At 41.0% G+C, this 121,896-nt stretch overlaps 4 protein-coding genes across 6 annotated transcripts; 2 read left to right on the forward strand and 2 right to left on the reverse strand.

Moving 5' to 3' along the window:
- Positions 1-41,068: 41,068 nt before the first annotated feature.
- CMC2 (C-X9-C motif containing 2) lies at positions 41,069-63,327 on the reverse strand. The gene is made up of 4 exons (XM_024556048.3): positions 63,160-63,327; positions 55,542-55,654; positions 45,379-45,450; positions 41,069-41,449 (listed from the first exon to the last, which is right to left on the reverse strand). Exons 2-4 carry the CDS (start codon positions 55,620-55,622, stop codon positions 41,363-41,365), a joined length of 240 nt encoding a protein of 79 aa, XP_024411816.1. The 5' UTR covers positions 55,623-55,654; positions 63,160-63,327; the 3' UTR covers positions 41,069-41,362.
- Positions 63,328-63,569: 242 nt separating this feature from the next.
- On the forward strand, positions 63,570-86,157 carry CENPN (centromere protein N). Of its 2 annotated transcripts, none has more exons than XM_045191907.3 (11): positions 63,570-63,685; positions 67,418-67,598; positions 68,854-68,899; positions 70,772-70,831; positions 71,263-71,339; positions 78,449-78,625; positions 80,169-80,270; positions 81,619-81,682; positions 82,167-82,279; positions 85,142-85,268; positions 85,518-86,157. In XM_045191907.3, exons 2-11 carry the CDS (start codon positions 67,428-67,430, stop codon positions 85,598-85,600), a joined length of 1,020 nt encoding a protein of 339 aa, XP_045047842.1. In that variant the 5' UTR covers positions 63,570-63,685; positions 67,418-67,427; the 3' UTR covers positions 85,601-86,157. The 2 variants fall into 2 exon arrangements, with proteins under 2 accessions (XP_045047842.1, XP_045047843.1); XM_045191908.3 differs by having other exon boundaries at positions 63,668-63,795.
- A 3,583-nt stretch (positions 86,158-89,740) lies between these two features.
- On the forward strand, positions 89,741-104,120 carry ATMIN (ATM interactor). Its single transcript, XM_024556047.3, has 4 exons — positions 89,741-90,107; positions 98,528-98,653; positions 99,705-99,904; positions 100,432-104,120. Exons 1-4 carry the CDS (start codon positions 89,772-89,774, stop codon positions 102,242-102,244), a joined length of 2,475 nt encoding a protein of 824 aa, XP_024411815.2. The 5' UTR covers positions 89,741-89,771; the 3' UTR covers positions 102,245-104,120.
- Positions 104,121-110,557: 6,437 nt separating this feature from the next.
- C12H16orf46 (chromosome 12 C16orf46 homolog) lies at positions 110,558-118,798 on the reverse strand. Of its 2 annotated transcripts, none has more exons than XM_045191971.3 (3): positions 118,502-118,798; positions 116,888-117,144; positions 110,558-115,051 (listed from the first exon to the last, which is right to left on the reverse strand). In XM_045191971.3, exons 2-3 carry the CDS (start codon positions 117,095-117,097, stop codon positions 114,050-114,052), a joined length of 1,212 nt encoding a protein of 403 aa, XP_045047906.2. In that variant the 5' UTR covers positions 117,098-117,144; positions 118,502-118,798; the 3' UTR covers positions 110,558-114,049. The 2 variants fall into 2 exon arrangements, with proteins under 2 accessions (XP_045047906.2, XP_024411731.3); XM_024555963.4 differs by lacking the exon at positions 118,502-118,798 and adding an exon at positions 118,379-118,488.
- Positions 118,799-121,896: the final 3,098 nt, after the last annotated feature.

Below are 121,896 nucleotides of genomic sequence, written 5' to 3' on the forward strand. Positions count from 1 at the left end.
AAGTCATACTTTCTAATCAATACATCCTGGTGACCTAAAAAGCCGATCTCTCTCTTGTTTTTGTTCGTTCATTCATTCATTGTACAAACATTTACTAAGCACCTACTATGTGCCAGGCTCTGCACTAGGCAATGAAGTTAAAACAATGAACAAGCAATGACAATACGGTGTGATATGTGCCGTGAGGGGAAACACAGAGGGCACTATAGGGACACATGGGAAGGCCTCCAACCCTGTCAGGGTGTGGGGCCAAGGAGAGATGTCTAACTAGACTTAACGAATGAGTAGCAATTAGCCACACAATGGGAATAAGGTGTGGGGGCCAGGTTGGATGGATGTGCAGAGAGCAGCCCACACTTTGGAGGAACTGAAAGATTTTTATGGCTGGAGCCCAGATTGCAAAGAAGGGAGAGCCAGGACACAAGCCAGGATAACTCACCAGGGTGTGATCACAAAGGACCTTTATCCTGAGAGAATGGAGAACACCTGCAACCTGTATGTGACTGGATTTGAGGAGGGGCGACACTGAAGGCAGGGAGAGCAGTTAGGAGGATTCTTTACTCACCAGCCCTGGCTAGAGATGTTAGAGGAGAGTAGAGAGAAAAAAGGAGAGAAGGGAAAGGTTGGAGAAACACTTAGACGGTAGAATCATCACAACTTGGTGAGTGACTGAATATGGGCATAAAGGGAAGAGAGAAGCTGAACATGACTCGTGGGTTTCCACATACAATATAGACGTAGTCATGGTATTAGTCGCTAAGAGAGGACACCAGGGAAGAGGATGAGTTTGGGGTTTGACATATGGAGCTCCAGGTGACTATGGGACCTCCAGCTGGGGCAGAGCAGGGGGAGGGGAATGTGGTTTGTGTTTCTGTCACTCATGGCTGGTTTTCGGGTTCCCCGCCTGGCATATGTCCCTGTCAAACTTCTTCCTCATTGGCTATTTGTCTGCTTGGATACTGGGTTTTGGACTCTGGTCCTTACCTAATTCTGAAGCAAATGGTTACAAAGAGAAAAAATTAGACAACTTGTTATTTTGTCTACCCAGCATCAATATTCAAAACAAACAAAAACTAAGCAGTAGATTCACATAGGTGTTTGAGCTCTTATACTCTCCACCCACAGCATCTGTTAACCCCAAGAAGCATTTGTCCTCCTCCTTAGCCAAGGGACCAAGGGACCAGAGGACACACGTCAACAGGTCTGCATTCTGTTGGGACTCAGGAGGTCACCTTGATGAGTTAGTGTGACTTCGGTTAGGCTGAAAATAACAACACATAAAGACAAGCCCCCTCCCAATATTCCACAGCTGGAGGAAGACTCAGCTCCTGGTGGTGGCTGCAAGACATCGTATAAGATAAAAAGGAAGATGTGAAAAGAGGCCATCACAGCTCAGGAGAAAGGCTCAAAAGATTTGACAGTGTTTTAGTCAAATAACAGCCCAGTAGTGGCACCTTCTTGTGCCAAGTAACTGTGCATGTCTGCTCTTCTGAATCTCCCCTCCCCCTGAATCTGGGAGAGATCCCCCACCACATCAAGCCCACCTGTCTAGCCTTGACCTTCAAAGTGAACCACAGGCAGATGCTCCATAACTTGTGTGGTTAACTTCTCACTGGAGAGTCTGGACACTTCTGAACGCCCCACAGCACAGGTCAGGTCACATATGATTCAGATCTTCGGCATCTCTTGGATGCTACACCCAAATGCCTGTTCAGTGGCTACTTGGCCCCCATCTCAAGGTCTGCCTTCCTCACTCGTTTCCCACTGCACCAGGAGGGGAACCTGGTCAGCTTCCTGAGGGGATTCTTATAATACATGCCTTTGTAGCTTCAGGAAATGAACCGAAAGGTTTTCAGTTCTCCAGTTCATCCATTCATCCGGTCATATAGCCATTTAAAAAAATATTTGTCAAGCACTATGTTCTGAGGATACAAGAGTAACAAAGACAGACATGGCCCTTACCCTCACAGAGGTTATACTCTTGTGGCGGCAACAGGGACTAAGCTTCGGGCTCAGGGAAGCTGTTCCTGTTCAGGAAGGCATCGGGCCAAGGAAAACAGAAGGGGCTGTCTCATGCATCTCTGGCGATGACCAGATACCTGGAAAAAACCCAGATTCTTTGTCACATGCTCCCCTTCCATAGGTACAAGAGTTCTTACACAAATTAGGTCCCATGAGCATTCTACTTCCCCCACATAGCTCAATCCTAATAATGGCCTGGACAAGGAACTGGAAATAAACTATCAGCTGCTTTGGGGGTTGGGAGACTAGGTGAAGGAGGTGAAGAAAGTAAGAAGCACAAATTGGCAGTTACAAAATAGTCATGGGAAAGTAAGTAAAGCCTAGGAAATATAGTCAATAATATTGTGACGTGGTGCCAGTTGGGTCACTGAAAATATGGAGGGGAATACTGTGTAAATTGTAAAGTAGATGATGGTCTCACCACTACGCTGTACACCTGAAACTAATACAAAATAAAATTGAAAGGAAAAAAAGTTGCCAAGAGGAATGTGTGATTACTTGAGTATTCAACTAATATAAAAACAAACCACTTCCTTGAATGTTTATCCCTGGCTGGTGTGGCTCAGTGGACTGAGCACTGGCCTGCGAACCAAAAGGCCACTGGTTCCATCCCCTGTCAAGGCAAATGCTTAGATTGCATGCAGGTCCCCTACTGGGGGTGTGCAAGAGGCAACCAACTGATGTTTCTCTTGCATATTGAAGTCTCTCTTCCTCTCTTTCTCCTTCCCTTCCCCTCTCTCTTAAAAAAAAAAAATTAAATCTTAAAAAAATAATGTTTACTCTGTATGTGTCAAGGTATACCAACCAGTGAGATGACCCCTCATTTCTTCACCCTCCTCTACTAGGCAGGCATTCATCCTTGTCTCCAGGAAAACATATTGAATTTTCAGCATTTTCATTGCTGCCACTAACAATTAAAATTCCATTACAGTTGAGAGCTCACAGCGAGAGAACTCTCAGGACTGTGCCACTTCATCCAAGATGCCCAAAATCTGGCTCACAGAGTTGGAACACGGTGCATTGACAAATGTTAGTCACTCTATGAAAGGACAATGGACACCCATATGGATCACGCTTCTTAGAGAGTCTCTTCTTTGCTAAAGGAACTGTTTAAGTTGCAAAGAAAAAGGATTGGCTGATAAACTTAACCATTTAAGAGTCAAACATTTTAGAAAGGTTAAAGCAGAAAGGGGGATACACGAACTGTGCCATGGCCATGCAACGGAATACGACTCAGCGATGAGAAAGCACAGCGTGAGGGCTACGCCAAGGGAAAGCAGCCAGACTCAGAGGCTGCACAAGGCCCGTGGTTCATTTACGGGACATTCTGGAAAAGCAAAACTAAGAGGCAGAAAAACAGGTTGGTGGTTGCCAGGGTCTGGAACTGGGAAAAGAGGACGGTGAGGGAATTTGGGGGGTAATGGAATTGTGCTTGAGTGTAGTGTTGGTAACCAACTGTATGCATTTGTCACAACCTCTAAAAGGGTAGGTTTTTTGCTATATGTAAATTTTACCTTGATTTTTAAAAATTTAAGTGTAAGGGGAAAAAGAGGAAAATATTTAAGTTAAATATACTAAGCCCTGAGGTAATTTAGATTTATGTGGACACTGGAAGACCCAACAGGTTGCTAGGTAAAGGATAGAAGTGAGATGATTTATATGGGCCAGCACAAAGGGTAAAAGAGCACAAGGAATAACCCACGCTATTAAACTTTAATGCAAGTTAAAGCAACCTTGACATCTCATTTTAAACCTACCCAAATGAGCAACATTTCACCGTACAAACAATAGGTAATATTCACTCGAAGTTGGAGGGAAACTAGAAACTCATTCATTACAGGTACCCTTGTAAATTAAGATGACCTCTTTGAAAATCAATACATATTATAAAATATTCCCAATAATTTCAGTCTTGGAAACTTACCCTAAGGAAAAAAATTCAACAAAAGCAAAGAACTGTATGTCACAAATATGGTTATTATTTTCTCAGCTCTTACAAGAAAATAACAACCAGAAACTAATGTCCAACACTAGAGAAGTGCGTTGTAAATTGTGACATATCCACTAAAATGACATCTGGAACGCTGAGGAGAATTAAGGAGGCTAATGATATAGTCTTAGGTAAAAAAAAAATGAAGGTACAAAATTATATGTATAACAGTTTTTCACCATAAGCAAGAACTAAATTTTATTCGCTATGAACCAAATATCCCATATATTTCAAGACAGCAGGAGCAACTAATATTCGGAAAACATGTATACGGGTTGTGCTAAATTTCCATTTCTCTTCTATTTCTTCTCCCTTTCCAGCTTCATAGGAAAGTCACACTTTGTAAGCTGTGTTTCCTTCATTTGTATATTGAGGTAAATAACAAAATGTAAAGTTAAAAAAAAGGTAAGGAAAATCACTTTCTAAACTATAAGTCACCATATAAACACAATGTTCTATTACCAGGAAATAGCAAAGACTTAAGGTAATGTTTCAGCAGGAAGTTGGAAGATTAATAAATAGCAGGGCTGGTGACAAGATTTTAAACAATTTCAGGGGGGAAGCTTAGTGTGTGTGTGTGTGTGTGTGTGTGTGTGTTAAACTGAACTTCTCTGGAAATGTTTTTAAAATTGAAAGAATATGTTTATAATTTTATTCCCCAAGCTACCTTGTAACAACTTGAAAATAGTTTCTTCAATTTTCTATTTTTGGGGTAGTTTTTACATGATGTGACAACACTCTCAATTAAGTTAAATTGTTTGGATAAATTTGATATGGGGATGTACGGTGCAATTTGGAAACAACAGTGAAGAACTAGTACAATTATGACAGTGTCTTGAACATAAATGTTTGTTGAACAAGTGAATGAAAGCTCAAGCGAATGAATATGGACAAAGGGCAGGGAGGGGTTTTTTTATCAGAGTGGTGGGCCCTTGGCCAACCGGGTGTCATGGACAGAATACAACTTCGGAAATTCCAGGTTAACAGGTTAAGATGGTGATTGAAACTGCATCTCAAAATTTCCCAGTCCTAACATCTAACACAATGAGCAAAATAGTTAAACCGGCAAAAAAAAAAAAAGAAAAAAGAAAAGTCATCGATAGCAATAAAAGAAGATCCAAAGGGTAAACTAATCTAAGAGATTACTTAAGGAAAGAAAAAAAATTTTGGAGCAAAGCAAAAGGTATAAAACCTCAAGGTATGACTCTCAAGCTACCCTCACCCCCAGGTCGTTGTACCTATAAATCAACAAAATCCAGAGAAGTTTTACTAAATCCCTCCAATGCTTCCCTTTTCCACTTCTGATAAAGAAATAGGGGAAAAGGCTTCTGGGGAGAAATAGGGAGAGTGCAGGAAACAAGAGAAAAGTGATCAGATAGAGAGGCAGGCTCGAAACCTATATGCTCAATTGGAAAACAGCACACGAGGACACCCCAACCCTGAGGGAAGTGGGTTGTGTACCCCCAACTGACTGGAGTGAACTGTGATCCAGGATGTTTGGCATCATTTAGAAAAGAGAATAGAGCCCAGGCAATTCTAACAGAAAGCGTTTTTGCTGGCTGATCTCTCTCCCTCCCTCGTCCCTTCTCCCAGGCCTCAGATAAGTGGATGGAACACAAAATACCTAGCCTTCTGTACATAGCTTGGAGAGGAAACAATCTGGTTTCAGATAGGGTAGGGAGAGAGTCAAAAAGTAACTCGTACTATGTAATTGCAATTAGAATGTCTGGTCAGAGCTGCCCCAGCAAAAGCAGGATGAAAAGAAATGTCATAGAAACTATGCAGACTTACTGCAAAAAAAACCCCCCAAAAACCAGAGGGAAGGAAGGGAGGGAGGAGGGAAAAAGGAAGGGAGGGGAGGAGACGAGAGGAGAAGGGAGGGGATGAAGAGGAGGAGGCAAGGGATAGAAGGAGGAAAAGGAATACAGGAAGAGAGGAAAGAAAAAAAAATGTAAAACAACTCAACCAAGAAAGTGTGACTCAAAAAAGAGAAGGAGATCCCTTATAATTACTTCATACTGTACAGCAACAAATAAGAACATAAATCTCAATAAAACAAGAGCTCTGACCAAGGTATAAAACAACACAGTGAGATTTTCTAAATGCAGACTGTGAAGAACTAACGAAACAAATTGAGGACCGAAACAACAGTATTAGGGAACTAATAAATAATTCAGGACAGCAAAGAATGACTAGATCTTATGCTGAAAACTGAGTTACTGGAATAAAAGGCTTGCACTACAATTAAAATGACAAACATCTTAAAACTCTTGGATAGGAGGTAATAGATATGGAAGACAAAAATTATCCAACATATGGATATTTGATTCCTTAAACTGGTAATCCAACAAAGGTTTAAGATGTACTTAAGCCCTGGCCAGTGTGGTTCAGTTTGTTAGAGCACCGTCCCGTAGACAGAAAGGTCTCGAGTTGGATTCCTGGTCAGGGCACATACCCAGGTTACAGGTTCAGCCCCCATCAGGGCACATATGAGAAGGCAGCCAATCAATGTCTGTCTGTCTGTCTGTCTGTCTCTCCCCCCACCCACCCCCTCCTCTCTCTCTAAAAGCAATGAAAAAATGTCAGGAGACGATTGTAAAGAAAGATGTACTTAAAAACATAATATAAATAATTTTCCTGAAATAAAAATCAGAATGACTTTTCAACTCTTCAAGGGCACAGTCCATTGTGGGAAAATTTTATTCTGAATGCTCAATACCAAATATATCCCAGTTAAGCTGGAATGATACAGATTAAGATATAGAATTCTTCCAATATCCAGAACAAACAAATTACCTACAAGGAAGAAAAAAAAATCTAGCTATCCTCAAATAATTCCACAGTAGCACTCAATGCCAGAAGACAATAGAATAATGTCCACAAAGTTCTAAATAAAATAAAGTTTATCCTAAAAATATTATACTCATCCCTGGCTGGTGTGGCTCAGTGGATTGAGCACCAGCCTGAGAACCAAAGGGATGCTGGTTCAATTCCCAGTCAGGGCACATGCCTAGGTTGCGGACCAGATCCCCAGTGGGGGGCGGTGAGAGGCAACTGCACATTGGTGTTTCTCTCCCTTTCTCCCTCCCTTTCCCTCTTCTAAAAATAAATAAGTAAAATATTTTTTAAAATGTTATACTCAGCCCATAATGTTGTTCAAGCAATATAGGAACCATGAGTCATTCTTGAAACAATGACTTCACAATGAAATCCAGACAACTGAGAGATGACCCTAAGTAAATGATTCACTAATGTTAACAAAATAGAAAAAGGGTTGGTGATGAACTCTGAGTTTATTTAAATATAGAATCAATAGTAAAGAACTATGGGAAATACATTTCTATAACTAAATGTGGACGTTATACACCTAGAAAATTAAAAATAATCATTGTGTAACTTTAAAAAATCAAGAAGCAAAATAAGCGATAGGAGAAAATGCGTAAGTGTTAATGCTCTCATCTTTCTTAGCAATAATTAATTATGAGGGAAGAAAAGAAGAAAAACAGAATTAATTATACTAGCTGAAAAATGAAACATGTAGCTCTTTAAAATCTCCAAGCATGCAGTTCTCATTCTCTCTCCCTTCCTTCCTCCACCCCTCCCCCTTCTTTCCGCTCTTCTTAAAGGAATATTTTATTATACCAAGTTGTAAAGGCACATTTATTTAAAATTCAACAATTCTTTCCATTTTACTCTAATGTCATATTGAATTCAAATAAAAGTAAATTATTAACTTGAATACTTTTTAATAAAAATAGCATCTCATTTTTATAGCTCATATGCATAGCTATCCTCTCACTGTATTCATATACAAAAATAATATATAATGAAAATATATTGGAGGCAGTGTTCAGCCAGTGTTAACCATGGTTGTTTCTCAGTGGTGGGGTTTTTCCTTTTTCACATGTGAACTTTTCTCCACCTTTTGATCTCTTCTAAAGCAAGCATGTTGTCTCTTTAAAAAGACCATAGATGGGCTGTATGATTAAGTACTGATACCCGAAGTGACTGTGCCAAGATGTTAAGGGAGAGAAGAAAACAGGAGGGGCGGGGGTGTCAGGTGGACAGAAAGAACAGCCAAGAGAGAGGAGGGGGGACCAGACAGAGGAGAGGGCAGGAAGAAGGGATGAGAAGAGGAGACACAGAGAGACCCGATGAGGTAGCCTGGGCAAGGAAGAGCAGAGAGGAACAGAACCAGGGAAAGGGTGGAAGAGGGTGGAGGGAGGACACGGTGAGAAGTGGAGGGCCCCAGAGCGCCCGGAGAGGCCAGCCGCGCTGCCTGGCTGCGGAAAAAGCCTGGCCTCATGCTGACCTACTTTTCTTGGGTCGATCTGTTTGCTGCCAAAGCTACTGTTGAGACAGCCCGCTGCCTCGGTTAGACGCACAGACTCGGGAGGGAACCAACCCGGACTCAGCCAGAGCATCCTCCTCCCTGAGCACGAGCTGTCGGTTTCCTCCACTTGCGCTCCCCTGGGGAGGGCAGAATCCCTTCGTGGGGGTCAGGCTTCTCCATGAGATCCGCAGCTTCCCTCTGTTAATCCCCAGGCACCCCTTGGGATCTATGGCCAGAAAGCATGCACCCTTCACCCTGGGAGAGAACTAGACCCTTTTGCCCTGGGACCCTGCCTCTCCACTGACGTCCCCTCCAGGTCCCTCCAGGCCGCAGGGAGGCCCACATGGTGTCTCTCAATCTCAATCTTTGTCTCTCTCTCTCTCTCTGTCAGCACAGCTCTGCCACTCTCCACCCCGTGTCCTTGGGCAAGTCTCCCACATTTCTTGTTTCTAAGGTGGAGAAAATGCCATCTACATCTCATGGTGAGGGTGAGGATTAAATAAAATAGCGTGTGTGGAAGTGCCTCGGGTGGCGGCGGGCGCATGCTGTATGCTCCTGGCACGTGGTGGGTGCTCCATGTAAATGTTAGTTTCTCCATTCAGGAGGAAGCTGCTTTATGGGGGCGCCAGCTGATGGCTGCAGGCGCTGGCCAGCTCCACACCTGGTCAGAATGATTTATGTCATCATAGTTACTCTGCCCCAGACATGAAATAACCAAGTGCTTGGGGAAATGCCTCCTTTCTGAAATATTGTATTTCCTATGAAATACTTTGGCCCCGCGCCCACTACCTAAAGAACTATTTTTGGAGTATTGATATAAAAATAATAATAAACACTTAAAAAGCAATTGCTATGGTGCAGATGGAGAGTTCCAGAGCTTCAGATGAAATAACTCTTGGCCCCAGCAGCAAACTGAGTCTCAGGAGGAAAACAGAGACTGAAACAAGCAGTGGAGTTATAAGTGGACATTTGTCATATGAGGGTCACAGGGCATCCATTCCCCCTTTTTATGGTTAATATCAGCTTGATTTCTTCTGGGATGTTACTTCCAGGAAGACGCCTCCTGCCTCTACCTTTCTCCTCCAACCTACTGTGTCTTCCATGTTGCAGTCAGGGTGAGCTTACTAAAATCTACACCTGGTCATGACAGGAGCTTGAATCTCTTCAATACCCTGCCCCTTGCCCATCAGTAAGACCCAGACTCCTTGCCCTGGCTGGTTTGGCTCACTTGTTTGGAGCATCGTCCTGTGAACAGAAAGGTTGTGGATTTGATTTCAGGTCAGGGCTCATGCTTGAGTAGCGGGTTTGATCCGTGGTCAGAGCACATAGAAGAGGCAACCGATCGATGTTTCTCCATCACATTGATGTTTGCCTCCATCTCTTTCCCTCCCTTCTCCTCGAAGCATGTTCTTGGATGTGGATTTTTTTTAATTTTTTTTTTAAACTGACTCCTTATCATGATACACTCTGTCCCATTTCTTCTTTTTATAAAGATTTTATTTACTTTTAGAGAGGAGAAAGGAGGCAAGAGAAATATCAATTGCCTCTCACAGGCCCCCAACCAGGGACCTGGCCCACAACCCAGGCATATGCCCTGACCAGGATTTGAACCAGCGACCTTTCCCTTTGCAAGACAAAGCCCAACCTACTGAGCCACACCAGTCAGGGATGTCCCATTTCTTCTTATCTCTTGATACTCCTACCCAAGCACCTTCCTCTAGCTACATGAAATTCTTCACTGATTCCTGGACAGCCTTTGCTTTTTTGAGCCTCCAGTCCTTTGCATGTACTATTTACTTCTGCTATGAATGTCCTTTTACCCTCTTCTCTACCTAAAACACTTGTTCTCATGCTTTAAGACCAAGCTCATATACCCACTATTCTGTAAGGCCTTTGCTGACCCTCACAGGCAGAAGTTTAACATTCCTTCTTCTTCTGAGCTCCCATTTTACCTATTCCCCAATTATACTAAGCACATATTTTACTATTTTGAATTTATCCCACAAGTCGTGTCTCAATCTGCTCTCTCTACCCATCACTCCTCCTCACACAGGATGAGTGAATGAGTACGTTCTGGTTGGAGATTGGAAAAGGAGATGGTCTTAGGTTTGCTTTTCTTCCCATGGGAAGCTGGTTTGATGTGGACTTGTTTACATTTCTGAGAGCGAGTAAGTTGTAAACCTGGAACTGCACATAGCCACGCTGCCACTGTGAGGAAAACACTGCCTGGAATAGACCTTAAACAGAGGAAGACAGAGTTTGCGCATGGAGTGAGACCAAGTTCCCATGGTGACATTTGAGCCCCTAGATGCAGCCGTGCCTGAAGTCAGACACGACTCAAAATTTACAGCTGTGTAAGGCATTCCCTCTTTTTGCCTAAGCTATTTTGAACATGGATTTTCCCATCTATTTCAAGTAAAAATTAAAAAAAAATCCTGCCATCCTCCTTAAAGAACACTGAAGTAAGGATATCTTGAAGAGAAAAAAAAACTTTAAAAACCCACATGCCATGCCTCAAAATAAAAGTATAGGATCAACTTGAAGAGACAGAATGGCCCTGAGGCTGGCAGGACTTGACTGCGACCTACCTGAACAAAGATTTGTTGAGGGCGCACATTGTGCCTGGACTCTGAGACCTGACAGAGAAGGTGCCTGTTGTTAGGAGGGGTGGTCAGACGTGGGTGCCTGAACAAAGGCGGGTGGTGGAGAAAAAGTGGGCAGTGCATCCAAGCACCGTGCAGGTACCGGAGTTTCCTTGGCAAGATTCCCCATGTGGTGTGGGGGCTCTGAACCTGAGGCCTCCTGGCTGAGCTCCCTGGAGTTCTGTGAACCTCCTAGAATGATATGTGGAATGGTGCACCTTTCACAGAAAAGCGTCTTTAGTTTCAGTTGGATTCGCAGAGGGGTTCATTATGCTAAGTAGGTGAAGATTCACTAATGCAGTAAGTGAAAGTGTTTCAGGCATCACAGCAGAGAAACTCTTTTTTAAAACCACCCAAATTCTTTTGTCTATCCCAGTCTCATGCTCAGGACACTGCCCTCTGATAATCAGCTTCCGCATGTGGCTCGCCTTCGGAGAGAAAATGCAGAGAGCCCCTGAGAGGGGTGCTTGGCTCCACTGAGAGCTGTGTTTCTCGTTGTGAAGTAAGAAATAGGGACGTCGGGGAAAGGAGGGGTGCATTGTCCCAGGCAGCCCCAATGCAAGGAGAACGGGACTTGGAGGATAATAATGAGTGTTTTTGAGCATGTTCCAGATGCTTTCATGTTATCTCATTTAATCATGAGAAACTTGTAAGAGAGAAATTATTATCCCCATTTTTATAGGAGGAAATCAAGGTGTATAGAGGTTAAGAAATTTCCTCAAGGTCACACAGCTGCCAAGACCTTGCGTTTTTCACGCTGCCCACAACTACCACAAACCACATCCAAGTGATCGTCACACGTTGGTCTCAGTGGTAACTTTGATTATGGTGCTATTGACCTGACACCCCTCCACATGGTTCTAGCGGTGAACCCTGCCTCCGCCCCTGGGCAAGGGCATGTGAATCTGGGCACAGCTCCCTGGGATAGTCCCTGGACAGAGAGATTGACGTAAGGATAGAAACATGACCCAAATCAGGGCCTTCAGAGTTCTTCCCTGAATTGTGCAAACAGAGACAGCGAGGAGGCCCTTGGCCTCTGGGATCTTGGAGAAAGCTTATCTTCAAGAGGAGAGAATAAAGTCCATCAGAAACTGGAAGGGATGAGAGCTGGGCTTCCAGTCCCAGTTCTAGGAGTTCTTCGCATTCTGTGAACCTCTCATTACAGCCTAGACAGACGGTCAGTCAGTGGGTAGAAGTGCAAAATTCCACAGCTCCCTTTCAGTGCATGTATTCTGCACATCAAAACCCTAAGGTTCTAGTCTTTTTACCAAAATGAGAGAAATAAGGGACAAAGTGGTTAAGCGCACACACAGGTGAGAGGCAGAGCAGAAGTCAGGAGGCAGGGCTCCAACTAAATCACCATGTTGTACTGTTTTTCATCAACATGATGAAAGTGCACCCCAATTTTCAATCCTCAGTGAAAGCAGAGAGATGTTATACCTCAGTCTGGGGAGGGACCTGGAAGTAGTTTAAATGCCTCCAGTGAGGAACGTCTGCCCCAGAAAATGACCGATTCCTAGTTTATCTGGATAACCAAAGTATGAGGTCTGCTGGAAAAAGTCCAGCCATTGATAATATAATGAGAACGGTTTATGTGACATTGATGCAGCCAAGGACAGTGGACTGGAATGATGACAACTTCACTGTGCTAGTCAGTGGGAGCGGTAGATGCCATGGAGTGAGCATGTGTACTGTGTGGTCATCATATTCAAAATGACTGAGGAGAGCAATGAATCTTCATCAAATTTTGTGATAAGCTTGAACATTCCTCCACAGAAACTATTGGGATGATTCAGAAGGCCACAGCTATGGGCAACTGGTGATTGGCAGCTTCATCATGATAATGTGTCCATTGCGCAAAGTTTTTTGGTGTAACATCAAATCACCCAGATGACTCAGCTCCCCGCTGACCCAGATTTGGTGCCCTGCAACTTCTGTCTTTTCCCAAAACTAAAATCACCTTTGAGAGGGAAGAGATTTCAGACCATTTATGAGATTCAGAAGAATACAACAGGAAAGCTGATGGCGACTGGGAGAACTATGTGAGGTCTCAAGGTGCCTACTTTGAAGGGGACTGGGGTGTCATTGTCCTGTGTACAGTGTTTCTTGTACCTTGTATCTTCTTCAATAAATGTCTCTATTTTTCATATTACATGGCTGGATACCTTCTGGACAGACCTCATATTAGTGTTTTGCTAACAATCTCCAAAATCTCAGCAACTTATGAAAACAAGATTTATTTCTTGCGCTCAGGTTTGCAGCTCAGTTGCATCTGTGCTCCACTCTGCTCCACATCTTCTCACTTCAGGACTCAGGCTGAAGGAGCAGCCACCACCTGGGATATGCAGAGCTCATGGCAGAAGGCAGGAAAAGCCAAACTATGCAATCTCATCAAAAGCTTCTGCTCGGACAGAGCGTAAATCATGTCTACTTACATTCCACTGGCCAAAGCAAGTCACATATCTAAACCTGACAATATTTCCACCTACTGGATTAACTCCTGGAAGAAATATATTCCTCTCACTGGACTCCTGGAAGTCATGTGGCGCAGGGTGCGGATGCATAAGGAAGATGGTTGCAAACAATAACACAATCAATTACACCAACAAATGAGCCTGAGCTAAAACAACAGGACCTATGACAAATCTACCTTTTGTCACCTGCGGCAGCCCTCCAGCAGGGCCAATGGGAGGACACAAAGGTCTCAGACTTTCTGAATTGGGCAAAGGCAGAGTCTCAGCTACAGACAGGCCAGGTTTCAATGACAAAACAGAAACTCTTGAGAGCTAAAGCCTTTCACATCTGGAGCCCAAACAGGGACCTAACAAAAGGCCAGAATACAATGGCCCAAGGGGATGCCTGATGAGTGTGACATGAGAATAATCATTTTCTCAGAGCACTGGGTTGTGAATAATTTCCCCTTCTGTTTTCTATTGTGTTATTGTGCTTTCTTAAATATAAAAAAATAAGCATTTCAAAAATAAAAAAGACGTGTGCCCTTCCTGAAGCTTAAACAGCATGGGCAGCAGAGACAACTCCTTTTCAATGCCCAAGCTCTTGACGTTAAAGAAGGTTTATATGTCGATGATGCACCACTGGTGTGTGATTTCAGTCCAGGGTGGGGGGTGGGGGCGGGGTGAGTGGTCCTGCCACCTACTGCGATGATTGACAAATGGGAAGGTGGTGGTCAGCGTAATGTCTTTCCTCAGGCTGCGTGTGTGTGAACAAACTGGACGTCACTTCTGAAACCTAGACGTTCCAGGAATTTTCCATTCACAGATTCCATCCGAGGCTGAAGACAGAAAAAGGCTACTGGGAGTTCAGCAGGAATTGGGGAGCCTGGATTTCTTTCTGACCCAAGAAGGGAAATTAGGCAACAGGGGCTTGAAAATGTCTCAGCTGGAACTGAATCTGTGAGAAGTTAGCCCTGTGCTTTTGCAAAAGTTAAAAATGAATTTGGGCCCATTTGAGCCCAATTCGATGTAATCAATATGCACAGGGGCCTAAGCCATGGCTTTGGAGTTGTACAGACCTTTAAACGTTGGTCTGGTCACTTGAGAGCTCTGGGACTGTGGGCAAGTCATTTAATTTCTCCGTCCTCAAATTTCTCCTTCAAAAAATGAAATAATAATAGCATGCACCTCACTGGGATGTGTTTAGGCTTGAATACACACATCTAAAGCTCCTAACACAGTATTGACTATAATAAGCTAATAACAAATTTTGATTATAAACACTAATGCTATCAGAACAAAAAATGGTTGATACATGTGTGTTTGTAGTTTTTCCCCTTCTTTTTCTATTGAAGAAAAGCTAGTGTTACTTGGTCAGCATTTCCTCTTCTGCCCCTTCTCCCATGCTCTCCTCCACTCTTGGGTCTTATTGACAAATCCAGCTAACCAATGGGAGAAGACCAGAGAAACAGGTGATTTGCAACGGAAAGGGCTAAACAGAAAAACGACACGAAAGCAAACAATTAACAAGAGAGAGAGGGAGCAGCAGGAGGTTGGAAAATGGGACTGAACAGTGGGGGTATTTGTAAAAGTTTTGAAAAAAAGTGGAAAATGAAAAACAGGATGAGTATTTTAGAGCTGGTGAATAGTGGGAGAGGTGGTACCTGAGATATACCAAGGAAAGGGATTAAATTCATTCTCTCACTGCATAATAAATTATCCCAAAATTTAGCAGCTCCAAACAATAAAGATGTATTATCTGTTTCTGTGTTTCAGGAATTTGGGAGAAACTTAGCTGGATTGCTCTGGCCCAAGGTCTCGCATGAGGTTGCAGTTAAGATATCAGCCAGGGCTGCAGGCGTCAGAAGCCTGATAGACTGGAAGACCTGCTTTCAAAATGGCTCACTCGGGAGGCCTGTTTCTCACCACAGGGCTCTCCAGAGGGCTGCCCAAGTGTCTTTACAAAGCGACAGCTGACTTCCCGAGTGAGGGATCCAGGAGAGAGGACAAAGAAGAATCTGCAAGGCCTTTTATGAACCAGCCTTGGAAATCCCTCACCGTCACTTCCACTATATTCTATAGTGAGTCACTAAGTTCAGCCCACACTAAAGCAGAAGGGAATGGGGCTCCATCTTTGGAAGGGGGTAGTGTCAAGGAATTGTGGACATATTTTAAAACCACTGACAGGACTTAACAGAGTATTCCGGTGGATTGTGATTGAGTCCCTTGAATATTATCGGGGGACTGCAGGTGAGGCTTGGGATTATTTTTGCTTTCACTAGTTTTTGTTGTTGTTGCTTTAATATGACACATGGTCCCTAGATTGGCCTATGTATTTTAGCATCATTTCCTTTATGCCTGAATGATATCCTTTAGCATTTCTTGCAATCCAGTTCTGCTGGCAGTAAATTCTCTTAACCTCCTTCTCTGCCTGAGACTCTAATGACACACGTATAAAACTATTTGATATTGTCCCACAAGTCCCTGAGGCTCAGTTCATTTTTTTTAATCTTTTTGCCCTGTTCTTCAGATTGGATTATTACTCATCTGCCCTCAAGTTCTCTGACCCTGTCTTCTGTTATCTGAAATCTGCTGCTAAATACCTTCAGGTATTATTCATTTGTTTTTACTTCCACTTCTAGAAGTTCCATTTGTTCTTTTTTGTGGTCTCCGGTTTTTTGCCAGGATTAGGGATTTGCTTACTCCTTTAATTCTCTGAGCATATTTATTATCACTGCTTTAAGGCTTTCATTTTCTAAGTCCAATATCTGGGCCACCTTGGGTTTAGTTTTTATTGCCTGCTTTTTTCTTAACGTATGGCTGATATAAGTTTCCCCATATATTTTGGCAACTTCATAGTTGGTTGTAGTGGAAAGGTTAATCTGTACCAGTCACTCCATCGTGGCTAGAAACTGAAGTCCAATCTGTTTATCTTGGTCTGTCTATTTCTAGTTGGAGCCTTCTAGAATTTGGTGAACCTGAAGAATTATGATAACATGCCCACGCTGTAGGTGTTCCCAACCTGTCACTCACTGAAGACATTTCTAGTTCATTTTCCGTTGCTTTGCATGTCTGATGTTTCCTGACTGAAAACTGAATGTTGTGATTAATACATCATAGGGTATGCATTACTGTATACGTGTCTGGATTTTGTTATGTTCCCCTGCAAGGTACTAATTCTGAAGTTGTTACTGGCAAGTCATTTTGCACTAACGTAGGCTCGGTTTTATGATGTGCGGGTGCAGATCTGGGGAACCGCCCAAAGTGTTTCCCAAGACCCTCCAGCTTGGTTGAACTCAGCTTCCAAACTCTGCCTCTACTGCAAGTGTTTCCACGACTTCATTTTGCGTTTTGTTGGGGAAGGTCTAAAGTGGGTCTTACCCTAGGGTAGTGGTTCTCCCCAGGGGTAGGGGGGCACTTCTGCCCCTAGGGAACACCTGACACGTCTGAAGATATTTTGGGGTGTCAGAAGTTGGTGGTGGGGCACTACCAGTATGTAGTCAGTGGAGGCCAGGGACGCTGCTAAATAGCCTACAATGCACGGGACAGCCCCTCACAACAAAGAACTCTCCCGTCTAAAATGTCAATAGGATGCAGGTTGAGAAACCCTGCTCTAGAGCACACTCCTTCCCCCTAAGGTGTGGTCTTTCTAGCATCTCAGCCGGATATGCCAGGGGTATAACAAGCCATTAATGAGATCTCTCCACTCTGACAGGGCTGAAAATCCAACAAGCCCCAGGCCTGCTCACCCTCCAGTACCTAATACTGTGCTCTCAAACCCCTAGCAGCTGCTGTGAGGCTCAGGTGGTCTTGTTTGCGTGTCTCTCAGCCACAGGCTCAGAGGGGACCTCCACACGTAGTTCTCTCTGGACAGCATCCCACTCTCTGATATCCTGCTCCATGGATTCTAGCTTCTTCAGTTGCCCTAAGCTCTGATCTCTCCCTTCTTCAGTCTGTGGGACCATTGTGCTTTGCTCAATTTCTAGTTTTTTCTGCCACAGTTGGAATATTGTCCCCAGGCAAGGAGCTGGACAATTATAGGACTTAACTGGTGACGTTCCTGTCTCTCAGGGATCACAGCCTTGCTCTCCTTGTTGTCCCCTGTCTGACATTAGTTCCCCCATATATTTTGTCAAGTTCATGGTTGTTTGTGGTGGAAGGGTTAATCTGTGCCAGTTGTTCTATCATGGCTAGAAACTCCAGTCCAATGTGTTTACCCCAGCCTTTGTATTTATAGCTGTAGCCCTATAGAATTTGGTGAATCTGAAGAATTATGATAACTGTTCACACTGTAGGTGTTCCCAACCTGTTACTCCCTGAAGACATTTCTAGTTCAGATTTTCAATCAACAGTCATGTCCTGTGTCCCCAACATTAGCAAGGTTCTCTCACTGGGGACAAATCAGTTTTTTCTCATAACAACTCTGAGAGGTATCCATCATCATCCCCATTTTTTAATGAAATAAACTTGTGTCAGGAAGTGCGATTTTCCTAAAATTTAGGGAGATAAAAACAGATCCAGGGATCATGTGGAAATATGTCACAAACATGAATAGGTCTCTAATTCCAAGTCCAACATCCTTTCGTTCCTTTCCAACGTCCACAGCTGGCTTTCTGGGATCTATCTACCACCTCTCAGGGGAGATTAAATGGCTTCAGAACGTGACTAGCTTTTCCCTTCTCACACCCATCTGCTCTCTGCTGATTTTATTCACAGTTTTCTTTTCTGGAAAAACCTGTATCTGCTGCTGGGCCTCTTTGTCCGCATTTGTCCTGGGACATAGCTGAGCCTGAACATCGCCTGTCTCCCAGGGAGCCAGGAACTCACACTGTCGAAAACATGTCGTCCAACATCTACATCACGTACCTTCATTTGCTTTGTTAAAATCTTTTTTTAAAAATCACCTCTCAAGTGTTAACTAAGCATTTCTCCAACTTGGATAAGACAGTGCTTTCCGTGGAACATCAGTGAATACTGACTGACTCATGTATTCCGATTTTTACGGAGTCAAAACCACTGTTCAGGTTGAAAATAGAACCACGTTATCTGTTTGCACTGTAAAATCACAACAAAGAGCAACAATGTTGTAGTGAGTTGAATGTTGGCACCCCCAAAAAGGTATGTCTATGTCCTAACCCTCAGGACCTGTGAATATGAACTTCTTTGGGAAACCAGTCTTCGCAGATATAATTAAATCAAGGATCTTGAGATAAATCCATCCTGGATATCCAGGTGGCCCTAAATCCAATGACAAGAGACATGAGTGGACACACAGCCACAAGAAGGAGACTACGTAGAGAGATTTGAGTGATACCAACAGCCACCTGAAGCTGGAAGAGTCGAGGAACAGAATCCCCACTAGAGCCGTTAGGGAGAGCACAGCCCTGTGGGCACCTTGATTTCAGACTCCCGGCCCCCAGAGCTGTGGGAGAGTAAGTTTCTGCTGTTTTGAGACCCCTGGTTTGTAGTAATTTGTTAGAGCAGACACAGGACACTAATACACATGTTCTCAGAACGAGATAATCTGACACTAACCACTCTGGACTCTTTAAGATCTTTCCCATTAATATTTGGTTTCCTTCTTGTTCATGGGTTTCCTTGCCAGTACTGATAGCCAACCATTAGGGCGGGCTCCAAATGTTTAAGTACAAATAGGAGAAAAAGTTAAAATTGAGTAAATTAAGAAACAAATTTCCTGCTGATTAGCAAATGATTGCTGCACGTTTCCATAGCAACCTAGGTGGTACAGTTAGAGTGCTGCAAGAGGATGGAAAATCTAATCCAAAGCAGTTTGAACCTCAAGAACATTTACTGGCTCACATTCTGGAAGAGCAAAGGTGGGCTGGGCTTCAGAGCCAGGGTGATACAGTTGACAGATTGAATCATCTCTCCACTCTGCCACTTAGAGTGTTGCTAACTTTTTAAGGCTGTGGAGGAAGGCTGCCACAGGCAAGCAAGGCTACATGCTTCCTCTGTAAAGTCCAGGAAGAGAGTCAGAGAATGAGGGACAGGAACAGGGGCAGAGGCTGCCTATAGCTCTCACCTTAAAGAAGGTGTTTCCCAGAGGACCTCAACAATCCTCTCCAAGTTACTTGGCCTAAATGGAACCAATTGTTGGTAAGAATGATGGGTCACCTTCAAACTAATGTGGGTGGGTCAGCTTCCTTGAGGTCCCCATAGGATGCATAAAATGGGGGGTAGATAAGTAAACTAAATGAAAGCTCTATTAGGAGGGACAAGGAGGGGATTAGATGATGGGTGGGTGTTGTATGTAGATGATAATGCAACAATACCGATGTGCCCACCGTCAATGTAAAATACAGCCATGGTTGAAGATACCTGCATTCCCTGCACAATTACATTCCCTTCCTCCTCCTAATTTAAGTTCAGGCCTTACCGGTCCCATGTGTTTGATTCTGTTTTTACTATATATTTGTATACCTACGTAGAATGTTGCATTCTTTTGTATGTATTTGAATTTAATATAAATGGGATCATACTGTGCATGCAATATTCTGCAACTTGCTTTCATTGTTCATCATCAGATTTGTGAGACATGTCCAACAGGGATACCTGAAGTTCCAGTTCACACATTTTCACGGATGCCTCCCAAGGTATGAATGCATTCATTCATTGTCCTGTGCATGAAACATTTAGGTTAATGTTGGGGGTTTTTTCCTATAAAATACTACCAAAAAAAGCTGCTGTGACTATTCTCAGTACATGACTATAGTATTTCTGGGAGAGTTTCTTTGGGGTATATAAACAGAAGTAGCATTATTGAGTTATAAGGTATGTATACCTTTAACTTTTGTTATTCTCACTCAGTAGAGGCTACTGAATGAAGTTATATGTGTCTTCACCAGTGTGAGAGTTCTGTCTCTCCACATCCTTGCCAACATAAGCTGAGTCCAGCTTTAAAATTTGTTAGGCTTTTACCTTCCTCAATAGTGTGTCACTCTTGCTAGTCTCCAAACTCCATGTGGGCAAAGGCTGTGTTTACTTCATTCATTCCCAGCCCCCACATAATGCTCAGCACTTGACAGGTTTCACCAGGGAGAGCAGGGTCCCAGCCTCGCTCTTCTCTGCGTCAATCCTTTGCTATGTTGTTAACAGCAAGAAGGGTCAGGGGACCAGGTGGTCCCCATAAGATAATCTTGGAATTAACTGGTGTTAAGAATAGACATCTTAGCCACTGAAACAGACTACTGAGCCTAATGATTGATTTCTGACAAAGGCACCAAGGTAGTTTATTTAGTGGGGAAAGAATGATCTCTTCAACAAATGATGTTGGAAAAACTGGGCATCCATGGGGAAAGAAAGAAACCGTGACTCATACTTCACATCATGCACAAAAATTAACTTGAAATGACTCACAGACCTAAACGTAAAAGCTAAAACTATGAAACTTCCAGAAGAAAACTATAGGAGAAAACCTCTGTGACCAGGAAATATACAAAGATCCTTACCACACACAAAAAACATAAAGTATGAAAGAAAAAAACTGATAAATTTGACTTCATCAAACTTAGGTTGTTAACAGTAAGAAGGGGAGGTGGGGTGTAGGGGAAGTCTCGCTGTTAGCTGAGCCAGCACACAAATGGGGTCTAGAGGATGGGGGAAAGCTGTCTTCACCTCTGCCCTCAACCTGCCTGCCAGGCTTATCAAGGAGTCCTCCTCTCCTCTCCTTCCCCCACAGTGGTCTTGGTCACTAAACCCCTATGCCTCCTGCCCAGGGTCTTCCTCAACCCCTGGCTCAGGCTCAGTCATTCAGGCCCATCTGGTTTACCCTTTGGTGGAGCTGGGGGAGGGGGTGCGGGTAGTGGAGTAGGTGGGTAAGCAGAGAGGAGGGGATGAAAAAGAGAAGGAAAGCAGCCTTCCCAGGCCCACCTCAGTGGGGAGCATATAAACACACCAACTTCTCTGTGCAGGACGCTGAGAAATAGATTTGGTTTTCCCTCTGCTTCTACAAACACCTTCCTCTACTGTCCTGAGTATGAACCAAATTTCTAGGAAAGAGACAAGTGTGTACTACACCCAAGACAGTGGGGACTGCAACCCAACTTTTTCTGCTTATTCCAAATGTCTTCCCTGCAGTGGTTCTCAACAAGGGGGAGTAGCGCCCTCTGGAGGTACATGGAAATGTGTGGTGGTATTTTTCTCTCGCTGCTTGGGAATTTAGTGGGTCCAGGCCAGGGATGTTGAACAGCCTGCAAGGAGCAGGACAGACCCGCACAGTGAGGAACTATCTGGCCTAAAATGCCAATAGTGCCTTCACTGAAAACACTGCAGGCTCTGGGAGGCAGAGGGTGAGGCCTGTCGTGTTCACAAATATGGTCCCAACACCTAGCGCAGGGCCTGGCACAAAGAGGGAGCTCCATTAATTCTTGGAGTGAAAGAATGCATGCGTGAACACAGTATTCTGTGGCACCAGCTCAAAGAACTCAAGTGCTTGCTACAAGCACACTTTGAAAACCAGGGTGTTCACTCATTGGTCAGAAACAGACTAAAAATCTGAAGAAAAAATACCCTCCCTGCCCACAAGTAAAATTTTCTTTAGATGTGGAGGAAAGATTTTGTTCTCTATCCCCCAAAAGCTATTGATTCCTATCTCCTCTCCCATTTAGAAATCTGAGTGGGGTTGAAGAATATAGTCACAGTAAAAAAAAAAAATTATTTATGCAGAAACACTCAGAAATCACCAAGCAACCAAAGCCTTACACACTTTAATCCCCACCAATGACAGTGACCATGACTGACCACGGCCAGGCAAAATTTGCTAGACCGGTTGCATGGGCTTTTGAGAAAAATGTGAAAGGAGGTCAAGCCCATCTTACTAGGAGAAGAGAAGGCAAGTGACTGAGAGCTGAGCTCTAGATCAATATCATGGGTTAAAACCCCAGCTGTGACACCTAGTACACTTGATACCTAGACTCTGGATCAGTTGCCAAACTTCCCCACCCCAGTTTCTCCATCTATAAAATGGGGATGATGATACTTACCCTATATGGTAATGTGAAGATAAAATGAGATGATGCAAGTAAAGCACAAAGCACAGTGCCTAACACTTAATAAGCAATTATTATCGTCATTATACATCATTTGAAAAGCAACCCCAGACAAATGGCCAGAAATAAAGCCACTGATCACTTGGGGAACAAGAATAGATGCTCAGCCATTTAACCCAATGACATGAGCAGACAAACAGAACACCGTGTTCTTCAGAGACACAAATGAAGTAATTTTATTCTGCCTCTAAGTCGTTTTGTTCCCTTGTTGAACAAGACAGTGTTATGACTCACATTAAATTATAACTGTTTCTATATCCTTCTGCTGATAAATATTTTGTTTTTAGGCCACATTTGGAAAAAAAAAAAAAAAAAACAAGAAGAAGAAGGTGGTCTTCCACCCAACTTATTCCTCATTCAAACTTGACAAATTCATTTTCCTTCCCCTACACCCCCACCCCGGGACGCTGCTGGCATTTGCTGTACCAAAGATTAGTGTTTTATTCCAATAACTTTGAACATTGATAATAATGAAAACACTTGGCATCTGTTTTCTGTCGAAATGTGAAAGCTTTGGGGCAATATTTACAAAACCCACTTCCTCAACCCCTGCTCTCAGATTTAATTAAGTAACAGTAAAATATGACATTCCAAATCGGAGCTACAAGCTGTTCTTGGGCTGTGTCCGGGCCAATCCTTTGTATGTTCAAATTTACGAGCACACTACTTGAGAAACATCACTTACCCAGTACATCCAACAAATGCTCTCTCCTCTCACTCACATGCAGTCCAGTTTGGGTTTTCCTGACCCAAATCCCAATCCCAATCCCCTTCCCCATGTTTTAGAGACTGGGGGTGAGGTGGGGAATATTTCAATATTGGTAGTATATAAATTGGGGCACATTCATGAATTAATCAACTATTTAGTAAAGATAGTCGGGCATAAATAAATCCAACTACCAGCAGGGAAGAATTCTTTTTTATCAAACTCAAGTCCCCATTCAGAAAGCTGGGGAGGTTTCCCCTGGGAGAGCACGTGGGCAGGCAGCAACTTTCACTCATCCAATCGCACAGCCACAGCATGCCACTTAAAGCACACGTACTATTATCGAGTATTCGTAGGTACGGTAATATTTACACAAATGAAAGGCATATCACAATAGAGCCAAGAATTTAGCACTGGAAAGAACTTAATTCAATCCTCCTGTTCCCATTTTACAGATGGGGAAGCTAAACAGAGGGGAGGCCGAGTGCCGTGAACCCACACACAGAGTGGGGGGCAGAGCCAGGACCAGGTCTTCTGAGCCTCACAGCTCTTCCTCAAGAAGGGAAGTCACGTTGTCAGCCTGCTTGGGTGCCCTCCTAACGTTCTCAGAATGTTTCCGCAGCTGGCTAATATGGTAGCCACTAGCCACATGTGGCTATTTTTAGTTTAATTAAAATAAATTTAAAATTCAGTTCCTCAGTCACACAGGCACGTTTCAAGAGCCCAAATCATGGCTAGTGGCTACTGAATCAGACAGCACAGATGCATGAACAATTCCATCATAGGAAACTCTACTAGACAGTACTGGACCAGAAACATGGAAGGCCCAACGGACTTTATACTGGACCTACAAACTCCATGTTTGTTAAAACCGTACTCCCAACACCTAGTACACTGGCCAGAGTGCCTTGGGAACCCATGAGGACTTGGCTGAAGATGCAGGATGACACCAAGGTCTGTGACCCCTCACACTTTCTCTTTGCTGAGTAGGGCTTCCCTGTGTTCTCTGAGGATGCTGCAATATGGGCCAAGGACCACATCTTGGGAAGCTTCCTTGTCTGGGCCCAGGAGCAGCACAGGGGGGCCGAGAACAAGACAAAGGGGGCTAGCTTCCCCTTTCAGACCCTCCCTTGACTCAGCTTACACCTCTGGAAGAGTCTATAGGGTATTCAGGGACCACTCCCGACTTGTTCTGATGCCTCTTGGGATTCCAAGAAAAGTCTGACACACCCGGTCTAGAAAATATCAACTAATATCTGTGGCCCTTTATAGTTCAAAAGTAATACCATGGGGTCACCTTTGATCCACGCAACAACTGTTTAAGCAAAGATCCCTATTTTACAACTGAGAAAATTGACGTTCAAAGAAGTAAGGTTTGCCAAAGATATGCAGGGAAGTCAAGATTCCAATGGAAACATCTGACTTGAAACATTGCCTTTCAGTCCTGGCCAGTTAGCTCAGTTGTGAGTTAGATCCCCAGTCAGGGCACAGACAAGAATCAACCACTGAATGCATAAATAAGTGGACAACAAATCAATGTTTGTCTCTGTCTCTCCCCCCCCCCCTCAAATCAATAAATAACAATACCTCTTCTTCCTTCTTCCCTGAAGATATACACATATGTCCCAGGCCTTCTTGAGGACGCACGCTGAGTCTTGCTCATCTGTGTAGCCCAGGTGATATTTAGCAGCATCTTCCTCAATCAATAAAACGGTTCCCACATCTCACTTTCTTCTCTAGTGGGGAGGTTGAGAAGATAAATCAAGTCCAAAATAGAAATGAGACAAATATGTAGAATTGCACTTCTGAGTGGTCAACTCCACAAGAAACAGAGGAATTTTGTACAAATTCACTTAAGAGGAGGGAATTCCTTATTCTGACACAAGGGGTTATATATCACAATTGAGAAGGGGTTTTAAAGGCAGTCAAGGGATATTTGTCCTCATATGGCCATGTTCTTGAGTTTCCGGAAGTTTTCTAACCCCTCCGCCACACACACACACACACACACACACACTTGTAATCTATGGGTACTCTTGGTATTCCAAGAACGTAATTTAAATCTCACCACCTGTGAACCATAACTCTATGAAATGGGTACTATAATTAGCCCCTCACAATTGAAGAAGCCTAGGTTCTGGGAGCTCAGGTCAATTTGTCCTCCATCGGCACAGCGCACAGCACTGGGATATTTGAATACGGGTCTGTCTAATTCCACACTCCTGACCATGCTAATATTCTGACTCTCAACAAAGTCTTAAATAGACGTTTTTGATTTATGGGAATTTGTTCTGGAAAATAAAGCCCTAGGTAGAAAAAAGACTTCAAAATAGTTATGAGCAAGTTTTTAGGTTGGTGTATATATCATATTTTGAACATATTTCTATTCTGCTCCTAGCATTTCCATTGTCAACATCTGGCTTTTTTTAAAGGCTGCCCTTTGTCTTTAGCAGAAAAACCCAGAGCTGTTTAGAGTCAAAAAGATCAAGATAAATGTTAAGCATATGGGGAAAAAGAACCAATAGTTCTGAGTTCTCTTCTCAGAAGAGCACATATTCATGACAAGTGATATTTCTAAAAGAAACTGCTTCTTGACTCCAAGAATCTAGGACTCTTTTATAATTTTTTATTATGGACACTTCCAAGCATTTATTAAACAAGAGACAAAAGTATCATAAATCCTTATGCATCGACCATAATCTGTTGAATCTGTTGAAATTCAGTTTCAACAGGTATTACTAGCTCACGGTCAATCTTGTTTCATCTAATCCCTCTACACTCACATTGTTCGCTGGTATTTTAAAGTAAATCCCACACATCTATAACTTCCTCTGTGACTACTTCAATAATGCATCTTTAAATGATAGGGACACCTTTTAAACATAATGACAATGTCATATCGCACTTAACAAAATTACAGTAATCTCTTAACATCATCTGAAACCCAATCACAGTCAAATTTCTCCAATTGTCCCAAATGTCTTTTTTCAGATGGTTTGTTCCCATCAGAGTCCAAACAAGATTCATACATTACACTCGGTTCTTATACGTCTTAAGTCTTTTATCCTAACACCACTCACAAAAATGAACACAAAATGAATTAAAACTTAACGACCCAAAACCATAAAACTCCTAGAAAAAACAAGGTTTGGAAAAAGTTCCTTGACATTGGTCTTGGCGATAACTTCCTACATGTGACACCAAAAGCACAAGGGACGAAAGCGGAAGCAAGTGGGACTGCACTGAACAGCTTCTGCGGAGGAAAAGAAACAATCAACACAACGGGAAAACCATTCGCAAACCGTGTATCTGATCAGAGATTAGTATCCAAAATAGATAAGGAACTCCCCTAAGTCAAGATCAAAAAAAATTAACAACCATATTTTAAAAATGGGCCGAACTGAATAAACATTTCTCCAAAGACGACATACAGATAGCGAACAGGAACATGAAAAATTGCTCAACATCACTAATCATCAGAGAAATGCAAATCAAAACCACAATGAGATATCACCTCCCTCCCGTCAGAATGGCTATCATCAAAAGCTGCGAGAGAGTAAGTGCTGGTGAGGATGTGGAGAAAAGGGAGCCTTTGTGCATTGTCAGAATATTGGGAGAGAGGATGCTCTCTGCAGAGCAAACACTCCAGTAAAAAATAGCCAGGTCTAAAGCTCTGAATACAAAAGGCCCCACTATCTGAGTTCCCTACTCTACAGTTAAGTAGAAAGCAAATGCCCCAAGAATTCCATAATGGCTTCGCTCTGGAGTTAAGATTTTGCTGTCATATTCAATAGGACAGTATGTCCTATCAATACTTCCTCAATATAATATATCACCAATAGGAACTGTTCTCAAAACCTTCAGTACAAAAACCATCTCAGGGTAGTGCTTAACAATTAACTGGAGCAAAAGGAATAAGCCACAAGTGGTGACAAGAATGCAGGAAGGTCTTTAATCTGAAAGTAGCAGTCATTTTATGGAAGGTGGTTATATCAGAAATAGTCTAAGTCACACATCCCCTAGAGCAAGGACATAAAGGAAAGAATAAACAAATGGGACCTCATCAAAATAAAAAGCTTCCTCATGGCTAAAGAAAACAGCATTAAAATGAAAAGAGAACCAACAGTATGGGAAAACATATTTGCCAATGATACCTCAGACAAGGGCCTGATCTCCAAAATATATAAAGAACTCACACGTTCTTCACACGACTCCACTCTAGAAAGACAAACAACCCAATTAAAAAATGGGCGAAGGACTTAAATAGACACTTCTCCAAGGAAGACATACAGAGGGCCCAGAGACATATGAAAAGATGCTCAGCATCACTAGCCATCAGAGAGATGCAAAATAAAACCACAATGAGGTACCATCTCACACCAGTCAGAGTGGCCAACATAAACAAATCCACAAGCAAATGTTGGAGAGGATGCGGAGAAAAGGGAACCCTAGTGCACTGTTGGTGGGAATGCAGACTGGTGCAGCCACTGTGGAAAACAGTATGGAATTTCCTCAGAAAACTAAAAATGGAACTGCCCTTTGACCCAGCAATTCCGCTGCTGGGATTATACCCTAAGAACACTGAAACACCAATCCAAAAGAACCTATGCACCCCAATGTTCATAGCAGCACAATTTACAATAGCCAAGTACTGGAAGCAACCTAAGTGCCCATCAGCAAACGAGTGGATCAAAAAACTATGATACATTTACACAATGGAATTCTACGCAGCAGAGATAAAGAAGGAGCTTATACTCTTTGCAACAGCATGGATGGAACTGGAGAGCATTATGTTAAGTGAAATAAGCCAGGCAGTGAGGGACAAATACCATATGATCTCACCTTTAACTGGAACATAATCAACAAAAGAAAGAAGCAAACAAAATATAACCAGAGACACTGAAGTTAAGAACAATCTAACAATAGCCAGAGGGGAGTAGGGAGGGGATAGTGGGGAGAGGGGTTTTCAGGAACTACTATAAAAGACACATGAACAAAACCAAGGGGGAGGGTGGAGGCTAGGGAGGGAGGTGGGTTTGGCTGGGGTGGGGTGGAAGGGTGGGGAGAAAATGCAGACAACTGTAATTGAACAACAATAAAAAAAAATAGTCTAAGTCAAATTTTTATGTGCATAGTAACACCTAGGAATGTTGTTAAAATGCAGATTGCCAGTGGGTGGGTCTGGGGTGGGGCCTGACACTACGTTTCTAACAAGCTCTCCGGTGATGCTGAAACTGCTGGTCCATGAACCACAGGGTAGGTAGCTACAGTCCAAATGCAGATGAAGGCATCTGGGAAGAGAATGTTTCCTCACAACTCCTCTCTTTACCATGCTCTTCCCATCTCCCCTGTTTTCCCAGCCCCTTCACTCTCTACTCACCCTCCAGAAATGAGGAGTTAGTCCTCTCACTGTTCAAAATACAACCATTCCTAGTAAGCAGAATCTCTGCAAGTTAAAACTTATGCACAGGACATCTGTTTTCGGTAATTTGGCTGATTAGGTCACCTGAAAATCTTCCTGTTAAAAAGCTATTTTAAAATATTAGAGAATATATTTCAGATGAATTTTTTTAAAGGTATAGTAGAGCTCACAAGAAAGTAAAGAAAACCCTTAGGGGTTGAAAACAAAAAAACTCTACACCAGAAAGGTAAGAGCATCAGCAGATGCTGTGCATTCTGGACCAGGCCCAGGAACCTAGAAACTGAGGATTTCATTCACACAATGGACAAAAGATGGAAGACCTAAGTGTGTATGAGGAGTAGCAGGAGAAATAAGAACATCACGTAGTGCCAGGACCACCAAAGGGCACTCCCTTCTAAGAAAAGGTAACTAAAGAACTCCACTCAGCAGGATAGGAAAACAAGAGCAAAGCCAGACTCATCTTGGGCTCTGGGCAGAAAAAATTTTTCACCTAAAATTCATTACCATGAGTCTTCCTTCACCCAAACTCAAGTAATTTTTATTAACTTTTATTACTAGAGTGGCCCAGGAATTTCTAAACAGCAACAGTAGGGTAAAAGGTGGCTCTGAGTCAGGAACACCTCTGCAGTACCTTGCAGAGGGTAATACCAGACCTTTCGGTACACGTACACCCCCAAGTTACACTGGCCCAAGTTCAGTTAAATAAACCCTATTAAAGGTATGCTAACAACAAAAAAATTAAAAACACACAAGGGAACATACCATGAGGAAGAGGCAGAAAACAAACAAAAGTATTAGACACCAAAAACTTCAAATAGAACTGCTGGATAAAAATTATTAAAAGAAAAAACTGTTTAAAAATAGAACAGAGCCCAGGCCAGTGTGGCTCATTTGGTTAGAACATCGTCCTGTAAACCGGAAAGTCACAGGTTCCATTCCCGCTCAGGGCACACACCTATGTAGAGGGTTTGGCCCAAGTTGGGGTGCTTACAAGGGGGGAAACCCCAAAACAGGAATTACCTTCTGGAGGGCAGGTCCCTTGAAGTACAGGTTTCTCCCACTAGGTGAGTGTTCTAGGAATCCGTCTGTATCAGTGTACCAGCTGTGTTATTATGAGAGGTTGTGTTTGGCTTTAGTGAATTTTTTTTTGAAGACTTTTTCAACACATTTGCCAATTTTATGCTGGGTGATTTATAAGTGTACCTGCCTACACCATGCTGAGTGTTCAGCACTTTTTGACCAATAACGGCATTACCCCTGTGCCCCACCCTCCCACTTCACCTGATTTGCCCCAAGCAACTTTTGTTTGTTTCCCCAGATGAAAAAAGTCCTCAAAGGGGAACGTTTTGCTGATGTTGAACAGGTGAAACAAAACACAGCAGAAGCTCTAAGTCATCAAAATCAATGAGTTCAAAAACCATTTTGAGCAGTAGAAAAAACATCTCAATAGGTGTATTACATCAAATGGAGAGTACTTTGAAGGTGACTGAAGCTTAAACATGTAAAAATAAATACGTAATTTTTTATAAATAAATTGTTTTCTTGGAGGGTCCTCCCCACCCCATATGAGAGGCAACTGATCAATGTTTCCCTCTCACATCAATGTTTCTCTCCTTCTCTCCCTCCTTTCCCCTCTCTCTAAAATCAATAATCATGTCCTGAGGTGAGAATTAAAAAATAGAAAAAAATAAAACATAAAAGTGAGAATTAAAAATATAAGAAAATATCTTTTAAAAATAGAATGAGTCAACATGAAAATGAGCCAAATAGAACTTTTTTAAAAGATTTTATTTATTTTTATAGATAGAGGAAAAGGGAAGGAGAAAGGGAGGAAGAAAAAACCACTACTGCTCTGAGGGATAAAAAATAGAGAATTCTCTGAAATAGAAAATAACAATAAAATGTAAGAAGTGAGTTAAATCACATTGTACTCAGGCGGAGGAGTAGAGATACTGATTCTAGCCTTTGTTAAGTCAAGTGCACATGTCAAAAAGTTAATGACGGGAAAATCTGAAAAGATGGTTGTGGTTGTAGAAGCAAACTTCTGGATCTTTCCAAATCCCCAAATAAAACCAGAAACTTGGTAATAAATCAAAACTAACAAAAAATCATGGATCGTACTTACAATAAAACTAGGTTAAAAGGTAAGCAACAAACCGCAAGTAGAAGTGAGGACAAATCACCAAGAGCCACAAGATCTGTGGGGTATGAGGATCTACATGCAAAGAAGCACAGAGAACCAATGGGGCATCTAAAGCACGGAGGACTGGAGAACCCAAATAGTTGACAGATATTCACTGCAAAGCCTGACAGGCCAATCTGAGCCTGGCAGTTGAAACTGGGAGGGGTTTTGCCCACTTCAATAGTGGGCGAGTAAAAGGGACCACAGAAGGGGTGAAAAGGGCTGGAACAGTTTAGCTTCTATGAACTTTCAAAACCCACCCTTCTAAGCTTCCTTTCCGGGACAAGATCCCACCCTGGGGAGGAAACAGAATAAAAGTTGGGCAGAACAACAGAGGTGAGGAAAAGTAAAGGTTCAGATAAGGTTCAGATGGATGAGGAAAACAATCTCGGAAAGCAAATCACTCTATTTTTTAATATATAGAAGTAACAGAAGAGAGAGCTCTGTAAAGTCAGAAAAATGATCTGAGTCAAGACTCACACAAGTTCAGAAACAAAGGGCACAAACTGTTATCAAAACCCAGGGAATTTTGTTCCCATGAGACTGACGCGGATCCCGGCCAGCAGGATCTGTTGTGGCTGCAATATACACATACACACGGACTACAGAAATCCTGTGGAGAAAAAGGGGCTGCGTGGCCGCTCTCCAAGTCAGAGAGAGGGCCCCTGACCCCCGCCTGGACAGGCTTTTATTGTTTTTCTGGGCACATTACATCGAGGGCGATCCTCATTTACCATGCACAGGTTCACCACAGGTGATTACCTTTTAAGGACGACAAAGGACAGACAGAATACTACTAATTACTTCAAAGAGAAGGATGTTACAGCTCAAGGGGGAAGCTGCTCACACTCCATACTTGGGTGGTATAGCACAGATTTTAGGAATATGAAGATACTCAGTAAACATTTGCTGCCTCAATTCAGGGTGAGGGAGTTTTAGCAAAAGCAAGTCTCATAGCAGTCTAGGTACAATGCAGGCCTGATTTCCCACTGGAGAACCTATCCATGGACGTGGGTCCTGCTCCCCCACGTCCCCACTGCTCCCCCACGTCCCCACTGCTCCCCCACGTCCCCACTGCTCCCCCACGTCCTGCTCCCCAACCTCGCTCCCCACTGGCTTTTCCAAGTGGGGGCTGAGCCACATTTCCCACGCTTGGAACAGTTCCCCACATGAGACAATCCAGAGGAATGTGCTGGAGAATGAGCGTCAGACAACCAGAATGACTGGAGAGCTGTAAGACTAGTGGTGAGCATTAAGTATATAACTAATTTAAATAAAGGGAAAGAATGCAGTAAATAATGGCAGAAAAGTACTACAAGGGGTTAAATAACCTACCTAACTATTGGGAGAGATGAAGAAACTTCCAGAACAATTCCCAAAGCCACACTGCAGGGCTGAGTATATATGACCCTGACACAACTAGGAAGCTGCCTGGAAAAAAAAAAAAAAAAAAAAAAAAGGAAAAACTGCAATACCCTTTTTGCTGGCCCACCATGTCTGCTATAATCCACACCAGTAAAATGGATACAATACATCCTGCCTGTCCCCTAACCTAACTCAATTTCAAATTCAAATCTCACTGATTAATGGATACTAATTCATATCAGGAAGCCTAACTGTAAGGGAATCTGAGAAAATTCCCTTACAGTATTTCCGGTTTCAGTACCGTGGGGAGGCACATGGAACTGAGGATGAGCAGAGCTAAGCACAGTAGCAACCACAGAAAGGAACTTCCTTAAGCAGACATAGGTGTCTTCCAAAAACCTACTGCAAGCATATTACTTACCAGTGAAATGTTAGGATTTAATATCAGCACCAAGAGAATTCTGATGCTTCTACTAAACATTGTACCAGATGCCCTAAGGCCAATTTTTTAAAAACGGAAGTATAAGCATTTGAAAGGAAGAAGCAATACTATTAACATTCACAAGTGACATGATTGTCCATATAGAAATATCTAAGATAATCTGTAAATTATTAGAGTTAATAAGTAAAATTCAACAAGCTTTCTGGATATAGGATCAATATAAAGAAATCAATTGCATTTCTATATACAAATAATAAAATAAAATATGGAATTTTAAAAGTACAATTTTGGAAAATATCTAGCAAAAGATATATAAGATTCCTATTTAGAAATCACAAACATTTATTTAAAAACATAAAAGACCTGACTAAACTGAGAAACATGTCATGTGCAGAGCACAACTGAGTAAGATGAAGATGTATTATGTCTGCAACCATTTGAGGTGTACTTTAGACGCTTCTAGTAAATTTGAACATGCATACCCTACAGCTCAACAATTAAAATCCCAGGTTTATACCCAAGAGGCACTGGGTATGAACTGTCACAAACTGCACAAGACATGTAAGAATGCTAATTAAAGCACTGCTTACAGTAGCAAAAATCAATTATCTAAATGACCAGCAACAGGAAAATGCATAAATGAATAGGTACCATCATACAATGGAATATTATATGGCAGTTAAAATAAGTTTAAAAAGAGCTTCACTTATCAGTGTCTTTTGAAAAAAAACAAACTACAGAAGGCTGTGTACGTATCCTGATGAATTCTAAATGAAATGTTGAGACATGCAACATAATATAGTTTATGAATACTTATATATTAGAAGTATAAAATCATTCATGGGAGTAAAATATACCATGTCAGAGCAGTAGTTACCTCTGAGAAAGGAAGGGGCGTGGGACTGGGGTGAGATACACGGGAGGCTACACGCACATTCACAATGTATTATTTCTTTAAAAAACCCTAAAACGAATATGGCAAAATATTGAAATTATAGTGGGGACATGGGTGTTCATCTATTCTGTATCTTTGCTGTAAATTTGAAATATATCCCTTACAGAGAGAACGGTATAGTCCTTAACATCAGCGTAACAAAGGTCATTCACATGAAGGCGGCACCCTCCTCTCGGTGATGTCAGAGGCGGCACACGCTGGGCCAGCGTCTGTGAGAGCCGTTCAGCCAATTCCCTCCCATGCTTTCTCTCTACCATCAGTCTCATTTTGGGGCCCCTGTCTTCCAATGTGACCAGCTGCCACTGAGATCAGACTTGAGCTTAGAGGAAGGAAACTGCCCCACAGGCCTCCAGCCTAGGACACCTATTCCATCTGTAAAGCATCCCTTTGCTGTCCTTGCAGTCTCCACTCTGGATACACCTCCTCCTGTGGCCTCACAGGGGGAGGTCGGCATGACTAATGATTAAGGCAGGACTGGGCATATGTGAACCCCTGGATATAATGTCATTTAAAGGGCACCAGTTCGTCTCAGAGTGTGGTAGAAAAGACAGCTCATTTGAGGCTTGATGACTCGTCCTTTTGCTAAACATAGAATGATCTCTGGTATGTCCACCTGGCAGGCCAATGACATTACTTAGTTTAGCCCACACTCTTTCTCGGGAAACTAACTGTGCTTTGAGCTAAAAACTCCGTGGAGATGAACCTCCATTTATGAAGGGTCAGGAAAAGCTCAACTTTCTACCCTCACTCTAAAGTAAAATTGTGTAGTACTTCTTACAATAAAGTATTAATAAATTTGTCATGACCAGAGCATCAAGGCTCACAGTGTTCCACAAAATTAGATTTCCCAGGAAAACCTTGGCCTGAGATCCTCAACTTCAAGAGATGGTTATGACCCAAAGCCACTGAAAATCGACACTAAGTTAAATAAATCTATCACTCTGTATTCTGCTCAGACCCTGCAATGTATTCCCGGTGCTCTCAAAAGGAAAGCCCAACTCCTTATCAGGACTCGGATGGTCCTTCACGCCCTGAGCCCTGACCTGGACTAACCAGCTCGTTCATCAATCGCTGGCACCCAGCACAGTGCTGGATGCTTGACAAAGGCAAGCGATAGAATCTCTGTTCCTCCCCACCCCTATCTGATCCAGCCTCTTAGGCTCCTATTACAAATGGCAATTAAATAAACAAACCAACCAACCACACAAATCCCCAGGATAGTGAGCTTGCTCTAGAGAAGAAAACTGATCTAGAGACATTTCACTCTGATCCACAGAAGGCTGGGAAAAAGTAGGCAAGACTAGAGACATTACCTAAACCAGAAGGCCCTGATGTGACTACGGGAAGAAATGCAGCAGAGAACCAAGATGGCGCCGTAGGTAGACACACTGCGCCTCCTCATACAACCAGAACTGACAGAAAATCGAACAGCAAGGAAGTCCCACACCAAGGAGATAAAAAAACAAACCTTCATCCAGACTGGTAGGAGGGGCGGAGACGGGCAGCCGCGGAGGAGAGGACTCGCGTGGCCGCGGCAGGACGGAGACTGGTGGAGTGTGGGACGAGGGCAGGCAGTCTGACCACGGGCAGACCCTGAGGGCCCACATTCGCACACAGATAAACCCAGAGGGCCGGACTCAGAGTGGCGGAGAACAGGGCAGGCAGAGCTGCGGGTATCACCCCGCGGCCCCACACTAGGGCATAGATAAACTTGGACAAATGGTGGGGAGCGAAGCAGACTGCGCAACCCAGGGCTCCAGCTCGGGGAAATAAAGCCTCAGACCTCTGATTGAAAGCGCCCCTGGGGGTTGGGGCGGCAGCAGGAGAGACTCCCAGCCTCACAGGAGAGGTCGTTGGAGAGACCCACAGGGGCCTAGAGTGTGCACAAGCCCACCCATTCGGGAACCAGCATCAGAGGGGCCCAATTTGATTGTGGGTAACAGTGACTGAAATCGGGCAGAGTGGAGCGGGCACTATTACTCCCTCTCGGCCCCTCCCCCATGTACAGCATCACAGCGCAGCGACCAGCATTACCCTGCCCCGGGGAACACCTAAAGCTCTGCCCCTTTAAGTAAAAGGCATGCGAAGACAAAAAAAAGTGGCCCAAATGTCAGAACACTTCAAAGCTCCAGAAATAATTCAACTAAGCAGCGAACAGATAGCCAACCTATCAGATGCACAGTTCAAAACACTGGTAATCAAGAAGCTCACAGAATTGGTTGAATTTGGTCGAAAACTAGATGAAAAAATGAAGCCTATGCTAAGAGAGAAAAAGGAAAATGTACAGGGAACCAATAGTGATGAGAAGGAAACTGGGACTCAAATCAACAGTGTGGACCAGAAGGAAGAAAGAAACATCCAACCAGAAAAGCATGAAGAAACAAGAATTTGGAAAAATGAGGAGAGGCTTAGGAACCTCCAGGACATCTTGAAACGTTCCAACATCCGAATTATAGGGGTGCCAGAAGGAGAAGAGGAAGAACAAAAAATTGAAAACTTATTTGAACAAATAATGAAGGAGAACTTCCCTAATCTGGCAAAGGAAGTAAGACTTCCAGGAAGTCCAGGAAGCTCAGAGAGTCCCAAAGAAGCTGGACCCAAGGAGAAACGCACCAAAGCACATCATCATTACATTACCCAGGATTAAACAGAAGGAGAGAATCTTAGAAGCAGCAAGAGAAAAGGACACAGTTACCTACAAAGGAGTTCCCATTAGACTGTCAGCTGATTTCTCAAAAGAGACCTTACAGGCAAGAAGGGGCTGGCAAGAAGTATTCCAAGTCATGAAAGGCAAGGACCTACATTCAAGATTGCTCTATCCAGCAAAGCTATCATTCAGAATGGAAGGGAAGATAAAGTGCTTCCCAGATAAGGTCAAGTTAAAGGAGTTCATCATCACCAAGCCCTTATTATATGAAATGTTAAAGGGACTTATCTAAGAAAAAGAAGATAAAAAACATGAACAGTAAGAATGACAGCAAACTCAGTTATTAACAACCACACCTAAAACAAAAACAAAAGCAAACTAAGCAAACAACAACAGGAAGAGAACCACAGAAATGGAGATCACATGGAGGGTTATCAACAGGGGAGTGAGAGGGGGAGAGGGGGGGAAAGGTACAGAGAATAAGTAGCATAAATGATAGGTGGAAAATAGACAGAGGGAGGGTAAGAATAGTGTAGGAAATGTAGAAGCCAAAGAACTTATAAGTATGACCCATGGACATGAACTATAGGGGGGGAATGTGGGAGGGAGGGAGTGGGCAGGATGGAGTGGAGTAAAGGGGGGAATGGGACAACTGTAATAACATAATCAATAAATATATTAAAAAAAAAAAAGAAAGAAATGCAGACAGCCAGGCAATGGGACTTAATTACTCCATGAAAGGTAGGATGTACAGGGATCCAGGGAGGGATGAGTTTCTAGAGGCTGCAGCAGCCTGGCCCTTCCCTCTGCCTCATACCAAGCCCCTCACCCTTTGATTCCCCCCGCTCCCCCACACTGCTGGGGCCCTGCCCAAATGGGACCACCCCAAGTGATTTGCTGCATTCTACAAAAATGCAGGAAAGTGTTTCCAATACTCCAGTTTGGATGCACTCACAAAGAACAATATTGAGTGGGCCTTTATTTTGTGCCAGTTAATTTTCCAACAGCTTTATATACATTATCTCAACTAATCTTCACAGTAACTCTATGCAATAGGTACTGATAACATCCATCATTTACAGATTTGGAACCTGAGGCTTAAAAAAGTTTAACTAAATTGGGGTTCAATTAGTTTAACCATAACTATTCTCCACCCAACAGCCACAGATCTTTATAAAACCCAAGTACCTTGCTGTGGCTCCCAAGGCCCCTGGCCCATGTTCTCCACTCATCTCATTCCACTCTCTCCCTTGCTCCCAAAGTTCCAGCTCCACAACGTTTTCTTTCCCAAACTCCCCTCCTAGAGGGAGCTAAAGAGGCAGAGCAGCCTTGTATTGCCAGGGCCTTGAGTGTGCACCTTACTGCACAGGGATTAGAACACCTGGAATATTCAGAGTAAGGCCTTAAAAGCAGTGTGCGGTATTTCCCTGGCAGCTCTGTGAGGGTTATGTGGAGGGAGGCTGGACAGGAGCAAGGAGAGAAGTTCTGAGCAGGACTTTATGACCCTCGATTTAGCCTCAATACTCAAGGGATATGATGTACTCCTGTTAGTAAAGGTGGCACCCTCCAGCGGTACAAGAGGTGAGGATAGGAAGCACACATCAAAATGGAATTTAAATTTAAAGGGAAGATAACACAAACAACAAAGACCCAGGACACACTGCCTTTGCAGTCACAGCATCTTTTATTGCAAAACAAAGTTACCTCCTACTGATTATTTAGTGCTTGGGCCTGAGATACTACGGATTCTGTGGTAAACAAACAAGTAAATGAGTCCAACCACCTCATTTTAAAACTGAGAATTGAAACCCAGACTGAGAACTCTGTCAGAAGTCACGTAGCTAGGTAACAACTTACAGGCAGCCACACCCATTTTTGCAGGTCCCAACAGTTCTCAAGATGACTATTAAGGTAATGTGATTATATATAAAGAAGAGGGTAGGCGGCGTCTGAGCTCTTGAACTCTGCTGCCAGGGCACAAATCCAACCACCCATAATGGCATAGGCAGGTCTCATTTCCTTCCCAATCCTCCTGGCATATGGTTATCGCTGTACTACAAATGACATGCCCCCGGAGAGTCTCTGAGCCCCAGCAGTCCTCAACTACAGCTGCCGTCACCGGAGTCACAGCAGTACTGCTTCATTGTACATCTGACATTACAGGTGCTTTCAACTGACAAAACGTTAGAGGTGGGGAAGGAGATAATCAGCGGGCAACCAACTGACTTGATTATTCTTTGCAGTTCTTTCAGCATGGCAGTGGTGTGCCATCGGGGGGCTGGGGTCAGCTGGTACCAGCTCAGAAGAGCCTACTAAGCGCCTCTCTTCCCAACACCACCTTCGGCGACATCAGCTTGGTAGCTTGAAATCTGCCATGGCAGAAATATGTACAACACAGAAAATGGCAAATGCTACAAACCAGTGCCCTTGTCTTGGAGAGTCAGTCATTAAATGTTTACCAGCATCACTGGTTCCTGGTGACGTTAGCGTATCTGAGATTTTGGTCCTCAGGGAGCAGAAACAAAGCCTTGCTCTTAATTCTTTGTAGAAGAAACACCATTACATCCTGCACAAACAGGCATTCACTGCTCTCGGAAAAGAGTATTTTGCATATCCTGCAGGGCTTCCAGTTTTCAGTTCCTAACTTGTTTTCTAGGAAAAAAACATCACCACTGTCACCATGGGCCCTGAATCTCATCCATTTCTGCATCCTCAAACATTTCACTCCATAAATTAATCCCTCTCTTCTATGGCATTCTTTCGACATACACCCATTCCCAAGTGTCACTCAATATTCTTTTGATTTTGTAAGAAGACCTCTTGATCCTACACTGTCCTTCCCTTCAGAGTCAAGCCTTCTCAAATGTGCTTATATCCTCCAGCTCCACTTCAGCTCCCACCCACTCCTCACCACACCAAATGGCTCTAAGGTCACAGATGACAGAGGGATCCAATCAACTGCCATCTCAGCCCTCACTCTGATCCCGCTACACTCCTTCCCCCATAACCACCATTCACTACGGTTTGCCTTCTACCTCTATGCCTGCTTTCTCCATATATGGGGCTCTCTCTTCTGTCCTGAAATGGTAATACAAATGCCTAGAAGCCCCACCTAACTGTCAGTTACAGATAATTCTGGCAGGATGTGATATTGGGGAATAAAGGATACTTTTTACTCTGTAAAATTTATAAGTTGTTTGAATGTTCCTAAAAATGTAGTACTTACATAGTTTAAAAATTAAGTGACCCCCCCCCAAAAAAATCCCATCATGCTCTACAAAACTCTCGTGGCCCACTATCAACATCAGCCCCAGGTCATTAGCTCTAATCTGTGCTGCTGTCACCCAAGTCTGTTCCAGTCCAGGCAACTCTAGTAAGCTCCAAATCTGAATACTCAGAAGCCTAAAAGCCACCTGCACCCAGCTCATCCACACACTTCGGACCAGCACTTCACACACCTCCCCTACACTCCTTCCCCTCTGGGCAGGGCATCTACAGCAGGCAGGCACAAATCCAATGCCTGAGGCCTGCTAGACTTTTCTTTAACCCTACCCCATGTCAGCCATGCTGATTCTGTGTTCAAATTCCCCTCAAATCTAGTCACTCTTCTTGATCCCCAAGCCACTTAATTCATACCCTTGCTTTTCACCTAAGTCAGGGCATAACCTAATTGGTCCCCCTGAGCGTAATCTCTCTTCTCCTCCAGTTTACACCACAAACTACAACCAGAAAAATCTTACTAAAAACACAAATTGAAACACATCAACCTCCTAAGTCCCCTCCACAAATCCCAAATCACCATATTAAAATATGCAACTGGTCACCACAGCATTGAAGAAATAATTCCAACAAAATTAAGACATTTCTGATCTTCCTCCACCAAGAGTTCTCATATTGCAGCCATGCTCAGTGACTTGCATTCCCCAGAATGTATTTCACTTTCACTCCACTTGTCTAAAGTCACCTGTGTTAAGCAGCTTTCTTTAAATGGCTCCTTCTTCCTGAAGGCTGGTCATGGATGCCCTGTTTTCTATGACACTTACCTAACCATGGCACTTACTACACTAACAGTCAACTTGTTGGTTTATGATAAGCTTCTAAAGACAAAATGTCTCATTTCTGTACCTCTACTGACTGACCGGGGCAGGAGGGGGTGGGGTGGGGTGGAGGGAGATTGGGGGAGCACAACTGAATATTCATAAATCTCAGTCTTGAAATGGACCTCAGAATTAATTCTGCTTCTTCCTCTAACCCTTCATCAAATGTGTTATCCTTTGTAACTACCTCACTAAGTGAGTATCAAGATCCAGCCTCTTGAATACCTCTTGTGATGGGGAAATCACTTATTAAACACTGAGACCAGTAAGGCCCCATCCCGAACATAAACGACAGAATTCACAAGAAGGAGTTCTCAGTGCACAGTCTGTTGACACCTTGTCTGACAAAATCAACCTGTGCCGTCATGTGGCTGGAAGTTGCTGGCTTTGATTCTCACAGGTCTCAGAAACACCAGGCAGAAAGAATGCTGCTAAAAATGAGAATGGGAAGAAGAGAGAGCCCTGTACCCAGCAAGAGGAGGCATGCGAGCCTAAGGTTAATGCCCAGGAGTTAAGTGGCACCCAGGGCGGGCACATCCAATGTTAAACATCTAACCTTTCAAGAATAATAAAGTTGGAACATTTTCATATAGTTAACACAACTGGGAATTTCCTCAAGCTCTTTTTACCCTAGCTCATACCTTCAATGTTTAAGCTCCGGAACTGCCACGTTGTTCAAAAGGAAAGTCTAATGGGACCATTTTGCCCTAACTTCAGGAGTCTAAGAGAACAGAGAAAACATGATTAAAGTCAATGATTTTATTAAGGGAGAAATAAGTTGCTCAAATGTTAAGTGGTTGTAGGCAAAGGAAAGAAGCACGTTAAAAGTCAGGTGCGTTGGTGAAGGAATCAGTACTAAAGGCCCTGCCCAACAAATAGTCTGAATCCAGGGTTTCCGTATTTCTCCACAGCTTGATCTCTCACGGGTCACTGGCTGTTCAAAAGATTCTGGAGACCAAATGAAATAGGATTCTTTTCATTATCAACCAAGAGTCTTTAGGTCTTCGCTCAGCCAAGGCATCCAGGTGAAAATATAATTTATGTTTCAGATTTGTCTGGAGAATTAAAAAGTTTCTTTCGCATTGCATCACCACGCTCCCTGCTCTTGGTCCTCTTTTCCTCGTACTGGAAAATAAAAAGAAGGGGGAGAAAAAGAGATTATATCGCCATTTATATCAAGTTAGTTAAATATTTTTAAATATCTGCAAAATAAAAATAATGTTTTTGCTGACAAAACTCTTATTTGTCTTTTATTTCACTAAATCTGAGATTGGAAAGTGACCTTAGAGGCTATCTAGTATTAAGTTCATTCAATATAGTATCTATATCCTAACAGATACTCAAGTCTTTACTGAATTAATTTCCTCTTGAAATATGAATTCAGCAAATAAGATGAATGAATTTTGTCCCTGCTCTCCATAACTCACAATCTGTAGAATTATTTCAACCTCTGATTGAACACTTCTAGTTATGAGGAGCTCATTACCTATTTAATTATTGTTCCAGTAATTGTTGCAAAATTTCTTATGTTGAATCAGTAAGGGCTTCCCAGTAAATTCTCCTACTGCCCTCTATTTCTTCTTGCCTGCTATATTCTTTCAAATGTCTGATTACAGATAACACACTCAAAATCTCTTTCTCAGGCTGAATATCGCTGGTTTCTCTACTGTTCACAGAATAGGGCTTCTACCTTCTAGTATCTATAAAGCATCTTTTATAAAGTACTTTAATATCAATATTCCTTATGAAAAATAACATAACCAGAATTCAATACAGTACTCCAAAAGAAGTCTGGCAGATGTGGACTATAATGGGCCAACTAGTTCTTATGACCTAGACACATTACATTTCTATAAATACGAATATCATTGAGAGAAACTGGCTCTTAGCAACCACATTATCCTATTGGTTTGTATAGGAACTTATAGGCAGCTGAACTTCCCAGGGGGGTTTGTTTGTTTTATCATGAATAGTCATTGAATCAGAGTCTCCCCAAATCCTATGTGTCTGTAATCAGTGGGATCTAAATGCAATTTTCACCTTAGAGGTTTTCAACTTAGTATTCGGATCTGGCTAGTAGATTACAAATAACAGGAAATACAGACAGAGCCTGGCATTTAGAAAAAGCACTTGTTTAAAGCAGAGAAATTTGAACATAAGTGTTCTTATATGTTCATATATATAGGTTTATAATATATATACCAGTACAGACATATTTTAAAGGTGAATGAAGAGTCCCTGGACAGAGAGGGAAAAAGTAAAAGGAAATCCAGGTTGAAAAAAGGAAAAAAAGTAAAAGCAAATCCAAGTTGAAAAAACTGAGTGTATGTGAACAGTGGACATCAAAATCTTTTAGGAGACAGAGATACAGAAAGAGGCCACAGAAAACAAAAAATTCGTGATAGAGAGCTAACCAGGGACTTGACCAGGTCCCCTCCCCTTCCTCCTGAGACAATGGTGTGGAGATTTCCAACTTTTGAGTTATTTCATCTTCTGGTCCAGTAACCTCAAATATTAAGGAGTTGGGCCAGATAATCTTTAAGAAGTTTTCTAAGTCTAAAAGTTTTGATTGATTGAAGGTTTCTAACAGAATGATATCTACCAGAATGATAGTTTTCAAACTATTTTTTCTTCCTCATCAAAGGGCCACTTCAAATTATACATGAAGCAATAGGTTCCTTTAACCAAAAGAATTCCTTTCATGTCATACATTAATTTTCCTCTTAAGATTGTTAAGGAAAAGGTGTGTTTCATTGCTTTAAGAAAATTAGGGATAAAAAAGCCACTACTCGCCCTGGCAGGGCAGCTCAGTTGGTTAGAGGGTCGGTCGTCCTGATACACCAAGGTTGCGGGTTTGATCTCTGGTCAGGTCACACACAAGAAGCAATAATTGCATAAATAAGTGGGACAACAAATCAACGTTTCTCTCTCTTTCTCTCCCTCTTCCTCTTGCTTTCTAAAAACAAATAAACAGAGCACAAGATACCTGCCCTGAGAAAAATATTTTATATCTATCTTTAATCACATGTTACCCCCAGCAATTAGGCTGTGAGGAGGGTCTCTGAACAGTAAATCTTCTGAAGATAATACTCTGTAGCAGGCCAATAAAATAAGTCATAGTGTAAATTAAAATACAGTCTATATTAAAACATATATTAAGATTATTTCCAAAGGCAGTCAAAATGGCCCCTGAATAAAAGAAGAAAAAAAAGGACAAATACAATGTTATTCACAAAACTCCACTGAAAACACAGATAGAATGGAAGGTCAATTAATCAAAAACAAAAGGGATAGAAACAGACACTACAAAGAAGTAATACTAGTGATTATTTCAATAAATGAACAAAAGCAACAACGCAACAGCAAAGACTGGGTCATCAGAACCGGCCAGACCCTATTTCTAGTTATAAGCTTCGAGGAACGAAGTACTCCAATGACATATCAAGGGAACGAACGGCAGGAAAAGAGCGCTAGACGCAACGTGGTAAACGAGAAAGCATCAAAAGCAGAGAGGAAATAAATGAGGGCAGGTTCAGAGGACTAAAGGATGAAAGGACAGAAAAATGTCTATACATCAGGTCATTAAGCAACATAAAAACCACACAGAGGACTTAAAAAATAAATCAAGGAGAAAATCGGAAATTTATATGAAAAACCTAGACAAAATAAGAGTATGTACAATCTTCTACCAAATATTCACTAACACCTCAGGACTACCTGGGAAGAAAATTTCATATGACCAATCACCAAGCCAATGGTAAAATCATTAAACTGTAGTAACAAAAAAATCTAAACTTAGGGAAAAAGCTATGTTACACAACTGAAAGTGAGAAATAAACAGCTATACCCAATAAAACAGTACAGTCTTTATTTTTCCATAATCTTATTTAAAAAGAAACAGAGCCCTAAGTTTAGTTTCCATCTAAATGAGCCTTTACATATTAAAAAAAAAAAAAACCCTCTTTTCAAAAATCAGTTTAAAACATTTATACATGTATATTTTTGTTCACACAAAGAAAATTATCACCCTTAACTCAGAACTCTGGAAAGTTCCTCTAACAGTAAAGACACTTTTTCTCCAGGAAGGAAAAAATTAAAAAAGAAAGCCCAAAGTAGAAAATACAAAAATGAAGAAAGTTAGATGCTGGGAAGCTTCAAATATTATATCTTCAAACTACAGAAAATGAAAGAAAGTTGGAAGACAGATTTTTAGTATAGATTTTTAAATGTTCTGGACATAAAACATCTGATGTACAAAACAAATGGAATTAGATTTCTTTTCAAAGATGTGAATGCACTCTGCTTGGTTAGCAGTACCTGTAAAAAGACAATGAATTAAGTATTTTGGCTATTTGCCCAAGTTGAAGTCTTAGCCTAAAATTGGGTTCAGGAGTCTTTCCAAGTAAGTCAAACTAGATCCCTATGGTTTATACATACCATGATTATAAAGAAATTCAAAATTCTAAAGCTGTAAAGAATCTAAGTCCACCCTCACCATGTTATATAAGGAAATTTAGGCCCAGAGTTTTAGTTACCTGCTGATTGATAGGTCTTTTTTGCTGAAGAGATTCAATTTGCCGAACATTTTAATTGAACAAAGACAATTATAGACCAAACTCCTACGAAGAGAATCCTCTTTTCCCATGGCATGTTTTTTTTTTTTCAGCTTTAATTTTATTTTTCAATTACAGTTACATTCAATATTATTTTGTATTAGTTTCAGGCATACTGTACAGTGGTTAAACAAGCAAATGCTATACGAAGGCAATTTCCCAAACTTTAAAATTCATCCAGAGGAATTACAGTGATTATAAAAAGGAAGTTGTTTTCATTAATGTGCATGCCAAACAGCAGTGATATTCTAAAACTGTCCCCAGAAGAGGTTTCCATTTCTCCCCTAGGTTTTAGGGGGGTACACACATATAAACTCAATTTTTCTCTGCTATACTAACATTTGGGAAAGAAATTTAACAATGGCAGTAATATATAATATTGTTCAAAATGTTCTGTTCTATTGTTGAACTATTTCCAATATTTTTTAACACTTTTCTTACCTCCTTCTTCAAGCATTTTCTCATCTCCCGATCAAGATCATTGCAATGGCCAAAAAATTTCAGAATGTTGTGCTAAAAGAAGAAAAGGGTAAAATATTTCATCTCATAATATGCTATAGTACAGAGAATTTAAAAACTTACTTAATGTGTTACCTTGTTAATAAGCAATAGTTAAATCACAAGTATAAATATCCAAATAAACATGCTTATCCTGGCTTCCCTAAAAGAGGAATAAATGCTCTACAGGTAGAAATAAAAAATTAGATGACTTTTCCTTGACAAATGTGAAGCCTATTAACCTGCCAAAACCTCATACTGACAGAGTGTAAGCAATCTTATTGCCTAATACCCTCTTCTTTGAGGGCGTGTTAAATTCATAGCGCAATCCACCCTCCATCACAGGGAGTAACGTCAAAGAGCAGTGTGGCCATATTAACACAAGAACTTCCTTCACCAGCAAACACTGTCCAATAGAAGAGCTACTTAATAAACACCTGATGCCAAAACCATTTTCTCATTTGCCCCCCTTCAAAATGTTATCAAAATAAATCAGAAACAAATAACACTTATTAGATGGCCCATATGGGCCACATAAATAAGCCACTAATTCACAATAAACAAAAATCTATGACTGAGGTTCAGTCTGCTTTATCTGAAAAGCAAAAATAAGAATACCCTAGTGGTTTCAAGTCCTAAGACTATTATCATGGCAATAAGTACCGTATTTTTTGGACCACAGGAAGCACCTAAGTTTTAGAGGAAAATAGGGGGAAAACCCGTGCCCTACCCACCCCCCAAGCTACATTCAGACTATAGACGCACCCCCATTTTCCCCCAAATTTGGGGGTTGCGTCTTATAGTCCGAACACTATGGTATGCTCCAAAGCAGATTAAGATGAATGAAGTCAAGAACCTGAATTTAGTAGGGCCATATTTAGTGTGTATACATGTCACAATTTTTTAAGGGTGGACTGGAGAGTGGGGTGATCTGGAAGGATGCCATAAATGCTGAACTTGTAGTTGTAGTAATAAGTAGATCTTTTCCTTTTCTTTCTAAGTAAGGCTTTCGTGGAAACCAGGTAATACATAATTAGTAAGCTATGTGTCATGCTATTTCTTTTTTCCTGATTGATTACCACTTTAAATGTACTTTTCTGGTCCACATTGGATAAATGGTCAGAGATTTTCTGGCAAGCATTTAAAATAGACTAAGAGCTCCTCCTGGTTACCTAATGACCTCTTCAAAATAAATATTTCCTGTGTAATTTTCCTAAATTACTTCCTTACAAACAAATAAGCAGAGACAATGCATTTTCACACACCTTCTGGTCAAGCAGAAATAACAGAAAGGATTAGACTTTTAGAATGCAAGGCAATATTTTATAGTTTAGATTACATGTATTCCTATCATCCCATAAACGTACAGCTTATATTAAAAATTCAAGAAAGGGGAAGATGGCAGCGAGATAGCTGGGAGTGGAGTCCACTTCCCCTCAACACCAGTGAAACACCTAGCTGATCTGAGGAGCAGAGCGAACAGTCAACGGTATTCCAGCATATATGAAGATCGAAGACCAAAGATAGAGGACATTGAAAGATCTGACAGTGAGACAATAAAACCTGGAGTGCTGAAAAGACCAGAGAGAGACCGTGTTACACCCATAAACATCAGCTCAAGACCAGTGAGCATAGGAGATTAAGGAGACAGCACCACTGAATCCCATTGGCATTCTACCATTGACGTTCATACCATAAACCCAGGGAGTCAGAATAGAGCAATTTAAGAAGCAGAGGCTAACAAGAATAGTCTCACAAACAATAGGAAGACAAAGAAACAATCCCCAAATGAAAGGAAAGGAGGAAGCCTCAGAAAGAATGCTAACTGAAAAAGAGGCAACTCAACTATCAGATACTGAGTTCAAAGCAATGGTTATCAGGAAGCTCACTGAGCTCACAGAGAACTACCAGAAACTACAGGGAAACTACAATGAACTCACTGCAAACTATATCAACATGACAAAGGAAATAGAAACTATCAACAAGAGCCAAGAGGAAATGAAGAATACAATTTCTGAATTGAAGAACACAGTAGAAGGAATGATAAGCAGACTTGATGAAGCAGAGGATCGGATCAGCGAGCTGGAGGACAAAGTAGAAAACAACACCCAGAAAGAGCAAGAAAAGGAAAAGAGGCTCAGAAAGAATGAAGAGGCAATAAGGGAAATGCAGGACAACATGAAACGTAACAATACCCGTATAATAGGAATACCGGGAGAAGAAGAAGAGCAAGGGATAGAAAACCTGTTTGAAAAAGTAACGATGGAAAATTTCCCTAATCTGATGAGAGAAAAAGTCACACAAATCCAGGAAACACAGAGAGTCCCAAGCAAGAGGAACCCAAAGAGGCCCACTGCAAGACACATCATAATTAAAATGGCAAAATTCCAAGACAAAGAGAGGATATTAAAGGCAGCAAGGGAGAAACAGGAAGTAACACACAAGGGAGCCCCAGTAAGGTTAGCAACTGACTTCTCAATGGAAACGCTCCAAGCCAGAAGAGAATGGCAAAAAATATTCCAAGTAATGAGAACCAGAGGCCTGCAACCAAGACTACTTTACCCAGCAAGGCTCTCAATCAAGATAGAAGGCCAAATAAAGAGCTTCCCAGACAAAAGAAGTCTAAAAGAATACACTTCCACCAAACCAGCTCTGCAAGAGATGCTAAAGGGACTGCTTTAAGGAAAGGAAGGAAAAGAGAAAGAGAGGAACACAGGTAGGAAAAAATGGCAATAACTACCTATGAATAATAACTACCTATCGATAATAACCTTAAATGTAAAGGGATTAAATGCCCCAATCAAAAGGCACAGAATAGCTGAATGGATAAGAAAGCATGACCCACACATATGCTGCCTACAAGAGACCCACCTCAGGACAAAAGACCTACACAGACTGAAAGTGAAGGGCTGGAAACAAATATTCCAAGCAAATGGACAGGGAAAAAAAGCGGGGGTAGCAATACTCATATCAGACAAAATAGACTTCCAAAGAAGGGCCATAAAGAGAGACCCAGATGGTCACTTCATAATATTCAAAGGAAGAATCCTCCAAGAAGACATAAACATTGTAAATATATATGCACCCAACATAGGAGCACCCAAATACATAAAGAAAATCTTGAAGGACTTCAAGAAAGATATTGACAGCAACACAATTATAATAGGGGATTTTAATACCCCACTGTCAAAAAGGGACAGATCTTCTAAACAAAATATCAACAAAGATATTGTGGCATTGAACAAGGCCTTGGATGAAATGGACTTAACTGATATATATAGAGCCTTTCATCCCAAAGAAGCAAAATACACATTCTTTTCAAGTGTACATGGAACTTTTTCAAAGATAGACCACATGATAGGACACAAAGCAAGCCTCAACAAATTCAAGAAATTTGAAATCATATCAAGCATTTTCTCTGACCACAGGGGACTGAAACTAGAAACCAACCCCAAAGGAAAAAACCCAAAACACTCAAAATCATGGAGACTGAATAGCATGCTATTAAACAATGAATGGGTCAAGAACGAGATTAGGGAAGAAATCAAAACCTTTCTGGAAACAAATGAAAATGAACTCACAACAACCCAAAACCTATGGGACACAGCAAAGGCAGTCCTGAGAGGGAAGTTCATAGCAATACAGGCCTACCTTAAGAAGATAGAAACATTTCAAACAAACAACCTAACCCTACGCCTACAAGAACTCGAGGAACAACAACAAAGACAGCCCAGAGCAAGCAGAAGGAAGGAAATAACCAAGATCAGAGCAGAGTTAAATGACATAGAGACTAAAAGCACAATTCTAAGGATCAATGAATCCAGGAGCTGGTTCTTTGAAAAAATAAACAAAATCGACAAGCCTTTAAGTAGGCTCATCAAGAAAAAAAAGAGAGAGGACCGAAATAAACACAATTAGAAATGAAAGAGGAGAGATTACAACTGATACCATAGAAATACAAAGGATTGTAAGAAATTACTACGAAGAACTGTATGCCAAGAAATTTGAAAACCTAGGTGAAATGGACACATTTCTAGAAAAATATAATCTTCCAAAACTGAATGAAGAAGCAGAAAACCTGAACAGACCAATAACAGCAGACGAAATTGAAGCAGTCATCAAAAAACTCCCAACACACAAAAGCCCTGGACCAGATGGTTTCACAGGAAAATTCTACAAAGCATTTAAGGAAGAGCTAACCCCTATCCTTCACAGACTATTCGAAAAAATCCAAACTGATGGAAAACTCCCAAACTCTTTTTATGAAGCCAGCATCATCCTAATCCCAAAACCAGATAAAGACACAATGAAGAAAGAAAACTTCAGGCCAATATCGCTGATGAACATAGACACTAAAATTCTCAACAAAATATTGGCAAACCGCATCCAGCAATACATTAAAAAGATCATACATCATGACCAAGTGGGATTCATCCCAGGGATGCAAGGATGGTACAATATTTGCAAATCAATAAACATAATACATCACATCAACAACAGCAAAGACAAAAATCACATGATTATATCAATAGATGCGGAAAAAGCATTTGATAAGATACAGCACCCATTTCTGATAAATACACTCAGCAAAGTGGGAATAAAGGGAGCATTCCTCAACATCATAAAGGCCATGTATGAGAGACCTACAGCCAACATCATACTCAATGGACAAAAACTTAGAGCTTTCCCACTAAGATCAGGAACAAGACAAGGATGCCCTCTCTCACCACTCCTATTCAACATAGTACTGGAAATCCTAGCCATAGCAATCAGAGAAGAAAAAGCAATAAAAGGCATCCAAATTGGAAAGGAGGAAATGAAACTGTCACTGTTTGCAGATGACATGATAGCGTACATGGAAAATCCTATGGACTCCACCAAAAAACTACTCGATCTAATAAATGAATTTGGCAAAACAGCTGGATACAAAGTCAATACTCAGAAATCAAAGGCATTCCTGTACACCAACAACGAAACTGCAGAAACAGAAATCAGGAAAAAAATCCCATTTGATATAGCAACAAGAAAAATAAAGTACCTAGGAATAAACCTAACCAAGGAGGTGAAAGACCTGTACTCAGAAAACTACACAACACTGAAGAAAGAAATTAAGGAAGATACAAACAAATGGAAGCATGTACCATGCTCATGGATTGGAAGAATTAACATCATCAAAATGGCCATACTAACCAAAGCAATTTATAGATTCAATGCAATCCCTATTAGAGTACCCATGACCTATTTCACAGATATAGAACATTTCAGAAATTTATATGGAACCATAAACGACCCCGAATAGCTGCAGCAATTTTGAGAAAGAAGAACAAAGCAGGAGGGATCACAATACCTGATATCAAACTGTATTACAAGGCCACTGTAATCAAAACAGCCTGGTACTGGCATAAAAACAGGCACATAGACCAATGGAACAGAACAGAGAGCCCAGAAATAAACTCAAGCCTTTACGGTCAATTAATATTTGACAAAGGAGGCAGGAGCATAAAATGGAGCAAAAACAGCCTCTTCAACAGATGGTGTTGGGAGATCTGGACAGCTACGTGCAAAAAAATGAAACTTGATCACCAACTTACGCCATACACAAAAATAAACTCAAGATGGATAAAAGACTTAAATATAAATCGTAACACCACAAAAGTCCTAGAGGAAAACATGGGCAGGAAAATCTCAGACATTCCACGCAGCAATGTCCTCACAGACATGTCCCCTAAAGCAAGGGACATAAAGGAAAGAATAAACAAATGGGGCCTCATCAAAATAAAAAGCTTCTGCATGGCTAAAGAAAACAGCATTAAAATGAAAAGAGAACCAACAGTATGGGAAAACATATTTGCCAATGATACCTCAGACAAGAGCCTGATCTCCAAAATATATAAAGAACTCACACGACTCCACTCCAGGAAGACAAACAACCCAATTAAAAAATGGGCAAAGGACTTGAACAGACACTTCTCCAAGGAAGACATACAGAGGGCCCAGAGACATATGAAAAGATGCTCAGCATCACTAGCCATCAGAGAGATGCAAATTAAAACCACAATAAGGCACCATCTCACACCAGTCAGAGTGGCCAACATAAACAAATCAACAAACAAGTGTTGGAGAGGATGCACAGAAAAGGGAACCCTAGTGCACTGTTGGTGGGAATGCAGACTGGTGCAGCCACTGTGGAAAACAGTATGGAATTTCCTCAGAAAACTAAAAATGGAACTGCCCTTTGACCCAGCAATTCCACTGCTGGGATTATACCCTAAGAACACCGAATCACAAATCCAAAAGAACCTATGCACCCCAATGTTCATAGCAACACAATTTACAATAGCCAAGTACTGGAAGCAACCTAAGTGCCCATCAGCAAACGAGTGGATCAAAAAACTATGATACATTTACACAATGGAATTCTATGCAGCAGAGATAAAGAAGGAGCTTATACTCTTTGCAACAGCATGGATGGAACTGGAGAGCATTATGCTAAGTGAAATAAGCCAGGCAGTGAGGGACAAATACCATATGATCTCACCTTTAACTGGAACATAATCAATAGAAGAAAAAAGCAAACAAAATATAACCAGAGACATTGAAGTTAAGAACAATCTAACAATGGGCAGGGGGGAATGGGGAGGGGAGAGTGAGGAGAGGGGATTACAGGAACTACTATAAAGGACACATGGACAAAATCAAGGGGGAGGGTGGGGGAGGGAGGTAGGTTCAGCTGGGGTGGGGTGGAGGGATGGGGAGAAAAGGCACACAACTGTAATTGAATAACAATAAAAAATTAAAATTAAAAAAAATTCAAGAAAAAAACTAATTTATATTTTCACTTTTACCTCAACATTAAGCCCAAATAAGAAGTATACTCTTGTGACATTATGTGTAAAACCCAACATGCCCAGCGAAAGTGGTAAAGGACATGCCCACATGCATGTGCACTTCTCCTGTACACAGCATAAGCTTCTCATGCCTGATGTCTATTTCTAGAGAACCAAACTGGCTTAGCCATTGATTTAAGAAGTGAATCAATCCATTAATGTTTGGAAGACAATGACCCAGGCACTAGGATACAGCAGTGAGCAAGGAGGACCTGGGTATGTCCTCACACAGCACACAGTCAAAGGGAGGAGACAAATAATGACATGACTGCTATACAACAATGTTTTGTGAAGTACAGTCCAGGGACATCCAAGAGTTCTCAAGACATTTCTAGGAGATGCATAAGGTAAAAACTGTTTTCCTAATAATTGAAGATCTTATTTGTTTTGTTCACTTTCATTCTCTAACAAGGGTACAGTGGAATTTTCCAGAAGCCACATGAGTGTAATGTCATCGCAGATTGAATGGAGAGGCAGCTATGAGAATCCAGCTGTATTCTATTAAATCAGGCATTAAAGAGAATTGCAAAAATGTACAAGCAATGTCACTCTTTTTTTTTTGTCTTGGAAACTAAGAGCTTTTTATAAAAAATAACTGTTAACATTTTATTATCATTTTAAATAAATTATTTTTTAATTTCTCAGTTTCAATTTCTAAATTCAGCAAATATTGATATATACAGCCTATGTAAACAAAGTTCTCTGTGGTCCTGAATAATTTTTAAGAGTGTAAAGGAATCCCGAGACCAAAAAGTATGAGATTTTCACAAAGTAGGAAGTACATATATTTTGTATGGTATTATTGGAGTAGAGTGACTATCACAAGAGAAGCAATACGAGGAAAGAAGAGGAAATGACAAATTAAGCTGAATAAAACCTAGGAGATTATAAATAGTCTAGCAAATCAGAAGTGAGGACAGTGAAAAAGGCTCTGAGTTAAGCAAAGGAAAAAGCAAGTACACAGGCTTGTAGGAGAGAAAATGCTCCAGGGCAACTGCAGAAAAGCACACAGGAATGAGGCGAAGACCGGACGCACAGGACAGTGGTGAGGCCCAAGAGGTACGGAGGCACCAGTTTCAAGAAGGTCTTGCAACACCAAGTAGACATGAAGATTTTATAGACAAAGGGAGCTATTAAAGGGGAACAATGATTAAACTTACATTTCAGAGTCACTCTAGATCAGGGGAGTCAAACTCATATTCACTGGGGGACACATCAGCCTCACGTTTGCCTTCAAAGGGCGGAAATAATTTTAGGAATGTATAAATGTAACTACTCCTTAACTGTTAAGGAGCTGAAATTACAATGTGGCCTTTTGAAGGCAACCGCGAGGCTAATGTGAGACCCCCAGTGAAAATGAGTTTCACGCCCCTGCTGTAGATGCACTATGGAAAGTGAATTAAGACAGAAGAGGACAAAAGAGTCAGGGGACCTAACTTTGAAATCAAGTGGTGTTAAAAGATATACAGATATATAGATATATCTATATATATCTATCAGTAGAACAGACCAGAGAGCCCAGAAATAGACCCACTAACCTATGGTAATTGACTTTTGGCAAAGGCACCAAGGTAATTTAGTGGAGAAAGAATAGTCTATTCAATAAATGATGCTGGAATAATTAGGTATCCATAGGTAAAGACAGAAACCTTGACTCATATCTCACACCATACACAAAAATTAAAACTTGAAGTGAATCAGAGACATAAATGTATAAGCTGAAACTATAAAATTTGGAAAAGAAAAAATGGGAAATCTTTGTGACTAGGAAATATATAAGATCCTTAAAACATAAAAAATACAAACAAAAGAAAAGAACTGGTAACTTAGACTTCATCAAATTTATAATTGCTCTTCAAAACACATCCATAAGAAAATGAAAAAAGGATGTCACAGAAAAGGATGGGAGAAAAGATTCACTATCAGACAAAGGACCTGTATGCCCAATGACAAACTAATTCTAACAACTGAATAGTAAGACAAACAACTCAATTTTTAAATATTGACAAAAGACTTTATATGAATGGCCAATAAGCACATAAAAAGATACTTAAAATCATTGACCATCAAGGAAATACAATTTAAAACCAAATGAGATACTACTACATACCCACTGAATGGTTAAAGTTAAAAAGACTTACGATATCAATTCTTAATTTAAATGGATGGTGAAAATTATTTGCCTGAAGTATATTATTCATCCACAATATTCTCTGAACTATAAAAAATATCTGACTTCGCAGGTTAGAGGTTTTACTTACATTAACTTCAGTCTTAAAACTTTGCTCATTTAATCATAGTGAAGGTACAGGGAATAAGAAGCATAATTGTTAGGTACAAAATAGGCAGGAGGATGTCAAGAATAGTACAGGAAACGGAGAAGCCAAAGAACTTACATGCATGATCCATGAACATGAACTAAGGGGGCAGGGAGGAATACTGGAGGGAACAGGGGTACCAGGTAAAGGGGGATAAAAGGGAGGGAAAAACAACAGGACAACTGTAATAACATAATCAATAAAATATGCTTTAAAAATAAATAAATCATACTTATTACTATTAAAATTTGACGTTATCTAGTGTTCATGGATCTCATGAAGAAACTAATGCATCATGCAAAGTTAAAGAATAATACAAATGCCCTGTATCACCGTCTCATGCATCAGATATATGAAAAAAGCTAAATATTCGACATCTGTAAAAATATCAGCTCAATTTAATGCATTCCAAAAATGGGCTTCTTTGTTATTTTGGTTTTAACCATGGAATTTTACTTCCATTCCACTAATAGTAAACCAGTCAAATCAGGTCTATCATAACTTAAATTTATCAACATCTAATTATAAAAATGTTTCAACTTCCTTTAAACACAGAATGGGAGACATCAAGGAACAGAAAATCTTAGACTAACTCAATTATGCTCAGAAGAGTCAGAGCTGAACATAATTGTTTTAGTGCTCCATAATCAGGACAAGTATTTTATTTTAAGGACATGGATTCTAAATATTAAATCATTTCAAAAGATTCCTAACAAACTTTCATCCTTGAATTTTTAATCATAAAAGTGGTTTCTCAAAAATCACAAGCATCAGCTGCCAATCTTTACTAAGCTAAGACATTATCATTCCCTTCCATTAGTGGAGGTAACATTTAAATTACATCAGTGTGTTACACATTAAGTTTCACTTTTACTTTATGATAATTTTTCTGAATGCTTACATTTTTGTGACAATCCTTAAGTAAGTTAATCAAGACGTTGCATTCTTCAGTGTGCAAGTGTGGAGATAAGTCAGGATGCATCTTTAGGAGGTGTTGGAGCACAGCTGAGCAACCTGTGGATACAAGAGCGTCCTGAATATGTGTGACTGTGTTTGTTAATGCAACCTAAACTATTTTCACATTTTCAGTAACAACCTCCAATGACCTTTATCAGAATAGAATGTTGGCCTTAGGCAAATTATTCAACTTGAGCTGGTTCCTTATCTAAGGATTTAACAGATTCAGAATTTATCAGGAATGTTGAGAGAACATGCAGGTTCAGAAACAAGCAGGACTCCTCAACAGACCTGACCCTGGAAACATGGTTAAGTGCTCAAACAGAAACATCCTACCTGTATCAGTAAGCCCCACATTCCTGAAACTGATTACAACTCACTTTGTTTGGATAAAATTCTACCAATTAAGAGAATTGGCTTATTAATCCTTTAAAAATGTGTATTCCTCTGAGAGAATTAAAGGGAAAATTAGTCATCTCACATTAGTGTGAATTAATGTAGACTGCTTTCTTCCTAACTTCCGCCTAGGAAAATCTAACTAGACAATGAAAAGAGACAAGATGCGGATGGAAAATACATTTTTCAAATTTAGCAGATATATCCATAAAAATGTGATTATTACAATACAACAAGAGACTGAAATCCTTGAAATTGGCTTAATTAGTTCACTCACATAGAAAATTATCAGCTAAGGTCAAAGGAAAAGCACTATTTTGAGGTGTGTGCTATAGTTATGTAGCACAATACACCTATTGTCTTTTATAAACCTGTTTCTTTTAACTCATAAAAAGTATCAAAAGAAAAAAAGACCCAAACCCAATTAACTGCGGTAATCTTTTAAAAGTTCTAAGAAAGAAAACAGGAGAAAATTACAACCTTAGTTCGGGGAAAAAGTTCTTATACACATAAAAAGCACAATCCATAAAAGAAAAAAAACTGGTAAAAGGCCATCAAAATTTTAAAATTTTCCTGATTCGAAAAAAACCAATAAGAAAATGGAAAGACAGGCCACACTTTGGTGACATGTGAATGTAGGTTCATCAATTGTGATAAACATACCATTCTGGGGGGGAATGTTGATAGTGAGGGAAGTTGTGAGTATGTGGGGGCAGAGGGTACATGAGATCACTCCACTTTTTGCTCAATTTGGCTGCAAACCTAAAACTGCTCTAAAAAAATAAAATCTACTACAAGCCACAGACTACAAGAAAATATTTGCAAGTCATATGATAAAGGACTTGCATCTATAATAATAAAGAATGCTTACAAACAATCCAATTTAAACATTAAAATGGACCCCCTAAAAATGAACAAAAGATGTGAATAGATACTTTACTGAAGATGATACAGGACTGGTTAATTAAGCACCTGAAAAGATGCTGAACACCATGAGTCCTCAGGGAAATGCAAATTAAAGCCACAATTATATACTACTCTGTTGGGAACTAGCCTGCCTGGTTTCAGAAACTGTAATCCCCAGCGGCTAAGGGTGAGTAAAAAGACCTTGGGACCAAAAACCATTAAGGAGACAAAGCTTATCTCCCTGGCAGGGATGCAGCTTCTGTCCCCTTCACTTCACCCTGCCTGGCCCAGAGCAGATGACCGGTTAGCCAATGATGGGTAAGATTCCACAAGGGAGGGACGACCTAAGACGGGCAAAGTACGGAGGGGGCCCTCAGGGAAGGACTTGGGAGGCTAGTGAAAAAGGGGGTGATGGACCCTCACCCCTCAGCTTTGACATAGCCTGAGTCCTCATTCTGTCTGCAAGAAGTCTCCTAATCCCTTGGCTGCCTTACTTCCCCTACTTGACTTAAGCCTAAAACAATGCCAGAGGTGGGTGCCGCCCTGTGCTGGAAAGGGTGTGTTCCCCAGGGCGATCAGGCCTAGGAAAGAATGCATAAGTCCTATGAAACCTACTTTGCTAATACCCTCAATTTAAATGATAAGGGTCCAAGCATGAAATGAGTTTGTTTCCCAAAGTTTTATGGCCCTTTAGCTATCTGACCCTGACTCAAAATAAGCCCTCAGAGTTTTTTGAATGTTATCTATTTGATCATTACTGCCTGACAATGACTTGATGAGCTATACTATATACCCTGTATTCCTATGCAAATTAAACCCAATAAAAGCCCATTTAGGAAAAGGCTCCTGGCCCTTCTCTTTTGAGAGATCGGCTACCTCTCCCCACCTTCGGGAAGAGCACCCCCCACACTACTCCACATCCACCAGAATGCCTACTACCAAAAAGGCAGACAATGCCAAGCACTGGTTAGACTGTGGAGAAAATGGACCTTATGCATTGCTATGGGGAATGTAAAACAGCACAGACACTTGGGAAGACCATTAACAGTTTCTTAAGAAGTTAAGCACAAACTTACCGTTTAACCTGGAAATTGCACTCCTAAGAATCTTCTCAAGGGAAATGAAAACATACGGCGTGGGGCAAAAGTAAAATCACAGTTGTGAGCACATGAAACACAGTTTACTCTTGTATTATTTATAAGTATTGTATTATTTTCCACATGAACAACTGTAAACCTACTTCTGCTTCACCCTGTAGTGTATCCACACAAAGATAGGTATGTCAACGTTCATAGCATTATTCATAACAGCCAAGACTGGAAACAATCCAAATGCCAATAACCATGTAATTGGATAAAAATGTAGTATATTTACACAATGGATTACTATTTTTCAGTTAAATGAAATTAACTGATACATGTGCCAACATAGATGAACCTCGAAAGCACTAAGCTAAATGAAAGAAGCCAGATTCAAAACACTATGCTGTATGATTGCATTTATATGCACTGTCTAAAAAAGGCAAATTTGTAGACAAAAAGCTGATCATTGGCTGCCTAGATCTGAAGGTAAGAGTGCGGAATTATCTTGCAAATGGACACCAAGAAATTTTGGGGGTTGATGAAAATATTTTAAAATAAGACTGGAGTAATGCTTGTACAATTGTATAAGTTTACTAAAATCACTGAATTCACTTACATTGGGTATATTGTATAAAATGTAAATTATACCTTAACAAGGCTGCTAAAACCAAGCTGAGAGAATTTCAAACTGCCCATCCACCTTTCACTCCCAACAAATAAAATCCTTAAAAACGTCTAAACCAATAATTCCAAAGAATCATAATATACTGACTATTTCAGATTTCAACTTACAAAAAATACCAGTAGATCACTATTTCATTGAATAACTAACACACCCACACCCACACCCACAAAATATACCATAGCCAAAGACTGAAAATTTGCCCTGGCTGGTGTGTCTCAGTGGATTGAGCTCCAGTCTGCGAACCAAAGGGTCACCAGTTCGGTTCCCAGTCTAGGGCAGATGCCTGGATTGAGGGCCAGGTCCCCAGTGAGGGGTGTGCGAGAGGCAACCACACATAGACATTCCTCTCCTCTTTCTCCCTCCCTTCCCCTCTCTCTAAAAATAAATCAAATCTTTAAAAAAAAAAAAAAGAAAAGAAAGAAAATCAGGGTGTTTTGCCCAGCTGAATATTTGAAATGGAAATTGAAAATATAGCCTAGTTCAAGTCTTTTTTGCCTGCCACTGACTACAAAGTCTTTTTAATGATATAAATTTTTGCCTCAGAAAAATGAGGTCTCATACAGTACAGCAATTTAAGTCATCTAATTCTGTACCAATGTATAGTATCAGTTATCTGGTTTCTGCCTCACTTAATCTTCTAAAGGAAAATGTACACTGGTTGAGTCACCTAACAAATGACTTTAAAATTTTATTTTGTAACATATTTGACAACATATTTTTTGCATATTTCTGTCAACCAGTCCTGAAATTTATGCTTTTACAGTTCAGAGACAAGCTTATGATGTACTGAAATGACTTAATTGGCAAAGTAAACACCTGAGAAGTACTTGGCTGCAGCGGTAAAAATATACATACATGTTGTATATAAGCATAAAAATGCATATTATGATATAATGACTATAAAACAATGGCATTGTCCTTAGAACACACTTAAATGAGTGCTGATACCTTCCACTAGTCATCTTTAAAAGCCTATTCTAATAACACTATTATAATTCAAGTAATTATTATGAACTAAAGAAAACCTAAATATATATTCCAATTCTTTATTTTTTAATTTCAAAGCCATAAGAATATATCTACATTATTAATGTGCAAAATAATTTGTTAAACACTATATGTAGGCACAAGTCTAATAATCCTCCCAATAACTATAGGAGGTAGGTACCTTTTACATTTCAGTTGAATCATAAGAAATTGCCTTTTTGTACATCAAAATATGCATTACCCACATTTTCATGGCAAAACTAAGCCCAGCCACACAGTAAGTGGCAGAGTTACTATATAAGATAATCTCTCACCATGGCAGATTTTTTCCCCATGTTCATAATAGCAAAAACATACCTTCCCAGTGGTTTGTGAATGAAATAAAGTCAGACAGCAAAACACTACTATTTCCCATATAGCCTCTGGTTGGCTACAAGTTCAACAGGCACTAACTCTAGACCTAGTTTCCAAAGAAGTCAATGTAATATTGATATTATCCTGGATTATTATAAATAGAGTGTCTGTCTACACTAAGAAAAAAAACAGGACTATACTCGTCCTGATCGGCCATGTCCAGAATATTCACAATTCGAATATTCCTGGGAAGAGTGCTCAGGAACTAGTAGCTCTGTCACTAGATTTAAACAAGAAACCATTAATAAACTTGGTAGTATTTGCCAACTTAGGGAATCCCCCAACAGAGGAGACAGATAAAAGGAACAACTTGGTTAAGTTCCTTAAGGGAGAAGATGCTCTGAAGGCAAAAATTGTGGATTCAGCTATTCACATGCCGTACTACTTTGTTTACTTGATCTGAGACCTAAGTCTCTTCTTTCTAAAAATGGAATTAACTCTTAACCTATTATCTCTGTGATATCATGAGGTTTAAAATAACATGCGAGAGTCTCTGAAACAGTAAACAGTGCGTGTGACATGGAAAGTATTACATGTATATCTGAAATACTCTGTCACATAATAGAGGGAGTTCAATGGAATTTACTCTGAGGTGTTTCTGGAACAGGACTGGAAACCAAAGGGTGGAAGTTACAGAAGCAGCTGTCATCTCATGGACCTGTCCAACAATGAAACAGGCCGCTACCTGAAGCTCTCGCTTATCTGTCCAAACGTGCCCCAGAGAGACTGGCTACATCAATTAAGGATGCCACAGAGTATACTGTACCACTGCATTCTGAAGTTTCTTATCAAATCTAAGCTCACAATTAAATGACTTTAAGCTATTTCCAAAATCAAAATTCACATTCATATGATAAACACCTGCTACTAACAGGAATATAGAAAACAATTTCAAAAGGACAGTGCCTAGGTATTGTGAACAGAGGCTGCACCGCTGAAACCAAGGTAAAGGAAATATCCATTTGTGATAAGCCTTTATGCATGGGTGTTTAGAGTGAGAAACAGGGATAAAGTTCATTATCATTCAGTTAAAAAACAAAAGTTCAGTCCCACTGGCACTCAGAAAACATCAGAAGGGTTAACTTGTCACAATGACAACACTTCCCTCCCCATACCAACTCCACCCACTTCCCCAAGTATGCACAAATTGACACCAAAGCAGTCAGCTGAAACTCTTAAAAATGTTCAGCTGTGACAATTTGATGTTTTGATAAGTGGCCAACAGGTCCCTAAATAGCTATTTTAACTTTTACTGGGGGAGTAAGCTGAGAGGGTAGAAGCAGTAGGGTACTCTCACTGACAATATAAAAATTAGTCTTACTTTAATCACTCCTTTACTTCATCCTACCAAGACTTGGAGATAAAATATTCCTAATGAGTATTCTATGGTAGAAGATTTCAACCACCAGGTGGCACCATCTCAGAAAATAAATAAACCAAAAGTAAGCAATAAGCAACTTTAGTAAAGGGTGTAAAGCACTTCAGCAAATCTATAATTACATGGGAGAAAGCCCGTATTTTAATGCCCCTTCTGTTTTCTTTAGAAAGAGTTTGCTATTGTGTGGCTGTACCAGAAATAAATTTATGCTACAGTTGCAAATCCTAACGTCATTTAGGATTTGTCAAGCAGAAGACTAGGCCAGAAAGGTCTCTGAAAAATCTGTTCTCCAGAAAAACCTGTAAATTAATAGTTAAAGCTTTCTAAAACACATCTTTTAAAGCCTACATTTCTGAAAGCACTAGAACTAGTAAATTAGTATTTCTCTAAGTATCTTAAACTATGCACCATACTCCACAGAGGTAGCAAACATACCAGATAACAGGAGACTACGGAACCCTACCCACTGCTACTTCCTTATGACAGCGGCAAGGTTTAGACCAAATCTAAACAGGTGCTCTAAGTAACTGCTGTGCCCAAAGCACAGATCATGCCCACCACTACTGAGAGCAACCCCTAGGCTTCACCGGGGAGGGCTGTATAGGAATCTAACTTCCATCACACAGTTTCTTAAGGAATGGGCAAAGTTGTAGCTTTCCCTGAACACTTACTCGGCATTTGCTAGGTGCTGAGCACTCTGCCAAATCACATGAATTTCAGGGGGGAAAATTAGTCCATACACCTCAAAGAACGCACAGGCTAATGAGAGAGCATTCTTGTAAATACATATAGTAAATGCTCACTGAATGTTGAGTTTAGGATTATCATAGAAATGAAAATTGGTTCAGACCTCAACATAGGATTTTTTTTTTTAAGATTGGAGATGAGGCTCTTTTTAAATCAGCTGAACAAATGCAAGAGCCTGTACACGTAAGAGATACAAAGGGTGTCACAACAAAAACCTTTGCCAGCGCAAACTTCTTTTATGCATTTAAAATTGTAAATTAAGCTTTCCAGAATTCGCATTTACTTAAAGCACCTATTGGGAAATGACAGGCACGGTAATCTTTAAACCGAATAAAAGGATATGAACGTCTACACTCCTTGAAAAGTGTACTGATAGGGATTTTATGAGATTCTCTCTTCGCAGGACGGATTGGTGGCAACTTTCACTGCAGCTGAGATGCGCCCTAACGGGCTCCTATCTTCTACCTGCAAATTCTAAACTACATAACCAATAACAATAATCACACAATGTACTGAGCGCTCACCGTGTCAAACACTGTGCTAAGGTCTTCCCTTCTCACAATCTATGCCATGGGTTTATACCATTTTACAGGAGAGGCAGCCGAGGCTCAGGGAGCGCAGAAGCCCGCCCAAAGTCACGAGGCTCGAGAGTGGCGGCGCAGACTGCAGAAGAAACATCTAGGACAAAGCCTGCCCTCAACTACTAGCAGGTCCTCAGCAAAAGCCTGGGGTGGAGAGCTCTGGTAGCACCTGTAGCCTCCCTGACAAAATCCCCAGCGCGGAGGCAACTGCCGCCCCGAGGACCCGGCCTTCCCGATGACAACCTCCAAGGGCGACAGAAAGTCCCGACAGGACGCTGCCCTGGGGGGCGCACGAGAGCAGGGGATGAGAGAAGAGACAGTGGGTGTTCCGCGGGCTCCCAGGACGCCGCGGTCAGGAGAGCGCACCTCTGAACCCCCAGACTCACCCGACTCGCGGACACAACAGGAGAGCTGAAGCGGTATTCACCAGCGAAGGCTCCTCACCCAAAACGAGGGTTGCCTGGGCACCAGGGCCAGGGGAGCTCCAGGTAGGGAATGCTCCTACGCACTTTACAGCTGACCTGCTACGCCGGCCCCCGCCGCTGGCCGCCTCAGAGGCGCAAGCGCCACCCGGCCTGGACGGGCCCATTTTACGCGAGGTGGCGGGGGGCAGTGGTCGAGCCCACAGAGACAAGGCAAAGTCTAAAGAGCAAGCTGAGCCAACAAGTCAGATATACTGGTGAAAAAAACTGATTTAAACAATATTCTCCGCTAAAAAGGTGACATAGGAGCTCATAGAGTTTCACTTCTGACGCTCTTGCCACACGAGCCCCTACGCTAGGGATACAGTCCAAAGTTTGCCCTCCCCCCAGTGGGCGGGGCTCGAGGGCGGCGGGAACTGCAATTGGCGGCTTTGAAGGCGCAGCGGGCGGGAACAGCTGCTGAGGACTGAGACGGCTGGCGATGTGAACGGTAAGAGGGACCCTAGCGAAATGGAATCGTGCTCTGGAGGGGCGGGAGCCTTGAAGAACCCACATCCCAAGCTCTGGAGGGACTTTTTCGCGACTGCCGCACGTCCCAAGGTGCGGGATTGGCGCTTGGTCTCGGCCGGAGGAGGAGGGGCAAGAACCTTGGTTGAGACTTAGGGTAGAGAGGGCAATAATGCTTGGTCGTGGCCTCACATCCGCCCGGGTTGGGGCGGGGACTTGCGTAAACGTGCGTCTGTGCCCAGCCTTCTCAAATTGTCACGTGATCGGGTGCGCAACTATCCCAGTTTTGGACTGCTGTTTTGCCCGGAATTGGGTTCCGTCCCTTTTTGTACGTGCAGCCTCGCGCGTTCTATTCTTATGCTCCTTATTTCAGCTCTTCAGCGGTGTAGACCTAGGGGAAAGTTACTTAAAGGGGCTCTTTTTTTTGTCTTGCGTTCATTCAACAAATACATCTTGCCACCTTCTGCAGGCCACGCACTGAGCTGCTATGTACTAGGAAATAAGAAATTAGATAATCACAGGGAATCAAGAGTTCACTGAAAAGAGTTTTCCCACTTTGTTGGTGACATTGAGTGAGCTCTTTCTACCTAATTGTTTAGAATGGCATTCTGCAAACTACTCCAAATTTAGAATCTTCTCAGGCACTCTAAAATGCAGAATCCCAAGCCCTACTCAGTGACCGCCCCCCAACCCAGCCCCACTTTAAATTGATGTGGCCCTGAAATCTGCATTTTAACAAGCCCACCCCGACCTCTGTTGTTTTTGATGTTTCACGGACTGTTGGACCCTAATGCTTCCCAGGTTATCTCCTCAGGCACACTGCTTAAGGAAAGTAATACTTCATTCCACAAGTATTTGTCATATAGGGATAGAGCCATGGATAAGACAAACATAGTTCCTATTCTAGTAGAGCTCGGTAAAATACTGTTAAGCAATGAAGTAATTAATAAGCAAGATAAGTTCAGATAGTTCTGTAAAGACAAGCAATGAAGGTGGGGAAATAACTTTAGATTGGGTGGTCAGAATAAGTCTCCCTGAGAAGCCATCTGAACTGAGACCTGAATTACAGCAAGAGTCGCCCATGTGAGGATGTGCTGGAATAATATTCTAGGCAGGGAGAATTGAAGATAGATGGACTTTGGGAGGAACTAAAAGGCTAATGTAGCTCAGAAAGCCAAGGAGATAGTGGTAGACGATGGCGACAGAGGCAGATACCAAACAGTGCAGGGCCTCGTGAGGATTTCAAACTTGACTTTAGGGTCATTTTCATGAGACTGATTCTGTTCTCATGTTCTTAGTTATTTTTCTCTTTCTGCTGCCACCACATTTCTCCATAGTTCCTCTTTATTTTTGTTTTAACTATTGTTTTCAAGAGTATATGCTTTTTAAGAACAATCTAACAATAGCTAGGGGGGAGTTGGGAGGGGACAGTGGGGAGAGGGGATTACAGGAACTACTATAAAGGACACATGGACAAAATCAAGGGGGAGGGTGGAGGTGGGGAAGGGAGGTGGGTTCGGCTGGGGTGGGGTGGAGGGATGGGGAGAAAAGGCATACAACTGTAATTGAATAACAACAAAAATTTTTTTAAAAAGGATGCTTCAAAAAGATTTTATTTATTTTTAGACAGAGGGAAAGAGAGGAAGAGGAAACATCAATCTGTGGTTGCCTCTCACACGCCCCCTATTGGGGACTTGGCCCGCAAACCAGACATGTGCCATGACTGGGAATTGAACCAGCGACCCTTTGGTTGGCAGGCCAGTGCTCAATCCACTGAGCCACACCAGCCAGGGCAGTATCTTTTTAAGATAGTCAATATCCATTTCTTTTTGGAAGTGGTATGTGGTAATAAATTACATGCAGTGTTCAACAACACTTAAATGGTAGGCATAAATCATGTCAGGATTCCTGTAGGGGGTATGCCTCTGTCTTTAGAAATCCTATAGTTGCGGTGATAGCAGATGAGATTGACAGACTATTGCCTCTTGTCTTAAACACGGACACCAAGGTCTGTATGCTCTTTCCTAGAAGATAGCTGTTTGGGGTATTTAACATCTGAAGATATCCTACTTAATCTTTGTTTAGAAATCATACTTGCTTGCCTTGTTATGTTCTATATTTTGAGGGAGAATGAGAGATGCCCATTAGTATCCTCAAATGAGGTAGTAGAGTTGAGATCAACTGTTACCCTTGGCCTAGCTTCTTCTCTGAAGAAGGTAATAAAAGGGTTCAGAATCCCCCTACCCTATGCCACAGCTTTAAGAGAACCTTAGTTATGCTCCAGAAGATCATTACCCTGTCTGTTACTGAGGGAGCTACACCAGATTTGTGGCAAGACCTTTTGGACAATTAAAGAATCAGGCATGGGACCAGCTTCTTCAAGTGATGAATAGCTTTATATTAATTGGCAATGCATTAAAAAAAAAGACTGTAATCCTCTCTACCTCCAGTTCTCATTGTGTCGTGTAAGCTCATAACTCCAGCTGTTTAGTTTCTCCAGTTAGAGTCTAAAAATTAACCTTAAAATTTACATGTTCGAGACAGAATTCTTGAGCTTTCTCCGCCCCCAGTAGTCTTCCCCATCTCAGGTAATAGCCACTCCATTCTTTCATTTACCTTGGTATCATCTTTGATTCCTGTCTCTTAACACCTGCATGTAATCCATTGTGAAATTCTGTGGATCCAGAAAGTGGATCCACTTCTCTTAAAAGTGGATCCAGACTCTGACCTGTTCCCCCATCTCCACTTTGGTCTACCATCACCTCTAACCTACATCATTGAGGTAGCCTCCTAGCTGGCATCCTGTTTTCTCCCTTTTTCCTAGACTACATTCTCAGTACGGCAGCCAGATTAATCCTGGTAGAAAACCTAAGTGAGAGCATATCCTGCCTGGCTCGCTTCTCAAAGACTTCCAGCAGCTGATTTTCATCAGAGTCAAGGCCAAGATCCTTGCAGTGGCCCTCGGGGCCCTTCGGGATTTCTGACCTCACCTCCTCTGTGCTCCTCCCTCTGGTCTCCCTGGAGGGCTTCTTCCTTGAAGACCCCAAGGCTTTTGCACTTGCTGTTCCCTCTGCCTGGAAAACTCTTCCAATAGCTAGACACATGGCATACTCCTACAAGGTTCGGCTCAGATGTCACCTTCTCCGAGGGGCCTGCTCTCTGCACCCCTACTTCCACATCACTCCCAGCCTGCCCCATTTTCACTAGTACTAGTTTCCTAACAGTACTTACTCCATTTTCTCTGCAGCCCTTACCACTTGTAATACATTTTGGGACTTTCTTGTTGCCTGTCTCTCCCAAGTGGAAAGGACACTCCATACTGGCAGGGATTTTTGTCTTTTTGGTTAAAGATGCATTTAACTTTAGAAAAGTGTCTGGCACGAATAAGTGCCCAGAAACTTGTTACATGAATCAGTAAATGAATTCATGATTTCCATATCATTGCCATCAAAAGATCAAAATACTCTAGCCAAGAAAGGAGAGAGGGCACTAGTTTTTTAAAACTCTAAAACATATTTAATTATGCAGCTTAAGGAGAAAATATTAAATCCTCTTATTGAAACACTTTGCAGATTGCCTGAGAAAAGGTAAAATAAACATTTTGGTGTTTGACCTACAAATCAAAATCCCCGCTAAAAATATACTGAAAAAAATTCACTAGTAAGTTAAATTTTTGTGCTGGCTATTATCTTGTTGTGTTTTTGTGTTATTAAAGTGCCAAAGAGATGGATGAAACCATTGCCGAGTTTATCAAGAGGACCATCTTGAAAATCCCTATGGCTGAAATGATGACAATCCTACAAGCCTGGGATTTTTTATCTGAAAATCAACTGCAGAACATAAACTTCCGGAAGAGAAAGGAATCTCTTGTTCATGACTTGGTTCTGCTTTGTGAGGTAACAATGTTCAAAATGGTTAACCTTGAACATCATGCTACCCTCTTTGGTATTTTTCTTTCCTTAGTTCAAATGAGATTTAAAGCAGCTGCTGAACTGTGAAATGATGAGACTATGTACTACTGTAGTGGGGAAGACACTACTTTTTCCTTGGCTTTTCAGCTTACCAAAACTGCTTACAAATCATTAAGAAAAATGTGAATACCATGGAAGCGAAAAACACAATCAATACAAGTTGAAGTAATGAGCAGTATCCTTTTTTAACCTACCAGATTGTCAAAGATGAGAAGATAATAATACCCAGATGTGTTGGGCAGGTTGTGCAGAAAGAGACACCCTTTCACATGTATTTATTTACTCATTTGCTTTTTGTTTTAAAATTATTTCAGACTTTCAGAAAAGTTGCTATTACAAAGAATTCCCATATTCCAATATACCCTTCCTTTTAAATAAATATACTTTATGACCCAGCAGTTCCACTTCTGAAAATTCATGTGGATGAAATCATTAAAAATAAAGATATAAATAAAAATATAATTGACAAACATTTACATATGTAGTTATAAATATGTATGTCATATGTAAATATTTGCATATAAATAAAGACGTTAACTAGCATTGTTTAAAAAACCAAAAAATTGCAAACAACTATACATAGAGGATTAGCCAATCAATGATACATCCACATAACAAAATATTCGTCAGCCATTAAAAAGAATAAACTAGACCTTTGTGTATATTGAAAGAGAGTATATGCCATGCGTACATATAAATGTATATGTATAAACAGTGGTTCTCGGCTGGGATGATTTCATCTTCCAGAGGACACAATGTCTGGAGACATTTTTCGTTGTTAAAACTGTGGGGAGGGAGGTGCTGCTGGCTTCCCATGGACAGAGGCCAGGAAGCTCCTTAGCATCCTGTGACAGCTCTCCAACCACAGAATTATCAGACTCACAATGTCAGTAGTGCCTAGTTAAGAAACCCTGTTGTAGGGGAAGTCTAGAAGTTTGATTAAAAAAACACCACAAAAAGTTAAAAGTGATAAATGAGGAGTAGCTTGTGGGAGAACAGTCCTGAAACAGGAACCAAAAGGTGTATTTGTTACTTAACAGGAGAGCATAGGTCGGAGACAGGTTGTCAGTAAGGTGTTGAGAGGGTGCTCTTAGTCTGTAAGCAGTGCTAAAATGTGCTGTAAATGGGGTAGAACCAAACCTGTAGCCACGTTTACTGAATATTTTACTTCCTCTTTCAGGAGAAGCGTGCAAGTGTCAATGACGCTGCCCTTTTAGACATCATTTGTAAGTTTTGGCGATTTGTATTTATGTTTAACCGATCTAGTTTCATCAGAGAGGCAATTTTGTATGTAAGGGCTCTGATTCTAGAGTCAAGTTGACCTGGTGTGTAAAATCCCAGCTCTTATCACTTACCAGTCTTGTGTCCTTTGCCAAGTCACATTGCCTTTCTAGGCCTCAGACTTATACTGAGTAAAATGGAAATAATAGTAGCACTATTAATGTAATAATATTATAATAATATAGCACAGGATCATTATGAGGGTTAAATGAAATAATGCTTAAAAAGCTCTTAGCACAGCAACTGGCATATAATAAGCACAGAGTAAATATCTGTTAAGATTTGTATTATTAACAGAATTGACAATATATTTCTGAAAACTTGGGCTTATGATAGTGCACCTTGTAAGGAATGTAAGGATTAAAAGTGGACTTCGAAGGTGGTATGGTCTCGGGAGAGTGAGTGGGAGGAGCACACATGGCTTCAGGGTCTATAGGAGCAACTAAAAGGAAGGTGGACTTCCTTGCTAAGATAGGGGACACTAGAGGCAGACCATGGATTAGTCTAGAACATACTCCATTTGAGGAAATGCCTTCATGTGTATTTAAGTCCTTGCCACTTGTCCTGAACTTTTGCATGATGTTTAATGGAATCATTAACAACAACATATTTTAGTTTCTATTATTATTACAACCACCTTATTCAGAGATCAATTAGCAGGCCATCTTAACTCTGAAACACAGAACCAAGAAGAGAATGCCAGAAAGAAACAAAAACCCTTTGGGTGCTGTCTCTTGGGCAGGCATCACATTGTGCCAGGTTATACCCACTTCAGACAAAATTTAGGTAATCAAGAATTGTCAGACCATTGCCATAAGTGGAGTGAGGAGGGAGGTGGGGACACCAAGGCACCAAATAAAGAAAAAAAAGATACTAAATTGTAGGAAGGACAAGAAAGTACAAAAAGCACAGCAAGTTGGTACCCTTGAGTGTTGGAGCCAACAACCGCTTTTTATGGGGTGCAGAGCACCTTGGTCCTAGGTGCAAAGACACAGGGATGCAGACAGAGGTCAGTGCAGGGACAGAGTCTATCCAGGATCATACTGTGGTTGGATTAAACTTACTAACTTCCTAGGTCCATTTTTACTCCAAGACACCCTTAAGTTTATAACTCCTGAAGGGTGTCTCCTGTATCATACATTCATACATTCATTCATTTATTCATCAACTAGATACAGAGCACTCATTTCATGCCAGCCAGTGTCCAGACACTGGGAATACAGCAGTGAACAAGACAAAGTCCTGTGTGCCCCAGGATTCTGGCTGGGAGACAAGGACTATATAAATGACCACTTAAACATATGATGTAAACATACGATGTAATGTCAGGTAGTGAAGGAGACTAAAGCAGCATGGCGTGGGAGTCAATTTGGGCAGGATGATCAGGGTCGGCCGTGGCACAGGTGGCATTTTCGTAGAGACTAGATGAGGTACAGGAGTGAAGTCTGCAACGGAGTTAGGAGAAGATTGCTCCAGACAAAGGAACATCCAGCCAGTGCACATGCCAGTTACGGGGAGCACGTTACCCCTGGCCTGCTCAGTAAATGCGGCATTCTGTGTAGAAAGAGAATGAATGATCTGACTTAAGAGTAAACGCTAGAGCTCTACTAGATTGAGTAGTTCTTTTGACGTGTTTTGTTTGTCTGGAGTAAATTTAATCCATGTAAAATTTATGTTTTGAATAAAAATGTATGACCTAATTTGTAAATTACCATTATTTTCTCCACCTTCATGTTACTAAATATATATATATTCATAAACACATTGCTTAAAAGTTCTATGATAGAATAGCAATAAGCTCTTCCTCCCTCTCTCAGATACTCAATTTCATCGGCACCAGAAAATTTGGGATGTTTTTCAGATGACTAAAGAGCCAGGTAATGTTTTCCCTTTGGTTTTCATTTTATTTTTTAATTTGATTACCCCACCCCAACCCCTGTCCCGTGCCAGTCCTGCAGCCCACCCTGCGCTGCCACAATAGGATGAGGGGGGCAGAGGCTGCCACACCGACTGCCCCCCCCCCTTCCTCCACATTTTCTCTTTCAAAGTGAACATTTGCACTGGATATTTTGGCAATTTGAAAATGAATAGCACTATGTTCCTCTTAAGTATCTTTTCTTTCAAAATGAAATAATTCTTACTCATTTGCGGGAAAATGAACAATATATTTAGCAATGCTGTGTCAGAATATCAGCAGCACTTGTGTGATTTGATCTCTGAGGTTACACAAATGCTCACCTCGGGGTCTTTGTAAATGCATTTATTGGAGACAGAGTAGCTCCCTTAATTTTTCTTTTCACTTTGACAGGTGGAGACATTGACCTTTTTGATATGAAACAATTCAAAAGTTCATTTAAGAAAATTCTTCAAAGAGCGTTAAAAAATGTAAGAACAAAATCTTTCTAAATTTCCATGAAATTCAATTTCATGGCATCTGTGCACTTAAAATTTGCTACTACTTTTTTTGTATTTGTAAGGATTTCAATTAGTAATATTCTGTACTATTCTAATCCGTAACAAAGACAAACTTTTTATTATGAAAACTTACCTCTCCCCTCACTTCTCAATTCAAGGGCAAACGCTTCTTTCTCGAGAGCAACCCCATCCAACAGAACTCTCTGCAGTGATGGAAATGTTCTGTATCACACTGTCCAGTACACTAGCTAATAGCCACATGTGGCTACTGGGCACTTGAAATGTGGCTAGTGTGACTGAGGAACTAAAATGTTGATCTGATTTAACTGCAGCCGATTTTAGTCGAATAGCCATGGATGCCTAGTGGCTCCTGTGTTGGTCAGTGCAGCTCGAGAGCACCCAAAGAATCTTACTGCCACTCCATTTCCACAAGCACCACCTTATTATCTTGTGGTCCTTCTTTCTAACAACCTCTCCTACCTCATTGTTTCCTCCTTCCACCTTAGTCTGCATAGTTCTCCTTACATATAAAGACATGCCAACAAATCTCTCTCATTCGCCACGCTGTCCGTCCTCCCCAGAATGGTAGTGTTCCCTTTTTCATATATAAATTCCTTGATCTATTTTTACCTCTCCTTACCTCATCCTTTGTAACTTCTCTCCTTCTTTCTGTGCGTCCGCTTGTCACTGTACATATTCTTCTCCTTTCTTATAAGGACCCTTCTTGTGTGCTTTGCGTCCATCTCCTACATCCTCATAGGGCCTATGTACTTGGTTTTTCTCAAGTCTTTCACATTCTCAGTCTCATCTACTGATACCTTCTCTACCTCTTATAAACATGCCCAAGTCTCAGTAAAAGTACAGGTACTCTCCATGCTCATCATTAAGCATAAAACACTTGGAGGCAAATATTTCTTGCTCCTGTGATGTTCCTCATGTAGAGGTGTCCCTTCACCACTACCCCTTCCCCTTTCTCCAGCAGGAGCACTGACCTAACCTGAGTGAGAGCAGCTACCTGCAGGGGCCACCTACTCTGGTGTGTTGCTCCAGGGCCCAGCTGTGCCCCTGCAAGGGAGGCCACCCAGAGTGATTCTGCCAGTGGCCACATGGGCAACTCTGCCTGACTCTGGGTTTTATTGTCCAGAGGGCCACTTGCTTGCAGATATGAGCCAGTCACCAGTTTCTTGGTAATATATGAGTTATATGTTGGCCTCCACCTGCCAACTCTTTTGCCTCACTTCTTAGTTGTTCAGAAGGGTAGAGAAGAGGGGTGTTATTTATTGATCCCCTTCAAAGACCTCCCCCAAAAGACTTTTTGAAAGGGTACTCCAACCTTGCTGGCTTTATGCATAAGTCCTTTGCATTCTGGCTACTGCCCTCACTGCCAGATTGAAACAGTTTTTACAGGCGGTGGCTTCCACAGTGTGATCTCAGGATCAACAGAATCAGCATCACCTGGGAACTTGTTAGACATGCAGATACTTGGGCCACATCCTAGACCTACTGATCAGATGCTGCGGGCGAATCCAAGCCCTCCAGGTGATGCTGATGCCCAAACAAGTTTGAGAACCTCCCTGTTGAAGGGTGCCAGTGATACCACAAAATCCCGTGGCTTGTTCTCTTTCAACAGTCGTGTTGTGCTGATTGCAAACACCATGTGAGCTGCGCCCTATTCTAACCCCTTTCCAATTAATTATTAACTCGTTGCATCCTCCTGGTGAAGCAAGTTGGGTCACACAGCTGAAAACAGCAGAACCAGGGTTTAAACCTAGGCAGGTGGCTTCCAGGCCGTGCTCTTCACATCTACACTGGGGAGGTTCTCTCGGCTTCCTTTCTGCCATGTGCTTTTCTAGCTGGGGCTGGAAAGATGCACAACAACCCTGATAGGTGTGGCTCAGTTGGTTGGGTGTCTTCCCACAAAGTGAAGCGTCGCTGGTTCAATTCCTGGTCAGTGTTTCTCTCTCTCCCTTCCCCCTCTCTAAAAATAAATTTTTTTAAAAAAAATTTTTTTTAAAGATGCACAACATCCATTTTTTGTGCTCAAGGTCACACTCTCAGACAATTGGCAGTCAAACCCTCTCGTTCTTGTACATCAGGTCGTCTTCTATACATCCTAAACTGCTCCTGTACTGTCTCCATGACTAACTCCTTTCCTTTATCTCTGCCCTTCACTAGAGCGTCCCACGAGTGCTGCACTCAGCCCTCCACCAATGAAGCTAAGCTACAGGAATTTTCTTTGGTGGAAGATGGGAAGGAGGGAGGGAGGAATAGAGTCATTAATGATTTCTCTTTCAGGAGCTAATGACTTATCCCAACACCATTTGTTTACTAATTCAGCTTTTTCCATGGGTATTACCCTCACTGGAATCTTTAGATTCATTCATACTTCTAGAGTCTGTGTTCTTCTACTCCTCTATGTGTTCCTCCTCATGCTGCCCTGGATCCAGTGCCTGCCTCTCAGGTGGCATCAGCTGCACTCTACACTCCAGCCAAACTCAACTAATTTTCTTTTGAGTTCTTGAACTTACCATAGGCTGTTCCCTCTGGTTGGAATGGCCTCCACCACCTGGAATAGCCTCATTCCTCCCCATCCCTCTTCCCCTGCTTAAATAGTGCTCCCTGGGAGTGCTTCCCTGACGGGACTGGTTGCACCCTGTCCTGTGCTCCCATCACCAACTCTTCCCATTGTCTGGTTTAACTGTCAATTATTTCCCTCCCAGCCTGCAGGCTCCCTGAGAACAGAGCTCTGACCATCCTGCTCCCCACCGACCCAGGCAAGGGCTCAACAGATGCTGGGGAATAAATGAATTGGGCACACTCTTTGCAAACGCCCCCATTCCCTTCATCACTGCAGATTTTTTAATATTTTAATAACCATCGAGGCAAGTCCGCCTTGCCTCTATCCCCGATTACTCTTCTTTATCAAAAACATCCTGGCCATGCTTCAAGATGAATCTTAGGGTCATTTTATCAGATTTAGAAAACAAAATCTTCAGCATTGTGAGTGGGGCTTCATTTAATTTATAAATTAATTCAAGGAGAACTGTGAGCCAAAGGGAAGATATGTCTCTCCCTTTTTTTTCTCTCTTTTATGAATAAGTATTTTTTATACCTTGTTTCTAAGTTATCTTTGATATAATTATTTAATGTAATGTTATAAAATCTACACTGGGGAGATTATATTATAAAATCTACACTTTTTAAAAGTTTAAGAACTCAAAGAAAGTTAGTTCAGTTTGGCTGGAGTGTAGAATACAGCTGATGTCACCTGAGAGGCAGGCACTGGATCCAGGGGGTATAATAATATAGTAATATATATTACACAATTATATTATTTGAAAAATATTCTTACCATGAAATTATAAATTTTTCAGAGATGAAAGGAGAGTCCCATTTGGGTGTGGCATACACAGCCACTTTGGTTTTTGGTTTTGGTTTTTAAACAAAGCTTCATTGGCACAGAGTCCCTGGCCAACTCTCCATAAATGTTGTGGATTTATGGTCTGGACCCTTCTGGAGCCTTCCTGTTTGTGGAGCTGAACAGGACTGGCTAACTCATTTTGAAAGCCACTCTTGGCAGCGTTCCCACACTACTTCGCCCCAAACAGGAAACCTCCTAGAGAGCTTCTCTCGGCTCCAGTTCAGAGTTTATCTGCTTCCTACCTTTTCAGTGCCCTCTCCTCATTCGATGCCTGTTTTAGACACCAGGAACTTGTGTTCTCTGAACCCCATGCCTCCTGCCCCCACCATTTAAGGAGAAGAATCTGAAACATATTTCCTCCTACTCTAATGTCCATGTATTCAGTTGTTAGCTTTCTTCTCTTTTTATCACCGCCGTATTCCAAAAGCTTTTGCCCCCTGAATGAATTTCAGGCAGACTAGCAGGAGAGGCCAGGGGAACAAAGGAGCTTCATTATGGGACATATCTGTTCTTTTTGAAAGGCCAGCTAGAGATTGATGTGCTGTGTGCACTGTACGGTTTAGATGATGGAGGTGTAAAGCTCCTATGTCTTCTCTGGCCATAGGTCCCCTGCTCTGAACTGGTCAGCATGTCCTAACCCCTTTTCTCAAATGACAGGACTCCCAACTCATCTTCACTTTCCTCCTCATAACGTAACCAGTGACGGATAACCCCACTGGCCTGAAGGCTGGTCATGGTGATGTCATGTCAAGCAGCATCTCCTGGTACTCGGGATTGAAGAGTGACTCGCCTGTTGCTCTAGGACAGGCATCTTAACCTTTTCTGTGCTAAGGAGCCCCTTTGGCCATTAATGAAGCTCATGGACCACTTCTCCGAAGAGTGGTTTTAAATGCTATAAAATAAAATACATGGAATTACAAGAGAAAGCAATTACATTAACATACCATTATTAAGATATTAAAATACTAAATTGTTACATAGTAATGCATGTGCTTCTTTATTTACACAAATAATCTCATGGTGGGGCTACAAACAACTATTTCAGAGCAATAATGGGTGTAAATTTTGGAGGCACCTGCAACAACTGTAATGTGATTTTTAAAAATTTAGGATTTCTATGAACAACAGTTTAACTGGTCCTAAAATTCTACTGTTTTGTTGCCTACCATCACAATTGAAGGAAGTGAAAAATTTCAGTTAGAAATTAGGGCAAATAAAGATATAATTTTTTCCCCCACCAAGTTTGTAGGTACTCTGAATTCTAACTATGGACTTCAGGTTAAGAACTCCTATCCTTGAATCAATTGAGTAGAGAAGCTGGTGTAAGAAGGCACAGGGAACCTAACTGGGGAGTGATGGGTAGAGCCTGAAGTTCGGGGATCCAATGCAGAGCCTTTGAGAGAAGGCAGGGGCGGGGAGGCAGGGTGCGGGTTGGTAAAACTATTCAGAATACAAAATTCTTGGGAAAACTTATAAAGAAGAGATGAACGAAAAAATGTTCCAATTGTAAAAACCACATTTACTCTTTTTTATGCCTGTATACCATGTATCAGACTATCATGAATAATCTGTTAAGTATGTGGCAATTCTATGTGTTATAAGGTTTGTTTGATTCTCACACTAACCTTTTTTCATATCTTCAGTAGCTTGCCGGTGATAGTCAATAACTGACAGTCCCAGGGGTGTCCAACTTTTGGCATCTCTGGGCCACACTGGAAGAAGAGGTGTCTTGGGCTACATATTAACTGTACAAATACTAACAAAACCAAAAATAAAAAATCTCATAATATTTTAAGTAAATCTACGATTTTGTGTTGGGCCGCATTCATAGCCATCCTGGGCCGTGGGTTGGACTCCCCTGGGGGGTACGGTCCCAGGTTAGCCAACCACTTAGGAACCTTGGTGGGATTAGTCACCCAGTTACACTTGAGCGTTATTAATTTAAGCTATTGTTAGTAAGAAATGCTTTATCCCGGCTTTTGCAGAATGATATCTATTGAGATAGTTTCTCTGGAAAATAATAAAAGTCTGTATCTGGGCCCCACCTCTTCAGGTATCTATATACTCTAAGAACGTGAGCTGGAACACCTGGATGGCAGCGGGGCCAGGATTAGACTGATGCTGGGGACACCCTTTGCCCTTAGCCCATTGATTTTTTTTAACCTTTTTTGGATCATAGACCCTTATGAAAATTTTGGTAAGTGATCCAGAACCTCTCTCCAGAAAAGCGTACACTTAAGACGTGTACACCTGACTGTGCATCCAATTCAGGGAGGTCACAGGCCTCATTAAGCCCCTCCATGAACGCTCACTTAAAAGATTCTCATTCTGGGCTACAGAAACTACCTGAATTTGTTGAATGCTACCAGTTGTCTCCCTGTAATTAAAGTGTGCCCTCCATATACTATACTCAGTCTTGATTTTACAGGTGTTTTTGCTTTGGTAACGTGACATGAAGATGCTATTCAGAACGAGACTTAATCTTCCATTCAGGGCAGTAGTGGTCCCTCTGTTGGGGCCAGTCTCTGTACTGCTCACTCAGGGAAAGCCAGGCAGCTCTGCACCTTCCACACCCAGGACTAGGGAGGGTTCCTCATATGATGCACCAAGGGAATTTGGAAAAGCAGCCAAATAAAGAGTGGAGAGAGTCAAAGAAACTGCCTTCTTAATGCCAGCAGCCACATTACAACCTGCTTTACTGGAGTAAGATATAAGAGGGAGGAAGTAAAGAGACATGGGCCAGCCAAGTATACCTGTCTCAAGTGCCGCCTTTGCAGGGTCTGAGCTCCAAGGGGGAGCTACTAATGTAAGACTGAGCTACTGAATTCCAGACTAACTGGTAATCATGTTTAAAACTTTAGAAAGGTTTACATTTTACCCATGAAGTGGAAACCAAGTAGAATTCCCTGTATTCTCACCACATAACTTTCTTTTAAAGTAATTTTAGCATCTCAACTCTAAATTTATAAAAGCATTAGGATTAGTATATTTTTAAGTTTATTACTGCATAGAAGTGCTACTATTAAATTTTATAGGGCACACTGCTAAAAAGGCTCCATTTCCTATTGAATTTATTGGGGTGACATTTAATACAAGTATATAGGTTTCAGGTGTACAGTTCTATAACACGTCATCTGTACGTTGCGGGTTCACCAAGTCAAGTCTCCGTCCATCACCATTTATCCCCCCTTTACCCTTTTCTACCTCCCCCCACCCCCTTTCCCTCTGGTAACCACCATACTGTTGTCTGTGCCTATGAGGTTTTTGTTTTGATTTTTTTTTTTGCTTAATTCTTTCACCCCTAAAAAGGCTCCATTTTAAAACAAGTATGTTACGTGTAAGGCTGCCTTACTCATAAATTCTTACAGGTAGAGGAACACAGTTTCTCAAGACAAGCCCAAGAAATTATTGAAAAATTCTGATATCATACTCTGGTTGTAGATATAAAAATTCATTTTCTTCCAAAGACTTTGCAAGGCATATATATGTCTACAAAACACCCACAAAATATTTTCTCAAAGATTCCCAAAGCAGTGTAATGAAAAGTGGGAGAAAAGGCTGTGGGGAAGGTTACAGTGACATCCTTCCCCCTAGAAAGCAGGTGTTCTTTCTTGGTGCCATGAGATTTTAATAAGGAAACTTAATTTTTTTTAATAAGGTATCGGTCACCTTCAGAGATGCTGAGGAGAATGCAGTGTGGATTCGAATTGCCTGGGGAACACAGTATAGGAAGCCAAACCAGTACAAACCTACTTACGTGGTGTATTATCCCCAGACTCCATATGCCTTCATTTCTTCCTCGCAGCTGAGGAGCAGTATTCCCCTTCTGGGTCAGGTATGGAACCAATCACTACAGCTATAAAATTTTATTATCCTATCTCAGAGGTCTATGTAGGTTTAAGCATTGTATATAAAATTGCCACATGTAGTTCTTCCTAAAATAAGCAAGTGTGGTTCTTCTGCAAATGGGAAAGCAGTGTGAGCATTAGTTCGGAACTCTTCATTATTCTTTAAATCTAGAAGTAATGCAAGTTTAATGTAAAAATTTAACCAAAACAGAAGTCTCTAAAGATCAACATTTAAGTCTTTTAAAACTTCATACCCTTCTTCCCAATCCCATTTACCCGGTATAACTTCTGTTAACAGTTTTTTATTTCCTTTCAGATGTTTTATTACAAAACCAGAGTTGTACTTAGCATCTGTCATTTGCTTTTTTAACATTTCCATGTGGTTCCATATGATACCCGTCATTACTTTTTTGTGACTGTATAATTTGCCTATCAATGAACATTATTTTCATTTGTAATCATTTTCCCCACATTCTGTATACAAGAAGACTGCTTTAACATAAAAAAGAGCCTCTATTCAGAGCCTGCTTCTTGTTGTGGCTCTGGCTTCCTAGCATCTTTCCCCAGAATAAGCCATCCCTGCATAGGCCTGATGACTGCTGCTACTTCTATTTTCTATTAATATTCACAACTACAATGGCACCTCAGCTGGTTCCGGAGCTACCAGTTCAGCTGGTTGTAAGTGAGCAGCTCCACCATCCTGGCTACATTATCTCTAGTGCTAAGTGGACCGTGCACTCCAGGGTTCTGGATTCCAGAGCTATAGAATCCCAGCGGGCAGACTTGCTTGTCATTGAAACTCCTCGGTTACTCACTGGAATGGCAGGAAGATTTCTGCTGCAGCTTGCTTCTGTTTCCCTTAACACTTCCCTCTGCTTCTCTATGTTTGGGATCTCTTCCTCCATAACTTATAGCAGTCATTCATCCACTCACAGCCAGGTGAATCCACCCTGCAACAGCTGGCTTAAACATTACGCCAAAAGCTAATGTTTATTTTCTTCGTATATCTTAAGGCAAACTTATCTCTACCCTCCAGTTCCAGGTAAATATCTTACCTTACTAATTCTGTTTCACCCTTCTAATTTGTTTCCCCAGATAATGGGAAGCTTTATAAATTGCACTTAATATGTTTTTTTTTTCCTTCAGTATTTGTCCTAAAGCATACATATTTGCATTTTTGTGTGGAAGTATTATTGTAATCTTAGATGACTGGTAGTCTAAAATGGTAACACTTGAGTATTCATTGTTTACTTCTAGGTCTGAGCTTATTATAATTCCTAACTTTAAATAGGATCACATGTCTAAAAATGGTACAAAAGACTTTGTATTTCTGATGATTTTAATGCCATTAGGCTTTTTTTTTTTTTTTTTTTTTGAGTAACAGAACATGAGATTACATTTTTCTGCATTTCTTTTCACTCTTAAGTAGAAACTATTCATTTATTGCAATTCCTAATTTTACTTTAACAAATATTATAAATACAAGAATAGACACAGTAATCTTAATAGTCTCATAACTTTCACTTCAAGGCCCTGACAATTGCTAGCAAACACCATCGGATTGTGAAAATGGACTTCAGAAGCCGATATCTGGACTCTCTTAAGGCTATCGTTTTTGAGCAGTATAATCAGGTGAGCTGATGATCAGTGACATTCTTTCAGGTTAAGTCTCCTTTTTCTCCTCATGTGAAAAGTCTCCTTTTTCACATGAGTTAGAGGCCTCCGAGCAGGTGGGAAAGTCCACCTCCAATAAAAGATCACTTCAGGTATCACTGAAGTAGACAAAGCTTTCAGTTGGTTAACATGAAGGGAAACAAAATAATGCTGTAGATCCCAGTTTCCAGATCAGCTAGTTTAATTAGAATTTCATTTCTTTTTAGAATAATTTAACACTGACTTTTCAAGCTAATTACATTGTTCTATTGTGCAAGAGAGAAGCAGAATTTTTGTCCCATTAGTCAATCAGGTGATACAAGGGTTAGAAGTGAAGGAAAAAGCATTGGTTTATTAAGTCCCACAATTTATTTATCTGTTAAAATTACTTAAATGCATTGTTTCCCTTTAATGATAAGAACAGATCTGGCCTTACACGCTCAGGGTTGTCTGCTCCTTTGCATGGCACCTGTATGTTTGTATGTTCAGACTCCTGTAGGTGAATCACTAACGCTCTGTGTGTAAATCTGAGCCCTTACATACATTATACAGGGTGGAGCAAAAGTAGGTATACAGTTGTTTGTATGGAAAGTGATACAATAATTAATAAATGATAATACAGGAATATATTCTGTGTTTCACATACTCACAATTATAAAGCTACTTGGGCCCCACCCTGTACTTATGTATTTCACCTATTCTAGGCAGAAAGAAGTGATGGCTCTCTACAAGCCACTCTTTAAGGGAAAATCTAACATTAAGAAGTTAGATGATTTTTCTCCCATAACAGCCCCCATCCCCATCACATCAAATTGATATCAACTGTTGTGCTCTGACAATTGTATTTCTAGGAAAAGTCACATCATCAAACACTTAACTATAAAAACATTGGTTTTAATGGCGGAAGGTCAGAGAAGGGATTTGAGAAATTCAGATTTTCAGTGGCAAAGTTATTTTGCCAAAAGGAGTCTCAGTGAGTTGTGTAGGCTTATGAAGACGTAGCTATAAAGTTGAAACATCACAGGGCAAATACGGCCTGGGTTTCTGTAGCTTTTGCCCTCACTGCCTGTTTCTTCCAGATCCATTTTCATGATAAAAGATACAGAGCCCCTCGGGCAAAACAGCCATGTTGCTGGCCCCAGCAGTCTCGGCAGGCCCTTGCTCTAGGAGAGACGCTCAACTCAGCCAGTGTAACTTCAAATCTCTTCTTGTTCGGAAAAATAAAGATAAAATTTGACATACTTTCATGTACCCAAACCAATTAATAGCTGTACTTCAAGGTGTTAAAATTAGGAAAACATTCACTTTTTTCTTCTTTTTTCCCTAGACCTTTGAAACTCACAACGCTACTACACCTCTACAAGAAAGGAGCCTTGGGCTAGATATAAATAGTATGTGTGTTTTAAAATAAAAACTGAAATTTGGAAGTACACCTTTAAAACAATAGTAAAATGAAATGGTACAGCCATTGTGAACTTAACATTTTTATGACTTTCCAATGATGTAGAAACTGCTATTGATTTCATTCCCGTTAAGTAAGAAAAGCAAGATAGAAAATTGTGTGCGTGTTATAATCCCAGTTTTAAAAATATACATCTTTGTAGTCACTGGAAAAAAAGGGCTAGATAGAAATATATTAAAATGTTAACAGTACTCATTTCTGTGTGGTAGAATTGTGGGTACTTTTTCTTTTGTTTTTTTATCAGCCTGTACTTTCCAATTTTTGTACAATAAGAAATTATTACAATCAAGAGAAGAAAGAGTAGAGGTTAAATATTATCTCTAAGTTATACAAAGCTTAGGAATGAAAGGAGGATACTTTAAGGATGAAATAGATTTCTAACAGATGTTTTATTTGAAATCTTCTGTCTATAGTGGATTCAAGGATCATTCATGAAAACAGAATAGAAAAAGACAGAGTCCAAAGAATTACTCAAGAAATTTTTGGAGACTATCCTCAACCAAGACTAGAATTTGCACAATATAAGGTAAGATGTTGCTATAAATTATCTACAGTTGTCAATTTTTTTTTCAAAAGAACAAAAACTTTTAAGTTTTTGGAAAATGGTTCTAAGAAACTTTCTTATTTATTTGTCACTTCAATTTCGTATAGTAAATTTATGTCTTCTCTATCACATTTAGTAAGTCCCTCTACCAGTAAAGAAGACCTTTGGAAATTTTAAATTTGTCTTTGAATTTCATCTTTCATATTAATTCAGTTACATAAAACTGGCTGTCATCTGCATTTTTGAGGGGAAAAAATTGTAGTCTACATCTTTCTAGCCCATCTACACTTAGAACAATACTTACAACACAGTGGGTGCTCGTAAAGACTTTTCGATCAGCCCTGGCCAAGTAGCTCAGTTGGTTAGAGCATTGTCCCCATACATCAAAGCTGTGGGTTCAGTCCCCAGTCAGAGCATATACAAGAAGCAACCAATGAATGCATAAATAAGTGGAACAACAAATCAATGTTTCTCTCTCTCTCAAATCAATAAAAAAGTATTGTTTTTTTTAATTAATCAAAATATTTAAGAATTTGTACATGATTGACTGAAACATTTTTAAATTGTACCAAAGGCTATTCAGTGAAAGGCAGTTTCTTTCTCACTCCTTGATGCAGCGCCTTAGGCAACTATTGAAGGTTAAGTAATCTTCCAGAGGTAGTCTGTGCACATGTAGGGTGTCTGTTTAAATCTTTTTCCTTTTAAAAATAGAAATGGTAGCGTATGATAGGTGCTGATTTGCACCTTGCTTTTTTTTTGCTTCATATATGTAGTTCATAATAACAATATAAAAAAGTGAACAAAATCCTTAATGACCTAATACACAAACTTTACATTTGCCCTTAAATATCTGCTAGTTTATTTTTATAATTTTTGTGCCTATACTATTGGCAAGCAGTATGTATCAATAGTCTTTACTATTTTTTTTTTAATCCTCACCTGAGGACATGCTTATTGATTTTAGACAGAGGGGAAGGAAAGGAGAGAGAGGGAGAAAAACATCGATGTGAGAGAGAAACATCAATCAGTTGCCTCTCGCATGCGCCCCAAATGGAGGTGAACCCACAACCTAAGCATGTTCCTGGACAGAGAATTGAACCTGCTACCTATCAGTTTACAGAATAAAGCTCAACCAGCTGAACACTGGGCAGGGCCAATGGTCTTTACTATTAACAAAAAGCCAATTTGGATAGAATCAAAAAAAAAAGCTTGTTGAATAAAAGAGCGAATAAGTAAGCCATTATATAGCCCAGTTGGTATCATATGGAGAAAAAACCAGTAGCCCAGTTAGTACTGTAAACCTAGCTCAGTCAAGAAGTGTGCCACTGGCCACCAGGAAGGCCAGGGTGGAGGACGAGCCAATTGCCACCACAGAAGAATTCAAATCATGATCATCCTACTCTGATACCCATGTTCATAATCACAACCCTCTCCTCCCCTAAGCCCTCCAATAAAATTCCTTCTGCCTAGTGCCCCTACAGCTACAGGGCACACTGGACATCTGCCGTTAATCTGCTCACTCAGGCCTAATGCCTATTTGAATAACAAACCGAAGTCTCTCTCTTTCTCCCTCTTTCTCTCTCTCCTTCCCTCTCTCCTTCCCTCTCTCTCTCCTTTCCCCACCCCCTTCCTCTCTCTCTCTTAAATCAATAAATTTTAAAAAAGAGAGAGAGAGAGAGAGAGAGAAGAAAAGTGGACATTTGGCCCCACCCTAGTCCTGCTGGATCAGGAATTCTGGACGTGGAGCCCAGCCATCTGTATTTACAGGCCCTCCAGCTAATTCTGCACACTAAAGTCACAGACCCACTGGAAAAGTATACGTAAGATTTAATCTGCAAAACTTCCCTTTACACACATCTTACAGTGGCTTATTCTATAAGTCAAAATGCACATTGATTCATACCTGCTACAAACTTTTCCCTACCTTTTCTATTGTGAATACTGTCAAACTTTCAGAAAACTTACAAGAATATTATGGTGAATATCCATGTCCCCTTGCTTCAATTCACCAATTATTAACGTTTTGCCACAATTGCTTTCTTTTTTTTTTCTTTCTTAATTCTGAACCATTTGAATTAGTTGCAGACATTACTGACCCTCCAGATATTTCAGCATACTGCCTCTAAATGTGAAGGATCACTTTAAGTTAAAAAAAATATGAAATTAGAATCTAAGAGCCAAGTACCTATTGAAGTAGCAGTACTTGGATATTTGGTGATATTATTAAATTTTCATGTGTGGTAATGTTATGGGGGTGAAAAAGCCTATTTGAGGTCTTTTATAGATACATACCGAAATATTTACAGATGAAATACAATGGTGTCCGCAGATTTGCTTCACAATAACCCAGTGCGGGTGGGCTGCAGGGACTAGGAGGTGGGTAATAAATGAAAAAAGACTGGCCGTGAGCTGGTAACTGTTTCAGCTGGGTGATAATGCCCAGGGGACTCATTACACTGTGCTCCTTACTTGTGCATGTTTTTGAAGTCTTCCATAATCAGAAGTAAAAAAGAAGTCATGGTAGTGAAAAGACATGACATTTTTATATTGAAATAACGGGTAACAAACGGTAGTGATAATTTTCCATTAAAAGTGTAAAAAGGGGCACCTGTGGGCGAAACTGACATCCAAGATCTCCCATGTATCAGGCACTGTGCACCTTGACACTTTGTGCGCGCTGTCATTTGATAGGCTGGTTGCATTTAACAAATTAATGCCTCCCCCCCCCCATTAACCCCTGTATTTTTTTATGATAATTAATGAGATGCATAATCTGACTCTGTTTTATTTTGCCATTCCAACTGATATGTTTTAATAGTCATTTATAAATATGTATGTTGACAGCTTGAAACGAAATTCAAAAGTGACTTAAATAGAGGCATCTTGGCTGAAAGAAAAGAACCCCTCCGGTGCCTAGTAAAATTTTCTAGCCCAAATCTTCTGGAAGCATTGAAATCCTTGGCACCAGCAGGTAAGTAGTCAGTTTATTTTGCAAGAATTAATAACATAGTATATTCAAATCTCTCTTTGCTGACTAATTACCTGCAAGCTTTCTCATGGCCAACCTGCTATCCCATCATGCTCTATTATTGCATATTCTGCTTCTGCATTTAATGGGGGTCCCTGATCCACACTCTAATCTCACCCATTTTTAAACTGATTCAAATCTTTGCATCATGATTATTTTCATTTTCTCTTCTTTTTCTTTTTTTAATTTCAGGTATTGCAGATGCACCACTTTCTCCATTGCTCACTTGCATACCCAAAAAGAGAATGAATTATTTTAAAATTAAAGATAAATAAGATGTATATGGTTTTGTAAACATCACATCTCCCTGACTATATCAGATACACATTTCACTTCATAGCTACCTGAATAGCTTCTGTCTAAAAACTTGTGTTTTAGACATGAACCCTTAATATTGACAATTTAGCAATGTTCAGTATAATTGTCGGGAATGACTCATTCCTCTTCCACTGTGTGCTCCCTCTCCCCCCTATTCTGCAAAGCGCAGCAGTTGTGGGCCTTGAAGAAGTGACAGGGTGTCCTTTTTCTCACATCTGTCTCTCCGCAATCGTAGAGAGACCTGGTTCCAACTGCTGGTTTTCAGGATTTTCTCTTAACCCTTGGATTACATAAAGAAGCACCAAGAAACTGTACCCAACTCAAAACTTTCTAGGATAATCAGATTTGGGTCCATTAAGTTATTATTGCAGGAGATAGCACATCAGATGATTCAGTTATATAAAATAATTGTTTCATTGTAGACAATACTTTTTATAATCCATTTTCTCATACATGTGATATTCAAACTGACCAATTTTATATTGATTTGTGAATAAAGATATTTAAAAACTGGTGTATAAGTTCTTTTGATGAATATCTAAAAGGATTAATGTACAGATATATAAATATGATCAGAAAAAAAGTGTTAAGCTGTGCTTTATAATACAGTGGTATTTTTTACTGATGTGTAGGTATCCTATGTGAAAGATAGGTTTTTAGATTTCATTAGCAATGGCAAAGACACTACAGTTATCTCAGAGTGAGGGACTGAGTCTGCAGTGGCTTAATAATGCTGATTTCCTTACAGCTCATAGTTGTGGTTTAGAGCATCTGTGCCCACCGGGCAGGCACTTCTGCTCAGTGCCTGCAAGCCTGCGCTGGTCGGTACAGAGGCACTACATGTTCCTGGGTTGGCTTCTCACGGCTCACAGCCCTCCCTGGTGCTTGGCAAGGATGGGCAACTGCAACCTGAATGAGAAGATGCTAAACGTATTATCCAGCCTATAATGGGATCACTTGAGGCTGTACCCTGAGGCCCTCCCAGACAGAAGCACCTGCTTAAGGAAATGAGAATTTATGGAACTGTTAGCTATTATATGCTTAATGGTCCAGAGACACCTACTATATTCAAGTGCAGTCTTGGGAACAGATGGAGCAGTAAATATACATCCAAGGACCTTCATAGCCCAAAGAATTTACTGCCTAATGTAAAATTAGGTAAAGGAATTGCTTCAGAATAACTTAGTGGGATTTTTGAATTTTTTCTAATTAGGAATTTACCTGACTTTACATTAGTTAGGGTCTCCAAAAGTGAATAATGGCTAACATTTATTGAGCACTTATTATATAGCGGGCACTGTGCTAAGTATTTTCTATGCATTATCTTATTTTCATAACTCTCCTGTAAGGCAGGCAGCATTACTAGTCTTATTCTACTTTAAAGGACTACCAAAAGCTTAGGCTAGTAAGCGGCTGAGCCCGTATTAACCACAGGCAGTCAGATCTGAGAGCCTGCACTCTTAAACAGTATACCAAAAAGAAAGCAGCCCATGGATCCCACCCCACACATAGATGTGGGGTTTTTGTTGTTGGTTTTTGGTTTGGTTTGGTTTGGTTTTGGCCACAGTACTTTTTAAATCAGAATTAGTTTCCTAGGGTGGGCAGAATAATATCCCCCCTGCTCAGAGATGCCCACATCCTAATCCCTGGACTCTAAATATATTGCCTTACAAGCAAAGGGACTTTTCAGATGGGGAGAGTTCCTAAGTGGACCCAGTGTAATCATTAGGGTACTCAAAAGTGGAAGAGAAGAGAGATAGAACTACTGAAGAAATCAGTGATAGGACGACTCAGCTCACTGTTACTGACTTTGAGAAGCTGGAAGAGGCAAGTAAACACATTCTTCCCTAGAGGCTCCAGAAGAAATGTTGCCCTCCTGACACCTTGGTCTTAGCCTAGTAGACTCATTTGAGACTTCTGATCTCCAGAACTGTGACATAATGAGGAAAGAGTGAAGATAGGGAATTATAAAATGGAGTCACTTTAACCAAGCTGTTAAAATTATTAATATGAAGGTTGAGGCATGAAAGATTCCATTCTTGTTCTAACTAGCCTGGGAACTTAAAATGCTTTTGAACGTCCCAGTCCTGCATCAATGCCTGGATTTACAAATGGACATGGCAGATAACCCTCTGGTTATCCCCTGAAGGACTCAGGTACTCAGAATACTGATTACTCACATCCATTATCCAGACCATAGGACATGACCAGACCTGTTGGCACCCATCTTCTGATCCACCTGGCATCCATCATCCTGCCTGCCCAACAGCTGACTGATAACCATCCTGGACCAATCCTAGAGCTAAGAATGCAGAACTGATAACTCTCAAGAATGTACTTTTTACTATAAGAACTTTAACTTTTTCTTCTTTGGAACGCTTTTTTGCCTTGCTCTGTTCCAGTCTGCAAACTCCAAGACACTTGTGTAAGTCTTTATCATTTATTTCTATCCAAAGCCTCCAGGCTCTTTTTGAGTTCCTTCGACAACAACCAATCTGTATTGTTTTAAGCCACTAGTTTGTGGTAATTTGTTATTGCAGCAACAGAAAACTAATAAAGACACTAATATATAAAAGCTGGATGCTTTCACATAAAAGTCTTGAAAAACAAATTTAGTGAGCCCTAGCTGGTGTGACTCAGTGGATTGAGTGCCAGCCTGTGAAGCAAAGGGTCACAGGTTCAATTCCCAGTCAGGGCACATGCCTGGGTTGCAGGCCAGATCCCCAGCTGAGGGCATGTGAGAGGCAACCACGCATTGATGTTTCTCCTCTAAAAATAAATAAATAAATCTTGAGGGGGGGGGGAGAAAACAAATCTAGTGCTCTCTTAGGTCAGAGTCGCTCAAGAAACCAGATGGACACAGTGAGCCAAGGATTATGAGCAGCAAATAAGGGGAAAGTGGAGCCAACCTCAGTTGACACTGGAAGGGGAAAGTGGAGCCAGCCACGGGAGCTTAAGACTTGTGGGGGAAAGTGGGGCCAACCTAGGGAGATTGGGGAGCCAACTAAGGGAGGATAAGACTCACTCAGTTGTTCTTAGGCAGGCTTTTTAAGCACAAAAACCCGGGAAGGGTAACTGGTTGGGGTGTCAGAATCTGATTGGCTAGAGCTGGTTGCTGGGTGCCATTTCTGCTGACCATTGTTCTTCATACATGTTGTCAGGCTCAAGTTAAAGCTGTATCCTGTTATGCCAGAAAGACCGGCCCCAGACCCCAATCTTAGCCCGGCATCTGCCCTGGGTAGGGTCAGCAGGCAGTTTCCAGGCATTCCCAGGCTACAGTTTCTGGTGGTGTAGTTTCCCACCCGGTGATTTTCTATTCCTCCTAGGCCTACCTAGGTCTGTCAGTGATATCAAAGATACTAGCTGTTCCCTTTTAAACAAAGGATGTATTTCTCATTTCACTGTAGCCCTCATCCCTGCCTTGCCTATACACCTGACCTACACTCTCATTTACATGACCTACCTAGTCTCTCTAGGTACTTACGTTTTAGAACCCTGGCCTGAGCTACACTGTCTCCCAAACAGTAATCAGATTTCATTAGTTAAAATAAAGGCAAGTAAATTCAGCCTCCCTAAAATGATTGTCAATTATAACAATCCTTTTGTTTGTATAATGTGACCTAGGACTAGTTACTTTTCTGCAAAATGGGGGAAACTTATAGTACATACCTTCTATGGCTGTTTTGAGAACAAAATGAGACACCAAACGAAAAGTGCATTCCCCAGTGTCTGGCACATGGTAAACCCTAAATGAAAGATAGCTGTAACTAACATACTGTTGCCTACGTTGCTGTTGAACATTTGGGTTGTTTCCAATCTTTGGGAAGTAAATTATGAACGCACTGCTTTTTCTTCTATCCAATTATTGTCTGAGGTCAAGCTTCTAGGAAGGCAAAAACTGGATCAGCGGAACTTCTACCTGTTCATAGGAATGCCAGTGAAGTTTTACAACCCGCCCGCCTCACCTGGCTGCGGCTCCTCGCAGATGTGCACTCCCTGGCCGCCAGGGGTCGCCGCGGCCAGCCCGGCCCAGCCGGATGCTAATGAGCAGAGAGGCCCCGCCCTCTGCCGGAAGTGGCAGTGGTGGGAGGCGGGGCTTGAGCTCGTGCAGGCTGCAGTGCGGGAGCTATGGCGGCCTCTGAGGCGGCGGCGGCGGGACCCGAGGCTCTGGCCTCAGGCACCCCGGCCGGCCCGGCGGCCGCAAGGGGAGCCGCCGCCGCCGCCTCGGGCCTGTGGGGGCCACCTGGACGGCTGAGGGGTAGCCGGCCGCGGCCTGGGGCGGCGAGGCAGCAGCCCGGGGGTCCGACACCGGGGGTGCCAGCCGGGGAGCTGATCCAGCCGTCGGTGAGCGAGCTGTCTCGGGCCGTGCGGACCAACATCCTGTGCACTGTGCGCGGCTGCGGCAAGATCCTGCCCAACAGCCCCGCGCTTAACATGCACCTGGTCAAGAGCCACCGCCTGCAGGTGAGCCCGCCGCCGGACGGCGCCTCCCCAGGCCCGGCGCCGACGGAGCGCCTCGCTTGGGGGCGTGGGTGCGGGTCCGGTTTCCAGGGCTGCGCGGCCCGGGGTCCGGAATGCGCTGTGTGAGTCCAGCCTCCGCCGGCCCGCTTCGGAGTGGTCTTCCAAGTACGTAAAACGGGCCAAACCGAGGACGGAGTCCCGGCAGGCCAAGGTGGGATCTAGGAAGCGGGAACGCGCAGTAATTGGAAAACACTGTGTCATGCCACTCGGCTGTCGGGCTCGGACCCGCCGGGACTGCCGGCCTCTTACTTCGCGGCTCGGGCATTTAGCTCGGTCTCTCAGCAACTTCGTGAGGTACGGACGTATCGCCCCCTTTTTACTGATGAGAAACAGGTTGTGAAACCTCACTAGTGTTGGGGTTTAAACCTGGTCTCTGGTTCTAAAGCCGTGTTCTTTCCACCACACCTCCTTCAGGCCTTTAGGTCCTGCCCTGCTGTTAAAAGGGAGCTGGCTGCAGATCTGGCGGAGCACGGCAGTCACAAGTTTCAGTGTCGATAAAATCAGCTCAGGAATGAGACCTGAGGGAAATTTCCCCTATGGATCTGCCTTAAGAGAGAACGCGTATAATAGTAGTCTGAATATCCCTTCCGCCTGCTGTAAAAGAGGGCGGTGATTTTCAACCATTAATGCACATCTTATTAAAGAAAGCTTATTAGAAATCCAGATGTTCAGTCCCACCCAGACTTATCATAATTCTCAGTCATTACAATAGGGAGTTTCCTTCCACCACTTAGAGTCTTTTTTTTTTTGCCAATAGTGACATAATTCAAAACCCCAAGTCACCGAAAGCAGCTTTGTGAATACGTAGCTTTTGACAGTCTGAATTGACCAAGGAGAAAGTTTACATTACCTGGTGTATTGCATGTTCTGTCTATCCGCAGGTAAATCCTTGGAAACGTCCTTAGAATCAGGCTTCTGATAAGAATTTAACAGCAGAAAGTCTAATAGGAAAATCTCCTTTTAGAAGGCACCAGCTGAACAGAGATGCAACAGCGTTCTCCTGTGAAGACTAGGGACCCCAAACAGGAAGTGTACAGGGAGGTAGGGTGGGGAAACTCTGCCGGTGGGGCTGCAGTTTTCCTCAGGTAGTTGTGGGTTTCCTCCAGGACACCAGTGAAGTAACTCTGGGAATGGGCTTTGCTTTCATACTGAATTTTAACAAAATCCTTCCTTTCCTTAACCATATTTTAACTTGAGTTGTTGAGTATATATTTTTAGGGATCTTAGAGCCTAATCCTTTGGTTCTCTTTAGCTCTTACACAGTAGGCGTTCCCTCCCTTCAGTGCCATCCCCTCACTGGCAGACAGCTAGGGCACACGATCACATCGGAGCACAAATGCAGCTACCAGCCTAACAAGGACCTCCCTTGTGCTGGCCCGAACACCAGGCCAGGAAGCACTTCTTAACGGTTTATAGTGTTCTGGTCTCCGGAATTGCTGTCTGGAGCTCTGCATCTCTCAAGACTTTATGAAGCACCGGTTAAGCATAAAGATGGCACTTACTCTTCAGGACTTTGATAGTGTGTATACAATCTAATTATATTTCTAATTATGTTTTTAAAATACGTGAAGTTCAGGAGTTCTGAAGGTACCAATACAGAAAATATAATAGGCCTAAGGAGGGATATGTGTAAGGAAAATACAAACTTTGACAGTCTTTACTTTAGCATTTTACAGTAGCAGTATGCTCCCTTGCTTAGAACCTGTGTAAAGTCATTCTTCCAGTTCTAGTTGGATTCATTTTTCAGATTTGTGCGAAGACAGTACCGTGTACTCAAGATCTGAACAATGAGGACAAAATGGACTTTTCTGAGTTTCCTTCCTAAGCCACCAAGGAGACCTGTTTCAGCAGGAATTAAAGAAACCTCTCCAAGAACTATCATTGATTTTTTTCCTGTCAAACAGGCTCTCTTTCCTGATTTATTCTGCCTTTCTCACTATGGTACACAACAGTTTCTGAGCTTCTGCTGTCTTGGTGGAAAAGGAGGGTGTTTATTTTCTTTAATGAAGGCGGCCTATGTGACAAAAGAGCCATATCCATATGGTAGTACCCGAGTGAGGCAAATTTCTACCCTCCCTCTGGCTTCTGAAGAAAGGCTCTTGAATTCAGACCATACTCTTGACACCTGATGTTTTCAAAGTTTTGGAAGGAGGAGGCCTGGGGACAAGGACTGACTGGGAGTTACCTATGGTTTTGAAAGCAGTCAGTGTTTAGACCAGAGACTCCACTACCAGTAAAGTGTGTGCCTTCTTTCTGCTCTGATGGCTCGTCTGAGTATATCTGGGTGCTGCATTTGCATAATAGTCAGTGGAAATTTTCCGTTTTATTCTTGGTTACAGCTACTTGCATAATTCTAGTTTCTTTCGTAGTTTTTTTTTCTAATTATGATAATTTTTTATTCCCTTCCCCATTAGTTGCTGTGTGATTCTTATTCTGTTTTAATCTTTCTTCATAGGATTCCCTGCCCCTAACAAATATTCCTTAACAGAAATGATTAACAAACTCTTCTGAAGTACGATGGATAAGAGCGGGATTGTAAGATAAAGGATACATGCCACCTTTGGGTTTTATATGGGTTCTTAAAGTATGTCTATATTCCATATCCTATAAGGAAATCTGGAAATATCCTAGTTCAGCTTTGCCTTAGGGGGGAATACATAGAAAAATAAAAGGTGGTGATTCAGCGAAAGGAAGAGTAGGGGTAAATGGGCATTTCTTGATGAAAACAATTGAGAAAACAATTGTGTTTGAAAACAGTCAAAAGAACAGAAGGGCTCTTAAAGAACCTCTTATCCAGCAACATGTATATTTTTAAAACATAGCATAGATGATTTTGTATTGTGTTCAGCGCAGGGGTTTGCTTTTAATGATTTACCTGGAAAGTTTTTTAAAAGCAAAAGAAAGGAACAGTTCCAAGCTGCTCTATAGACCATATTATACACAGTCTTCTGATTTTAAATTTACAATAAGAAGACAACAAAGCAAACTGGTTTTCTTCTTGTATGCTTTCTGTGAGGGCAGTCAGGTGCTGGAGTAGCTACCATGCCTTTCCTCCCAAGTATTGCCATGATTATTACAATCCTTTCCTCTTACCCTCTCATTTCATCTGCGTCTTTCCTTTTACTTTTCTGCACCTTTACTTTTTTTGTTTTTCTCTTCTCATGGGTTCTTTTTTCAAGTTCTTTTAATTAAAATGTTTCATGAACATTTTATGAGATGTTTATTTTTATTTTAAAATGTTTCATAAACAGGTACCCCCCAAAAGTATAAAAACATGCAGTATTTTGTACATTTTTTTTTCAATTTATGTACACAAAAGATAAAGAACAAAAAACATCACTTTCTCATTTCATGTTTTATTGTGCCATCACCTTTTCTTATCTCCCCTATTCTCATCTCAGCCAGCTTACCCTCTGCACTACTGTCTCAGGACAAGAGTGGGAAGAAGGCCCAGAGACTGGGGTGGAGGGGTGATGATGTCGAAAGGTGAGGAGTTGGCCCTCAGAAAGCTGGAAAGTGAACAGGAGTGTCAGGTTGTTGCCATGCCTGTTATAACAGCAACAAGGAGATTGCTCAGGACCAAAAGGGCCGTCTTTAGTGTCTCATCCTGACGTGTGATACAAATGTGGCTGCAATGGCCATGTAAACATAAGCAGTATAACGCCACAAGTTTTTACTGAACATTTACTCTGTTTAAAACATTCCCCAATGCAACAGAAAATGCAAATATATTCCTATCCTTGAAAAGGTTTGGGGAATTTTAAGTAGTTCTATTAGATATAACAGAGAAATGACAGAAGAACATGGTAGCTTGAAACTATGTGGTAAGGGACTTGAATGTCCCAAGCTAAAGAAATTTGGACTTGGGTAGTATTGGGGAACTGTAGAAAATGTTTGAGCAAGGTAGTGATCAGCACTATACTTTAAAAAGATGAATCTGAGAAATTTAAATGAAAAAGAGATTGAAGATCTAGAAATTAAGAAGTTAATGACAGTTCAAACAGAGTCAGGAGAACTTGAATAATGATGATAGCAATGAGAAAAGAAAGGTGAGGAGGTGATAGAAGACATTTAAAAAGAGTGAATAACTGCCAAAACTCAGAAGCAACCAAGATGTCCTTCAGTAGGTGAATGGATAAATTGTGGTCCATACAGATAATGGAATTGCATTCAGCACTAAAAATGAAGTGAGCTATCAAGCCATGAAAAGACATGGAGGAAGCTTAGATGCATGTCACCGAGTAAAAGAAGACAGTCAAGAAAGGCTACATACTGTAGGATTCCAACTGTATGACACATTTCCGAAAAGGAAAAGCTAGCCTCAGCTGGTATAGCTCAGTGGACTGAGCGTGGACATATGAACCAAAGGGTCGCCGGTTTGATTCCCAGTCAGGGTTCCTGCCTGGGTTGCAGGCCAGGTCCCTAGTAGGGTGTGTATGAGAGGCAACCACACATTGATGTTTCGCTCCCTCTCTTTCTCCCTCCCTTCCCCTCTAAAAATAAATAAATAAAATCTTTTTAAAAAATAGAAAAGAAAAAACTGTGGAGACAGTATAAAGATTCATGTTTACCACAGGTTAGGAGAAGGGTATTACGAATAAGCAGAGCACAGGATTTTTAGGGCAGTGAAAATATTCTTTATGATACTATATTGTGGATATATGTCATCATACAATTGTCAAATCATATAGAATGTACAACACCAAGAGTAAATTATAATACAAAGCATGGACTTTGGGTGATAGTAATGTGTCAGTGAAGGTTCATCAATTGTAATAAATGTACCACTCTAGCAGGAGATGTTAATAGTGGGTCAGGCTGTACGTGTTTGGAGATGGGGGTATGTGGGAACTCTGACTTTCCACCCAGTTTTGCTGTGAACCTAAGACTTTTCCAAAAAAAATTAAGTTTATTAGTATTTTAAAAAGTGAACAGGCAAATGAGAACATAATAGGGTGTTCGAAAAGGGATAATAAAAAGATTGCTAAGCAGAATTGAGGATGTATTGGAAGTGAGTGAATTTTGTAGTGCTCCTGTAGGAAGTGTTCCAGGGAACAGTTGACAGCCTAGGACACAGAAGGGGGCCATCTCCCTGGCATAAACTAGGTGAAGTGAAAGAACGATTTTAATATTCTCCCCACATTTCAGTTTCTTTCACTGATAACACTGGATAGAAAATATGTTAGTTAAAATTATTTTATTTTAAAAAACACTAGATGAATTGGTGAAATAGGATGAGTTTGGTGATGAGAGACAATGTCGGTAATCATTTAGGTTAGCACGTGCCAGTGTTGTAACAAACAATGTCTCAGTAGGCTTTTACAAAGACATTACTTAATGCAAAGCATTAAGTTGGTCAGCAAATATCTAACAGCTATAATAATTAATTGAATGATTATGTAATAAACATGGTTCTAAGCCCTATACACTATTAACTAAATCCTAACAGCGACCCAGAAGTAGGTCCTGTTATTTTGCCTACTTTGCAAATAAATAAACAAGACAGTTAATTTTTTCAAGGTCGCAGGAATGTCAGTTCATATTCCAAACCCATGGCTTTAACCTCTACACCAGTGGTTCTTTAGCCAAGGCTACATATTAGGATCATCTGGAGAGATTTTAAGACCAAATATAGATCCCTAATCCCCATCCAATCTAAATACTCAGAATACCTGAGGTTGGGACCAGACATAGGTGTTTTTTTAAGTGCCTCAAGTAATTAACTTTTCACAGGCCACCAGAGTTGAGAACCACTGCCCTACACAGGACTGCCTTTCTAAAAATGCTCTGCATTTAGCGTGCAATTGCTCTCTTCTTGAAGCAGTACCAAGAGGTGTATAGAATAGTTTCTATTCCTAAGGAATGTAGTTGGGGAGACTAGAATCTAAAAGGAAATGATGGTATTTAAGATAGCTTAAGTTAGGTACTATCTTGGATTTCATTCAAGGATTAGATCTTTAGATCTGGGCGGTAAGCCGAACAAGGGAGTGCTGTTTAGTGAGAATGTGATCTGGGCTGGGCTCTATGGTAATTCAATACAAAATAATCCTGAGAGTTAACTATTCTGTTTTAGAAATGAGTAAATCAGCTCAGAGGTTAAAGATCCTGTCCACGGCCACACCACGAATCAGTGGTAGAAATGGCTTACAGCCACAGCGCTCTTTCCACCATTGCATTCTGTCTGAAGGGAGACAGGAAGATGTGGGACAAACTCGGCCGTCAAAGAAGGACAGTCATCCAAGAACGGATACAGAAGATGGAATTAGAAGTGGGAAGAATGTTAGACTGAGTAGGGGAGTGCATAAAAAGGCAACAGAAAAAGATATGGTTATAGTGGTAGATGGGAGGCATAGTGAGTTGGGATTTTATTTTACATACCTTTTTTTTAAAAAAAGAGTATTAGGTGATATATACAAATACTTTTTGGTATGTCAGACTTGTTACAACACTAGAAAGGACAATTATTTATGAGACCACTTATTCAATAAATAATCCAAATAAGTATGAATATCTAGACAGTATAGTGCAGTGGGATTATAAAAGGATGGGCCGTTGCAGAAGACATGGAGGAATAACTGACTGGATATGATATCACTGAAAGATAAATTCTGTTTTTTGTTTTTTTTTTTTTAAATAAAACAAGAATGGCTTTTTCCCTCTAAATGAATGGATACAAACTCAGCAAGATCAACATGTTCCTCTTGAGATCCTGTGGGAAAGCAAAGGGAAAGAGTCTTAGCCAGGCAATTTCTCCCTTCTTTGGATACACACTGATGGGAAAGAAGGAGTTTGGTGTGCTCCAAAAGTAATGAATCCTTTCTCATCAGAATACTAGAGGACCAGAACAACTAGGTTCTGTAGAGGCAGCTGAGGCCTGAGCGCATGTCCTGTTCTTTTCAGTGACCCCTAGAGTCCCACCAGTTCCCACCTTCTTTTGGGGCCACTTGGAAGGGAATTAGACAAGAATTATACTGGCCCTTGCTGGTGTGGCTCAGTCAGTTGGAGTGTCGTCCAGTATACTGAAAGGTTGCAGGTTCAATCCTCAGTCAGCCTATGAGAGGCAACCAATCAATATTTTTTTCCTCTCTCTCCCCTCCCCTTCCTCTTTGTCTAAAAGCAATGAAAAAAATATCCTAAGATGAGGAGTTTTTAAAAAATTATACTGGAGGTCATCACACCTGAAATGTGTCAACAAAGTATGTCATCAAGGCCAACAGGATAGAGCACTTCAAACTAAATTAACTTACCAATCACTTGAAAACTCCTAGCCAAAAATTCATTCACATACTTAATAATAAAGGGTTATTAAGATTATGAGTTAATATGTATAAAGTGCTTAGAACAGTGCCTGACACAGTAGTAAAAGCTATGGTAGTACTGCCCATTATAATAACAACTAAATTTCAGACATAGTATGCTATATAAAAGTTGTGTCAACTAGCTTTAGCTACTTTGGGGGCGGTGTGACAATCAGAGAAAGTCACAATGCTATGTATCAGGAAGGCCAAACATCATAGTCAAAGGAGGTTTTTTACAGGAGTTCACACTGAGACACTGGGGATGAGGTAAAAAGGGAGGGAAGACATAAGGATGATGTAGAAACCTTGAGCCTAATAATCTGTTATATACCACTTGCAAATATAGAAGGCAGCATTAAGGTGTTGACTAAGAACCTGTAGAAAATTAAGAGTTTGTGTGCCCCGAACAGAAGACATACCTGGAAGAAAAACCTCAACAGACTGAGAAAAATGCTTCCCAGAATGACAGTTTGCAGTTTCTTTTGCACAGTTGGAATTAAGGAGAGAAGTTAGAAAGATTACAGAAAAGTGGGAGAAAGCAGGCACAGAAATCTTTATGGTTGGACTACGTGAGAGTTAACAAGATTATGTCTCTTGAGGGTGATTACACATCTAAGGGATGAAAAAGGCATTTCATGCAAAGAGGCATTTTGTGCAAATCTAGATGCACAAAAACAATGGACAGGGCTTGCTTGCTAAAGCAAAGGTAAACTTTTACTGGGAAAGTTACAGACCTGAGGTGTGACTGCCCACCCTGACCAGACCACCCTGTGAGTTAGATTTATCATAGAGCCCCTTTTTCATCCACAAATGGCAGATTGTAGGTTTACAACACGTAAAGGAATGCATAGAATTTTAACATAATTTGAGCACTATAAAATTTACCCATTTTAAGTGAATAATTCAATTACTTTAGTATTGTGCAATCATCATTCAATTTTAGAATATTTTCATCTCCCCAAAAAGATCCCTTGTTCCTATCTTTAGTCATTCCTTGTTTACACCCCCAGCCTGTTGTATTGATTTTTTGAAAATAATTATTTAAAGTAATTTTTTCTTTTTCAGGATGGCATAGTAAATCCAACAATAAGAAAGGATTTGAAAACCGTACCCAAATTCTACTGTTGTCCAATTGAAGGATGCCCTAGAGGGCCTGACAGGCCATTCTCTCAATTTTCTCTCGTAAAACAGGTATTTTGCTTATCTTAAGAATACTTCTGTAGAAAAAAGGAAACAAAATATAACCAGAGACATTGAAGTTAACAACAATCTAACAATGGGCAGTGGGGAGGGGACAGTGAGGAGAGGGGATTACAGGAACTACTATAAAGGACACATGGACAAAATCAAGGGGGAAGGTGGAGGTGGGGGAGGGAGGGGGATTCAGCTGGGGTAGGGTGGAGGGATGGGGAGAAAAGGCATACAACTGTAATTGAATAACAATAAAAAATTAAAATTAAAAAAATTGTTCTTATCTTAAAAAAAAAAAGAATACTTCTGTGAGGATGAAATGCAAGTAGTATAAACCTAGTGTGCATTCTAATTATCTGCCAAATATAACTAGAGAATTGAGCAGAAAGTTGCTTGTAAGGGTCTCCTACTTGGAAAATATGAGTAAGATGTACTGCAAGTGAAAGAGACAGGGCTGCTTCTGGAGGGGAAGATGTCCAGAAGTGGATTCAGAGAGAAAGAGAAAACAATCCCTTCAAAGAATGAGAAAATGTGTACGTCATCTCGCTTGTGTGAATCTGTATGCTTCCAAGGTCAGACAAGTAAGGCACAAAAGAAATGTTCTCCCAAAGGAGTAAGAAGTTGCAGAATGCCACAAAAGAAGAATTTTAGAAGCAGCTATCTTAAAAGGAGGGAGGGGCACAGCAACTGGGGGAAAAGGTGATTCAGGGCCGGAGGAGATTGGCAGCTGAAATACTTCCCTGACGGTTTGCTGGAGGGAGGTCATAGGAAAAATATTGCAGACACTTTTTATTCTGCCTGCAGCACTTATTTGTAGATCAGAACCTAAATGCTGGGTACCATGGATTGTTTCCACAACTGACTCCGCACTTTTCACAAAGCAAAAGTGATAGGGAGAAGAGGCATATGAGAAACTGCAACTTACCTGCTTTTATATTCTTTTGATTTGGACTGCTATGTTTTATCATGTAAAATCATTGTATGTTGATGGCTTTTGAAATGTTTTGAGCCTTTGCAGTTTTTCATTCTGATCCCTTCGTGTTCTTCCTAGCACTTTATGAAAATGCATGCCGAAAAGAAGCATAAATGTAGTAAGTGCAGCAATTCATATGGCACCGAATGGGACTTGAAAAGACATGCAGAGGACTGTGGCAAGACCTTCCAGTGCACATGTGGCTGTCCCTATGCCAGTAGGACTGCTTTACAGTCCCACATCTACCGAACTGGCCATGAGATCCCTGCAGAGCACAGGTAAAGGGGAAGAAATGGTGACCCAAAAATCAGTAGCTGGGGGAAGAGTTTCTAATGAAACTTCCTGGAAAGCTGTTAGTGTAGGAAGAAAGGAGGAATAATAGAGAAGAGATGTCACATGGAAGAAGGGAACTTTTGGAAATGGCAGCACTACTAGCAAAGGATCCATGCCTACTTGACCCAGATCTTCCTTATTCTTTCTGCCAACTTCTTTAGAGGGTCCCTTAACATGAAACTGTACTTCATTTTAAAGGCCAAATTTATATTTGGAGTACTAGCTTCCTACTTTAGAAATAATAAATGTTGTGTTGTATAATCTATTAGCTTCCTTATGCTTACAGATCTAGATTGAGTTCTAGTACTTAGAGGTTTAACACCTAAAAGAAAGGTATGCTTCTTCCTTCCCTGTTTGCACGTTTCTGAACTTCTGCCTGCCGTGGAGCAGACCCAGTTCTCAGAGAGCTGCAGAGGAAGGGATTTCTCTTCACTGGGTTGAATCCTCTTTTTACTCTTGTCATTGTTTTCAGGGATCCACCTGGTAAGAAAAGGAAAATGGAAAACTGCCTGCACAACCAGAAGTTGTCCAGTAAGACCACTGAATCACTGAGCAACCAGCCAACCCCAAGGTCAGATACTCAAGAATTAGAAACTTCAGAAATAAAGCTAGTCACTTCTTTTGAAGACTCTTGTGGCTCTAATGCCAGAAAGCAGACTCTTACAACAGCTCCAAGATATTCTCAGAAGTTGCTTTTACCAAAGCCCAGAGTAGCTTTGGTTAAACTACCCGTTATGCAGTTTTCTTCTGTGCCTGTCTTTGTGCCTACAGCTGACTCCTCGGCCCAGCCTGTGGTGTTAGGTGTCGATCATCAGGGCTCTGCCCCGGGTGCTGTGCACTTACTGCCCTTGTCAATAGGCACCCTGATCCTCGGCCTTGATTCAGAGGCCTGCTCTCTTAAGGAGAGCCTCCCTCTTTCAAAAATTGTGAATCCTGTTGCTGTTGAGCCAATAAGTACAGGTGTTCAAGTGAACTTGGGTAAAAGCTTGTCTAATCCTTTACATGAACTAGGGAACACATGTCAAAAGAACAGCATTTCTTCAATCAATGTTCAGACAGATCTGTCTTATGCCACACAACACTTTATACCTTCTGCACAGTGGGTGAGCCCTGATTCCTCTGTATCGTCTTGCTCTCAAACTGATTTGACGTTTGGTTCTCAAGTTTCCCTACCCATTAGTGTTCATACACAAACATTTTTGCCCAGTTCTAAGGTAACTTCATCTATAGCTGCTCAGACTGATGTGTTTTTAGATGCCTGTTTCCAGTCAGGTGGGATCTCCAGAGAAACTCAAACCAGTGGAATGCAAAGTCCAACAGATGACCGAGTACAAATGGACCAAGCTGTAATGTGCGGAGACATTTTCGAGAGTGTCCATTCATCATACAGTATTCCTGCAGACAACATGATAAGCAGCAGCTTAGTAGGAGAGACTGTAACTCATGGTTTGTTACCTCAGAACCACCCTAAGACTTTAAATCAAGATATTGAGAAACCTGCACCAATTATAAACTTCAGTGCACAGAACAGTATGCTTCCTTCACAGAACATGACAGATAATCAGACTCAAACTATGGATTTATTAAGTGATTTAGAGAACATTTTGTCAAGTAATCTGCCTGGTCAGGCACTGGACAATCGTAGTCTTCTGTCTGACACAAATACTGGACCTGACACCCAGCTCCCATCTGGCCCAGCCCAGAATCCTGCAATTGATTTTGATATTGAAGAATTCTTTTCGGCCTCAAATATCCAGACTCAAACTGAAGAGAGTGAGCTTAGCACCATGACCACGGAGCCAGTCTTAGAATCACTGGACATAGAAACCCAAACTGACTTCTTACTTGCAGACACATCTGCCCAGCCCTACAGTTGTAGGGGAAACTCTAATTTCTTAGGCCTTGAAATGTTTGACACGCAGACACAGACAGACTTGAACTTCTTTTTAGATAGTAGCCCTCATCTGCCTCTGGGAAGTATTCTGAAACACTCCAGCTTTTCCATGAGTACTGATTCGTCTGACACAGAGACCCAAACTGAAGGAATCTCCACTGCTAAAAACACATCTGCTCTAGAAAGCAAGGTTCAGTTGAACAGTACAGAAACACAGACCATGCATTCTGGCTTTGAAACCCTGGGGAGCTTGTTCTTCACCAGCAATGAAACTCAAACAGCCATGGATGACTTTCTTCTCGCCGATTTGGCCTGGAACACTATGGAATCTCAGTTCAGCTCTGTAGAAACCCAGACATGTGCAGAACCACACACAGTCTCCAACTTCTAAAACTGGAGTCCACGTGTGGCATGCATTCACAATTTCCTTCTGGATTTAGAAAATGAAGAGTGGAGAAACAGTATTAACTCTGTTGAATGTAGTTGATAGGCAGTTGCTTTGATTGTATGAAGTTCTTTGCCTTTTGTACTTGTAAACACGAAATCTGTGTATAAATGTGAGTGTATTATAAATTGAAGACGTTGATCTAAAAAGGATTGTATTGCGTTGCCTACATTTACCCTTTCATTGCTAGCTAGTCTTTCCATACTTATAAAGAAAGAAAAAAAAAAGGAATTCACACCTTCAAAACCCATCTAGTCATGTAGCTGAAGCCAAGCTTACCAGTTACTAGGGTACAGACTTTTCAAATCTCCACAATATTTTAGTCTAAGTGTTACTTCAGTTGCACCTAAAATACTTTTGACAGTGCTTGTTAGAAATTCCTGCTTCCTGATAGTAATACTTAAAGAAATCTAATGCTACGCCATCAGATTTAAATGCCAGTGTTTAGATGGTTTGAGACTTATGCTCCCTGCAGCTTCATCTGCTTTGACATCTCTTTTCTGACTTGCAGACACAAAACATCTGCCTTTAGCTTTTCAGGCAGTTTTCATGTAGCCTTTGCCATCCTTTCTCTACATGAACTATTGATAACAATGTAAGTATACAGTACTTTCCTCACAAGACTTGTGTTGTAAACTCACTGCCTAAAGTAGTAACAGGAAGCGCTTAGTGTAAATAGTGGTCCTTCTAGTCTAAATAAGTCATTCCAATGGGTTGTGGAATCATGCCTATTAGCAGAGTGTGCCCTACAAACATCACCACCTGTTCTCCACAATAGGCCAGGGTGGTGCTCCAGAGCTGTTTGTCTAACTGCACAGGCTGATCTGAGTTTTGTCACTCTGAATTTTTTTTTAAATGGAAAAGGACATTTCCCACTAAATTTCAATACACTGCATTAGCTTGAAAGGGAAGAGTGCAATCAAACAATTATTTTAAAGTGAAGCTTTTCATCCACCTCTCTTTTCCTTAAATAAGGAAAGACATTTGTCTAGCAAAGATATTATTTGTGCCTTGAGGATAGCAATTATAGACTAGATCCAGCTTCTGCATTTTGTTACTTTATTTGTTTAGAAAGGGTAATACCAGCCAGTCTTCAAAGAAAACTGAAGTGAAGACCTATTGCTTCAATAATCAAGAACATCTGTTCTGAGATGGGAGCATGGCCAAAGATGCTTTGGGATATTAGGAGATCCTGAATTCTTGCTTGTTGGCCAACTTTCAGGCAAGTAAAAATCTGCAACCTGTAGAGTTCTAACTTTACCAAAAGAAAAAAGCTCTACCTTCTGTGGCACATGGTTGTGCCGCTAAAGGATAAATCCTCAAAATCTAAGGAGGGTACTAATAATTCATTAAATTGTGTTGCTAATTCCTATTTCATAGAATTACTGTTCATAATGGGTAAATAGCATATCCTGAGCAGATGAATTCGACCTGATAAATAAAAGTTTGCTTTGGTCAAGTTGCCTATGAATATGGATTTCAAAACAAACATAAAGCCTTAACTTGGAATTTCATTATGTTTTAGAATCATCACTGCCTTAATGTTCATACAGCTATTTAAGTCCTTCTAGTAAAGGAGAAATGCATGTTTGTTTATGGCTTTTTGTACATAAACGCAGTGGTCTATGGCTTTAATTTTTTTTGTTGTTGTTTCTGTGACTGTTTGTTAATCCAGCCAATAAGAGTTATTTACAGAAAATGGAGCATGTAATAGTTCTTTATGTACATGTAAGAACTGTTTTCCCCAAAACCTTAGTTACCTGAATCGTTCTAAGATTATTTGTAAAAACTGAAAATTGTTGATTAAAGAATTTTCCCTTTATTTGTGACTTCTTCAACCTACTCATAATGTGACTTATGCTTTTGCCTTAATTTTTCACAAATTCTTCATCTTTTGAAAGTCAGATGATGAAATGATTGTGCCTAGTTATTTTCATTATTGTTTTACCTTTGGTCATGAAAACATTTTAACAATTTTCCTAACAGAAAATGAAAAGACACTCTGAAGTCTCTTCTATTTCTGATGTAAAGTTTTTATTTTGATGGAAACTATACACCTTAATATTTAAGTTTTTAGAAAATTTATTCAAAGAAAATTACTCCAATTCATGCATTTGCCAAATGTGACCACTTTATAATGGGGTGACTTTTTGCAAATAATGTGGTTCTGGCTTAAAAGCAAAAAAAAAGAATGTAAGTATCTCTTTGCTCAGTCACTAATTTGCAGGAAAACCTAATCACCGCTTCTGATTACCTTGACATAAAGGAAAAAATTAAGGTGGAAAATTTTTGTAGATTTACCCGAAAGATGCCATGTAAGGTTTGAAGCTACTTTGGATGGGAAGAAAAATGTATCATTGTCAATCTAGTTGTGAAGTTGTGTTGTCTTATTTATAGTGGCAAATGACAGTAATCCTTTACATGTAATCCTTTATGGCCTTAATTTTAGAATGTCTATTTTAATTCCAGTACAAAACTACTCATCAAAACCTGCCATCTAGCCCTGGCCAGGTTGCTCAGTTAGTTGGAGTGTTATCCCACTCCATACACCACCAACAGGTTGCAGTCTTAATCCCTGGTCAAGGCCTGGATGGGAGGTAACCGATCTGTCTTTCTCCTTCCTCCTTCTGTCCCTCCCTCCCCTCAATTCTCTTTCTCCAAAATGAATAAATATATTCTCGGGTGAGGATTTAAAAAACACAAAATCCTGCCATCTAATACTGACTCCGAAGAGTACTTGCTAGCATATTTAAATCAGTGCTTCTCAAACTTGTCCTCAGAAGGCTCATGTAAATTTGGGGGCATTTAGGGATGAAGTCTTTGAAGTCTCGAGTATTATGCAGTTGTATTTCCCTTGTATTTCATGAGGTGTGTGTGTGCATTCTCATCTTAAGTGTGTTAAAGTACCACTGATTAGATTTGGCACTAGGAGAGGACATGTCAATCTTTTATACATACTCCCAACATATAAAACAATTTGGTAAGTGAATTTTGATCCAGTTTCTTCAGCAAACATTGGGTAGTATAATGTTCTTATGGCCAAGAAGATAGTCTGCTTCATACTATTGTTTTGCAATGTTTACATCCAAAGGATACTCTCAGTCATGGGAACTATATTTATTAGTAGATACACTGATTATTAAGAGGCAGGCTCAAGAGCAAATGGAGAGGATTCTCAGTTTGTCAGAGTTCTCAAACATTAACAAATGTGGGTACTACATTTAAATATATGCATGTTTGGCCCTGACTGGTGTTGCTCAGTCGGTTTGGTGTGGTCCCACAAACCAAAAAGTCTCCAGTTCAATTACTGGTCAGGGCACATGCCTGGGTTGCAGGCCAGGCCCCTGGTTGGGGACGTGAGAGGCAACCAATCGATGTTTCACAGATGGATATTTCTCTCCCTCTTTCCCTCCCAGCCCCTCTCTCTACAAATAAAATCTTTTTTAGAAAATATGTATATTTGGCCCTGGCTGGGTGCTCAGTTGGTTAGAGTGTCATCCCAGTACGCCAACGTTGTGGGTTCAATCCCTGGTCAGGGCACATATAAGAACTAATGAATGAATAAATAAGTGGGACATCAAGTCAATATCTAACAATAAATAAAAATTTAAATAAAAAATATGCATGTTTGAAAAGAGCAAGTGCCCAAGTGATGTGAATAAGTGAAAGCATTTTCTATAATACTTGAACTGGAAGAGTACCAATATTCATTCAGCTCTTTGAACAAACTTACGAAAAAACTGCAAGTTTTCTTTTGCCTTATTACTAAGAAGCACATTTGTAATTTTACTCTGAATCCACAAATTTAAAAATAGTGAAGTTCAGCTAGTATAGGAAAGACTATTGCCAAGGCCCTTCCATTAATTTTTGGTAACTTACTCTCAAGCAAGTTAATAATATTACAGGACATAAGACTGGAAAAATAACAAAATTAACACAAGCGATACTCTTTTTAATTTATCAGTGAGATTGTTTCAGAAAATGAAAAAATTTTTGAAAAAATGTATCTCCATGATAACTTTGTCATTCTCAAAAGTACATAAGTTACCTCAATGTGAACAGAGACTTTTTCTTTTTCCTAAAGGAGTGAGCTTGGTAGTATGGTATGTGTCAAAAAGACCTGTTCCAAGCCTGGCATCTTCTTACTGCTCCTGCTTGCGGCTTTTTACTCTTTGCTTTCTGGTGACCCACTGATTTTTTTCACGTCCTGGGTGAAATACTTGGTTTTATGATTGCATCTTAAACATGTTGCTGCTTAAGTCTGAATTCGAAACTGATCCCTCTCCTACTTTATCTTCTTTTTCCTGTGCTGTAACGAGAAATTTAGCAACTTCAGAAAATGTAGAGTTCACACCGCAGTAAAAATCTGGCAGAAGTCTATGTATCTGAATTAACTTATCACAGAAGGATATTTAACCTTAAAATGCTCCTCAATAACTTTTCCTTAGTGAAAAAGTGAGCCTTCAAAATTAAGATTTTATATTACACTTTTGAGAAACCAACCAAACTTTGGCAAACTATGCTTTAGGAATTACTTATTCTATATTATCTTATTTCAGCTTATGATAATATTTATTTAGCTATATTTGAGAGTCTAGTACTATCAATGAATTGTAAACTTGTATCAATTTTCTTTTTCACCTTTTTTTTGGTAAGATGTGGTATTTTTTAAAACCACTTAACTCACTATTCTCTAATGAGATATGTGCCCAAGTAGTAAGTCTTTAGATTTATACTTCTCTAAATACCCCTGGCTGACGCGGCTCAGTGGATTGGGTGCCAGCCTGTAAACCAAAAGGTCACCAGTTTGATTCCCAGTCAGGGCACATGCCTGGGTTGCGTGCAAGAAGCAAGTGATTGATCTGTTTCTCCCTGCCTTCCCTCTTTCTAAAAATAAATAAAGCCTTTTAAAAAAATAATATAGCTCTGGCTGATGTGGCTCAGCCGGCCTGCAAACTGAAATGTCATTGGTTTGATTTCTTGTCAGGGCACATGCCTGGGTTGTGGGCCAGGTCCCCATTTGGGGGCAAACAGGAGGCAACCAATTGATGTTTATCTCCCTTTCTTTCTCCCTCCCTTCTCCTCTCTCTGAAAATACATAAATAAAGTCTTTAACAAAAAATAAAAATTAAAAATAAAATTAAAAATATATACAAAGTTCTCTAAATAGCCCTGGCTGGTGTGGCTCACTGGATTGAGTGCCAGCCTGCAAACTGAGAGATCACCAGTTCAATTCCCAGTTAGGACACATGCCTGGGTTGCAGGACAGGTCCCCAGTTAGGCGTGTGCGAGAGGCAACTGACTAATGTTTCTCTCCCTTCTCTTCCTCCCTCTCTTCCCCTTTCTCTAAAAGTAAATAAGCAAAATCATTTTGTAAAAAAAGTTCTCTAAATAGCTTCCATATAATGTATTTTTCTGACATTCTATTTTCCTGAAATTACATCAGAAAAATCAATCAAGAGGATTTGGGTGACTAGCCTCAGAAACTAAGCCGTCACAAGGACCAGTGATATTTATCCCAAATTAAATGTTTTATCCAGAAATTACTAGTTTTCTTCAGAGCAACCTGCAGATTAAAACAAATGAAATTACTAACAGTTCTTTCACATTTAGAGGCTTGGCTAATAGTCATAACCCTTCTGTGGTGCTGAAAATAAGACTAGTTTATAGTATGTTTTCAGGTTCGCTATTTTAAGTTTTAGTAAACATAAATTGTCTCATTTTAACAAATACACAGGGAAGAAAGGCCTGTAGTTTGAACTAAATGGGAGAAAAAGTCATTTTAATATGTGTGAAGTATTGATTTGTCAAAAGAAATGCCTGTAGTTTGAACTAAAAGGAAGAAAAAGTCATTTTCATGTGTATTTGTGAAGTATCAATTTGCCAATGGTTAATAAGGTATGTCATATACAGTGCTGGCTGCCTCTTAATATTTACAATGATTTAGCACAGTGTACGTGAAGAGACTATTGCTTAAACAGATTTCCTAATAACGGCATTAAATGTAAATACATTAACATGTTAGAATTTTCTTGAACCCCTTGTCAAAACAGTAATGTACATTCTTCGAGGGATAAGTGAATGCCAACAGCTCTTCCTAGTGCTGGCTTAATATGCCCTACTGCTGCTGTAAGAGAGATTCTCTCAGAGAAGAGCAGGCTGGCCGTCACTTCCTTCAGGAGAGGACCTAGGCAGGTGACACCAGAGGACCCTGGAGGCCCAGGTCAAAACTGAGAGCACCATAGGGCTTTACATCCAGAGTACCTGTGCTTCCCAGGATGCAACAAGCAGATCTCCCACATTTCCCTCACCTCTGTGGCAAGGTTTCTGCTTGCTCTGTAAGCAAAGCTGTCAGAGAAGCTGCAAACAAAGGCATTGGTTTCTGGAATTACTAATTCCCAGCAGTGGTTCTCAACTGGATCAGTTTTGCCCTTGTGGGGTTAACTGCTGGCATCTAGTGTGTAGAGACCAGGAATATTGCTAAACACCCCACCATGCACAAAACAGCCCCCTCCACAAAGAATTACCCAGCCCCAAATGCCAACAGTTCCAAGGTTGAAAAGCCCTACCCTAGCAATAAGCCACTTGTTGAAGTGGAACTTTAGGTATGTGGTAGGTACATTATCAAGCTGGGCTGCTGGATTCTTTAAGTATGTATGTTTTTTTGAAAGTATTGGGTTGGCCAAAAACTTCATTTGTTTTTTTCTGTAAGATGGCTTTAGTAGAGCTTAATTGTCTTTAACTTCATTCAAAACAATCTTGTCAGATTGTATTGTGACAGTTGTCATATCAGTGTGCATTTAAAAAACTTATCAAAATTGGTGAATTTTTATGTAGCCATTTTAATATTGAAGATGGGAGGAAATATGCAACATTTTTTAGCACATCATGCTTTATTTCAAGAAAGGCAAAAATGCAGCTAAAATGCAAAAGTATTTGTGCAGTGTATGGAGAAGGTGCTGTGACTGATTGAATGTGTCAAAAGTGGTCTGTGAAGTTTCGTGCTGAAGATTTCTCCCTGGATGATATTCCACAGTTTGGCAGACCAGTTGAAGTTGACAGCGGTCAAAAGTCAAATCAAGCCATTAATTAAGAACAATCAATGTTATACCATGCAGGGGATAGCCAACATACTCAAAATATCCAGTCAATAAAGTCATTGGTGAAAATGAAAAATGTATTTTTTTATTTCACAAAAAAACTAAACAGACTTTTTGGCCAACCCAATATATATTAGTAGAGAAGGTTGAATCCTCATAGTCTTACATAAAAAAAAAAAATTTAATCTCTATAATTTTTACTATCAGCAACTTCTGAAATATACAAATTGAAATTCACTTAGATTTTTTTTTAAATTTCACATTACGAAGTTCAGGATCCAGAGCAAATATGATCACAGATCTGTGACAGAAAGAACTATTTGCCACTTTGAGTCTCTAGTAGTGTTTGCAGGCAAGTTAACTATGCTAAAATGACAGAAATAGAAAGGACTTTAGGTATCAATCCCTTCATTTCATAGGGCAAAGACAGCAACGCCCTGTGGCAAAGCTGGGGTATTAAATAAAAGTAAGTCCCCCAGGAGGGGCACAGTTGGAGCACCATAGCTCCAAATGCCTCATTCTCAGCTCCTAGGAAAAAAAGGAAGAAGATGAGTCTATTTTTACTTATTGCCTGGACACTGGAATTATCCTAAGACAAGAGGATATACAACAGCTTTGATCTCAGAGATTGAACTTGAAAAGTACATTTTTTCTGTAATACCTCAGCAGATGACACAAAAATCAGTACAAGAAACATGGCATTACTCTACAGAGTGGTGGTGTTTAGACTGGCGCAGTGAAAATTCAGGCAAAACCAAAGGAGGAAAAGGACCAGGGAATGAAGATGGTCCGTAGATTGACTGACAGGGTCCCAAGCTAAGAGCCTTAGTCGACAAGTTACAAAGCCGAGTTTGGAGGACTATTAAAGAATGAAGACCCGCCCTGGCTTGTGTGGCTCAATGGATTGAGTGCCAGCCTGCAAACCCAAAAATCACAGTTTTGATACCTGATCAGGGCACATTCCTGGGTCCCAGGCCAGGACCCCAGTTGGGGGCATGCGAGAGGCAACCAGTCGATGGTTTCTCTCCCTCTCTCCCTCCCTTCTTCTCTCTAAAAATAAAAAAATAAAATAAAATCTAAAAAAAAAATGTAAAGACCCATCAAGCTCCAAATAACAACTCCCCATAGCCATAGGATTTCTATACAATTTTGAAGTCAGTTTATTCATTAAGAGGAAATAAATGATCCAGCGATTTATATTTGATCTGATCAATAGATTCAAGAAAACCATAAATTTCTGCTGGCATTTTACATACATTACCACATCCTCGCCACATCGTATGTCTCAAGCTGTTCCCATCTTACAGGAAGGAATGACGTTCTCCAGCCCTCCTTCCTGCCTTATGTGGTATTTTCCACCCAGTGCTCCAACTGTGCCCCTCCTGGGGGACATACTGGAGCCTCCAGACACCATGCTCAGACCTCACCCTGGCCTAACTAAACTCCACCTCGCTGTTGACTGGATTCTCCTCGGGTTACAGAAGAAACTGATCCCTGACACGCATGCATATGCTCAGGATAAAAAGAGAGAATGCCCAAAAGGTCTGCACTCCTAGAAAGACCAACACCTTGAAAACCAGTGGAATCATTGTATTGTGTGACTGGCTGGTAGAACTCAGGGCAGAGTTTAGCCCTGGCGGCAGGAGCCTGACATTGAGTCTCTCATGGCTCCTGTTAGCGGAGCAGAGCGGCAGCAGAAAAGTGTTCTCTGTGGCACCAGCAATCGCCCTGGTCTGCCCTCTGTCACAGCCCCAGGAACCCCTCTGTTTCTTTCCTCTCCACCTTGCTTCTCAGCAGCCCCTAATCTATAGTACCAAGTGGATGCAAGTCCAGACACCCAAAAAGCCCCAGATTCGAGGCTTCCAGCAGTGCAGTTTGGCCTGCTTGGCCAGCTGGGGCTTCTGTGGTCTCTCTGGGTCCTGAGGCTCCTACACTTAGAGGGGAAGACTGAAAACAAATTTGATTCTGGGTTCAAATTACTTTATAGCATGATCTTTGAAGTACAGGTAAATTTCACAATAGGAGCAAAGCCCAGAATAAAAAAGAATAAAACTAAAAATTAGGGAAAGTCTCCCTGAGTAGCCAAAGTCCTGTGTATTTGTCCAAATGTATACAGCCAGGTCTAGAATCAGAATAAATTTAGTCTCCCCCTTGCCCTTCAAACATGCCACTCCCTCGACTCTCAGGTTGACATTCTGTTTGTCCAAGGTCTCCTGCCCCTCTGGCCCCTCCCCTGCCTCACCTAGACCCTCAGCAGCATCCCCAGGCTTCACCCATCCTCACCCAGTAGGTGACCTCTGGCCCTGTGTCAGATGCTCCCACAATTCTACTTTGTGATTTTTAAGTTTTCAAGATGACATCCAAAAATAATAGAATGAGGGATGAAACACAGAGCTCTCCATTCCTGGTTTGGAAAGGACTAAAGGAATCAGACCTAATCAATCATCACCTTGAGGGAGGAAGAAGGCTGCTCACCTGTGTTAGAACGTGCTTGACACCTTAAACAGCAAGATTTACCCTGCAAGTTTCCTTAGTGAACTAGATCCCTAGTGGGGACTGCATTCCAGCAAACATTTAGCCTTTATCTAGACTTGGACATCAAAGACCAGTTTGGGCGTCCTATTCAATCTGAATGGAAATTGGGACAAGGCTTAAAGTGACTTTGTCCACAGAGAAACTAAACATGGGCTAATGCAAATAGGATCCCAAAGGGACTTTATCAGATACTTGGATAATTACCTCACAAAGAGATACCAACAGAACATTCATATGTATTCACAGAGGACTGTTCTACTCAATATTTTGTTTGCCAAATTATTTGCTCAAAAAGAATGATACCATGAATCTTTAGTAAATTGGGCCATTCCTTTGTTCAGACTGACCTTCCTCTTAATTCTAAATTATTGCTATATGTTTACCCCCAAATTGGTAGAATTTACAACCCCATCTCAACAAAAGAGTATTTCATAAGAAAGAAATATTTGGTTGTAACTTACATCAGTGTTTTCCAACTGACTCAGGACCTCAAAAGCACATCTGGGCTGACTAGGTGGGGCTCCAACCTTCACTCATGCTGGTCCATATTCTTCCTTCCCAACCAAATGCTTTTGATTGTTTCACATATTGGGCTTAATATTCTGCTGCTTGTAAAAGGGGGCTTGAAAACCCACAGACTTAGGTGGGCAGGCTGCCATTGCTAGAGTGTCCTCAAACATACCGGGCCCAACACCCCCGCTGTCCAGAAACAGTGGGAAATCAGGGCCTTTTCTTGGGGATGGAAAACAGATAGTTATTCAGGGAAGAAGGGATGACAAGAACCTAAAAATTGCTTCTAGACTGTAAAGGAGTGTCCAACCAAAGTAGGCAAAAATATACCTTTTAATGACTGCTGTACTATAATCATCCCTGCATTCCCAGTGTTCCAGGAAAACAAACCAACAAAACAAACAACCTCAAATAAAGAGTATTTACAGAAAGCAGATGTTTACAAATAGTCATCATTTAGGGCATGGAAAGTCCAGAGTTCAAGTACAACCTACCTTAAGCGAATTCAAACTGTAATTACAGAGCAGCTAGATGGTTATTCATATTACAAAGGGTTTTTTTTTTTTCCAGACCATTTCTCTGCTCACTTGGCATTTAAAATATAATTCATTTACAAACAATGTTTAATTTATATACAACTCCAGGAAACATGCATTGGAGTAAAATGAAGGGGGAGACAGGAGAAAGTAACAACCATACTCTGTGTCTCTCTGGGGTCGTCCAGTTCCAAAATATTAAATGCAAAGTAAGGCTGGAGGAAGTATGTGGGGTGACAATAATCACAGTGATCTTTTTTCAAATAACTATTCTTAAGCTCCTTTCCAAGATGGATTTTGTGGAACTTTGGCTAAAACTTCTCAGACACAGATTAGCGTGAGGCTACAATATAAGGACATATCACTTTGGATACATAGGATACAATAAGTATGGTAAACCCATGGATTTACGTCACTTTGGACACATAGCGCCAATGGATATGGTGTACCCATGGATATAATATAAGCATACGTCATCTGGAACACAAGGATATCTAGTTAGACACAGACTGGAGTTTTCTATTAAAGCAACGTTTCAGATCTTTGTTGCAAGAGAAAATGAGGCAGCAGACAGATATCTGCCTGGTTTATCAGGAAATAACTTCCTCCAAACAAGCCCAGTACACTTAGCTTAAGGCACTGGGGTAGGGCAGAAAGAGCGCAGTGGGCTCAAGGATGCACGGGGGCATCACCGAGAGAGGCCCTTTTCAGATTCCCCACCATCCACTTGGCTTCCAGTGGGAGAGGAGCTGTAAGGCGGGCAGCGGCTGAAACTGGCATTACCAGTTTGCATTTTGTAAATGACTGAGCAACTGAAGCAGGTAACACATAAATATGGGTGTTTTGAGAATAAATCAAAACCCATACAATAAGTTTATTTCCTCTGGTTCTACTACAAAAAAAGGACAAAGGGGGAGGAAAGAAGAGGGAAAAAAAGGATGAGAAAAGAGAAGAGAAGGGGAGGTGAGATGAGGGAAAGGAAGAAAAGAGAATGGAGTGGGGACAGAAGAGAAAGAGAGGATGAATGGGTTTCAAAGGTGCTTATGCCCAGGGAATTACATTGTGGCAATTCAGAGGAATCTGTGAGTGGATACAGGAATAACAACTCTGCTCACTGTGAGAGATGGCAAGAGAGGTCCTGGGAACACATTGGTCTCCAATATATGGTGCCTGTTTTCCTGCTTGGCCTCCTTGGGAATGCACTTTTGAGTATTCATGAGAGGTCTGGGCTCCCTGGCTTTGAATTTGGCTTTGTAGTTTCGCACTCCCTGTCTCTGAAAAAGCTGCATAGTGGTGAGATTGCGAGCATTATTGCAATGGGGAGGGCACAGCAGATTTTTCTCAGGCAGAATGGACCAGTGTAGGCAGCCCCTCTCTGGATTGGCCACTAGGGATGTCCCGACCACTGGGGGAGGAAAAGGCTGCATGCAGTTGACCTTAAGGTGCTTGGCCAGCTCAATGGGTCTCTTTCCATCTTTCCTGTCAACTGTTTTCAGTTCACATGCACAAGCCACACACTCATCCTTTTCCACACGCAGCACCTTCTCTTCTGGCTGCAAGAGAAAGTTCTTACTCTTCTTACCCAGAACACCCAAGCCAGTTGGGGCTGAAGCCTTCAGAGGAGGCAGAATTAAAAGGGCCTTGGAATTCCATGAGTCTGAGATAGAATGACCCCGGTCGGCACCTCCGCTGGGGCCCTTGGCCCTAACAGTCTCTGGCGTGGCCCACTTTTCCATGCACCAAATAAACTCTTTTATTTGCAGATTTTTTTTCTCTCCCTGATTGTAGGAGGGAAAACACATCTTGCCACTCTCCCTGGAGGCATTGGTGGGGTCTTTGAGCTCCTGGCTCTGAGCCTGGGAGGGGCTGCTTCCATCCCTTTCGAGGTCTGCCTCAGCCAGAGCCCCAGACTCCAACTTCCCGGCCTCGGACTGAGGCTTGGTCTCAGGGATCCCGTGGGAGAGACTGACACAGAGTAAGCAGCTGCTGGCACTTTCTCCCACCTTCGCCTTTTTAATCTTCTTCCTGGGCCAAATGCAGGCAGTTGGAGAAACCCTTCCCCAGCCTTGAACCTGCAAATACAGCAGTGTGTTAATCTCAGCTGAGCTGCCCAAATTCTAGCCACCCCAATTTTGGCCACATCCCCATTTTGGCCATCCTATTTGAACTGATATTTTAAATACCTATTTTAGCCTCATATTGAGCAATAGTATTTTAAAATCTGAAATACTAGCAATAGGATTTATAAAATACTAAGCAATTGTATCTGTAAATGGCCACCTTAATGGGCTATGTTTTTCAGATGTACAGTAAAATAAATTTGGAACTATTAAATAAAAATTAACCCAAAACTATTTGTCCTTGTCCCCTGTACCAGGCTTTGCTGTACTTCCAGGCTTGGTTTACCACACCCAAGGGAGACTGCTACATGGAGAGGCTAGAGGGAGAAAGGATGAGCAAAGGTAGGTCTATGCCAACAGCCATTACATGTATATTTCAAAGTAGTTACCTTTGGTAGTAAACGGAACCTTCTCAGCTTAGAAAGTTTTAAAATCTTAAATAGGGCAACCTATAGCCCTGACTTATCAGGCATGGGAGTATGTGTTTGGAAGGTCATAAATGCTTAAGGTAGTGGTGGGGTGATACAATAGAGAAAGTACTAGAGAAGGGCTCTTGAAGACATGATTCTTTCAACTGTCAAGCAGACCTGGGTGAACCACTGGGCAAACCATTGGGTCTTGCCTTGGCCTCAGTTTCCACATTTATAAAATAAACCAAGTAGACTGAGATTTCTCAACCTTGGCATTACCAATATTTGGGACTTGTTATGGACTGTGTTTGTGTCCCTCCAAAATTCCTAGGCTGAAGCCCTAAACCCCAATGTGATGTGGTACCTGGAGGTGGGGCATTTGAGGTAGTTAGGCTTAGGGGAGGTCAAGAGGGCAGGGCTCTCATGATGGGATCAGTGTCCTTATAAGAAAAAGAGGAGTCAAGGGATCTCTCCCTTTCTCCTTCTCTCTCTCTCTCTCTCTCTCTCTCTCTCTTCTTGTACACCACAAAGAAGGTCATGTGAGGGCACAGTCTGGAAGAGGGTCCTCACCAAGAACCCCACCATGCTGGGGCTGGCACCCTGATCTTGGACTTCCACCCTCTAGAACTGTGAGAAATAACTGTTGCTTAAGCCAGCCTGTGTATGGTATTCTGAACTCTGAACAGAGTTATAGCAGCCTGAACTCTGATACGGCGGGAGTATTCCTAGTGATGGGCACTATCCTGGACATTGTATGATGTGGAGCAGCATTCCTGGCCTTGACCCATTGGATGCCGGTAGCACCTCTTCCCCCTCATACCCTGCTGTGACATTGCCAAGTGTCACCTAAGAAACTTTAGATTAGATTAAATTTCCTTATAGTTCTAAATTTAGGATTCTATTCTTGATTCTAAGGACAATTTAAGATTAAACAGGATTCTGAATAGAACCACAGGACAGAAATCTCAGGTTTCTTGGGCAGTTTAGTACAGTAGTTAAGGAGCTAAGGTTCTGGAGTCCAGAAGACCTTGGCCCTGGGCAGCATGATCTTCAGTGCATTATTTTACCCTCTGGGTGCCTCAGTATCCTTGTCCAAATAGTGTGGCTGGTCACAATACCTGCCGCACAGGACTGGTGTGAGGTTGAATGAAGTGCTGCACGTGAAGTACTTAGAACTGTGCTTGCCGATACCAAGTGGCCATAAATACTCAGTAAGAGGCACTGCTATCCTCATCATTAACATTTTACTTATATTCCAAAGGGTTCTGTATTTCATTGCTTACACGTTTTTTGGTAATAGTAACTGCTTTTGAAAAAAGTAAAAAGGCTTGTATCAGAACACCGATGTGCAAGAGACCCAACTCAAGAAGATACTCACTGCTTCTTCCCATCCAGTTCCAATAACAAACTTGCGGGCTTTTTCATCTTCTTCAAGCGTAATGTTGCTGATATTGAGAAGACAACAAACATGATTCTTTTCCCTTCTTCCATCTGGACAAGTATAGGTTAATTCAGTTTCTTCTGTGCTTTGAATTTCATTATTTTCACTATTTTCTATCTCAGTCTCATTTTTCTGAGAGAGATCCATTACTGTTATTACTCTGATGGTTGTTTAAAGTTTTCAACATCTTCTTCCTGTAGTTTGGAAGGTGAACTGAACTCAGTTTTTTAATACTTAAAAAAAAAAGAAGAACTTGGGCGCAATATCTTTAACACATTTAGGAATTAATTCAGAAGAAATATTACAAAACCATCCATTGCCAGCGATTGACATTATAAAAGGTAAGTCTAATTTTAGTTAAAGACTTATGGATATGATTAGACCAAAGTTGGAGGTGATGAAGAGAGGAGAGGAAGACGTTAACCCAGGCTCTATCCCATGATGGAGTACAGACTGCGGTAAGCAATGTAGGTTTAAGCATCCCTACCCCCAACTCCAAAAATGCCCAAATGATATTGTGCTAATAACAAAAAAACTGCAGTGGACACTGTGATTTAGGTACCCCAGCCTCTTCTTTCCCTTCCCAACTTTGGATATCACCTTGGGGATCCTAAGGCTTCTGAGGAAACTGGTAGACCATGTGCTCTAAGCTCAATTGGTTCACCCTAATCCACCATATATGACTGGTGTTCTTATTAAAATGGGAAATTTGGACACAAACATGCATAGAGGGAAGATGATGCGAAGAGACACAGGAAAAAGATGCCCATTTATAAGCAAAGGCAAGAAGCCTGGAACAGACCCTCCCCTCACCGTCTTCAGAAGGAATCAACCCTGCTGACACCTCGATTTTGGACATCAAGCCTCTGGAACTGTGAGATAATAGATTTCTGTTGTTTAAGCCACCCAGTCTGTGGTCCTTTGTAGCACTAGGAAACTAACACAGTAGGGGAAGGTGACAGTACTGGTGGTGGTGATAGTGATGATGATAGCAATTATTAAATCTATCCTTAATTGATGCTTTTCCAAGTTGAAAAATGGGACTTGGCATTTATAATCCAGCCAAAGTGTTAGGAAATTTATAATCCTGATTATGAGCACAACCTCAAGTGCCAAACAGCCAGGGTTCCAATCCTTTTTATTAGCTGTGTGAGGCTTAGATGAGTTACCTTTCTGGGTCCATGCACTCATATATAAAAGGAAGGGCATGATTATAACACTTTCCCATGGACAGATGTTCCTCCTGGGGACCCCATGAACTGCACAGATGACTCTAATGCTTAAGCAGTGACCACCAATGACCCAGCTGAGTGCTAATGAACAGTCAGTGCCTTCTTGAGGAAGTTCTTCCTTGTAATGAGATAGAGTTCACTGGGAACCACACAGCTTGCATTCTCACACTCCAACACGACCCTGCCTGAAACTCACACTTTTCATTTTCTGTTGAGGCAGAGATAAGTAACTTCTTATAATGGTATCTGATCAGTTACCAATTCAGCTTTTTCACTTAGGCTTAAAGTGATATTTTGATGGTAATAAAGTTCCATTTACCTATGGAACGTTAAATATCTTTGGACATCCTGATCTTTTCCAATATGACATCAGAGGAAATTAATGAGATCTGAAAAGAAAAAACTTATATTACAAGTGACTAAAAACTGAGAGTGCTATTTTACTTACAAACAGATGACTGAGGATGTGGCAGATTGTGCAAAGCATCCTGAGCCTCTTATATTATGAAATTTCACTTTCAGGCCAAAAGACCTGCAGCGGATGTGTGTGAAAGTCAATCTCTAGGCCAAAAAAGCTCCTATAAATATAATCTGACCTTGTTCGGTTCTGAATTACAAATACATTTATACCACAGAACTCCACAGACCTAATAAGCATATAGTTCAAAAGGGGAAAAGCAGAGAATCAAAAATGAAGCCACTTATTAAATAATAAAATAACTTTAAACTTCAGGTTATTATAACAAAGGAATAAATATTGTTCAGGAAAGGCTAAGTAGCTCTAGAATGTTTGAATCAATAAGAAAAGTTTTTTTGCTTAAAGTATCTCCATTGAGAAGACTACTTAGAGAGGCTGCTCCAATGGCAAAGTAATTTAATGCTCTAATTACCTGGGTCTCAAACTTGGCAGCACTTTGGCATCATCTGAGGAGCTTTACAAAAAACTAAAAACGCCCAGACCCCACCCACAGAGATTCTGATTACAATTGGTAGGGGCACACCCCAGCCATAAGGATTTTTAAAATCACCCAAGATGATTCTAAAATCCAGCAAAGTTGGAGAACTACTGCTCTGTTAGAAAGTTCTTCCTTATATTGAACCAAGACTGCTTTTCCTGCCCCATCAACATCCTAGACTCCCTGGGCCTCGTTTTGCCCTCCAGAGCAAAGCTGTGTGATGAGAAGCTTTCCCATCCTTGAGTGGGATTAACAAAATCTATGATGCCCCTGAAGATGGCCAATGACTTTTCAGGGAAGGGCCTACATCAGAGTCACAATGCAGTCTGTCACTACAAAAGGTTGAAGAATCATTGACCCAGAGATGGCCCACTGCCTCAGCCTCCCAAGAGCCCTATGAAAAAGTTCCATGTACTCCTCTCTTTTAGATTGACCATCTCCGGTGCCTTCAACTATTTCTTACATGCTGTGAGAAATGTGAAATCTTAGTGGACGACTTTATATCTCTGTATATCTAAAGAGAGCAACAGCAGAGGCCAAGGACACAATATTGGGTAAGCCCTATTTTGGAGTCAGTAGAATTGGACCCAGTGAGGGCACCAGAAGAGGTTCCAGTCACATTATATTACAAAGTGCCAAAACAAGCCAAGGTTACAATAATAACAATAATAAAACTTATTGTTACACAGCTCCTGCTATTTGCCAAGCATTGTTATGAGTGCTTGATGTATTTGTTATATATTACATTTTATAAGTACTTTACTCATTTAATGGGGTGTCATGGGAACTATATTGACTCCTTATGACTGAAAACTAAGGAGATAAGGTGATAAGGATCACCTCTGAGTCAGTAAGCATAGTATTCTTACTCAAATGGTCAGATTCCTACATACCAGATTTCTAGGTGCTCCTCCAGAACCCCGGTATTCTTCAAACCAATCAAGATTCTCCACAACTAAAACAGAGTATGGGTGGTCTTTTCCTAATGAGAAAAAAATTCAGTTAGTGGGAAGCATAGTCTTAATTTTAAGTTTTCCTCCTATAAATGTGACTTCAAGGTTTATTACCTTCTAGCTTTTCTTGTCTTCTATCTCTTATAAGAGATGATGAATAGAAATGTACAAGAAGCAATCAAAGATCAACTAAAAGAGCAGAAAAGTGACTTACAAATTATGTTGTTTTACTTTTCTGTTGGAATGCAGAAACCCGCACTGATATAATACTCATATTTTCTGATGGTAAAATTATGCCTACTTTACAGATTTGAAGTAAATCAAGAGCCCATGCTATTCCACTTCTTGATGCCCAGTGAGCTTTACAACCTGATTCTATTTGAGAATCACTGGTAGGAAGCATAAGTCAAAGTCCTTATAAATGTTTTCCAAGAAAATCATATTAAGAAAACACAAATATCATAGAGAAAATGCTAGGAGGGTTTTATCGGATTTGGGGTACAAAGCAGGAAGGCGCACAGATGTAGTCCAGAAGGTCTTAAACTCTGACATGTACTATTGAAGTGACTCAAACCAAACAAGAAAATGTTGACTGAGGTCCAAGCCCCCAAAGTACATGCCTGGATAAAGAAAAATAAACCCAAAGAAAAGCTGATCAAGGAACTTAAGATATTTGGACATGAAGTAAAGAAGATGAATGAGAGTCTGTGAAACAGAGCCTACGGAAATCCACTATGATCCTGAAAATATCTTTTCTGGTAGCACTTAAGGAGAGAAATAGAAAGGAAATGCTCGGCAAAAACATCTGTAACATAATTTATTTTATCTTACCAATTAAACATAAGCCATTTTGATTTGCTTCAAAATAATCCTGCAAGTAGGGTGGCAGGGGTGGGGCATGTGGTGGTTGTGGTTAGATGAAATAAAAGTGGCCTTAAGCTCTGTTTGTAGTAGAAGGGTATGAGGGCGTGGGGGTTGACTGCACTCTTCGCTCTACTTTTATGTAAGAGTGAAGTTTCCTGTAATAGGAAAAATTTTAAGTCATTACATTGGCAGAGTGGTTCAAGGAACGAAATATGGAATAATGGTGGGAGTGAGCATAGGACAAATTTTGATCTTAAGCAAACTGAAATAAATGTATCAAAGAATAGATAAAACAGTTTGTATAATTTTAAGTTGGATTAAAGAACGAGAACTTACTAAAAAAGAACAGATGTATCACAAAGATATAACAATCAGAGAATAGAGTTTATGAAGGTGATTTAGAGAAACTCCATAAATAATTGTCCACTTACTCTTAAGTCAAAGTACTAAAGGCCTTCTTATTATATTTACTGAACTGCAAAATAATGGGTTGGAAATTCAGAAAAAACTGACTTTGCCTTTTGGATCTCTGACACTGTACTATGATCATGCAGTTTGTTTATGAACCGACAAGTACAGACGCTACCAGATGCCTCTTTGTCATACATCTGGCAATATCGATGTAGCTTTCATTAATTGCATGTTGAAATTCTAATATTCCAGATAATGAAGATTATGTAAAATGTATAAAAATTGGTTGTACCTGTTTTTTCTTTTTAAAATATGACTAATAAAAAATTGTAATTATATTAAAAAATGTAGCTTTAATGCCCAAACCAATCTGTAATTTAGAATACAAAGTGTCCTCCTCCCGAAATACACAAAGACTTCCACTAAGCTACAGAGGGCCAATGGCAAAGGCACACCAATATTACAACAGGGTCCAGGAAAAGGACACATTTCCTGTTGCTATTTTCATGGATGTGTTATATAAAAGTTAA

The sequence above is a fragment of the Desmodus rotundus genome, chromosome 12 (genome assembly GCF_022682495.2).
Source record: "Desmodus rotundus isolate HL8 chromosome 12, HLdesRot8A.1, whole genome shotgun sequence".
In the NCBI taxonomy this organism is placed as follows: Eukaryota; Metazoa; Chordata; class Mammalia; order Chiroptera; family Phyllostomidae; genus Desmodus; species Desmodus rotundus.

Excerpts from the sequence above, each read along its gene's own strand:
- CMC2 (XM_024556048.3), bottom strand. The coding sequence starts at position 55,622 with ATGCATCCTGACTTATCTCCACACTTGCACACTGAAGAATGCAACGTC. Across the intron at positions 45,451-55,541 it reads TTAAGGATTGTCACAAAAAT|CACAACATTCTGAAATTTTT; the intron begins GTAAGCATTCAG and ends TTCTTCTTTTAG. Across the intron at positions 41,450-45,378 it reads GAAAATGCTTGAAGAAGGAG|TACGAGGAAAAGAGGACCAA; the intron begins GTAAGAAAAGTG and ends TTTATTTTCCAG.
- CENPN (XM_045191907.3), top strand. The coding sequence starts at position 67,428 with ATGGATGAAACCATTGCCGAGTTTATCAAGAGGACCATCTTGAAAATC. Across the intron at positions 71,340-78,448 it reads TTCAAAGAGCGTTAAAAAAT|GTATCGGTCACCTTCAGAGA; the intron begins GTAAGAACAAAA and ends TTTTTTAATAAG. Across the intron at positions 78,626-80,168 it reads GTATTCCCCTTCTGGGTCAG|GCCCTGACAATTGCTAGCAA; the intron begins GTATGGAACCAA and ends TTTCACTTCAAG.
- ATMIN (XM_024556047.3), top strand. The coding sequence starts at position 89,772 with ATGGCGGCCTCTGAGGCGGCGGCGGCGGGACCCGAGGCTCTGGCCTCA. Across the intron at positions 98,654-99,704 it reads AATTTTCTCTCGTAAAACAG|CACTTTATGAAAATGCATGC; the intron begins GTATTTTGCTTA and ends TGTTCTTCCTAG. Across the intron at positions 99,905-100,431 it reads GAGATCCCTGCAGAGCACAG|GGATCCACCTGGTAAGAAAA; the intron begins GTAAAGGGGAAG and ends CATTGTTTTCAG.
- C12H16orf46 (XM_045191971.3), bottom strand. The coding sequence starts at position 117,097 with ATGGATCTCTCTCAGAAAAATGAGACTGAGATAGAAAATAGTGAAAAT. Across the intron at positions 115,052-116,887 it reads GAACTGGATGGGAAGAAGCA|GTTCAAGGCTGGGGAAGGGT; the intron begins GTGAGTATCTTC and ends CTGTATTTGCAG.